General features: G+C 45.0%; 13 protein-coding genes, 4 long non-coding RNA genes and 2 pseudogenes across 29 annotated transcripts; 7 read left to right on the top strand and 12 right to left on the bottom strand.

Annotated features, from left to right (window-relative positions):
* Positions 1-4,813: 4,813 nt before the first annotated feature.
* On the bottom strand, positions 4,814-7,562 carry LOC104583136. 2 transcript variants are annotated; one of them, XR_731091.2, is made up of 6 exons: positions 7,180-7,562; positions 6,535-6,605; positions 5,710-6,123; positions 5,451-5,507; positions 5,324-5,377; positions 4,814-4,976 (listed from the first exon to the last, which is right to left on the bottom strand). It is a non-coding gene; the product is annotated as an uncharacterized LOC104583136 (long non-coding RNA). The 2 variants fall into 2 exon arrangements; XR_731092.2 differs by having other exon boundaries at positions 7,185-7,562.
* Positions 7,563-8,735: 1,173 nt separating this feature from the next.
* LOC100825266 (protein DETOXIFICATION 40) lies at positions 8,736-17,542 on the bottom strand. Of its 3 annotated transcripts, none has more exons than XM_003562301.4 (7): positions 17,052-17,542; positions 11,286-11,917; positions 11,142-11,198; positions 10,807-11,045; positions 9,646-9,764; positions 9,452-9,538; positions 8,736-9,165 (listed from the first exon to the last, which is right to left on the bottom strand). In XM_003562301.4, exons 1-7 carry the CDS (start codon positions 17,319-17,321, stop codon positions 9,085-9,087), a joined length of 1,485 nt encoding a protein of 494 aa, XP_003562349.1. In that variant the 5' UTR covers positions 17,322-17,542; the 3' UTR covers positions 8,736-9,084. The 3 variants fall into 3 exon arrangements, with proteins under 3 accessions (XP_003562349.1, XP_014752622.1, XP_010233179.1); XM_014897136.2 differs by lacking the exon at positions 17,052-17,542 and adding an exon at positions 12,259-12,654; XM_010234877.3 differs by lacking the exon at positions 17,052-17,542 and adding an exon at positions 12,089-12,231.
* A 552-nt stretch (positions 17,543-18,094) lies between these two features.
* Positions 18,095-19,743, bottom strand: LOC112270123. Of its 2 annotated transcripts, none has more exons than XR_002962469.1 (3): positions 19,549-19,743; positions 19,153-19,454; positions 18,095-18,457 (listed from the first exon to the last, which is right to left on the bottom strand). It is a non-coding gene; the product is annotated as an uncharacterized LOC112270123 (long non-coding RNA). The 2 variants fall into 2 exon arrangements; XR_002962470.1 differs by having other exon boundaries at positions 19,158-19,454.
* A 6,502-nt stretch (positions 19,744-26,245) lies between these two features.
* On the top strand, positions 26,246-30,332 carry LOC100827826 (putative disease resistance protein At3g14460). The gene has a single exon (XM_003559669.2). It carries the CDS (start codon positions 26,457-26,459, stop codon positions 30,237-30,239), a length of 3,783 nt encoding a protein of 1,260 aa, XP_003559717.1. The 5' UTR covers positions 26,246-26,456; the 3' UTR covers positions 30,240-30,332.
* Positions 30,333-31,707: 1,375 nt separating this feature from the next.
* LOC112270873 lies at positions 31,708-33,020 on the bottom strand. Of its 3 annotated transcripts, none has more exons than XM_024459353.1 (2): positions 32,741-33,020; positions 31,708-32,288 (listed from the first exon to the last, which is right to left on the bottom strand). In XM_024459353.1, the coding sequence occupies exon 2, from the start codon at positions 32,236-32,238 to the stop codon at positions 31,981-31,983; it is 258 nt and encodes an 85-aa protein (XP_024315121.1). In that variant the 5' UTR covers positions 32,239-32,288; positions 32,741-33,020; the 3' UTR covers positions 31,708-31,980. The 3 variants fall into 3 exon arrangements, with proteins under 3 accessions (XP_024315121.1, XP_024315122.1, XP_024315118.1); XM_024459354.1 differs by having other exon boundaries at positions 31,708-32,272; XM_024459350.1 differs by having other exon boundaries at positions 31,708-32,246; positions 32,741-32,994.
* A 4,674-nt stretch (positions 33,021-37,694) lies between these two features.
* LOC100827526 (RING-H2 finger protein ATL79) lies at positions 37,695-39,765 on the top strand. The gene has a single exon (XM_003559668.4). It carries the CDS (start codon positions 37,953-37,955, stop codon positions 38,499-38,501), a length of 549 nt encoding a protein of 182 aa, XP_003559716.2. The 5' UTR covers positions 37,695-37,952; the 3' UTR covers positions 38,502-39,765.
* Positions 39,766-41,450: 1,685 nt separating this feature from the next.
* On the bottom strand, positions 41,451-42,092 carry LOC104583121 (E3 ubiquitin-protein ligase SINA-like 7). The gene is made up of 2 exons (XM_010234860.3): positions 41,864-42,092; positions 41,451-41,678 (listed from the first exon to the last, which is right to left on the bottom strand). The coding sequence occupies exons 1-2, from the start codon at positions 42,005-42,007 to the stop codon at positions 41,451-41,453; spliced, it is 372 nt and encodes a 123-aa protein (XP_010233162.1). The 5' UTR covers positions 42,008-42,092.
* Positions 42,093-43,293: 1,201 nt separating this feature from the next.
* On the bottom strand, positions 43,294-46,686 carry LOC104583111. Of its 4 annotated transcripts, XR_002962062.1 has the most exons (5): positions 46,554-46,686; positions 46,360-46,472; positions 43,853-44,544; positions 43,634-43,762; positions 43,294-43,558 (listed from the first exon to the last, which is right to left on the bottom strand). It is a non-coding gene; the product is annotated as an uncharacterized LOC104583111 (long non-coding RNA). The 4 variants fall into 4 exon arrangements; XR_002962061.1 differs by having other exon boundaries at positions 43,294-43,561; positions 43,634-44,544; XR_002962060.1 differs by having other exon boundaries at positions 43,634-44,544.
* Positions 46,464-49,909, top strand: LOC100824468 (annotated as a pseudogene).
* Positions 49,910-51,463: 1,554 nt separating this feature from the next.
* Positions 51,464-57,132, top strand: LOC100823851 (probable potassium transporter 16). The gene is made up of 10 exons (XM_003562296.4): positions 51,464-51,763; positions 52,553-52,775; positions 52,886-53,137; positions 53,289-53,339; positions 53,928-54,188; positions 54,400-54,452; positions 55,037-55,157; positions 55,267-55,521; positions 55,671-56,470; positions 56,566-57,132. The coding sequence occupies exons 1-10, from the start codon at positions 51,623-51,625 to the stop codon at positions 56,818-56,820; spliced, it is 2,412 nt and encodes an 803-aa protein (XP_003562344.1). The 5' UTR covers positions 51,464-51,622; the 3' UTR covers positions 56,821-57,132.
* A 5,906-nt stretch (positions 57,133-63,038) lies between these two features.
* Positions 63,039-64,475, top strand: LOC100824158 (peroxidase 1). Its single transcript, XM_010234837.3, has 2 exons — positions 63,039-63,368; positions 63,456-64,475. Exons 1-2 carry the CDS (start codon positions 63,144-63,146, stop codon positions 64,221-64,223), a joined length of 993 nt encoding a protein of 330 aa, XP_010233139.1. The 5' UTR covers positions 63,039-63,143; the 3' UTR covers positions 64,224-64,475.
* Positions 64,476-65,229: 754 nt separating this feature from the next.
* On the top strand, positions 65,230-69,616 carry LOC104583097. Of its 3 annotated transcripts, XR_001405618.2 has the most exons (6): positions 65,231-65,587; positions 65,707-65,980; positions 66,591-66,633; positions 67,305-67,630; positions 68,794-68,895; positions 69,213-69,616. It is a non-coding gene; the product is annotated as an uncharacterized LOC104583097 (long non-coding RNA). The 3 variants fall into 3 exon arrangements; XR_001405617.2 differs by having other exon boundaries at positions 65,230-65,587; positions 65,814-65,980; positions 67,305-68,895; XR_001405616.2 differs by having other exon boundaries at positions 65,230-65,587; positions 67,305-68,895.
* An 8,263-nt stretch (positions 69,617-77,879) lies between these two features.
* LOC100823235 (probable beta-1,3-galactosyltransferase 2) lies at positions 77,880-83,653 on the bottom strand. 2 transcript variants are annotated; one of them, XM_003562294.4, is made up of 11 exons: positions 83,039-83,648; positions 80,841-80,937; positions 80,696-80,751; positions 80,403-80,596; positions 80,122-80,185; positions 79,888-79,960; positions 79,680-79,800; positions 79,508-79,595; positions 79,294-79,419; positions 79,103-79,212; positions 77,880-78,675 (listed from the first exon to the last, which is right to left on the bottom strand). In XM_003562294.4, exons 1-11 carry the CDS (start codon positions 83,176-83,178, stop codon positions 78,527-78,529), a joined length of 1,218 nt encoding a protein of 405 aa, XP_003562342.1. In that variant the 5' UTR covers positions 83,179-83,648; the 3' UTR covers positions 77,880-78,526. The 2 variants fall into 2 exon arrangements, with proteins under 2 accessions (XP_003562342.1, XP_024313577.1); XM_024457809.1 differs by having other exon boundaries at positions 79,508-79,800; positions 83,039-83,653.
* Positions 83,654-89,519: 5,866 nt separating this feature from the next.
* LOC112269766 lies at positions 89,520-92,114 on the bottom strand (annotated as a pseudogene).
* Positions 91,791-95,046, top strand: LOC100826911 (transcription factor MYB33). Its single transcript, XM_014896511.2, has 3 exons — positions 91,791-92,528; positions 92,664-93,405; positions 94,506-95,046. The coding sequence occupies exons 1-3, from the start codon at positions 92,133-92,135 to the stop codon at positions 94,745-94,747; spliced, it is 1,380 nt and encodes a 459-aa protein (XP_014751997.1). The 5' UTR covers positions 91,791-92,132; the 3' UTR covers positions 94,748-95,046.
* Positions 95,047-102,839: 7,793 nt separating this feature from the next.
* LOC100822930 (probable membrane metalloprotease ARASP2, chloroplastic) lies at positions 102,840-104,439 on the bottom strand. The gene has a single exon (XM_003562293.4). It carries the CDS (start codon positions 104,304-104,306, stop codon positions 103,050-103,052), a length of 1,257 nt encoding a protein of 418 aa, XP_003562341.1. The 5' UTR covers positions 104,307-104,439; the 3' UTR covers positions 102,840-103,049.
* Positions 104,440-104,642: 203 nt separating this feature from the next.
* Positions 104,643-107,424, bottom strand: LOC100826597 (GDSL esterase/lipase At5g55050). Its single transcript, XM_003559666.3, has 5 exons — positions 106,995-107,424; positions 105,900-106,024; positions 105,559-105,798; positions 105,193-105,442; positions 104,643-105,098 (listed from the first exon to the last, which is right to left on the bottom strand). The coding sequence occupies exons 1-5, from the start codon at positions 107,251-107,253 to the stop codon at positions 104,878-104,880; spliced, it is 1,095 nt and encodes a 364-aa protein (XP_003559714.1). The 5' UTR covers positions 107,254-107,424; the 3' UTR covers positions 104,643-104,877.
* Positions 107,425-108,944: 1,520 nt separating this feature from the next.
* On the bottom strand, positions 108,945-113,756 carry LOC100826285 (GDSL esterase/lipase At5g55050). The gene is made up of 5 exons (XM_003559665.3): positions 113,471-113,756; positions 110,193-110,326; positions 109,841-110,101; positions 109,498-109,747; positions 108,945-109,355 (listed from the first exon to the last, which is right to left on the bottom strand). Exons 1-5 carry the CDS (start codon positions 113,739-113,741, stop codon positions 109,132-109,134), a joined length of 1,140 nt encoding a protein of 379 aa, XP_003559713.1. The 5' UTR covers positions 113,742-113,756; the 3' UTR covers positions 108,945-109,131.
* Positions 113,757-115,735: 1,979 nt separating this feature from the next.
* LOC104582000 (QWRF motif-containing protein 3) lies at positions 115,736-118,040 on the bottom strand. Its single transcript, XM_010231242.2, has 6 exons — positions 117,039-118,040; positions 116,842-116,961; positions 116,598-116,714; positions 116,351-116,440; positions 116,125-116,232; positions 115,736-116,030 (listed from the first exon to the last, which is right to left on the bottom strand). The coding sequence occupies exons 1-6, from the start codon at positions 118,038-118,040 to the stop codon at positions 115,965-115,967; spliced, it is 1,503 nt and encodes a 500-aa protein (XP_010229544.1). The 3' UTR covers positions 115,736-115,964.
* Positions 118,041-120,873: the final 2,833 nt, after the last annotated feature.

Here is a 120,873-nt window from a genome sequence, read left to right as displayed (position 1 = left end):
GTGATTGAAGAAGATAAACAGAAACTCAGCTGGGCTGCGGTAGCTTCGTAGGTGGGCTGGGCTGAGCAGCATACGGGGCTGCTAGTCGAGGTGGGCTAGGCTGCTCTAAAATAACAAGGTGGGCTCACCCGCAAAAAAAAAAAAAGGTGGGCTAGGCTGTTGTTGGTAGCTTCCAATTTTTTTTTACAGGAGGCTGCTGGTAGCTGGGCTGGGCGAGGTTGCTGCTGGCAGCCGGCCAAGTTGGGCTGTGGGCTGGCTCGTGCTGCAGCTGGCGGCAGGCCGAGTGTTTTTTTTTATTTAAAATACTTTTTATTGAAGGCTCAAATCTAATAAAAAAAATGTTACTTTTTGTGGGGCGCATTTACAATTTGTAAATTTAACTCTAGGATGTGGGACCATATGTCAGGTATTATAATCTTTCAGGAAAAGAAATCAGTTACTATAAGAAAAGGATCCTCGGTTTCAGGGTGCGTTCGACTAAAAAAATCAAACTGCCGCAGCACCTTTTGTATTGGGACTGCGAAGGGATCGATCCATATCCTCTCTGGACCGATCTTTATTTCGATGGGAGGAATATATGGGGTGTAGAATGCTACCACAAGAAATTCAGATCATTTGGAGAAAGTTGAAAACGCTTTCTTCACAAAAATGACATGTCCTGCCAAGATGTTCAATGGAGTTCAACTCTGAGCATCATGTTTTGGCCAAACCGGCATGAAAAATCATCATTTTGGCCTGAAATCTAGTCCATGGGTTCCTTTTGACATGGTGAGTTGTGTCTCTGAGAATGTTCGGCTATTTCCATGTGAAAACATATTTCGCAATTTTTCGGATGGCCGTAAAGGGGTTTCCTTGTGAAGTAGCATGGCCATCCTCATCTTCTTCCACTTCATCCCAATCAGGTATATGTCTATGCGCTAAACATAGTCTGCGCCCAGCACTAATATCTTGCACATATGCTCTATAAATAAAATTGGGTGGTATAATTATCTGTTTTAGCAGCCTTTATATTCCATTATTGTTGTTCGTGCTTTGTAGTTCTAGCTTTTGTAAAGTAAAATGGGACTGAAATTTTGCTCTAGAGATGGATGCAGTGTCCTAGAACAATGCTAGCCTCTCTGTTTTGCTAGATGATTATGACGTACTGGTGTATCACGGGAGGTTGAAATACTATTCGCTATTAATATTACCTATCATGTTGTGTTTGAACTGTTCAGACTTCTACATGACCAAAGCATGAATACACCAAACCTTCTCCTTTTCTGTATATTACCATGGATTGCTTGACGATAATATGGCATGAAACATCAATCTGGAATCCTTTTTGTTGCAACAAATTCCTTGATCTTTGTCTATGTGTACATTAAAAGCTATCATTCATAGCTGCTACGCTGTGTGATCTTTTTAGCTCTTTTGATTTGCATGCTGACCATCATTTGAAACTTCTGATTTTGGTCATGTTCGGCAGGAGTACTACTGCTGCTTGCATGTTTGATGGTTGAAGATTCTGCAGTAAGAGCAGCCTGTAGGCTTGTTCCGTTGTACAGATAAACAAGTATTGTTCAGTTTGATGGTTGACCAAGTGAGTGAATGTATTAAGCCATATTCTCGTTCTGAACTGAAGAATCTCGCGATTTGGAGAGCATGGAGGGGTATTTCTACATATGACATGCATGCACATTCAGCAACTGGTGGTTCACAGGTAAGTGATGTCAAAGATATTACGTCTACTGTCGAAACAACATGACCTCGCGCCCACCGCAAAATGGACCATCTGATCAATAGTAATTCATGTTTCTACTTGTTTTTTCATAGCAATGCACAGACACTTGACTGTTTTTGTTTCAGAAAGTACTGTACAAATCAGCATATTTCTACTAGTGCTTTACTGTGATCGTTTATTACTCACTTGCTAGGATGTTACAAATCAGTATATTTCTAGTAGTGCTTTACTATGATCACCTTATGATTTTTATTAATGGTAGCCTCTTATTATTATTACCATTCCGTACCATGCATACACTTTTCTCTGAATTATACCAGCAAGAAAACTGAGGAATACTTTCATAAGAGTGAAATTTTGTTGTCTATCAAATGTTTAACTGAAACTGATTAACTACATCTTGTATAGAGAATATCTCTTTTTCGCACTGATGTCATTTATTCTGGATTAATTTTACTTTCGACTCATGGTATGTTGTGTTGATAAGTCATGAGCTCACTACAAAAGAAATAGCCCGTAGAGACTATTTTTGATTTGTAGAGACACTATAATTGTCTCTACATAACTTTAGACACACTTGGTACAATGTCACAAAACTGTCACTACGGACAATGTCGCTATGTGTGATGAGACACTAAGAAAACGTCTCTATTGTTTTAGACATTGCATAAAGACACCATACCGTCTCTACGTTCAATACGATATTTCATAAAGACATTGCATTGTCTTTATACTTTTTAGACATTTCATAGAAACACTATATTGTCTCTACATTCAACGTGACATTTTATAAAGACATTAAATTGTGTCTCTATAGTGATGTGCTAGAAAATATGCATTGAAAAAATCATGTTGAAACCAATCCTTAAACTCAAGACCTTAAGGAAAACTACACACTCAACTAACCATCTCAACCTGATACCAATTCTTGATTATACTTCTAATGAAATTATTATGAGTAGTCTGCTACATGTCTCAAACCTTCTAAGAATGTCTCTACACAACATAATATGTGTCTCAAATCGTGTCTCTAATCATACCGTAAGGTCATTTCCTCAAGTATCTCAAAACCATGCTCTACATGAGTTTTGTGACAATCTATTAAATGCCTCAAAAAATATCTCTACACCACAATGTCTCAACTAGTGTCTCTATATTTAAGACATTGTCCATAACGCCTCATAGAATGCCTCTACATGAAACTCTGTCTCAAAATTGTCTCTAGGTAGAGACAAAGAGTACATTGCCTCAATGAAAATGTCTCTACAAGACATATTTGCTGTAGAGGCTGTGGAATGTGGAAATTTATCTCTGTTCTAAGTGACGTCTGACGGAAGCTAAATAAACCTGATAAATCCTTGAAAATTGATGCTCTAGTTACCAGATAATCAAAATAACATTGGCATATACTGTTGTAATTGTGTCATTTGAATACATATCACGGCAAGGCCGCAATATTAGTGACTCTGCTTAATAATTATTTCATGTTGTATACTATCAGCTTGTACTGTCATGAAATTTATTTTAGATGTATGCCCACTTGAGCTTCTTGCTTCATAAATTTGTTATTTTACGTACGCACAACTGATGCTTCTCTAATGCGATGCTGTAGAAGGAATGTACATGCCAAGGCGCCAAAAAAAAATTCTTTGTTGCAGCGTCAGGCAGCTATCCTTGCAAGTCGTGCTGTAAAAGAGATGTTAATTTATACTCCGTCCGATCCATGATTAGTACTGTATAAGGCAATTCGAATTGTATATCTTATGATTCAGAAAATTGGCTTAGAAATGCGCATGGTCATGTTTTTTATTGTCTTTGTATTGTGTTGCATTGGTTGACCGTTTTAATATGGGATGAATTAACAGGGATATTTGTATTTTTTGAAATGTATCTAACTGGGCTTAAATTTGGCCCCAAAGAGGTCCAGCAGCTCTCACCGGGGTAAATAAATGGACTGTAAAAATAATACATGAAAAAGGCCACTAGCCTAAATAAATGGACCGCACCAAATCATATCTTGTCCGTAAAAAGGCCAAGGCCCAACTTAATTTGGATCGAAATTGAAATGAACTAAATATAAAAGGCCTAAAAACAAAAAAAAAGAAATGGTTTGAAAAATATAATAACTGGACTGTAAAAAGGCCGTGGCCCAAAAGAAGTGTTGGGCTGGGCCCATTTATATGCATGTTTGGACCGGGCTCATTTCGTATTATGACCATTTGATATCGTCACTAAGCTTGCCACTTCAGACTGCCACATCAGATCCTACGTGTCCTGGCCGGACTGATAGTGACCAAAATATTTCGTCATAAATTTATGACGATCCAATTTGGTCATAACCTTTTATGACCATTTCACCAAAAAGGTCATTAAAGATCATTAGCGACGATTGCTTTTTGACGATTAGTTTTTCGTCATAGGAACGTCATAAATTGAAAATAGAGACGATTTAGTGACGAAAATAGAGGGTCAAAAATCAGCATATTTCTTGTAGTGATAGGGATGGAGCGAAGGGGAGAGGAGGAGAAGAGAGCACGAAGCTTGTTCGCCCAGGGATCACAAAAGTGAAGTTATGTGACGGTAGGACCTCCCCTTAAAAAAGTGTGTTTCGTTTTCATATCACTGGGACTGCATTCTGCGCATCGGACAGCTCAATTCAGTATTTTAGTTTTATTTCATGTTTGCACTGCTCCTTGAATGATTGCATAGCAAAAGAAAATGGACCCGGTAACTAAGAGCATCCTCAGCAGCTTGTGTATACTAGTGGATTCCCCGCGCGTTGCTGCGGGTCATGCAGAGAAAAATAGAATCGGTAAACAAAATATCTCAATAAACATTATGTAAAATTATATTACATTTGATTCGTAATGATTTTGTAGGGATAAATAAGAGTATGAGGACTCGCAAGGATTGAAGAGAAAACATAAAAATATATTTATATTGTAATAAGTTATCTTTTGCACCAATAATTTGTTGTACGACTGCAAAAAAATATGTAGACTGAACTATTTGGCAAGGAGTACATCATGTAACTCAAAGCAAACAAAAGGATGTACATAATACGTTGCAGGTAATATTGTTGCAGCAAAATACATTCAACTTCACCACAAATCATTGAAAAGTTCGCAAACACAACGAAGTAATTATCATGACTGATGTGGGGGATGTGCATGAAGCACAGTAGGTGCGCATATCCATTCAGGAGGGCATGTGTGATCCTTATTCATCAACAGCTCTGCACATTGACTTGCATCTACACCATGAACAACCATGTTAGTATTTTAAACATAAACTTGTTCGAATATTTGAAACAGAAAGTTTATTTGGAAGTATATGATCAAATTGGCAATGTGAAAAGTATTCCAGCTCTCCCTTTTTAGTAATGTGGCAGAGAGGAGTATAGTTGCCAAAAATAAGAAGATTGCAGATGTGATGACATTTAGAGGTTTACTTGTATTTATTTATATTTGATGAAAGTGATCATCTCGTGTTGCTGAGAAGATCGGTCAAGAGGTGGGATCTTCTTGAAGACTATATGAGAAGTTAGAAACTTTTAAAATGGTACGTATTTAGTTTACTTATTGTGGAAGTAGGACATACCTTTGTTTGTGGCGCTTGTTCACATTGTCGTAATTAGCATCAGGTTTGGCATTGCTGCGGATGATATGGCAATATATATCATATGGAAAATTATGGTGCAATAGGAAACAAAATACAGATGGAATACCTTTGAATATCTTCACCATTGTTCTGCTCAAAATCAACCTGTCTTTTGGTACTTGAGCTGATATCATGCTAAAAATTAGAAACTAAAAGTACTAATTTTGGTTCGGGAAAGACTTTCAGATTGTTTGTCTTAAATTTTCTCTTGTGTAGATGGTGGTATAGTAACACTTGAACTGGAATTGCTGCATGTCCAAAATAATTTCAGTTGGAAAAGTAAGACCTTAGAACCTTGAAAGGAGAAAAAAAATTAGATGACAAACCTTTGAGATGAATTCATGTCGGTGGCAGCTTGGAGCGATAATATATCTTTGTGTTGTCCTGAAAATGCAAGTTTATTAGAAGAAATAATCAAGTGATGTGATAGTATTAGAGAAGAGTAGTGGTGTGACCCGTGGGGCTGGTAACAATGTATCGAAGTTTAGATTGTCAATTGGATAACTCTTTTTCAGCACATAATTGATAGAGATATTGAAAAATACTCCGGATTCATTCCTATGGTGAAGTACTGTTTGCCAATGGCTTTTTGCAGAGCATTTGCATGGTCTGAGGGATCTATATTCATGTTTTGAGAAGCTTCTAGAGCAGTCTGTTCAACCAAATCTTCAGCTACAAAAGTGGAAGTAATTGTCTCCATGCTTTTTGTATCATTTGTAATTATTAGAGGAAGCTTGTACCTGATTGAGTAAAATATGACAATTGTTAGTTGTGTAGAGTGATTACAAATGGAGCTATGTTGCAACAAATGCTGACGGAACTTGTAAATTAAAGAGAAGGCACTATTGGAAGAAGGGTCTAGGCTACAGAGGGAAACATAATTCTGTGTGGGTACAATAGGTGCTTAATGCCCGCAAACAAATGCAAACCACAACAATGGCAATGCAACATGTAGAGCAACTGAAAAAGGAGGCATGCTGAAGAGTAAATTAAAGAGAAGACACTATTGGAAGAAGGGTCTAGGCTACAGAGGGAAACATAATTCTGTGTGGGTACGATAGGTGCTTAATGCTGGCAAACAAATGCAAACCACAACAATGGGCAATGCAACATGTAGAACAACTGAAAAAGGAGGCATGCTGAAGAAATACCGTCAGGACTCAGAGTAGCCTTGCTGGATGGAGTCAATTATGGGATGTAGAAATCTTCTTCTCCCAAATGCCTACATGGAGGAGACGTACATAAAACACAACAAATCGTAATCTTCTTCTCTCAATATAGTATACATGCATTCGTCAAACACACAATTTGCAGCTAGAATATAGATATGGAAAAAGATATTTAAACAATCAAAATAGAAGTGGCAGTTTGAAAACTTGGTTAGGGCGAGCATACGACTCGCCACCAATCTCTCGCCACTGGTGCAGCAACAACAGTGGCGGTGGTGTTACTGGCCACTGGAGGGGTACCCAGCAATGGCTGTTGCTTGGCACCGCCACTGATATCATTTTCGTCATTAGAAAAAGAAATAGGCTATAGGTCCGGATGGGGAATCAACAAATCACAAATCGAATCCACAAACCACAAATCCATGACTAATCACAAATCGATGAATTACAAATCATGAATCTGCATACAACAAAAGGGCCTCGAACCAACGACAGCCTGACCCGATACACGGCACTCCGCCGACAGCTCCCACGACCCCGCCAGCGGCGGCGCCCTCTTCGTCTCCTCGGTGGCGGCGGCGGCCTCGCTCATCTGCTAGGGTAAGAGAGGGAGAGAGGGAGAGATACCTTACCCGGCGGAGGGGCTGGCCCGGATCCGGCGAAGGCGGGGTCGGGGAGCTTGGGCGGCGGCGGGGCTGTCATGGATCCGGCGAAGTCGGGGTCGGCGGACTCGAGATCCAGCGGTGCCCTTGCCAGGGGAGCCCGAATCCAACAGCGTCTAGCTCAGGGGAGGGAGGAGGGCAGCGGCCGGGCTCCTTCCCATCCCGTGCTCTCCTGACATGGAGGTGGCGCTGGCGGTGGTTGCCGGAGAGTGAGCCGACGGAGCTGGTCAGGTGGAGAGGCTGGAGGAGAGAAGAGGAGGCCGCCTGATTCGGTGGTAGGGAGAAGGGGAGCCGGGTGGGAAGGAGTTCGTGGTGGGGGTTCGCAAGGCAGAAAGAAAAAGGGAAGTTAGAAAGCCACCTGATCAATCCTTCTCTCAGCCCAAAGAACCACATCCAGTGAATCTGAGCCGTACAAATATTCATCGAACGTACTGAACAATTTTGATGACGTGGATAGACTGCATGTTGAGCTTGCTAAATTAACTGCACTTAATGGGCTTCAACTTTATAGAGTTTATAGATTTGCTTGTCTATATAAAAATATAGACAATGGTGTAAAAAAAGTCTCTATCAACATTTTCTAATTTTTCATCAACTTGTCTATATCTAGGTTGTGTATATTCTCTCTCCTATATTATAACAGTATCTACTAATTATCCTCCTTCCTCCCAGTCTCCCGGGAGCAGCATCAGCAACGGCCCATCCTCCATCTTCCCGTCGGCGGCGGCCCAACCTCCATCTCCCTCAAGCAGCAGCAGCAGCAGCAGTCCCTTCTTCCTCACCAGCCACGAGCAGCAGCAGCGCCCCTCCCTTTCTCCATCGGCGGCGCCCCTGCCCCTCCTCTACCCTTCCCCTCCCCCGGCAACGGCGCACCTCCGCTCCTCCATCTCGCCCGCTGCGGCACTCCCTGCCCTCCTCCATCTCCCAGGCGGAGGCGGCCCTGCCTCTCCCAACCCTCCGGCTGCGCGAATCTATAAACTCGTTGGACTCCCCCGTGGCGGCGCCCCTCACTTTCACCCATGGTGGCACCCCTCCCCTCCTCCGACGGTGGCTTGGTAGTCAAAATCTGGACGTCGTGACTTGGTAGTCCAAATCTGGACGTCGTGGAGGTGAATTTAGACATCGTCTACTTTTACACAAGCTGGTGGAGAGACTTTTTGGCCTCAAATTGTCTAAATAGCATATGTGGTCCATATGCACAAGCTGCTGAGGATGCTCTAAGTCTTCTATGGGCTGGCAGTTGAGCAATGTATGCAGAGGTACATAGCGAACAGGCAGTTCCTCCGCAAAACATCGGCCTCGATCATGCGTGTTCTTTTTTCATGAAAGACTGGAGATGGGAGCGTCTTGTTTGATCAAGACCCCACTTCCAATAGGACGGCCGAAATCAGTTTGATTGCACCTTTGCACTGCTCAGATGACCATCGATCCTGTTTTTGCCAAGATCTTTTCAGCTAAGCCGAATGCTAAATTTCCACTACAAACCTAGCTTCAAGAATATTTCACAAAAAAGAATTAACAGAACTTATCTTGATACCTTGTTAAATCAAGAATGATAGAAGCTCAGTTCTGAACTTCTGGTTCTAAATCTTCTAATCATTCATTTGCAAAATTCGCACTGTTTGAGTACACTCTTGCCCATGAACATTTTTGTTTTCACGGAAAAAAAATGCTCATCACCTGATGTTATTGATGTAAAGCAGGTCTGAAGTCTGGTAAGCACTTCATGATAGTTTATCAACTCAAGAATTTAAGAGTCAAGACACCTAAAATCGTTCCCTCCCAGTGCACCACTGCTGGAGCATCTCAATGCCAGCGCTAGTGACTCTGGATCGTTGAATTGGAAATACATGTAGATTGGTCCATTTGATTAGTTGTCGTTCCTGTCACCTGCAAGAAGGGGCTCCTTTGAACCCTCCCACTTGCTCAATCTTTTCTGTGCTTCTTCCACCTGAAGGTTATCCGAAAAGAAACAAACAGAAAAAAAATGCCATTACATATCAATCAATCTTTTTCCCTATGTCTATTCACAGTTTGACACTAATGTAAAATTTTGTTCCAAATCTTATCAGCTCACATGATTGAAGACTTGGAGTAAACAAGATATCTATTAACTACATTTATGGCAACAGCTATGGTGACAGAGAAAGGGAGCTTGAATCTTGGCTCATCAGTTAGTGAACTGCATTTTTCATAATTGCTGCCTTGGCACAAAATGGAAATGAAAAATGAAATACCTCTTTGTTCCAATCAGTTCTGATGGTGACCCATAGCAGAATCACAGTCTGCATTACCGTCCCTCCGATCATGCCACCCCAAATGCCCTGTCGAAGATATACCATTGCATAAATAAATAGATGTTAGATAACACCTGAAGAATTTTGCATGATAGAGGATATATGAACTATTTGCTGCCAATTAAATCCATCACCTTTACGCCAAGCTTGAAGACAAAACCGAGAACGAGACCAAGGGGAACACCTACGACGTAGTAACAGCCAATGTTCACATAAGCAACAAACTGTTGCCATCCACATCCAACGGCAACACCTGATATTTATATGCATGTTAGTAAAGCAGACTATCACCATATTATCACAACAGTGAACATATGCTTCTTAGAAGATGATAGACATAATTGTTTGCCCGCGGTTGGCTTCCAGTTTAGTTGGCAAAATTCGACCATAAACGACAAGGACTGTGCACCTGAATAAAGTGTAGACCTATGTCATGGGCATACATCTCTATAGGGGCACAGCCCTAGGTATCCAAATAAGGGACAATATCCCATTAGCATCTCCTAAATTAGTTAGGCACGAGATAGGAATATTGAGATATGGTTTTTTAGGAAAGTAGAGATATGGTTTGTTACGAAAGTAGAGATTAGTTTCTTGGATGTCAAGTCGAGTCTTCCCTATATAAAGGCCCCCCTATAATCGTTATGAGGCAAGTAAGAACAAACCAATCTAGTTATACCTCCTCCCTGCCCTTGAGGTGCGGCTGCCTTTCATGGCGCCGTCACGTCTCTTGGGTCCAGGGTCACCTCGTACAGGCCCTAAAGCCATTATCCTCCATGTCGTGAACTTGGTTCATGACAACCTATTACGCTACTGTTGCCCCCAGTAGTTGCTGTATATTCACAGCGTATTACATAGAGTGCATTATACTAATATGAATATGTAAAAATTGAAAGTCGTTTTCTAATATAAGTGTTTATCATTTGTCAATAGTGACTTCTTTCGATTTAAATGTAATCTTACCACTTGGTACGTCTACAGATTCAACAACTTCAATGAAAATATATATTGGGTTTAAAAGTTTTTTTTCTCGAAGCGATTGGTTTACAAGATAGAAATTACATATTTGAGAAATGAATCCTAATCATCTCCAGTGTCTAACACTCAATGAAATCATCCTAGCTGGGGAATTGGAGAGAAAACAGAAACAGGGATGGGGATACATCCTGCCCCAGCTGTTTGAAAAATAAAGTAGACATGAACACATTATAGAAACATAGTTTTGGACGTTGTACTAATGAATTACTAAAGAATGAAGATAACACATGGTCAGATGCAACTTTCTGAAATTTTACCTGTCAGAACAGGTTGAATGCCATTGAGAATGAGCGTGGTGGCAAGCAGCGGGCAGAGATCCGCCACAGCATTTGAGACTATTTCCCCCTCCGTGAACAAGTAGCTGATGTAGTTGCGAAGGCAGAGGATCGCAATTGCAAAGATTACAGAAATAATTGCACAGAGCGCGGTCACGACCCAAACTGAGAAAAATGCTGACTTCGGGTTGCCCGCACCAATCTCATTGCTCACTCTTACGCTGAAAATATTCAATAGTTAACAGTAATCAGTTATTAATCCCTTGCTAAGATGCCAGTGTTCTCAAGTCATTCAGTTTAAATCGTTGACTGCTAACCTTGCAGCGGCATTGAATCCTACTGAAATCATGAACACCCAGCCAGAAATTGTCATACTGCACTAGCCACAGAGTAAGTCAGTACCACTACCAACTATGGTTACTAGTTACAGCAGTAAGACTTAAAATACTAATGGTACTTACCATATAGAGAGAGCATCCAAGGAAAGCTCAGGGTTGGGGAGCAAGCCGGCAATGAGGACAAGGATTTGAAAATACCATGCCTCAAGGCACAGCATCACTGCAGATGCTGCTGAGAGCTTAAGGAAATCCCACAGCCCAGAGAACGCCTGCGAACTGAACCCCGTCCATGTATGCCGGCAAGTCGGGCTCATGACAATGTAAGCAAACTGCGCCGCGACGATGATCCACCAGCTCAGGCTCAGCACCAGCGAGGCACCAAGCAGCCCCAGCCCAACCTTGTAGACGACAACCCAGCTCAGCAACACGTGCAGCGCGAGCGTTGCCGTTGAAATGTAAGAGCTCGGCAGGACAATGCTCTGCGCCTGCATGAACTTCTGGATTGGGAAGTTGATAGCGTAGGCAAAGATCTGGGGTATCAGGCCATATACAAAAATCGACGCGGCACGGGCAATCTCTAGTGACTGTCCCAGGAACAGGAGGATTGGTTCAGAGAAGGCGTAGATCACCGCAAGCGGTATGCCGGTGCAGCTGAGGAGCACGGCAGAGCGTTGCAAGTAAACTCCGAGCATGTCATACTTTTGTGCGCCGTAGGCTTGTCCGCAGAGAGTCTCCACTGCACTACCCATGCCCAGCTGCAAACCCGGGATATATGTTAATGTCACGAAACCATATATTCTACTAGTTCAGAAACAAAAATTTGTATTGACAAGCACATTGAGGAAAGAAATTATAATGATTCTGGCTGCAACTATTACTCCGTATTATTTTTAAACTGAATGCAGACTAGGGTCGACATAATGTACCAATGTACCAAAGTGAGCTCCTTTGCAGTAGCCCAGAATTAATATGAACCGTCTGTTTTCTTAATCCAAAGGCTCAGATGAACTGATACTCCAAAATACTCCAACACTAGGTACAGAGTATCCATACGGTAGGACAAAAACGTAATCTAAGAAAAGCCAACGGAGCGGACTGAGAGGAGAGCGGCCTTGCAGAGGAGGGTATCGACGGCGCGGGTTGGAAGAGGATGGCCCCGCGGAGGTGGGCGCGGCGGCACACAGCGAGGAGAGCGGCGGTCCTGCGAGGAGGGCGGCAGCGGCACGCAGCGAGGAGGGCGCGGCAGCGGGGGCTGGGAGAAGCTGCACGGCGGCGACGCGCGTCGAGGAGGCGGCCGCGGCGCACGGCGAGGGCGAGGGTGGCGCGACGGCGCGCGGCGAGGGCGAGAACGGGCGCGGCCGCGGCTTGCCAGGAGGGCGGCGGCGGCCTGAAACATGGCGGACGGCGGCGCGAGCAACATCTGCTGTTGAGAAATCTAATAATCCCTCGGTTAGGCTTACGTGATATTCCATCACTTCAATATCAAGTGACGCGATATTGTCTCAATACGAATGTATATACCCAAAAATCATATATATACATGTAATATTTTTGTCACTTAATACGGGACGGAAGTAGTACAAATCACAAATATATAATTTTGAATATGAATGAAATGATATAAAAAATTTATTTCACAAAATATATATATTAAGAAACTACTTTAGTCAAAGGAAACAATATACATTTGAGGGACAGAGGGAGTATCCCGTAGAGTTAAATGGACTGCGGGTTCTAAAAGTATTGTATGGTGTCATCTAAGTTTTAATAGTATGAAAATGCGGATCTGGGTTCTAAAATTATTTTAAGTGTGTTACCGGCGGTCCTAGGTAACTATTTTGGTTTCGCTATTTCTAATGTGATCCAGAAATAACTATTTCTATAAGTAGATGCTAACATTGTTCGATCGAATCGCGAAGTGCAAGATTTACGCAAGTACTTCCTCTATTTCTAAACTCTTGTCGTTGTTTTGGTGCAAATTGAACTAAAATAACGACAAAAATTAAAAAACGGAGAGAGTTCAAAAGATAAGATGATTTTATTGGATGGTTATGGTTTCTAAGTCGAATGATAAACAGACACTTTCTATTTTATTATTTTTTCGAATATGAAAGTCTATTTTCCTAATAAGATACAAATTTATATGGAGTATTAGGTAGGTAAAATGTGCAAGAAGACTGTATTCAGTTTCGCTAATTCAGAGGTCAAATGTATACAACTTCGAGTTGAGAGACAACTTTTATACTTTGCTGCCAACTCAGATACCAAAAATATACAATAAACATCCAAGGAACAATGTAAAACTAAACAATGAAGAAGCTCCAACGAAATTTCTTTCACCTCTCAAGCTAGTTATACTCCAATGGCGGACCCAAGAACCAACGAAGGAAGGGGCTAACTTATGACATAACTAAAAAAAATCTTAGATGACAATGAAATTTGCGACACCAAAAGCATATAATCATAGGCCCGAATACATGGAAGAAATAAAAAAAATCCTCACTACTACATGGAAAGCCAGCTGTTGCTGGACCTTAAAAAAAAAGAAATCAAAAATCTAACAGCCTAGGATGCTCGACAAATTGATCGTCGCCAACAATATGCCTTGCTATATCTTAAACTTTTTACATCGACCTTGTTCTATCTATTTACAAATTTAAAAGGTGGCTAGAATTTAGATATTCCTCCGTCCAACAAAAGATGTCTTAATTTTAATTAAATTTGAATGCATCTATACACTAAGTCATGTCTAATGTACATTCAAATTTTGACAAACTTAATACATCTTTTGTTGGATGTGGAAAGTACTAGCGTTTACGGCGGCGTATTGCAAAGAGTAAACTATAAGTTTGCAATCGTATTGCCAAAAGATACGAATATCACGTATTTGGCAGCGAGGATGGTTGTTGGTAGCCTGGTAGGCTGTACCAGTATGGAAATGGACTGACCCGGACGCTGGCCTTTAATCACTCACGAAATTAAATCCGAAGAAACGCTCTGACATGTCACATGTCACATGTGTTTCTCTATGTTCAGAGTGAGAAAACTCAATATTCCTTCCGTACATATAGACTTAGCTACATTTCCGTGCCCCAAGAAATAAGGATTGGGCTACATCTCTTTTTTTGCGGGGGAGTAGGCTACATCTCTATCTCCGTCTGGACCGTCTCCATCTTAACAGTGAGTCAGTGATGCAGAACGTGGCAACTATGCGTCTAATCATCGTACCTAAAACTAATGTACTCTCTCCGATCCTAAATATCAAAATATTATATGCATTTAGACGTTTTCTAAAAATAGATACATTCATATTTGATCAAATTTGAATCAAGAATTTAGTATCAGAGGAAGTATTTTGTTTATTTTATAGATTTCATCAGAAGATGCTAGGATCATGCTGGCTGCCCAAATGGTGCGAACATTCGACAGCGTCAGGGATAACTTAGACTCTCGCGCTATGCCGGTGCGCACCAGTGCAGAGCTCACGCACGAGGTGGCGTTGGCAGCGCAGGCGCTTGACATTAGCAGCGGCGGCGCTCGTGCCTGGAAGCTGGCGGTGCTCGCGATGGGAAAAATTATGGGCGACACGGCTAGCTGGTGGCTGCCATTCATGGCTGTGGTGGCCGGTGGTGCAACGCTCGACGGCATGGCACCGTTTTCCCATAGGTTGGTCAACAAGTCCTTTGTGTGGCAGGATCAATTGGCAACTGTGTCGGCGACTTAGCAAGTCACACGCGATGAAACTCCAACCATAAAATAGAAATGATCTGAAAAAGTAAACTAATCGCAAAAACGAAAACTAGGTGCGACAACGAATCCATTTTTGCAATAAAATTTGAGATACAATACCACCGTTAATGTGACGAGAGCTTGCTTGGAGTAGGCTCAGTGAAGGCTTAGGGGCAAAGTCATGTGCTGATAACTTGTTCCGCAATATCTGCAGGCTGATCGGTCCCAGGGTTGCACACCAAAATTGTAATTGAAGGCGAGTACGAGAAAGTAAATTACACGAGGAGGTAGAAAGGAACATGAGATTTTATTAATCTTTTTCAACTCAACGCTACGTACAAAGGTATGCTTTCTCTCCTTTATATAGTCCAGTAGGTAGGTGGATAAGGATCCAATTAACGTCCACATGGGAGAAATTGTCCACGAGAGAAGGAGAGGGGCGTACGATAAACTCTTGTAAACCGAGATCGAAGGGGAGTTGGGGGCTATAGGGGCTACCGCATCGTACGCCCCCCTCCTTCTCATGGACTGTTTTCCAAAGTAAACGTTAGTTGGACCCTTATCCACCTAAGGTTATATAAAGGAGAGGAGGTATACCTTTGTACATACTGTTGAGTTGAGAAAGATTAATAAAAGTTCATGTTACTCTCTACCTTCCTATGTGATTTACTTTACTATACTATCTTCGACTACAATCTTGGTTTGCAACCCCGTGACCGACCAGCGTACAGAGGTTGCACAACACGTTATCAGCACGTGACTCTGCCCCGAACCTTCACCGAGCCTACCCCAAGCAGGCTCTCGTCACAATTGCAGAGGTATTGAATCTCAATGTTATTGCAAAAACTGCGGTCGTTGTCATTTCTAATTTCCGTTTTTGCGATTACTTATTTTTTTTTATCATCTTCTGCCCCATGGTTGGATTTTCCTCGCGGTTTGCTTGGAGACCAAATCGCCGACACAATTGCCAATCGATCCCGCCGCACAAAGGGTCTTGTTGACCAACCTATGGGGGAGACCGCACCACACGGTTGAGTGTCGCACAGCTAGCCACCGAAGCCATGAATGGCAGCGAGCCGTGCCGCCCCAATTTTTTTCCCATCTGAGCACCATCACTACTACTGCCTGCGGGCGCGAGCATCGCCAATGGCACCGTCAAGCGCATGTGCTGTCATCGCCGCCAATGAGCACGAGCTCTGCCGCCGCTGATGCCCCTATGGCGCGAGCACGGGCCGCCTCGGAGGTGCCCTGCGCCACCCCATGCACGCCGCCGCCGCTGGGCCTTGGCCTAGCAGCCCCCAGCCGCCGTCGCCACCTGGGGGAAACCCTAATTTGGTGGGGGCTCGGGTAGCCGAGCGGGGCCGCCCGATGGGACGGGCGGGCGGCTAACAGGCCGGGCGGAGCAGAAGAGAAAAATGGGCTGCCACCCGAAAAACAAGGAAACATTCTACCTCCTCAGATCACTTGTCTCAAATTTGTCCAAATATTGATGTATTTATGTTTAAAATACATATAGATGCATGGCATGTAATATTTCGACAGGTAATATGGATAGAAGTATAAATTTTATACTAAATTATCAAATGGGTGACACGTTTTACGAATAGGAGGGAATAGAGCCCAATACAAGGGGGACGAGTCCCGGAGGACGTTACCAGAAGCCGGCCCTCCACCATGCCAAAGCTATAACAGCATCCTCTTCTGTTGTCTGCTGGTCATTTTCGACCGTTGATTTAATCGTAACAAGACCACGGCCACCTGACACTTTTTGTTTTGCAGCACTAATTTTTTTTTGACGAGGACACGTGTACAAGTTGTGGGCCTCAGCCCGGGGACTACAGAACATCTAACCGTTGGAGCATCTGATCCGAACGGTCCAGGTTAGGTCCAACTGACATAACTTGGGTATGCCAGTGATCCGAGATAGGCGTTCAAAGTAGATTTCAGAAAAGAAAAGAAAAGAAAAGAAACCGCGTTTCACGTGCCGGCCCTGTCCTTGACGATTCATCCCACAAACAACAGACTAGTGGCGCATTGACAGGTTAGTTAAAACATTTTTTCGCTCTACCAACGGAGCGGCCGGAGACTATTGCGCCAAAGAAACTAAACGGGCCGGCTATGCAGTAGTTATCCGAGGGATTCGAACGAACGTATACGTACCATGAGGCCGTAGGCGAACATCTGGATGCCGGTGTTGCCGAGCGAGGCGGCGGCGAGCTCGAGGTTGCCGAGGTGGCCGGAGAAGATCTGCGTGGACATGGACATGAGGTAGTTGATCATGTACATCACCACCGCCGGCGCCACCAGCCGCGCCAGCGTCCCGAGCTCCACCCTCGTCGCCGCCCACGCGCGCTCTCCCAGGGGCAAAGAAGAGTCCGTCAGGATGCTCTCCAGCCTGCCCCCGCCGCCATCCTCCCCGCCCGGCGCCATGGATGGAGGTTACGACAGCGCAAGAGACGGAGCGCAGGCGCAGCGAAGAGGAAGAGCTCCTGATGGCTGTGTCTGTATTCTGCTGGAGTTGACTCAGAGCACAGAGGGTTGCTCCTATATACAATTGCCTCGTGCTAGATTCTGGAAGCATTGCGATGAGCAGTATGCGCCGGGTTTTTTATTCCCGTTCTGTTGTTTTCCTTCAATGCGACAGCAATGACCGGTTCATCGCCTCTAGGCTGCCAAAATTTAGCTGTTAAATTGCGTGGCCAGATATTTTTCCTTTCCAAACGAAGCGACGGCCAGATATAATTCTGAAACCTATGGCGATGGATTTCTCGTACCGACAGGGCTCCACGCCTTTCTTGTTCCCTGTCAAAAAATTGTCCATCACTTTGTATCCTACTTACATCAAACATGATGCGTCATCACTGATGTGGGGGCGTCAATGACAATAGTTTTTATCCACACCGGACATAAAGATGTCTCTGACGGGCCGCGAGATAAGTAGTGTCGACGGTGTTGATGTCCCCTCTGACGGGCTTCATGTATAACCAGTCAAGGTAGCTAGGTGCCTAGGTGCGAGACCCTCGGCTGGCACAGTATGGACTAGACATCTCCGACACGTCATTAGAAAAACGTGCCTAGAGCTACCAGATCAATGGCCTAGCAATCCGCTGCAATCCTGACTATCTGAATGTTCCTGCTAACCGAAAGGAACTAGACAATCCACCAAGTAAAGCAACCTGCTCTAGTACCTGCACCTATAGATATACTTACAATCCTTGGTATATTATTTGAGGAACATACGGTACATAAAAATGCCTACTGCAATATATTAAACAAAATAAAGTACAAGGTGGTATATGTTTACATGAAAAGAAAACAAAGCAACCATCTAAATCTATCAACCAGGTACTTAAAACGGCTATTGGTGCAACATGTCATCAAAAGGATATGGCTACACTACCTAGGTGTCATACCTAGTATAGATACAATAAGTAGTTCTAGCAATGCATTCAAATAGAACACTAATGCATAATAAAAATTTTAGGACATGGTCAAAGTGAACTTGCCTTGATCACAGTAGTTTGAGTTACACTCTTCACAACAACGCACGTCGCAATCCAAACAATCTAAACAACAAGCACATTACACAAATAAACAACCATCCAAACAAACAACAAAACATGTATACTATGATGCAATGAAAGCATGTGACATGATTATGTTTTGATTTATTTGACAAAGGAGAGTTTCTGTTTAATAATATTTCATATTAGTTCTCTGATCAAAAGTGTTTCAGCATGTAGTTAATGCAAAAGGATCAATCACAAGATTCCATTTGAGCTTAATTATATGACAAACCAACAAGCTCATTACATATTTAATTAGGCATGGCATGATTTCATTTTAAAACGTTTCACCCTCTGGTCCTACTGCACAGAGGACACATATTAGACATTTTACAAATAGGTTTCATGCAAATGTTACTTTTAAAACATTAGTTATCAACTAAATAGCATCGTTAACCATTATGTAATTTGATTCAATGTTAATTATCCAAATTTGAATTTAAACGTGTCAAAAGATTCTAAAATTCCTAGGAATTCCAGAAAGGTATGGTTTGTAATTTTTGGATTAACAGGTGAAACCGATATAAGAGTTTGAAGTTCAAGGGGCGAATCTGCAGTTACAATTTTAATTCGGCTCGGGAAATGATTTTATTAAACTTGGGCCATGTGGCACGTTTCTAATGCTGGTACCGGTTTGGTTTAGAGTTAAATGAGGGCCATTGGATTTAAAGAAGATCGGGTGGCTCATATCTAACCTTACCCCTTCGTTAAGTGATCTGATCATAGCCCTTGATGCAAAATGAACGGTCCAGATTGAACTTGCTCAGCTCCGGCGGCTAGGGTGTTTCCGGCGAGGCTTCCGACAGCGGTGGCGGCTCTGGAGGTGGCGGCTCAGTCGTTCCGGTGGTCCTCGGGCTTCGGGAAAAGGTGTATCAGGCGCAGATCGACTCGGTGAAACTCTTTGTTCCCACGGTTCTGCTCCTCGGAGACGGCGGATATGAGTTCTCGGTCCTCGGGAACACGGCGGCGGCGGCGGTTGCTTCGGGTCGTCGTCGATCTGTCCAAGGAAACGCTCCAGAGAGAAAACAATCGCGTCAAAATGTGCGTAAGGACAAGGGAAAGAATATGGGACACGGTGTGGCGACTCTTACCCGCGTACACGTCAGTGACGACCTTGGGAAGGTGGCGGCAAAATTGGGCATCCTGGTGGCGTAATGGAGCGACGGATGAGGGGGGAAAGACTGCGGAGGTTCTTGGATTTATATAGACGCGCTCGGAGAGGAGGTTGGCGTCGTGGGGAAGAAGATCAGTGGAGGCGTGCGCGGCATGGATTCGGTGTCCGCGCAGAAATTGCGTCGGCCGGTTGAAGACGAGGACTGCCCTGACAAGTGGGTCCTTACCTGTTAGTTACTGCTGGCTGGGCAGCAGGCGGAGGTAAGTTGGGCCGGCTCGGCCCAGGTTGACTGGGTCGGTCCGTTTAACCCCCTTTTGTTTTGTTTTTCATTCCTTATTTTCTACTCCCGCCGTTCCATATTAAGTTACTCAAATTTTCCCAAATATGAATGTACTTATACCCAAAAAGCGTCTAGATACATGTAATATTTCGTCACTTAATATGGGATGGACGGAGTATTTCTGTTTTTGTTTATAACTTTTGATTCAAAGCTGCAAATTAACTCAAATAAAATGCAGAAAAAAATTCAAATCATATTTTTCATATACTTTAAATTCTAGGATTGGAATTTCCTCCAGATAAAATATATAAAAATACTTTTGCTTATAAATGTCTTTAGGGCTTTATATAGCATACTGAAACAAAATAATTTCAAAACTAGTATTTAAATCTTGTTTTGTAAATTTAAATCAAATACCAATAATTATGTTTAGCATAGAAATTGCAATAAAACCCTTTTGTAGTCAAATCCCTATTGGGTTCCAAACAAAGAAAGAATGAGGGCAACTCAAAAGATCGGAGAAACTTTGTTACTAGGATTTGGGTTTTAGTTCCAGGTTTCAAATTGAGATTAAAATGCATAGGTGACATGATGCTCATGAATGCAATGCATGATGCAAAGTTTTGAAAATTTGGGATGCTACACAATGTCTTCGTTATTTGTCAATCTGACTAATCACTCCTTGTGGCAAACGAAAAGTGCACGTATGGAAAGTGGGCAGAGAAGATAAGACAAAGTTAACCAGCTGCAATCTACCTCCATATGAGAGCATGCTAGAGAAGTAGGTCAATCTCTTTTCAATCCTTGTGATCAAAGGCATATTATCATGAATCTTAGGTTTGGTGGTGCCCAAATAATTGATGTTGTATGGTTTCCTGTTTAGAGAAAAATATAAAGGTTGTGTGCCCAACACATTTTCTTGTCTTCATGTTTCCATTGTGGTTATAGAATTCTACATGCAAAATGTACCATAGCCAGATTTTGATATTTGAAGTTATTTCCTCTTTCTGCAAATATTTAAAGGACGTACCAACCTCCTTGTAAGATTGTTGTACATCGATCTCATAGTGTATTTCCACAAATATTTAAAGGATCTACCAACCTCCTTATCAGATTGTTGTACATCGATCTCGTAGTGTATTTACCTGACTTTGACCATTTATCTTGGTGTGTCTTTTTTCTCATTTAAAGAAACAAAACTATTTTCTTAGATCACATAAAAACTATTCCTGGTAACTCTCTTGAGCCATCATATGAAAATAGATAGCAAATAGAACAGTTTTGAGGGAGGATAAGTGGCGTCAACCCTGGTTAGTTTGGCGGCCCTCTGGGCACCAACATCAGTGCTCGGCGGTGCCTCACTTTGACGTCTCCACTGGCTAGAGAGGTTTCAGACATTTCTAAGCATTATCACAAGTCAAAATGTAGGAACACAATGCCGGAGAAGTTGACGGAGTAGGTATGTTCAACGTGGATTTCTTTTGTTTCCTAAACACCTATGAATTGTATGGTACAACGATTGGCTGGAGGAAGAAGCCGTCATCAAGTCGGAGGGAGAGGGCCAGAGGAACATTCTGCAGTCATGGGCACAAGCCATGGAGCGTTCTTGTACCTCCCAAACACGTTACGCCAACCATCTTCAGTGATTGGCTTGAGCAAACCTGAGACTCCTCCGATCTCCTCTAGCTGGTCGCATCGGTGCGCCACGGCCGATAAACACCAAGTGCATGATTTCTGCATTAGTCTACCTGCCCGTCAAAATCTCAGGCGTCTGATGTAAGTAGGAAATATAAGCTAAGGCATCATTACTCAGATTTTTGTTTGGGATACTGACCCCTCTTCTCTATTTTCTTTTCTATCTATTCAAAATTCTCTCGAACTCATCCCCTCTCCTTCATCTCCCTCACCGCCTCCTCTTTCCCCTTAAGGTCCCGTTCGCTTTGTCCTAGCCCGGCCAGGATCAACCGAGATTGTCTAGATTTTAGATCAAATTCCTGTTAATCCCTTTCGATCCCCACCAGGAAACACACACCCAAACGAGCCCCGAAAGGGTGGAGAGGGAGGGGGGTTTTATGATTTGGTGTCCATAGGGACTTACTTTGCTATGATCAGATGGTCATCTCCATTGTATCTTAACTATCGGTAACCTTTTATCTCTGATCCGGTGCGTTGGCTTGATGGGGGGTCATTGCTGCCATATGCAAGGTCGATGCTTCTCCGTTCGCCGGTGTTTTTTTAACAAACCATCCTTCCCTAACCCTTACTGGGAAGACTAGAACCTATGCTCTGATCTATTTTCATGAATAGATTACTGTCCCTCTTATTTGCCACCATGGTGGTGGAATGCCGAAGATGACTAAGAGTGCATGCCTTCCCGGCCAAATCCGCGGCCTCTTCGTGTGCCCCTCCTTCTCTGCTCATTCTCTTTCTCTCTATCCCTCTCTTTTTTACTGTTTCTACCACAATATCCATGATTGGAGACCGGAGTCGAATCAATTCTTTGTAGTAGAGGTCCATGTTTTTTTTAATTTCTTCTGGCATAAATCACCTTCCTTTGGTTATGTCGGCAATGGCTTAATACCTTCTTCTTATTAATCGGCATGAGGAAGTTCTTGGCTAGAGGGCAGATAATGAAGCGGTCAATTTGCATCTCAACCTCAATGCTCTGGTTTCCACACATGAAGACCGCCGCTCATCTCAAGGGTTCTTTCTCCTTCGACACATTGGCTCAATGGATGTTTTGGCGCCGGAGAAATCTTATTCTCCTCACTCCGGAGGCTTTTGGTACGAGGAGATGTCCTTGTGCATCACGTCAGCCTGAGTCTTCATCTCCAAAGCGGCGCGCTCAAGACAGCGGAGGCTACCGGCGGTGATGCCTCCAGGTGCAACAGCGTGCTCTAATTGTAGCGCTATGTGTGGCTCTACAAGTGCTCCCTCGCCCTGCATTTGTTGGGCAGCACATGTGGTTAGGGTGGATCAAAGAGTGGAGAGGGGAATATAATTTGGCTTTGAACTTTTGAAACATTTGCATGGTTTTGGATTCGATAATGATAAAACTATGAAAAATGTGTAAACCAACGACACTTATTATGGATCGGAGGGAGTAGTCTAATAACAAACTGAGAATGAGATAGCATCCAACCCTTTAAGAATTCGATCATCACTCGCGACAACATATAACATATAAGGTAATTAACGAAACCTTAGCGGACTAAACAACATTAGCTTGCACTGCACGATGGCGCATGCACGCGACCAATGGGGCAATAACCCAATCAAACGGACACAGCCTTACGGTGGTTGGCGTTCATGGCCGGCTCCACCACCTCGCTACGCGACAGCCTGCACGTTGACCCCATACACCCAAGCAGACCGCCGCCCTTCCTGGACTTGCCTGCCGCCGTCTTCCCCGCCGTGCCGTCCTCCGCGAAGCTGACACGCTTCGTACTCCCAGCCTTTGCGGTGCCCAACACCGGCGACCCGACCTGGCTGCTCGCCCCGGTCCCAGGGGAAGAAGAGCGCACGGCCGGGAACTGGTGCGCCCGGAGATGGCCATCAGAGAACACCATGCTAGCGGGCGACGCCGAGCTGTTGCTGATCGCGGTGCTGAACTCGAAGCTCGGGTCCGTATCCAACGTCGAGAACACGGGCAGTACTGGAATGATGGTCTTCGCCACAACCGGCGCGGTCTGCCGGCTGCGGCTGTAGCTGCTGCTCCCACGACGCCGTGAGGAGCCCAAGTTAGCCCTGCCGTCGATGACGTCCACGGGCGGCGCCACGAGGCCGGCGTCCACGGCCGTCATCAGCTCCAGGAGTGCCCGCGGACTGCTGCTCATGCTTGCCATATTGCAGAAACCAAAGGGCTTTACAATTTACCTATGTACTGGTTATTCCAAGCTAGCTAGTGTGTTCAGTGCGAAAGCTAACTCTTGGCCACGAATATATATATGAACATGGGTTGCACATGCCACATGGATACAAATATGTGTCAAGTATTAGCGGCAAGTATGGTGATAGAAACAAAGAGGGTTTGGTGTCCGGGCTTGGTGGATAGCGTATGTCAGGGTTTGGAACGAGCCGCGGCCAAGTTTGGATAGCAGTTGATCACGCAAGCGCTAACTACAAGCCTCCGCGTGATGTATATTATTACTGCTCTATGGCGCCGTCTTTTGTGATTTGTCGTCAGAGAAGTTGACCAAGCATTGGTGTGGCCGGCTTTTTGATACGGCGGACGTTCCAGACAGATTTCTACATGCCTGCTGCTCTCCATTTCCTCTGCACATACCAATGACTCAGTTTATCAAGTGTTACTCCTAACCCAAGCAAAGATTAGGGCCTTTCCAGTAATCTATGTTTCTATTTCTTAAGAAATGCCACATTGAGAAGAGGAGATGAAAGAGCATACATAACTAATGTGCACTTCGCGTGTGCCTCCCCATTCAAAAGAGGCGTTGGGAACATTGCGGGTATATTTGGTTCTTGCCCATCAATGTCCTGTCCATTTTTGCCAACCATTGAATAGCCAAAAATAATAAGCTAAGGATTTGTTGGCCCAAAAAGTTGGCAAGAATTGTGAATAAAGATGTGAGATGATTGACAAAATACCATTGGAAACAAAAAAATTGGCAATTAACGGGTCAAAATAGTATAGGCTACTAAATTTTTTGGCAAGACAAATTTGGGCAAGAACCAAACAAATCCACCTGTGAGCGCTAGGTGGTTCTCTATCCCGTACAATCTGGCTTACAATTTCTCAAACCAGAACCGGTGGAGCAATATATTGAAGGTTCGGACAACATGCAACACAAGCTTTTTAGTAAACTAGCTAAATGCTCATGTGTTGCTATCGATCAATGTACGGATTGCCCCAGTGTCAAGACTCGGCGTTGATAAGGGTCTTCATGTTGGCGACAACGTCGTCATTGCCCGTTGGAGCATCGGGTTTCCCTAATGGTCTTCCCACAATGGTGTTATGGGATTCTCATGCTTCGGGCACTAGTGAAATGCCACGAGGGAGGGTCAAACATACTTGCCCCAGCTTTCACAGTACCGCCTTGAACTTATCGATGGTTAATAAAAAAATTTTGAGAGATGATGGTTAAGAACTTAAATGTGCATATACGTTGCCTTATTAGAGAATGTCGTCGTACCCTCGACAAAATTGACACCGCAATGTTTTTTAAATTTGTCCGATCGCCTCGTGGATTGCGACATAGTCCTATGTCAGAAGAAGCATCGAGAGATTGTTTTTTATTTTGAGGGAAATAGTAGATTAATGATCTACTGCAAATATATTAATAAAAATGTAATATGTACAAGCTGATAGTGATGAATTATCAGGGCAGACTATCTAAAGCTAGCTATCCAGTTAGCAAGCTGGTTATATTTCTTTCTTCTTGTCCTATGAAAAACAAGATTAACCTCACCTTTGAAGATTTGTCTGCATCTATAAAGGGAAGGCATGATGTTGTTGAAAATACAGTCATTTCTCACCTTCCAGATACTCCAACACGCCAACGTACTGATTTCCATATGAAATGGGACCATAAGCTGCTGCTTCAAAGCTTGAATATTTTGATGGACATTCGGGTGTGCTGTAAACATAGGACAAATATATCTCCAAAACATGCCACTGAGAATGGGCATTGGAAGACAGGTGATCCCTGGACTCCCTCCGAACTAATCAAGTCTTTCCTGGTCTATCATATGTTAGTCGACACTTTCTTTCTTTAATCAATTTTAGCTGATTTCCTTTTTCTTCGCCAAATTCCAACTCTTCCTGTTTTTCGTTGCGAGGTCGATGTTGAGATCGCCACCGATGAGAAGACCGTAAGTTGGCAAAGGTCTGAGGATGGGTGAACAAGGAGAACGTCAGGGTGGCGGCAGAGATGGTGACGACCACAATGACAACAACGGTGAGGGATTAGATGATAATGAGTCAAGGATGCGGACTATGCCACGCGGAGGTAGCCAAACGAGAAAAGATACGGTGGTGACGGAGCAGTCGAGAGGGGTAAAAAATCAGGCAACTGAACAAGATGGGGCGCACCACCATCTTGCAACGAAGCTCACGACGTGCAACGACGACCTTGTCGCCACATGAAGACGTGCGTGCTCACGGCAATTAGAACATTCGGAGATAATGTCCAAGGAAGCTTGGACTGCATGCACCACCGCGATTTCTCCTTCTATTTTCTTTTTACACATCCTGAATTTACGTTAAATCCCACCAACGCTCCATATGCCGATGGGCTCGTTCAGTTGTACTACCACCTGTAGTTGTTTTCAATCTTTGGTTTGTTAACTATTGTTCCAACTTCCAACCTCTAAATTTTGGGATCTGGCAGACTGGCACATAGCTCGGTCACCAGCGTGCGTGCGTGCACGTCGTCCGCCGACTGGCCACAAAGTCAACGACGTGGCAACCACAACGAGGGACGAACTTCTTCTTACTTGTTCCATCGAATTAACGAGAGGCCATTTAGGAGACTCGGTTTATTCAGTTCTGCAAGAAAAGCTGGGATGTTCGTTTTCTGCAAGAGAAACATATCATTCACAACAGGCGACCATCCATCCCCACACAACCTTCCGCCAACCATTGGCCAATGGCGCCACCGCATAAGGTCGCCGCCATGACGGTGGGGTGGCCGGCCTCGGCATTTGTTGCCTCCGTGCTCGCCCGCCTTATCCGCAAGGGCCTCACGCTACTGGCTGAGCTCGACGAGGCTGCGGTCGGTCACCTGCGCCGCCTCGAGGGCCTCCTGGCGCCCGTCTGGCGTGTGCTCGACGCGGCAGACGCTGGGGCCATCGACTTCAGACAGCGTCCCGTTCAAGACCTGCTCGACGCCGCGTACTCCGCCGACGATGCCCTGGACGACCTCGAGTACGAGCTCCTCCAGCTTGACTTTGAAATGGCAAGAGGAGGCAAGCCCAGCGCAGATGCCGGAGCACCCACCTCGGTCGTCGGCGCTTCCAGGAAGCCACAGAGTCCTCTGAGGTTCTTACTATGCTTCAGCCCGCCCAGAACTGCAGTTGCTGGTGGTAGCAGCAGCGCCGCTACCTCTCATGGGAAAAGCTCAAAGAAGAAGAAGAGGAGCAGCGTCAATTTGGATGGATTAAGAGATGCTCTTGAGACGATGGCACAGGCTGCTTACAGGTGCACATCTATGTACGAGCACGTTGTGCCGAGGAAAAATTATGCCACCATTATTTCCGTAAATGCAAGGGGTGCAACTGCAACGTCGGAAGCCACACGTGATCTGTACGACGACGTCTTCGGTAGGGAGCCTGAGGTGGACCAGATCATGGAGAAGGTGACGTTCGGCGATGATCTGCATTATCGCCTTGGTGTCGGTGTCCTGCCTGTTGTCGGGGCAGAGGGGGTCGGCAAGACAGCGCTTGCGCAGCTCATCTTCCACCACGAGATGATAAAATCCGAGTTCCCCGTGCGTATGTGGGCGCACGTCTCGGGCAAGCTCCTGCCCGTCGAGCAGCTATTGGTTCAGATGATACATGCAGTTGAGGAAGATGGCCGTCAAATCGAAGACATTAGAGAGCTTCTGCTCGAGCAGTTGACTGGCAAGAGGTTTCTGCTTGTGCTTGATGATGTCACCGATGTCTCTGATATCCAGTGGAAGGATCTGATGGAGGTGCTGCAACCAGCGGCTAGGAGGAGCTTGATCCTAGTGACAACTCAATCTGAAAGTATGGCAAAAGCAATATGTACAATGCGCCCATTGATCATCAGCCATCTAGCATTCGATGACTACTGGAAGATGTTCAAGCATTTTGCATTCGGGGGTGCAGACGAGAGCGAAGATTGCACCCTGTTGGGGGATGAGTGGGACGACCTCGAACAGGAAGAGGATGAGCTGTCACCTATGGAGCAAATAGCGTACAAAATAGCCAAGAAAATGGGCTGCTTACCGTTACCAGCACGGGCAATTGGGAGATCACTTTACTTCCGGCAGGGCGAAGAGGACCACTGGAAAAATGTACTGGAGGACAATATGTGGGAGCAGCAAGAGATCGCCGAGATCCCACAGGCATTGTGGCTGAGCTACCAGCACCTCGATCCCCGCCTCAAGCAATGTTTTGCATACAGTGCAGTGTTTCCAGATAACTATGTCTTTAGAAAGGAAGAATTGGAGGAGATGTGGATAGCACACGGTCTGATATATTCTGATGACCCTGCAGCAAGATTGGAGGATGTCACCAGCAATTTCTTTGATGAACTTGTTGATCGATGCTTCTTTCAGCCTTTGGGATGTGACAAATATGTCATGCACAATATGATGCAGAAGCTATCACAAGCAGTCTCAGTGAGCCAATTTTACATGGTTACTGACAGCTCGGGAGAAGTGCCACATGAAGTTCGTCACCTGACAATCACGACTAACAACCTGTTGAAGCTGAAGTTGGATTTGGCATTGCAGCTCCCAACTTCCTCTGATAATCACTTCCTTCAGCAGGTTCGTACAATTCTATTCTGTGCAGATTTCAGCGATTCAGATGATTTCTTCGAAGTTTTAGCTGAAATTTTCTCGATTGCAAAGTGTGTGAGAGTTCTTGGGTTATCAAGCGGAAACATTACCTCTCTGCCTGCTGAGATTGGCTTTCTCCGGCGCCTTCGGTATCTCAATCTGTCCAGGAACAGGATCACTGACCTTCCAGAAACAGTGTGCCAGCTTTACCTACTGCAGGTCCTGAAAGTCAAGTGCAATTCTCCTTTTCTCCGTCCTCCCAGGGGCATTACAAATCTGATTCACCTGAGGCATTTGCATGCAAGTGAGTTGTTTCTTTCGGGCATACCTGACATACAGAATCTCAAAACTTTACAAGAATTGGAGGCATACCATGTCAGCGCTAGCACCAGTATCAATGCCTTACGACAAATGGTGCAACTCACAGGCGCACTTCGCGTTGCAAATCTCTGTCAGAGTGATGTTAGTGAGTTCAAGAAGGGTATCTTGAAGGGAATGAAGCACTTGAACAAATTACACCTTTCTTGGGATAGCTCTACTGGTGAAAGCAAAGAGATATCCATCGATGAAGAGGTACTAGAGTGCTTGCAGCCACATGAGAATATAAAGGTTCTGATAATTACGGGCTACGCAGGCATAAGATCTCCATCATGGATGCTGAATACCTCTTGTTCCGTCTTGTACGCAACATCTGTGTACTTATCAGATTGCACGAACTGGGAGAGCCTGCCTTCCTTACATGACATGCCTTGCCTTGAGGTCCTTGAGATCAGAAGGATGCATTCTCTTAACAAGGCAGGCATTGTTCCTCAACGATCAGATCAAGAATTGTTCCCAAAGCTCAAAAGGCTCGTCATTGAAGACGCCTTGCATTTCACTGGATGGACGACAGGCAACCTAACAAGAAACATGATATTTCCATGCCTCTACAAGCTGGAGATAAGGAATTGTCCCAACCTGACTACCTTTCCAGATATTCCCCTTTCACTTTCTATCATGATTATTGAGAATGTTGGTCTTGATATGTTGCCAATGATTCATGACAAGCAAACAACAGAAGAAGAATCGATCTCAACACCAGAAGAAGGTAGATGGACATCACGGCTCACCACACTACAAATACATCAGTGCCACAGATTGAGGTCCCTCGGATCCGGCCTTCTTCAGCAGAAGCACCTCCTGCGATCTCTGGAGGTTCTGTCAATTAAGAGCTGCAACAACATCATTTGTGATCTGTCTGATGGTTTCAAAGATCTCACTGCATTGAGAGAACTCTCGCTCTATGACTGCCCAAAGCTGCTCGTCGAGAAGTTTCATGCGTCATTGAGAACATTAGAGATCAGCGAGTGCTTCATTGCGCAGGGTGGATGGGTGGACGAGTACCCTTTCCTCTTCTCACTGTGGACACTAAAGATCAGCGGTTGCCCACATGTAAGCGTTGATCAGGGGAGCGAGATTGACCAATTGGATTGGTTGAGCTCCCTGTTCAATGTGTACAGCCTTCAACTGGAGAACACATTGTTTGTGAAACTGAGCATGTTCGGTAAGCTTCATTCGCTTGAGATAATGGAGATTGATGGAAGTCCCACATTCTTTGATGACTCATCAGAATTTGGGTGGCTGGAGAAGCTGCAGACTCTCAGCATTAGGAACTGCAATGAGTTGTGTGGGCTTCCAGATAATTTGTACACTCTGCCTGCACTAGAAGAGCTATGCGTAGAAAACTGTCCAAGTATTCAAACATTGCCAGCAAACGGCCTGCCCGCATCGCTGAAGAGAATCTCCATCTCTAAGTGCAGCCCATTGCTTACTCACCGTTGTCTTCATGCTGAACTTGATAGGCCAAGGATTGCAAATATTGGTGGTGTTTACATTGATAGGCAATATATTACTCCAGAAGAATAATGTGATGTTCTGTTTGCCCTGTTTCTACAGGGATTGTAAATCTGAAGTACTTCAATTATCTAAAAAAACGCATCCAGAATACTTTGTAACCTTTACTATTTGTTAGTCATTACTGTTGAATGAGAGTGACTAAACTGACACTGGTACCTACAATTCAATCTTCACAAAGCAATATGTAGTCTTTTTTACCAAAACAAATGCTCCGTATGAAGATTGATACTAACTCATATGGGAATATGGCAGTTGGCTTGCATTTCTACAGTGTCCTTTTTTTCAATGCATGGTCTGTTGAAGCTGAACATTTTTTTGTTTCAGGCAAATCTGTTGAAGCTACATTCCTTGAACACCAACACAACAAATCCAAAATATTTTCTGTTACCTAACTACTACCCCCGTTTCATAATTCTTGTCTCAAATTTGCCCAAAAGTGGATGTATCTATTCCTAAAAAACGTCTAGATACATGTAATAATTCGACAAAAATTTATGGAACGGAGGGAGTATTGTTTTAGCACCATAACATAAAAGAGCATATATCCAAGAAGAGCATCCATCGCTGTTTTACCTATTGAACACAGCAAATCCCTAGGAATTTTATACACAGAAATTGCAAACATCAGTATGTATTGAAGAGTTCGAAAATTGTAAGCCAGTATGGTTCTGAGTCCGTGATTCCGGATTAGGGATTGTAAGCGTGGCGCCTGGCTATTGTGGGCTAGAATTCGGGATCGAGTCTATTCTTGCACATTGTCGAAGCCATAGCTGCATCAGACTTGACGATAGGTTCAGAGTCTATTCTTGCACATTGTCTGATTGCTTTTTCTTTTCTTTTTACGTTTTGTCTTGGGCCGATTGTGAGCAGAGAACGGCTTGTTTCGGTAGGGGCTATATATAATGGGTTCTTGTGTTTGTGCACTGACGAAAAATTAGCTCACAGATTAGTAAATATGGTTTGGTTTTTGTAAGTTTAAAATTCATATAAAAGTGCCATATGTTGGAGGTGTGGTGCTCCACGAACGAGCAAAAATTTAAGTTCAAAATCAAATGCATTCGGAAGAAATTAAAAAATATATATACACATGAATTGCGTCAAACATTGAAGACCCACTATTCATGCAAATTTTGTTTTTCTTGCTGCTCCCAAACACAACTGAATTTGGACTTGAAATTTTACACATATATAAAAGAGCACTTCTTTAACATACATAACTTTTTTGAGAAATTTTTAAAAAAAATTCAATGTAGTTTTAATGGTTTGCACAGAGGTGGTTTTCACCAGATATTTTCCCTACTTACTGGACAGATAAATTATCGATCCTTGTTTCTCTATTCAGCTATACTATGTAGCTACACATTTTCAGAATGGTGCGCAACATTAATTTTAGAAATATGCAAATGCATTTCTACACCGACATCCAAGTCTAATTTTTTTAGCATCTCGTTATATCGTAGTGTGCCACTCAGTCGACTTGGAAATAATACTATCTTCATCGCCATACAAATAACAAATCCCAACAAAAGCAAGATGACACAAGATATCAAATCCAAACTTGTCTTCTCACTAAAGCACATAATAACTTCAACGTTCATAATGGAGAAACCTAGCAAGTTGTTGCACGCTAGAGGCACATCTCTGGCGTTAACCGGTAAAAGATCAGCAACGTTTTCCAGATAACCTTATACCTTTGCTGCTGTGACCAATACTGCTAAGATATGACTAGATGGTCATAATAATTGTGAGCTCACTTGGAAACCCTCTTTTGGTACTGTTCCTTGACCCACTTGATGCCGCTGCTAGTCCCAGACTTGACCTTCTGCGCTCCAACCAGCGAGGCCGCCTTCGCCTTGACGTAGGTCTCGGAGGCTGCAGCCTTCACATTGCCGGTGACAGTCTTCTTCTCGCCGTTCAGGTTTCCACCGCTGCCGCCGGTGTCTTTTTCGTCCCCGCCGGAGCCCCACTGCTCCGCCCAGGTCGGTGCATCATTCTTCTTGGAACCCATGGGGAAAGCTACAATTGGAACAAGAAGCGTGAACCTGATAGATTAGCTTTCTATCAGGACAGACAAGAATAGGATTCAGAACAGGGTCAAATGGATGAAGGAAACCAAATGGATTTTCGTGACAGCAGAACAGTATTATTGCCTGGGAGCAGACTGCAGTTACAGGAAGCCTTAAAAACTAGTCCCTAGTGCAATGGACCGCGTGGCACATCGTGGTTAGCAATCTCAGTCAATTGATATGATAAACAGAGTGCAATGGACTGAAACTACTGGCCTTGCCACAGTAAGTCGAAGTTCAAAAAAATCATCTTGGAGCAAACAAGATTCACCAATCTGACACTACCGTCGAGAACTTATTGGATCGATGAAGCAGTTCCTAATAACATCTGAAGTACTACCAGCCATGAAACGTTTAGCGGACAGTGGACTACTATTAACAGAACAAAAATTGAATAATTCAAGAAGGAGACAAACATTTGGTTATCTCCAGATTTGTGGATACCTGCTCCTTGTGGAGACGAACTGCTTCGTTGGTTGGACTTCTCCAACAGGAATAGGCCGGTATGGTGTAGAGCGGCTAGAGCCTTCCCTCCTGGAGTATTTCTCACCTTGCTACCTGGTTGGCTCCCTTTATATGTTCGTAGATTCGTAGAAGTTGCAAAAGGAGAAAGTCACCTTTGCTTCACGGGTTATACGTACAAAAGATACCTTTGCTTTAATTTCCTGCCATAAAGGAGAGAAACAATTCCTAGCTGTTCTTGGTATGAATAGAACAAATTCATTGGATCCTCTGAAATCATGAGCTGTCTGCCTGCGTTGCCAGTATTGCACCATTGTTACAGAGCCAACTGTCGCACTTTCAGCTGCTTCCCGGTGTAGTCAATGATTCCCCAAAATTGACCTTTTCCCCAACGGTAAAGCGAGCAACAGATGGAGTAAATCCCAACGCCAGCTGGCCACTTGAAGGAAAATTACTAGGCCTGGGTCGGTTTTTTGGGTCGGTATTTCGATATTTGATTCCTATGAAAATGAGAATTGTTTCTATTCCTGATGATGTTATAGCTGACAGAGCCCATCGGATTGGGGTGTCGCTCGGTGCTTTTGATTCTTTAATTGCGAGATCTGTTTCTTTACTCACGGACATCGAGTTAGATAGAGCGGTGACTATATTGAAAAAAGAACTTGGGTTTGTCCGATTGCGGGGATAACGGCCCTCACCATCTAGTTGTTCCTAAGTATCTAATATATGTTTGGTTCCCTCAAAAAAAAATCTAATATATCTTCGGACTCGGATGATGAGGCCGATGTCGAGGTGGATGATTGTGCGGATCATCCACCTCGACATGATTGTTGCTTCATGGAATGTTGTTACCGCCATCGACCAGTGGTGGAATAAGACCACGCCGCTTCCTTCGTGATTGGGCTAGAAATCTTAGTGGGGTCTACAAAAAAAGAAACAAGGTCGTCTCTTAAAAATTGCAGAGCGAGCAACTTGGAGAGATGCTAATGACTTCGTGTCTCAGCTACTGAGACGATACGAAGAGACCAAATGGGTGCAGCGGGTGAAAGTTAAAAATGTGCAAGAGGGTGGGAATAATATGAAGAATTTCTAAAAGATCGAGGGAGGGGGGGGGGTGATTGTGACCGGTTTAAACTTTATACAATCTACTAGCAAGACAATTAAAGGATATTCCTACACATGCTCCTCTTCCGCCGCTGCATCACGATTCGAGTCGAACGGTCAGGTCGGGTCCGTGCTTATTAGTATCTTTTTGCCGGTTGAAATTTGTTATGGAAGAATAACAAATCTCGATATTTGTGGAGCAGGTTTTGATTTTCTAAACCGAAATGATATCTTCCTGCGTGTCTATATAATGAGATGACCCTGTCCTCCGAACCACACACCATCAAAGCCATTGCGCATGCTCGCTCGCTGCCTTTGGTTACCCCATCCCTCGGCTGCGCGCACTACTCGTCGGGAGAACATGCCTTTGGAAGCCCCACTTTCGAGATCCTGTCCAGAAGACAGTCGATAAGATTTTTACAGAGTGTTCCTACACGACACCAATAGATGACAACGTCAACCCTCTGGTGGCCCCACACTCAGGCGAACGCTCCTACTCCGACGCAGATCGATTCACATGCTCGTGCCAACATCGCAGCGCGCCCACAATCCTACACTAGCAGCAGGCCGCTGGTTACATAGCAACACCACCAGCGCGTCCACATGTTTCAACAACAGGTGTTTTCCTGTTGCCAAGACGCAATCGCATTTGCCTAGAAGGTTGCCACGGAGCGAACTGAGCGTAGCTCAGGTGGTTGATTCCTTGTGGTGAAATCAGCCCACACAGGTTCAACTCTCCCACTTGACATGGGTGCTCGCATTTCCCAGGATTTATTTCAGGACCTAACTGGCGTTGTGCTCTCATTGAGAGTGACGTACCCGTCAACTACGAGGCGCCTATGATGATTTCGTCAATCTCAAGATGATGTACCGGACCAGTATCTCGAAGGTGCTCATAGTGATAGGGTGTGCGTGCGTGTGTTCTTAGAAGTGGATGTGTTGTGAGCGTGTGCGTTTGTACTCTGTTTCCTAACAACAAAGGTTGCCACGGATGGTGCTGTCACGGTCCCCTCTGTCAATCAATATGACACACTCAGCGACCCAGCAGTCTTAGTCCATGGAATCATGGTGTTGCAGCTGTGCTGCCTGATAAATCATGAATTCCAGATATCGTGTTGATCTTCTTGTGGCTAAGATTAAGATTTGATTGGAAGGTGTGAGTCTGTATAATACTCTTTCCGTTTCATATTTTTTATCGAAATATTACATGTATCAGATACATATTTGAATAGATATATTTATTTTTGACAAATTTGAGACAAAAATCATGAAACCGAGGAAGTACATGTGAGTTTGGTTTACTCCTGACTAATAAGCGGGTACTCTCCACTCAAGGCCAACACCTTTTCTCTCCTGTGCCTTTCAATTCTTTTTAAGAATTCACCTGCTGCACGTGAAAGCAGTCTAGTGTAACCAAAATTGTGGCTTCTGTTTCACCATTTATTTTTGTTGTGATCCAGCAACACTTATTAAAAAAAATGATAGTCGGGAGTCTGTAGAAAACCGAGGGATTACTAGCGTCCTTCCTCTTTTTAGTTGGTCGGAGAGAAACAGCCAGCCGAACGATAAATGAATGCTCCATTTGCGGCTGGAAACTGCATGTGTTCAGACTTCATTGGTTTGCTTCCTGATGGACACCGCAGTCCCGGACGGCCCTTGGAGCCATTCGCCGTTTCGCCCCATCACTTGAATGCACATTTCCACGTATCTCATCGTCTTGGCCACGTCCGGCTGCAGTCTGCAGAGTGCACACTGACCATCCAAATCACTTCATCCATGCTTTATCCTTTCACGCACCATCCATGCGCCCACTGGATCGCAATCAGCTGCCGCTGCATTTTTCAGTTAGTTACTCGGTATCTAGATTTAAGCGCCGTACGTGCCATCCATTTGGTTTTACCATTGTTCTGTAGTGACCGAATCATTAGACGTTTAGCATCACGATGTACGTAAATCTTGTTTTCACTGATGACAGACAGCGAAGGAAAAAAAAAAGAATTGATCGTAATTTGGATAAAAGCCCACGAAACAAATCAATGCAGTACAGTCAGGACGTCCGGTGATGCATCAAGAATGAAAATGACCCCGCACCGGATTTGGCAGCATCATATATGAGTGTTTCCATTTCATATATTTTTTTGAGAGATCTCCATTTCATATTTTCATTTCACTTATTTTGTGATTTTTATTTTCTATATTTCCAACAATAGAAATGATGAAACCTTGTGCTTAATTTCAAAACTGAAGGGGTTTAGCATAATCATGGTAAGAAGACAATTTCATTAAAAAGAAAGAAAAGAAAATTACGGTGAAAGATTGTACTTCCTCATTTTCATAAACGTTGACGTATTTGGTTTCATTAAGACAAAAAATAGATCAAGAATTACTCTATTAATATGTGTTTTTTAAGACATTATATCAATAGATTCGTATTGAAAAGTACCCGCGGATAATTATGGTTTTATCTCATCATATAAATTACAAATTAACCGTTATTATTGGTCAAAGTCTTATCTTAATGAAAAAACAAATACACCAGCCTTCGAAAAAAGGAGCGAGTATTTCGCTTCAGGTCATTCACTAATATTCGCCTTCTGTTTTAGCAATTTCATCACGAGATTAGCTTTGGTGCACCCCTTTGTAAACGTATTACAAACCTTAAAGAAAAAAACAACTATATTAGTACAAAAGGGCAAAACCATACTCAATTATCTTCGTCGGAGATCTGGAATCTAGGCACCTTCTTCTGTACCTATGTTTGTTTTAAATACTAAGGCAAAGATTTAATAAGTTAAGTGTATAATTTGTAATATAGATATGTATCTTTGAGTAAATCAACATTCTGTTGTATCCTCTCTTGCCGTGGATGTGGATGATTTATCCACCGCTAGACCGCCACCTGCCGTTGTTCTCCGAGTCCAAGACGGAGGGACTGTTGGTCACAGTGACACTTTGGTAGTCTGTTGGTCTCTACGGCTTCGCTTATTCGGCCGTGGCGATGTCTGTTTGTCACATGAATCAAAGTTACCTCTCTGTCGACGCATGTGTGCACGACTGTTTTGAAAGTGCTGACATGGTTTTCATGTAGTTGTTGCAAGGTTGTGTGGGAGTGATATGATAACGATGACACTGCAAGCAATCTGGATGAAAGTTCTTATTTGGACATGTTTGTTACCGGGTTTTCTGCTCACTGCCAGCATTTCTGTTTAATTAATAGACTGAGGTAACCTGTCTTTCGGTAAAGAAAATCTGCAAATCTGTTGTAAGGGGCCGGGTCTATTGAAGCAAAGCTCATCGTCAAATGGAAAACAACTTGATATATATCCATTTCTTACACAAAAATTTCAGCCTATATTAAAGATCATCTTATAGCGAAGGTGCGATGTTGGGCTCGAAAAAGTAGTAGGTCCCAACAGCTTTCATTCTTGTCATGAATTTAAAGAGGTCCCCTCAGAGAGATAATTGGTGTTGGGCAGCTTTACCCATTTGGATCGATCGGTTTTGCCTTTATTTCAGTCGGCCGGTAGCTTGTAGCCCATGGCACAGAGAAGGTTATTTGATAGATGCACCGTTGCGTTGCGCCAAATACCTTGCACCGTTCCGTCTTAATTCAGAAGACAACGACACTACAACATCTACGTTAGTCTGCGTATATTAGAAATTCACAGGTGCTAGTAACGTGCTATACTTTCTTATGTTTACCTGAAAAGATAATTTCCTGGAAAAGGAATACAGAAAATGATCGATTCTGCTGCAGATGAGTCCTGAAACAGTGACCACTGAACTTGGTCCCAGTACACAGTTTCGAGTACAAGACAAGAAGATGAAGTTAGCTAGTGACGCTGGGATGCAAACACTCCTCGTGCTACGCTACATCACCCTCCAAATCCAACGACTCCACTTGCTGTGTCCTGTCCTGCACCGCAACCTGGTGAAATCAGCAAGCTAAGCCGTCGATATAAAGCAAAGCACCGTATCAGTTAGCGCACCAAAACCTTTAGCTTCAACCTCACTTCACCGAGGCACTGCGGTCTCACCAACAGAGCTAGCCAAGGGAGGAATTGAGAAAGCGAGCTGAAGGAGGTAGGCCATGGCGGCGGCGGCGGCGGCGGCAACGCACGAACCGGAGCAGCAGCAGCATGGGCATCGCAACGGCACGGCCACGACGCCGGCGTCGACCATCGCGAGCAACAGGTGGGGGCCCTACTCCGGCGCGGGCGACTTCGCGAGCAACATGGCCGTCATCCTGGCCGCGCTGCTCGCCGCGCTGGCGCTCGCCCTGGCGCTTCACGCCGCCGCGAGGTACCTGCTCCGCCGCTGCCGCCCCCGCCCTGTAGAGGACCCGGAGAAGCAGAGTCCTCCCGCGGCCGCCGAGGCCCCGGCGCCCCTCGTGTACTCGGCGGCGGGGACCAAGCTGGTGGGCGCCGCGGCGGCGGAGTGCGCGATATGCCTGGGAGAGTTCGTGGACGGGGACGCCGTGCGCGTCATGCCGGCGTGCGGGCACGGGTTCCACGCGCGCTGCATCGAGCGCTGGCTCGCTGGCGGCCGGCGCTCGTCCTGCCCGACGTGCCGCGCGCCGGCGGCTTCGACGCTGCTGCAGCCGCGAGGCGCCGACGCCGGGGAGACCGTGCCGTCTTGATGATGGCAAAGTTATGTGCAGATCGTTGTCTTGGCAATAGTCCTGTTCTTCTGTGTTCTTCTCTTTCTACTCTCAGTTCTTTCTTCTTCCTGCTTTATAACTAATGTGTAAATATTTATCGACTTTGGATCTGAATATTCAGCTGGGTGGACGGTTTCATGTCTGATGTTCTTGCTGACAATGTTTGATGAACTGAAATTATTCGGAGGTACGTGGTTCGATGATTCTGTGTTATCAGATTCTTTTTGTAGCAAGTCCTTCCGAAAGAAAGAAAAAATTGTAGCAAGTAGCACTTACTTTTTGGATCCGGCTATATCACCGGATTTAGTAGACAGATCAGATCCATTGGATAAGTATTTGCACTCATTTCACTTTTCTTTTTTCATCGTTTGTTTGCTTCAAATCTTAAAACACAAACATATCAAATTCAATAAAATCGTAATCTTTTTCAACTATTGGAGGAGGATCGGCTGCCCTTCGTGGCGGGACGCTTTCGTGTCCGATAATTGCCACTCTTTGTGGCTCCCATGAGAACTTATTTATTTTTTTTGAAAAAAGGGTTTTCCCCAGCTTCCTTAACAAAGCCATATATAGGGTTACGGTGTTCAGCACTTAGAAGCTGTTTTTTTTCTGTACTTGCAGTCTTAGTTTTTTTTAAGGTGTTAAGTCAATAGTCATGTATATTTAAAAATGCACGTTTGGGTCCAAAAACTATGTTTATTGGTACATCACATGTCACGAGTTTGTGTGGGCGTGTCTGACCTGTTGACGCCGCGTTTTGACCCATCTCGCGTCGACTTGGGCCCACATGATGGCAAACCAGATGAAACCTAATCTTGTCTCTCTTCTTTCCATTTCTTGGTCCCCACCGAGGCGGCGCACGACGCGGGTGACTCTGCGGAGATTGTTGGACAGCGAACGCCTGCTACCCACTACTGGATGAGGGGTTGCTCATGGCGTCGCCGCCAATGTCAGCTTCCTTACCATCATCATTGTCGAGGTCTCGCCGCCGTTCAAGGGTGAGAAGGGAGAGGAGAGCAAAGGAGGAGGTGCAGACAAAGAGAGTGAGCAGGAGGGGGAGAAGGTTTAAAAAAACATAGCACGTGCATTTTCAAAAATATAGGACTAACTTGACACCTTTAAAAAAATGAGGACCGCATGTGCATTCTACTCTTTCTATTTACTTAGGTGTAAGATCCAAACTCTAGTAATATTGTCATAATAATTGACAGAATTTAAATTACAAGTGGTTGTTGTTCATGAATTGAATTTCTCTCTATGAGATTTTCAAACATGTATCCATGTTGATATGTTTGACAAAAATAATTACTCGTTACGTACCTTGTTTTCTACGATGGTCCTTTCTTATTACTCATAAATATTATGCCTAAGTCATGACAACTAAATGACACGACACAAACTAAAACAACAAATGACAAAAACGGAAGACAAGACATGACTCAGGCACGATGCAAGACACGGTAAATATTCTAAGAGTTATTCCTGCAAATTGTTACAAATGAACAAATGATTTCTAAGATATATTCCCTACTAAAATTGCATACATATATGTATTCACCAAAAATTATAAAAGACTACAAAATAAAGTGCAGGTCATGTTTAGAATCTTATTTTCTTTCATACGACATGCAAAATCTTCTGTTTCGCATGAAGTTAATTCTCAGAAGATGTGCTTGGTGCTGAGACACTTTCGGTCTTTGTATCTTGACAAAACAAGGAACGAGAAGCATCTTCTCGACAAGGGTAAGCGGACCACAGCTCCTGTTTCTCGATCTGTATTTTGCCTCAAAGTCCTTTGATTTTGAAGATCACGACTTCACAACATTACAATCGAGATGTCTATATTATGTTCATATTATTATCGAGAGGCTCAATAAAATAAAAACTAGGCCCGCCGGGGGAATGACCTTCCCCAGGATATATGTTGAAGAAGAAGACCTTCTCACACAAGTCTAGAAAATCCCCAAAACTCATGCCCCACAAATACACAGCGGCACCGCGGCGTCACATGTGCCCCACCCATACACAGCGGCATCACGTGAGATCAAGATGGGCTTAGACCTGTGCTTTGGTATGGGACGAGGGGATTTTTTTACCCTCCAGCCTAAAATTCGCTCCTGGGGGGAGTCGAACCCAGAACCAAAGGGGTGCTACTAGAACCCCTGGCCATTACGCCAGAAGCCCGTCGCACTAAAAGAAAATTTCAATTCAAATTCCTAAACCATTTCAATTTCTACGTCCACTATATCATGTTAATTTACACTCAACCTTTCCTTCTCGACTAAAGAGACGGGCACGGCAGCTATCATGATCTAGTAAGTGCACATTTTTGGCTAGACGGGGCATTCCTGTTACTGCAGGCTGTTCTAGTCTGGTACTCATGTAGACTCTCAGAGTCTACACAAAATTGCTGCAGGGTGGTTTAAGGTCAGCTGACTTAGATAAACATATACTCCATACAGTATCATTAACCCAGCATTTTCCAGTTAAATCAGGAACAGCTACACATACTGGGGAAGGAGTTCGACCACTAAAACATAACAGAAGTAACTACGATTACTGAAACATGGTACCAGAAAGTCTGAGACCATAAATACTTTCGATAAATCTGCCAAAGCCACTAAAGCATATCCTGCAACCAAAATGGCGAAAGAAACCTAACAACATGTCCACAAACCATCAGCGCCGATAAAGAATTTCGATAAATCTGGCAGCCAAGGGCGTCCGAATCCATCATCAGAATCAGGATTAAGATTCCGTCAGGCAGCTAAGGACCGTTCATCATGAGAACTATCATCGCGGCTCGTGACCCATGAACTCAGTCCTTTTGAGTAATGATATTCAGTTGGGTTGTAGACGGACACTAACGTTGGGTGGTGAAATGGTCCAGAAGAGCCATCGTTGGCCCAGCCAAGCCGCAGCCAGACTCTAGGCAGAAGCATGGGGTATTGGACATGCCTTCTCATGTTCTTCTTTATGGTAGTAGATGACCTTCACGGCGCATCCATACTTAGCATTGGAGCGAGGAACCGTGGCTGACTGAACGACATGTTCCATCCCAAAGCGGCGTTCTAAGGAAGTTTTGATACAGCATGAGGGGCACTTCTTGTCCAGTTGCTTGCCACGGAAAGAGCATATGAAATGCCCCACAGAGCCCTGTAAAGTAGATAGAACTAATAAAAATAGAGAAATGCTACACAGCAAGAGGATAGTTAGTACTAAACACTATGTCCAATGATAGATTCATCAAGGCTTTTCTTGTATCTTGACTTTCGTCAGAAATGAGATAAAAGCTTGAGTTGAAAGACAAGTCGATATGTACATACACATAGTGCACTTACCTGAAATATTGGATGTTCGAGGGGATTAAAGCAGATGGAGCAATCAAGGGTCTCCATCCCCATGGTGACATTAAGCCTCTTGGTGCTGTGCTCTTCTTCTTGCTGAGATTCAACTCTTCTCTTGCTGGAGTAACTACTATCCATCACCAACAAACCTCAAAAGGTACCAGTACTAAAAACGCAACCGAGATCCGAATCTATTTATCAATCAACACAACCTCAATGCCCAAATCTCCTGTTCCACAAGATATACTGATAAAAGTCATAGAACTGAAAGTTACACTGGCATGTTAGGCATGACTTAGAAAGGCATTTTGGGTAAAATTAGCAACGGAAATTCAACAATATACAAGCGCAAACATTTACAGACACACCAATTAACCGAGAGGTTTATTACTGTGGTTTCACATCTTTCAGTTTTCTAGTTCTGAACTTCTGGCAATAAAATAATGTTTGAGCTGTCTAGAGAAGGATGAGTACTTGATGAGCGTGGAAGGCGCCACTTCAATGGCTGGAGCGTGATCCGGTCTCTAACCTTCATCAGCAGCCGGCGCACGTTCGCGCCCTACGGGGAGGAGGGGATTGAGTTCGACCTCCCTACGGCCAGCGGCGGCAAGATCATCGGGTTTCATGGCCGCTCTGGTGGGCTCATCGACGCTATCAACACTTATGTCAAGACTTGCTGACTGTTAACATCTTCTGACATGGAAGGTTTGGGAGTCAGGATGTTATATGCAGCTAGTTGCTGCTTCTGAATGAACTATGTTATGTATTAATGCGTTTGTTTTGCTGGGATGCTTGGAACCTGGTGGTGGTTTTCTGGCATGGATATAAGGATATTGTAGTGAGCACATGTGGACTCTGTTTTGCTAATGTTAAAACTTCCAGTTCCCGAACGAACAAAGGCACTAATAGACTTGAAGATAAGAGACATATGTTAAGCATCCTTTGCTGCCGGAGCAGGTGTGAATTTGCTTTTCATCCTGTCAGGATGCATGGCAACACCAAAACACGACCGATAATAGAGAGATGTTATAACCTCTTGAAGACAGAGCGAGACATCAGTCAAAGAAGAACACGTTGACCATGCACATGGACCCAGCAGATATATATCACCAAAGCAATCAGCTATGGACCATGTGCAGAACCGGCCACGATATGGTGGCAAAATTATATGTTCATTTTTGTAAACCGACTTAATTATATTTTGTAATAATTCAAGTATTTCAAAAATATATGTTAATTTCTTTTCTTTTCAAAAGAACTGGTTCCTGTACAATTGCAACTTTAGCTATTACGTTTTTACTTTATGTACTATTCCCTCATTTTCAGATTACGAAGCATATCTAACAAATTGCAATTACCAAGAAGTACCTAGTTGAGTGATATGCCAAGTATCTAATATATACTAAAAGCAATACAAGGGGTATTGAGGAAAGTCTCCACGTGGATTCACATCACACCCAATTATTCTAGCCGTTGAATTTGAAATCTAACAATCAAGATTTAATGAGTGAGATATATTTGATCTGGTAGCAATAAGACATCAAAGTGGATTAATGCCCACGGAGACCCAATATGTTATTATGATTAATGGTAATTAAGTCAATATGTGTTTTTATTGGGCCAAACATAACATGCTCTCTTAGGCAGCAACTACAGTAGCCATCATGAATCGCCGTCCCTCTAGGTGCTCTGCTGAGAACATTGCAAATTGATTAGCCACAAATTCAAGCTGCAAATTGATTTGAGGAAGTACTACTGTCTTACCGTCTGTGCCATCTTTTGAAGTTGTCCGAGCAATGAAAGCAGAGTATGGAAGTGCTCGGACATACTGCTGTATTGGATTGTGTAGTATGTCCTGCACCAGCTTCTGTACCTATTTTTGATCTTCTCGTTCTGAAATATATCAAGCAGATGCCTCCAGTACTCCGTTATTCTCCTACAAATATTTGTATATGCGTCTGAACAGGAAAGTATTCGGAGCACCTTGACAACATCATACTGATTGTAATATCTTGTGTATGACTCTGCATCCTAGATGCTCCAAGTCTGCATTATTTGACAGTTACAATTGGACAAAATTTACAACCGTAGTTCCAGGACAGGTAAGAGAGAAAACAACTAGAGGTATTTATGGGTAGCATCCCATCTACAGTTGAACACTGCAAAATGAGCACAGGGATGAGAACAGAAAGGACATATGGTATCAAAGGACTTGTGCAACATAAATGTGGTTAAGTCACCAGTGTTATATGACTATTCCCTTGTTAATACAACATCCAACTTTCTAGTTTGTACTGCTGGCATGTTTATCATTTTATCAAGCAATGAAGGTACGTTGTGGAGTTCAAAATGAATCGTAAGTATTTGTCAATAGTGGGCTGGAGATGTAGACTGAATCACAAGGTAATGTAGCACAAACTTACACCAGCAAATAGTTACAGGATCCTAGGAAGAGACCCACAGATATCGATGCCAAACATCTGAACTCCTCTTGCCCCACGATCTATTCTTGAAGAGGTTACTCCAAGTTTGTTGACCACACATTCTGGACAGAACCAAAGTACCTGGGGTAGGAATGCTTTGTTGAGATCTTGAATGTTATGCCCATGGCTGCCATTGCAGCATACCAAGGTCCCATCCATTCCACATATTTGGCAATCTTCACTGTTGCCGTCCTGCGAAGCATTTGGTAAATCAGTTTCTGGCTTTGATACATTTGGAGCAGTTTCTGAGCTCTGTAAACCTTCAACCTTATTTAACACAGAAGCCTTTCAGGCTCTAGTTGGGACTGCTCTTGACCCAGCCTCAGATAAAATTCTAGAGTCTGTATCATATTCTATGTCCTCATTGTAGCCTTCCCAAGCCTCCAGTTCAGCTTTGAGTTCTTCTGATTCAGCGGCATGACCACAAAGTATTTGGAGGAGCCTAAGCTTAATTGTATGGCTAGGAAGGTTCTACGAAAACTCTTGGCCCCTAGACTCTTCATGCAACCCATTATATAGAGGTACTCCAGTAAGAAAGTTGGCCAAGTCAATGCATCTAGCAATGCCCAATCTAGCACACCCCCCAAATCACTTCTTCAGTGTGACAGCATATGCAGCGGTGGTCAGCATTTTTTTGATTTGCTTGTTTCTGAAGATAATGCAGGGAGAAGGGTGATCCTAATTAACTATGTTGTGCAACTGAACAAGTGCAACACCATTTTACCTTTCTGAAGAGGGTCTCTAATTAACCATGTTACATCGATACTGGTAATTCATTAATGAAGCAAGATTTTCCATGCCATTACATTGTTTTTCTTAAGAAAAATAGTAGCAAACTGAGGTAAATGCATTGTGAATATATATACCTAAGTGGCTCAGGTTCATCCGCCCCGTTGTCAGCATTGCTATATGTAATTAACCAGGAGGGCAAACAAGATAAAAAAAATTCAGGCTCATGCATGAATTCAACAGTTTCCAGAAGCAAGTATTTGTAACAAAGTGTTACTCAAGTAACCGTCACACAGTTTATATAATTTTCCATACAACTACCAAATATAAGACACTAAACACAAGTGAAAACAAGCAATTCCCTGAATGATGCTCTCTAAGCATTAACTAAGGATCGTGATAACTATTAGTTTGTGTGATGCTAGGCATTCTTGTAATAGTGTGCTACTCCCTCCCATGCATGCTAGTGTTTGAGTACCTGAAACCCAAATAAATCCAACAAGAAAACAAGTGTGAGTAAACTACTCAGCCAAGTACCTTATGGAGGTGAAATGATAACAAATAATGAACTAATAGCAAAACTGAATTAAAACCGAAATCTGCTATGTGTTGTGCCGTCTGAATTTTATGGTTTCCAGAATAGACACATCCCCGGATTAGACACTTCCAGTGTCCATCCCTCACCGGACTAGACATATTTGACAAAGGTTCAGTTTGCCTCCAGCGTAACATACGGTACTCTCTAAATTAAACCTATGCTAGTACAAGCTGCAATATCCTAGCCCATGCTCTGTTAGACTAATCACAAAGATCACAGCAATAATATTTAAATTGTCTCTTATCTGTCACTACCAGAAAGTTGCAATCTCCTGAACAAGTCGACCAACCAATTAGAGTTAGAAAATAACATAGCTGTCTACTTCCGGAGTCCTAGTAATCGAAGCAGCGAACCAAACATAGCTGTCTACTTCCCGAGTCCTAGCACACGCATCATTTTTTTTTTTTGAGGACACCTCAAAGGGGCAGGGAGCTCCTGCATTGCATTACAGAAGAAATAGAGTCGCCCGGTTAATTAGGAAAAACCGGGCGAAAACCCGAGCACACGCATCATCAAATTCTACAAAGAACGATCTAGTAATTAGCTCAGATCTAACCTACTGGACACGGCTGTTGCATCCAATCCAATTGGAACAGCTAGCAGATCGCTGCCTAACCCAACTCAAAAATAAATGAGCCTGAACCCAACACAAGTTATAGGTGCAGGCATCGAATACAAACCTGACCGCAATGAACAGCCTTTGTTCTCAACGAAGCTACGGATAGCACTCTCTAGATCGCTGGTTCTGTCAGCTACCTGTTTCCTCTCCTCTGATGAATCCTGAATCCGCACCCTGCACAAAGAAATTCCATATCCGTGAAGATCGAAATCCAAAACTCAGTAATTATAATCGACTTGAACTCAATTCGCCCACCTCTTGAGCCAACCACCAAGTGCTCTCCCTCCCCTTCCGCACGCTTGCCTGACGCTCCCACGGCGTCCGCCGCCAAATCAGGCGCCCGGTGACAACCCAGGAAACCAACCCGAAACGGCCCAGTATGCGCACTGTTATCCAAAAAAGCAACGCTGCCCCCACCGCCACATACCAAAACACTGCCATCGAACGATCGGAGATCATAAAATCTGCGTCCGGTCTCTTCTGCTCTTCTCCCAAATCGCACGACCATGTTTATGTTGCCGCACGGGAATTCTTGAGGCTGCGCCCGCCAACCATCTTTTATCCCGGCATGCCTCGCGGAACCAGTGGAGCGGTTGTTTGAGGTCTACCGTGCCATTAGCAGATCTGAGCTCAAGCATATTCTGGTCCCCCTCGAGCTCGGGCAGGAGTACGAGTTCAGGAGGGATCTCAAGGTCCGGGCTTTCAAGACATACCACGTCATACCGAGCCAGGTGAGCTCAGTTTTTGGGTTATAAGCATGCAATGTTTTGATGGAACGATCGAGGAAATCATCTCATGTATTCTATGCAGGGTTATGTGATATACACGATGAATCAGAAGCTGAAGCAGGAGTTCATTGGCCTCCCTGGGACTGAGATCAAGCGGCTCAAGTTATCAGGCGTGGAGGTCTGTGCGTCTTGGTGATCGTGGAGTTCGAATTAAAGCACAATCTAGTAGCATGTTGATTTGGCATGGGCTTAATTATATGCCCCCTGATCATTCACCAATTTGTAATTTGCAGATCACAAATACAGTGTCCACCCCTGAGATTGCTTTCACTGGTGATACAACATCAGAATTTCATTCTTGATCCGAATAATTCAGATGTGTTGGAGCAAAAATTCTTGTTGTGGAGGTAATTTGTTATCACTTGTTACTTTGCAGCTATTTTCTTAGTTTGCACTGTAGCATGCGACCAATTATTACAGCATTAACAGCAAGTAGAAACTGTACTTAGGGCATGTACAACCGTTTAGACAATTGTTGTCTGCAAACACATGCCATGTCACAGTAAAACAAACAACTTGTACTGTCGTACAATGGTCTATCTTTTAGTTTTTCTGTAAATTTGATGAATGTATCCATAAATCATGCGGATCAAGCATGAATTTGATTTTTATATTACATTTTGTGCTTGTTTAACAGAAAGCCTATAACATACACATCACAATATTCCCAAGTGCCAATTAAAGTAATTACCCTAAATGTTTTATATGCCCTTCGAAACATGTAAGATTTCCACTGCTAAATGTTTTATTTTCTGTACTTGTTCTCCTTTATGATTTTTACAGTGAAATGTGCACTATGAATTTCAGAGTACTTTTCTAGATAACTCCATTTCAGTTGAGCATGCAAGAGAATATGGGCACACACACTTATTTGAGGTATTTTATTTACCAATTATTTGAGATATTTCAAACTTGTTTATTGAAATTCGCAAATGTCGAATACTTTGTTGGCAACACAGGTGGCAAGCCAGTCTGAGAAGCTTGGAAATAAAGCTATTGTACTCATGCATTTTTCTCCTCGTTATACTTCAGAGGTGGGCTGATATTCTAACCATTGTTTCGGTTCCATCTGTTTAAATGCTATGGTCAGCTTCATTTCTTTATTATTTCCATTTTGACTACTTCTATTTGCCTATTATATCATAATTTCATTCATATTTAACATACTTTGTTTCTAGCGAAACATCTCTTGGTGTGGTGGTGGAGTTGTTGGTGTACGACTCCACTTAACAAGGTTCAGATCCTGGTGCATACAATTATGTTGCAGGGTTTTTCTTACGGTTTTCCCATGGAAGAAAAGATACTTTGTTTCCACACGGCTATCCATGTTTTTGTTCTAATCAGTGCCACCTACAAGTTTTTGTTCTAACCAGTGGGACGAGGGCAGATATGGGCCTAGAGCCACTAGGGCCATGGCTGTAGGCGTGGCCCAAATCTCCCAAGTACCCCCATTGAAATTTTGACCCACAACGAAATGGCCCTAGTGGCCTAGATAGATATTTCAGTTCTCCCAGCCCACGAGCCCAGGAAACATGTACCCGCACTCCTGCAGCCACCTGCGCCTCCATCGAGTCCCCGTCGCCTTTCGTCGTCTCGGCCTCTCTTCCTGATCTGTAGTTCTCGCGAAGAATAACCTAGTTGTGCCTGATGGGCTGCCAGCGGCCAAATCGACTAGGGGCACAGTTGAATCATCGGTGGAGATGCAAATTGACCGGCAGCCGTATTAATCGGTTGGCGCGGGCAGGCCACACAAGGCAAAATCAAGTAGGAAAGGTGAGAAGGAGGCGATGCGGCGCCGGCAGCCGCTCCATCGTGGCATCGTCGCTGTGTAGCCCGGGCATGCGCGCCAGCCACCGGGATAGCGGCCAACTGCCACAGGTACATGAAGCAGACAAGCACAGATACATGAGGTTGTTTAACATTTCTAATACACTGCCACACAGCACTATGGATTCATCATTTCATACTCGACTGGTCGTGGGTACAAAAGCATAAAAGAATAGAGGAATTGCATGAGGTACATATCACTTTTCTGTTGATCCAATGTATGTAGTACATGTAGATACAGAGATTTGTGAAACTAACCATCCACACTTGTTCTGTTACCATGTGCTACAATTATGTTCGAAGTGCAGAGGCCCTGAAGAGCAATTAGCAGCAATGATGATTATATTGTAGTAGCATGTTTTAGCCTAATTTTCTAGACTTCGACATTTAAGAGGAGCAATGAAATATCTACTAAATTATGCATTTATCCTTCGCTTTCATTAATTATCGCTATGTGAGCCAGGTTTAAGTTCTTTTCACGCTTAACAGTGGCACTCGGAGTTGAAATTTACCAGCTCCGGCACTAAGTGGGACCAACATGAACGTCCCTTTTCCACATGAAAATTAGTACCTATGTTGATGAAATATATGGTAATTGGAAATTGGCATATTTATTTTGCCCTTCTATGAGGACTTTGGGAGAACAAAATCTCATGCGGACTGATTTTTCTGTAGGAAATTGATGCAGCAATAAACACATTGTCACCGGCGCTCCGAAGCAGAGTTTATGCGTTGAAGGAAGGTTTCTAGAGAAAAATGAACTGGAAAAATAAAGAATGTAATACTTTGGATCAGATGAGCAAGGAAAATTTCCAAATTGGATTGCATAGGTGTTTTCACTACACTACCCAATGCAACGCTCTGATGATCAGACAATTTGTGAGGAATCTTTTGTTTTAATTAGTCAATGCTTCCTTTACCCACATGATATTGGAATGATGGAATAGTGAAATGTGAAACAACCCATATTGTTGCAACACTTCAATTTTTTTTTCAGAATCTCTCCTCTTATTTTTTGGATTTAGAGGAGTGGGCTGGGTGAGTTTTTCAGCGCCGGCGCCCTCATTTGACGTTTGGGGGGTTGGCTGGAGATGTTCTAACTAGTCATGTCAAGACACTGTGAATGCCCATGCCTGCTTCTATCTTAGTTGTGCTGTCACACTCGAGTTCCCATCTAATTCGGCATGACTAACACTCTTACAAAGCTCCACAACTACACGTGGTGAGATATCCAATTCACACGTAGTCGTCCTAAGTTCTTTGTTACAAAGGTTCTTTTTTGACAGTTCTATGTTAAGTTTAGTTAAGTTTTCAAGCTTTATATAAAGTATGTGTCCAGAACAACTCAATCTCAGGCATGAACAAGTAAACGTTAAGAAAGTTCTGCAGGTCCATACTATTCTGAGGTTTATATTCAAGTCGAGTGCCGTTGTTTACTTGCCCTTTTTTCTTTTGTTTAGGTCTGCTCTGCAGGAAGCTAGAAGAACTCTTCTCTGTTCTCACATGAAACTTTGAAATTTTTGCAGCATGTCATTTTCAGCCTAGTTATGGCTCTGTGTCAGCCCTTGGTTTCCTTTTTCTTTTTTTAGGGTTTCTTTTTTTGAAAAAGGGAAGACCTCGACCTCTTTCTTTTTCTGTCTTAGCTACTAAGTTTTTTTTTTTTTGTAAACTCTTAGCTAGAACTTGAACTCACGTCTCATGTAACTAGAGCTTGATGGAGTACACACAGTATAAGATGCCAAGTTTTGTTTTTTCTGCTCTGCTTCAAAATAAAAATAAAATGCCAAGTTTTGACGGAACAATGTTTGGGGCATTGACATATCTTCCATCTCGGCTCATTGCATAAACGATCGCTTAACCAAAGCCACACGCCTAAAACGATATTAAGTTGGGCATTTGGAATTGTATACAATCAATCAAAACTACACATATTTTCTAGTCTAACAGACTCTGAGTCTGAGGCAGTGCTGGTTTAATTTTCAATCCAGCAATATGTGCAGTGCAGATATAAGGACCCGTGCACGTACAGGCCACGAGTACTCCGCGGCGGCATAGACCAACTCCGGTTATCCAATCCCTACAAGGCCAAAGATACAGTTAGTATGTTGAACCTGACAACATACTGAAAAAGATTGATACTAGTACCCCCAATATTTAATGGGCCAGATGACAAAGAGGAAACGAGGGGTAAACAAGTGGGAGCACGATTCAAACGATGGAGCGCCACATGGACTAACGCTGAAGTCGGAAAATACACAGCGTTGGCGACTTTCAAGTCGCAATTAAAGAGTCGTGGAGTAAGTCAAGATTGACGATCGACGTGTGACTAGTAAACCGTTGCAGCAAGCAAGTAACCAGAAGCAGCCAGCGAGAAAAAAAAAGTTTGATTTTGGGTGCCTTTCGACATCGAATTACTCAATAAAAAAAGAGAGATACGTCTGAACTTTCCTGGCTGCTGGCTGATGCTGAAATGTTTGAGAAAAGAGAAGTCAGTGAACACAGAAGCTCTTGGTTGCCCGCTTTGCTTATAAAAGGCAGTATAAGCAGCTCAAGGCGGCATGAGCTTTGCAGGGACGTAAGCCACCCACACACAAGGCTGCTTATAAATGGCAGACTAAGGTGGCGTGAGCGTTTATATTTAGGTTGTAAAAGCTACAACGCTAGCTGAAGAGAGCAAGAAGTAAATTCAGCACACGGCTGCAGAGAGAGATGGCGCTGGCTAGCGCAAGAAGTAGCCTGGAGATCGTGCCCTACAGCGGCGATCTTGAGGAGCCGCCGGTGGACGTCAAGCGGCAGGACTCTCTCTTCCGTGACGCCACCAGACCTGCCCACGCCGGCCACCATGGACAGGTATCCATATCTCTACCTTCTCCTCTTGCCTCTTGCATACATTCTACATATTCAAGGCCTCTTAATCCTGCTCAATGTTTCCAAGATCATTTCTGAAACAACACTGTATATATCTTTTCTTAAAAAAAAGGCACCATATATTTGCTACCGCTTCAGTGGCCGAGATCAACGTGTCATACTGGATCTTTGTCGTCCGCGGCTTCCACCTCCCGCAGTTCATGAATTTGGTTATATTCTTACACATTCCAAGTGAATTTGGTCATATTCTTACACATCCGCACACTCAAATTTTTTTGCCGGGTCCGCATCGCCGTTTCTGGTGTTCCAAGTTCCGAGTCGGCACTTTTGGACCATAGCGCGGTGCTCTAATTAAACCCACGTACGGCCCGATCGATGGAGATGCCTGGATCGAGCTGTGGGTTGGAGAAGCAAGGAGCGTGGCTTAGCTGTGTGTGGACTACTGTGGAGTCGTACGTAGACTAAGCCGTGTGTGGCCGAGCAACAACGGTACTACACGAACAAGCAAGTCGCACGTTCCGATTTCCGTACGTGTTCGACGTTGACGAGCATTTGCTGCTACTTGCCGTACGTTGCTCGCCACGACTCGGGCAACCCGGACAAGTTGTTCTTCTTCCTTACTCCGTAGTACTACTACGCACACAAGTTTCTAGACAGGATTAATTATAGTAAACTGATCGACTTGTAAAAACGATCGTACGTAGGCAGAATTTGAAACGGAATGCACTGTGGCTAAGTCTTTTTGTGTACATACGTACATACATACTACAGGATAGCTGGTTGAGGACGCTGCGGCTGGGGTTCCAGTGCGTGGGGATCCTGTACGCCGACCTGGGCACGTCTCCGCTCTACGTCTACTCCAACACCTTCAAGTACGGCATCCGCCACGAGGACGACGTCCTGGGCGTCCTCTCCCTCATCATCTACAGCTTCCTGCTCTTCGCCATGGTCAAGATCGTCTTCATCGCCCTGCACGCCAACGACGACGGCGACGGTGCCTACATCCATCGATCCTTCAAATTTGAACTAAAACCACGACGAGAATTATGGGACGGAGGGAGTACGTAGTTGATATACTTCTGATGTTGAAAATTAATGTCTCAGGTGGAACGTTCGCTCTGTACTCGTTGATCTCGCGCTATGCCAAGGTGGCCCTGATACCGAATCAGCAGGCGGAGGATGAGCTTGTGTCAAGGTACAACAACTATGGGAAGCCGTCGGCGACGCTGAGGAGAGCGCAATGGATGAAGAACCTGCTGGAGGCGAGCAAACCAGCAAAGCTTTTGCTCTTCTTCCTCACCATCTTTGCCACGGCGCTCGCCATCAGCGACTGCATGCTAACCCCTCCCATCTCCGGTACTACTGATCTTCTATATAATATACCTGATCATATACGGAGTATAGTTTTTACGCAATGCATGTTGCTTACGAACTAACAGTCAAACTTAAGTTGTTTTGGCCGGCTCGATGATCTTAATTGTTTTTCCTGCTTGTTAAATCTTTTCAGTGCTTTCGGCGGTGAACGGCCTGAGGCTGAGAGCACCTCATCTCACAACAGGTACAAAACAAAATCACTGTGCTCCCGGGACCAGCATATAACAGTACTAATAAAGTTGTTGAGATCTTAGTCCACTTATGTAGTCAATCAAACCTGGGAAGTCATTAGGGAAATGTGTCAGCAGTGAGAGAAGTAACATGGCCACCGGCAATATACTAATTAATAAACGATGTGCATGCACATGTCTAAAATGCTACTGTGTATTAGCCTTCTCTGTTTTTCATAATTATATATACATGTCACCTATCACAGAGATCGCGTTTAACTTGTGGAAAATTTAAAATTATGACAGTTAAGTCTAAACTACTTAGCTGCAAATGTTGACTATCTCAATTAATTGCCATAAACTTCTCTTTGAAGTTTCTATTATGAGCTCTAGTCTGAGATACGGATATGGGGACCAGCCTATTGTTGACCCTGAGTAAGCTATACTAAAAATAACAGTCAAAGTCTGAAGAAATCAGGGAAAGATCGAAATGAGTTTGACCAAGTTTAAAGTACATTTATGAATTATTTTTTAAAATTTCTCAGAATCGATAATTCAGTATGCAGTAAATTATCTGAAACGATTTGGTTACTTGTGAACAGACCAAATAGTATGGATCACAGTGGCAATTCTGGTTGCGTTCTTCGCGGTGCAGCACCTCGGGACCGACAAGATTGGGTACACATTCGCTCCGGTTGTTGTCGTGTGGCTCCTCCTCATCAGCGGCATTGGGATCTATAACCTGATCAAGTACGATATCGGCACCCTTAGAGCATTCAACCCGAAGTACATCATCGATTATTTCCGAAGGAACAAGAAAAAAGGATGGGTCTCACTTGGTGAAATTCTTCTTTGCTTTACAGGTACACCACCAAATCAGCATTTCTTGATGATAGTATATGTGATACTGCATTCACAGTATTTCCATTATTAAAGTTCTTATGATACCCATGGCTATGAAAAAACTATTCCTTGTGTAATAATTTGCACATACAAGAAGAAGACATTAAACAAACTATGTATAGTTGTAGACAGCATTTGCTGAACTGGAAAGTGTTGTTCTGTTTTTTGCAGGCACAGAAGCCCTCTATGCAGATTTAGGATACTTCAGCATAAAGTCAATTCAGGTAAAGCATGAAGATCAGTTATAATATTAAAAACATTATATTTTCCCCTGTATTCTACTTTATCATTTTAATTACTTATATACTATTTCTAAGATACTCCAAAACAACATGAAAAAACTACAAGTTACATAGTTTAGTATATTCTAGAAATACCTTAATATCTGTACATATAGTGTATAATATTTTAAAAACTGTGCATAGTACCTAGCTACAAAAATAGTATATAAATATTACTGCAAACTATATGCTCTATGATATAACACCATGCAAGATATATACTACGTACTCCCAATTATGCTAAGAGGCCTCTTATGATAAATACATACTTACCTAAATTTTATGAACCTTGACTGCCTCATTTCTGATGTCCTTCTCTTGAGTGTTGAGTCTTGACTTGGTATGAAGGAGAAGAAAGAAGATAGATCTGTATTCGACTATGACTTGGTATACCATATAAAGTCTTGTGTACATCTTGATCTTATAACTATCAACGTATCAATACGAGTTGAGTTTGTGAAGCCAGCACATGCTGATGTGTCCTTCTCTTGAAGGAGGAGTTGAATAACTTCTATTTCATGTTTCAGCTGAGCTTTAGCTTTGGCTTGCTCCCATCGGTGTTGCTCACTTATATTGGGCAAGCAGCTTACCTGAGGAAACACATGGATATGCAATACATACCCAACGCTTTCTTCAATTCCATTCCAAGTATGTAATTAATCCAGGAAATATCTCAGTAATTTATATTATAAGTTAATTATTCATCAAGATTCAAGACTAAGATGGTGGCCCTCTCGACCCTCCTCTGTATTTTCAGGCCCTTTGTTCTGGCCAACGTTCGTCCTTGGGCTTACTACTTCAGTCATCGGAAGCCAAGCCATGGTGTCGTGCGCCTTTGCAACCATGTCACATCTACAGACACTAAGCTGTTTCCCAAGGGTGAAGATACTGCACACATCAAGGCGTTATTCAGGCCAACTGTACATCCCCGAAGTCAACTTCTTCCTTTGCCTAGCTTCTTGTATCGTGACCATAAGCTTCAGGACAACTGGTTTCATCGCCAAAGCACATGGTAAAAAATGAATCCAAAGTCCAAACACATGGAACCCCCAGTTTTTCTTACATGTTTTCTATGTTCTTGATCTCTCTGCATATATTATCACCAATTAAGGAGATACACACTATATTGTCCCTAGCTAAACGACATGTACTTTTGTGCAGAAATATGTGTGGCCCTTGTGATGGTGATCACAACACTCCTGATGACAATTGTAATGCTGCTAGTATGGAAGGTAAACATATGGTGGATCGTGGTCTTCTTCGCCGTATTCTTCTCCACGGAGAGCATCTACCTGTCGGCGGTGCTCTACCAGTTCACCAAGGGGCCCTACTTCCCCTTGGCCATGTCTGCCGTTCTCATGGTGATCATGATCGTGTGGCACTACGTGCACGTGAAGAGGTACAAGTACGAGCTCCAGCACACGGTGTCGCCCAGCGAGGTGAAGCAGCTCCTGGAGCGGCACGACCTCAAGAAGGTCCCGGGGCTGGGCCTCTTCTACACGGAGCTGGTGCAAGGCATCCCGCCCATATTCCCTCACCTCATCGACAAGATCCCCACCGTGCACTCCGTCATCGTCTTCATATCCGTGAAGCACCTGCCGGTGCCCCACGTCGATGTCTCGGAGAGGTTCCTCTTCCGGCAGGTGGAGCCCAAGGAGAGCATGGTGTTCCGGTGTGTGGCTCGTTACGGGTACCGGGACACCCTCGAGATGGCCAACGAGTTTGTTGCCACGCTTGTCGAGTACCTCCAATACTATGTCCGGGACCTCAGCCTCTACTGCACAGCCGAGCCACTCAAGACGAGCTACCCTAGCATTCGGATGGACAGCTTCCGTTGGGAGAAAAAGCCATCAGGGCATGGCCATGGCATTCATGCGGAGGAGATGCTTACACCGATCCAATCCTTTTCTGAGCTCACAATGCATCAAGTTGGTATGAGTAGCCGACTGGCACAATTCCAGGTGATAAATTTACATCAGTTGCAAATCATTATGCTGCAATATATATGTTGCTAGATTCTAATATACGTGTCTCTGTTTTCACATAATTAAACTAGACGGCCAAGATGAATCTAGAGGAGATGTTGAAGATTGAGGAGGATCAAAAGGTGATCCAAAGGGAGGTGGATAATGGTGTGGTTTACATACTCGGGGAAACTGAAGTGGTTGCCAAGCCTCATTCCAACCTCCTTAAGAAGATTGCTGTAAACTACATCTTCAACTTCCTGAGGAAAAACTCGAGGAAAGGAGAGAAGATGTTGTCCATCCCACGTGGGCAACTGCTCAAAGTTGGCATCACATATGAGATCTAAATTCATTCAGAAACAGGATTGTCAGATTGATTATGTGCACAAAGTTGTAGAACTCTGTAACATGCATGCCAAGTATTGCGAAGAGACTCTGCCTCTGTTGGTTGGTGCCTTGGTGGGATTGCTGATGGGCCTGCGGGCATGCCTACATATCAATATGTGGGTAGATATAGATCGTCCTCTAGCTAGAAATTAGGGTCTAGCGGATGCCACCGTGATATACATATGATATGTTGTATCTTGTATGCAAATATACTCCTTCAGTCGTGCTCTGGTACACTCTTTCAATAAGTTTTAAAAGGGTATTCCAGTCCATCAGTGGTAATCTACATTAAAAGATTTTTTTTTCCTAAAAGAGTGAGCGTCCCAGCATCTGCACGACCGATTTACACAGCCATAGATCAGAATGGTCCAATGCTAAATAAAGGAATATTCCATCGAGATGGTAGGATATCCTCTTTTAAAAGTACCTTAGTCCCATCTACTATAGTTTGAAGTAGTCCTAGGGGGGCGGCATATGCAGGACCAATGTGTTGTTGGATTGAAGCGGATATTTCTCTTTCTCCCTCTTTTCTATTGAATCGGTCATAACCACTACCTACATGGCTACATGCCACAAAATAGTACACCACAAGTACGAGCTAATGAATAAGCCCGTGATTCCGCCCTTTCTCGTGTAAAAGCGACCATCATTCGAACACGCTGCGTTTTACTGGGAAGGATCGAACCATGGGAATGAATGAACAGGGCTATCAATTTCTTTGGCCGGATCTTCCAATCTTTTTAGAAAAACCAGTTCACTGTGCGCTCCAAACACAATATCTTGAGTACCTATGATGGTGACTACATCTGCTGGCATGTGATGTAATCGAGTTGTGAATGAGCAAAGCCAGGTGCTCAAAAAAGAGTACCCGCCGGAGTGTTTAAATTCATAATAAAACAATTTGAAATATTAAAGTAAATGGTATATATTTTACCCTGAAACGGCTATCTTTGTATCTTTTTTTAAAAAAATTAATCATATTTATGAGATAATAAAATATGTCAGAAGTTGTACCAAAAATATGTTACTTTAGCTTTATTCATGTCAGCGGCATATTTTTATGCGGGTCTTAGCAGAAAAGGATTGAGTTATTTCGATAAATATATTAAACCAACCCCAATACTTTTACCAATCAACATCGGGAAAGGCATAGAACATTTTTAACCATCGGTCATTCCTAGTAGAAATTATGTGTAGGAGGACGAAGACAGACGTGTGGCCATGCTCCAAGTCTCATCCCGCCCACCTCCTACATGGATCATCCTAGGCTTCGGATTAGCATTTCCAAAAGGCCCATGCAAGGCCCACAATTAATTATCTTTCTCTTTTCTTTTCTTCCTCTCTTGTAAGTCCTTTCATATCTTTGACCATGACTAGGAGGCTTGAACCCTTTGACTTCTTTTGACTGGTCCCTTGTAGGCCTGAGCGTGTATGTAGGCACGTTGATCAGAATTTAATTTAGTTCACTTGGTTGTTGCCACATAAAATTTAAGAGATGCCTTGGGGTCAAATACAGATAAATATCTATGGCTTCTGTCTCATTTTTGGGTCTTTATGATTCCTTGAATTGTCCTGGTTCCGAAGCTTTCACAATCTTGTTAGAATTTCTCAGGGATTCTTGGAGCTCAGCCTGGTATTTCTGTTTTTTTTTAACATTCGGAGATTTCATTTGATTTTTTTTTTGGAATTTCTCAATGGCACTTGCAGATGTCAGTTGCTACTTACCTGGAGCATTATGACCCACAACCTTGTCTACTCCTCGATTTTGCTCTGCTTCTTTAATGTTTCCTTTATTGGAAGACTCCTCAAGCTCATTGTGGCCACGAAAAGTCAATCCGTACTTACCTCGTTAACACTTAGCAAAATCAATTGAGGCATTTAGTCGAGAACAAGAAGCATTCTTGGCAGCATTACTTTGGTTATTCAAAGCAACATAAATGTGTTGGTCTTGTCTCAATAAAGCATCACAATCTATTTTTTCTTGGTTGTCGACACTATCAGCATCTTGCACCGTCTTACCGAGAATTAGCAAAACCAGTTCTCCCCTTCTCCTTGCCCCCGGGCCGCTCGCTAGGGAGACGGTAACCCTAGCGCTGCCAGCAACGATCCTCCCCTCCCCTCCCTGGCCTCCTTCCCTTACTGCCGTTGCAGGATGCCTGCGGGCGAAGCCCCCAGGGCTGGATGGCGGCGGCGAGGCTTCTCCTTACAAGCGGCTCGGAAGGCGAGGGTGGGAGCTCTGCCTCCATCGACGGTTGTGGGTGGCTCTTCTGCTGGGTGCTGGTTGAGGCCGGGGCGGCTTGCCTTGTGTCATGGCGGTGCAATGTGGTGGTTGGCTACCTTGGTCGGAGAGGAGGATGGTTTGAACACTACATCACTTGAAGAAACCAAATTGCTCCTCTTTAGGCAATTAGATAGATTGCGGTTTCTACCACATTCTCTGATTCTGTATTGTTTTTGTCACCTCAGGCTTTAGCTCAAGTATCAACATCTCTGTCCTTGACTTGCAAACAAGGTTCAGATCTTCTTAATATTTGCATCTTTCTAGATAACCAATTCATATAAGAACCAGTTTTTTTTGTTTAAATTTGTTTAATATGGATAACCATTAATTAGCGCATCTAAAAATAAATAATAATAAACCACTTATTTAGAAAGAAATAAGATTCGAAAGAAATGTTTTATATTAATTACAAATAAGCAATCTCAGTTTTCTTGTTGCGCTATTGCTTATTAGGTTGAGTTGTACTTTCTCTGATCATAAATTCTTGACTGAAATTTGTCCAAATATGGATGTATCTATTTTTAAAAAGCGTATAGATACATGTAATATTTCGACTACAATTTAGGATAGGAGGGAGTAACTTATTAGCATCAGATACCAGAATGTCGTGATAACTCCTGAATGAGGTATGGTATTTTGAAAAAGGAAATCGAGAGAATTCATCTCTACAATTCGCATGCATGGTACTCTCTTTGACTTTTATTTTTTGCATTGCCTATGTGCTGGAGGTGGAAAATAATCAATCATGTAAGTAGTATAGCTGTATATACCCAATAAACATGCATATCTTCAGCTGAATTCTTTTCGCCCATGGGAAAAAAACCTGGTTGGCGCAAGACCTTGGTACTTTTCTCCTCGAAACCAAAATAACCCATGAGAAAAATACGAACATCATGTGTGTCGAAGGAGTTCTATGGACGAAAAGAAAGCAAAGCAGAATAGCCTAGATAAGTTTTAGTTAAAACAAGAAACATGCGCACGGGAATCAAAACATAATTTCAGAAAATATCTCCTAAAACCACCTACATAACCACAAACCAATCATAATCCCACGAACCACTTGGCCGCATCAAAAGCTAACATAATCTTTGATTCAACTCCTCAAATTAGGAAATTAGATACGTACCTCATCTGTTCAACCCGGGTTAGGTCAACAGAGGATGGGTGTGTGACAGGAGCACGCCAGCATCATAGAGGACGAGTCTTCAAGGCGAGCAGCCGCAGCAAATTTTGGGGATGAAAACCGATGGTTGTGCTGCGAAAATAAAAGGGAAGGAAAAAACGGGATGGGCTGGAGCAGTTATCGGGAAGCAGTGACCCCCTAGGTAACGCCGGTGTTGCGCCAGGGCCTGCTAGTCGCACGTACTGGAGAGATCGTGGGAGGATCGAGAATTCGAGATCATCGATCAGATCTCACGCCTGACCGATCGACTGTCTCCGCGTGGGCTGCCTCACCAATGGGCCGTTCGGCACGGAAGCTGGTTTTGGGTGGGTTATTTGATAGCCATCTAAAATATTTGGGTTGTCCATCTATAAATGGGCTCTATAAATTTTTTTTGTAAACGAAAATTTTCCCTCACAAAAAAAAAGGCAAACCAAATTTGATCTTGTGTCATGTGCACCATGCTGGACCAACGTGGGCCTGTCCATGTCGCTTCTTCCTTTGTTCGACATATCATCAATCCCCACTTCTATAAACTCTTCAAAATGGATGACAAATGCCTTCTTTGCCCTATCTCCATAGTCCAACGCGGCCGATAGTCGTATCCCTATAGAAAAAAACACGATAAAAATTTACATTGTAATTAATTCCCCATCCATACGAACAAACAAATTATAATGCTACAAATTCGGTGAATGATCAGAGCGGTAAGTCGTTCATATCACTTGCGTCTAAATATTGATTATGGGCTTATTTTTTTTAATTCTTGGTCATTTCTAGATATTTGCTGGACCGGTTCTACAACCTAGGTAGCACCAGGCCCAGCTCCACCCCTGTGCACCGCATGTTGCTGCGCAAACATGTTAGAAGAAATTTATAAACAAATCTTCGAATTAGCTGGGAAAAGATGTAAAAGTGTTCTTATTTGGCCTTTTGAAACAATAAAATCTAAGAAGTATGTAAAAAAATGATGTATAAAAAAGAGAGAAACTTTTTCCATAAAAAACATGATTGACTTAATGAGGTGACATTGTTTTAACTGATAGAATAATGTAAAATGTAAATGAAACATGCACGGCTTCAAAAAAATATATACATGCATGACTTGATGAGGTGGCATGCATGATTTGTATGTGGTGGGTCTCATCAGGTGGCAAGCTTGTATGTTGATAGAAATCATATAGTAGTGATCTCGTATTTAGATATAGATTTGCTATATCTAAGTTGCATAATTTTTAGTTAGAAATAAGTTGATTTCTAGCCGTTGGATATTATTTGTGCTTTAAGATTCGAAACACGTGATGAAAAAGAGTATAGATACTAATCCAACAATTCGGATTCGTCAATTTAGATTTCATCTACTTAAAAATCAAGCAACTTAGATATAGCCACCCTCTAGAAAGTTAGCCTACCTAAGCGGATGTTAAAGGGGTGCACAGGGATGGTTTTTCACAAGCTCCGCCTCTGTTAACCTTGGTGCCTCGCCCCTCACACACTACGTCACGCATGAGATTCAAAGGCACTGTAGGGAACTCCCTTACATTTTTCGTTAAAAAAAATATTAGTATAAGAACAAATTTCACAAAACCAGACATTTTGGGGCAGTCTTCTCACACAGTCATCACTTTTGCTAATTTGCCCGGAAAATCACACATTTTCAGTCACATTAATCAAATCGAGGAAGTACGGTGTACTAGTATTCCATGGAATTCCCTAAGATAGAGGACAAGCGGGGTATTCGTTCGCTCGTGAGTGTCACCACGTCACTCGACGGGACTTAATTTGGTGCACACATTTTACCATTTTGCCGTTAATAGTAGGTTTAGCCGGCATTATACTAAGAGTAAATTTCATGCCTGCGTGTGAGAAGACTGTCCCAACATACATGACGTGGTGACACTCACGAGCGAAAGAATACCCCACTTGTCCTCTATCTTAGGAAATTTCACGGAATACTAGTACACCGTGCGACCTCGATTCGATTAATCTGTTTCCTCCAAACTTGGGAATTCTTGGTCCTCCTTGGGTTGCACAAGCACGACCTCGATTAACCTCCCTCCCACAAACGCCACTCATCTTGACGCCGCCGCGATTTTTGGAGGATAAGGCATAATTGGTGTGCACTGTGCAGCCGCGCAGCCCATGTGGGCACTGTAATGTATGCATATCCATTTCTAATCCCAGCATTGAACTAGCTAGACCATGTTCCAGCTATAGGTTAACATTCCTTTCAAATTGATCGAGCCAAAGTCGACACCGCAGAAAGGCCAATGTCAACGTTCAATCAGGCCGCTGGTGCTGCGGAGGACATGCATGCCTCGGTCACTGCCACCACCATGCATACACATACACCCAAATCATTCACGATGCACATGGGATGCGTTTCCGTCGTTGCCTTGTGTTACAACCCAAAGCGGGTCTGTGCACACGGTGTTTGAAATAACTTGCGTACGTCGGTCGGTGCCGTCTCGCGCGTATATATGTTGCTTGTATTGACTTTATTCATTTGTGGCCGCGCGTCAATATGCGTGTATGTTCCGTTAGTTTAGGGAGGCGATTATATATGTGCGTAGTCGTACTGAGCTGGCTGGAAGAAGTTAGCACATGGCTGACAGCCCTCATTCCTGAATGCACACGACAACCTAGTATACGTAACTGCAATCAATACACGTATTCAATTCAGTATAGGGTACGCACCTCTATAAATACTGGTAACCGCAAAGGACTTCTCCATCCATCCATCTTGCTCTCACTTACCACGCCTGGTATATACAGCCACCACACATCATCAAGCTACGTACTCAAAGTACGTACCTTTGATTGCAATTGAGTTGAGATCGATGACGAGAGATAGGTCTTCTGTAGTCACAATGCTGCTAGTTCCTCTGGGCATCATGCTGGCCCTCTCGTGCTCAGCATTCGCTCAGCTGGAGACTGGGTTTTACAGCGCGACATGCCCCAAAGTGGAGGAGATCGTCCGCGAGGAGACGGTGAAGATCATCTCCGCCGCGCCCAGCCTCGCCGGCCCGCTCCTCAGGCTTCACTTCCACGACTGCTTCGTCAGGGTAAGCCGTACACGTAACCCGATCGATTGCAAAGTTGCAATGAATTGATCCCATTGATCAACGCTTGCATTGCAACATTTTTTGCAGGGCTGTGACGCCTCCGTCCTCCTGGACTCAACGCCGGGGCACCTGGCAGAGCGGGACGCGAAGCCCAACAAGAGCCTGCGAGGCTTCGGCTCCGTGGAGCGCGTCAAGGCCAAGCTGGAGGCCGCGTGCCCCGGCGTCGTCTCGTGCGCCGACGTCCTGGCGCTCATGGCCCGCGAGGCCGTCGTGCTGGCAAAGGGGCCCACCTGGACGGTCCCGCTGGGGAGGAGAGACGGCGTGGCGTCCAGCGCCGCGGAGGCAAGCAAAGAGCTGCCCCCGTCCTTCGGCGACGTCCCACTCCTCGCCAAGATCTTCGCCTCCAAGGGGCTCGGCGTCAAGGACCTCGCCGTGCTCTCCGGCGCGCACACGCTCGGCACGGCGCACTGCCCGTCCTACGCCGACCGGCTCTACGGCCGCGTCGTCGACGCGTCGCTGGACAGCGAGTACGCCGAGAAGCTCAAGTCCAGGTGCAAGAGCGTCAACGACACGGCCACGCTGTCGGAGATGGATCCCGGCAGCTACAAGACCTTCGACACGAGCTATTACCGCCACGTCGCCAAGCGGAGGGGCCTCTTCCGGTCCGACGCCGCGCTCCTCGACGACGACACGACAAAGGGTTACGTCCAGCGCGTCGCTGCCGCCGGCAACTTTGATGGCACGTTCTTTAGGGATTTCGGCGAGTCCATGGTCAAGATGGGGAACGTCGGGGTGCTCACCGGGGTTCAGGGAGAGATCAGGAGAAAGTGTTACGTTATCAACAAGACGCACTAGCTAAGCAATACCGTGGAGAAGATAGGTGCATCAACGCTTGCGTTTCTTCCTGTTTATCTGTATGCCTGCCTCGTCCGGTACATTACTAGCTAGAATTCCGTGTTTGTTTAGAACGGAAGTAATTAAGTCCGCAATGTGATTATTATTTGTAACTAGCATGGTGTGGGAAACATCTTTAAGATTTTGATTCACAGATATATGTGTGTCGATGTATTATTTTAAAAGTACTAAATTAATGATAGATGTGTGTCACACGTATGTGTCATTAGACCAGTGTAAAAAAAAAATTGGGCCACACGAAATCATGAGGATGATTGGTTGTTAGAAACACAGAACAAATAAACCTCATTACAAATATACACTCAAATAAAGTTCGGAGATTGGTCGCTATGAAGGAAGATCAGCTTAAAAAATGTACATCTAGAAAAGTAAAATGAACTAATCAGATTAAGTATGAAATATATCATGTTTTGGATTCACACAACTTTTTTTATGTGGTTTTAGAGGTTGGTCAAAGAATGTTTGCATCAAACTAATTGATTGTTTGTGGTCATGCGAGATGATGGTTCCTACGTAAGACCCAAAAAAATGTTTGCAAGGTGATTTGCTCGATCACTTGTTTGTCTTGATAGATCATGTGTAGCTAGTAAGTACTCCCATCCGATACATTTTGGATCGGAAGGAGTACTATATGTACAAATTTAATGAATAAGAAAATAATAAATCAAATACACCCCTGATGCACTGATTTGTGGGACGCCGGAGACTGCCGGAGAACTTGCATGCAAAGATTGCACGCTGTTAATTCATTGTTTGAGTTTGTTGTTATTCAATCTGGTGTTGTCAAGAATATGAATATATATATATATATATATATAAACTATTCTGCACCCTGGTCAGTCTTACGAGCCGGACTCCACCCGATCGAACCCGTCCCGTTGTAATTCACCTGAACCACGACGTAACTCTTGTTTTTTTTACAACGACGGTTTTCCCCTGACTGAGCCCACCTTTCCCTCGAAAAAAAAGCCCAAAATCGTGCCTGTGGTTCGGTTGGAATCGGGGTGGCGTTCCGGCAGCGACTGGCGAGCGGCTGCAGCTGGAATTGCGGCGAGCCTAGGCGGCGGCCGCGGTTGGGGAACGCGGCTGAGAGGGGCGGCGCGCGAGAGCAGACGCTCGCCGCCGCCGCCGCCGCCGCTTGGGGAAGACGCAGTCGGCGGCGGCTACCACCACCCCAAGGTCCACCGCTGACGGAAACCAGCGTCCTATCGACGATGTCTTCCCAGAACTGCAGCGACGACATGGAGCTTAGAAGAGCTAGATTAGGGAGGGGTTGTCATGGCTAGCTGCGGCTCTTGTTGGAGGTACCGTTCTCTTCCCCTTTGTGCTCTAAATCACCTCATCTTCCTCTTCTCCACTCCGTCTTCTTGCTCTGTGTTTCTGTAAATTTTCTTCTCAACTCCTTCTTGCTGCCGACGCCTAGGGTTTCTCGCGCCGTCGCTGCTTGCTGCTACAGCTGCCGGCGCCGCTGGTTGCTGCTAGGTGCCGCTGCCGGCTGCCGCCGTACTCTAATCTTGCCTCCCGTCGCAGCCACCAGAACCTGTGTGTCCTCGTTGCTCGTCCACCAAGGAGGGGAAAAAGGAGATGGCAGGGAGATAGCCAGCACCCCTGTTGCAGGTTTGCTCTGTCCGCACAAGCAGGAGCCTGGGAAGAGGGATAGAAAGACAGAATTAAAGAACAGGATTTTGGAAACCCAGGTTCACCATGCTCATCTCATCTCTAAATGAAGTTTCTCACAGCAAAGTAGTCCTTAATTAGTCCCTAGATTGGTGTTCGTCCCTTGTTGTCTGGTGTTTACATATTGAAAACTGATTTGAGAAACTAATTCGAAAGCTGCTGTTAATTGGTTAGTCATATGAGGGTGGTCACAAAAGGAGAATTGAGCTACTCATAACCATCTTTCTAGCGGATCTGACATTGCATAATTATTTCCGTATTCCTTGAAGAAAATCAAGTTAAATGGAAGTGCTTCCCCGTAGGAAACAGCCAAGTTGGAATATATGTTAAATAATTAGCTTATTCTTGGCTAATGACAGTATGCAGTGCTCTACCAGCTTAGCCTAGATTTTTTTTTTCTTGTAGGCTTGTAGCTCTAGATTAGAATAATGTCAGTTAGGCACCTTTACAGGAGGGTTCATCTCATATATACATATTGTTGGTGTAAAGAATTATAGTTGTAAAGAAATTTTCCAAACCAGCAGGTCACCGCCTTGCTGTGCCGTTTGTTTTATCTTACCGGCATTCACATTGCTGATTAAAGAAATCCTTATGCTATACTATTCCTCACGATTCCTTAACTCTTCTCAGGCAGAATCACCTTCACCTTCTCGGCTTAGTCAACCAATTGCAGGTAAACAACATTTTTGGTGCTTTCTGTTTATTCCAGTATGAACTGCTGCCTATCTCATTTTTTCTTTCTATCGCTGTTGAAGGGAATAATAGTCAGGGAATTTGCCTAACCGTACGGCTTTTCCTACATTCCAGTGGTGTGCTATCCTCTATATTTTTGGAGTCTTTTTTAACCTAGAGAAAATCCTACTTGGTTCAAAACTGAGTTTCAGATTGCACACTACTTGGTTCTTTTGTCTGACAAATAGTTCAGCAGAAGAACTATCTAAAACACCATACTGAGCTTGCAAGCAAAATAAAGAAGTCTAGGTGTGTTTATCCTTAATTTCCTTAATACTTATAGTTTCACTCTGATGGCTTTAAATTCTCCTTATTCAAGTAATTCTCGGTGTATATCAAAGCATAATCAGGTGAGGTGTGTGCAAGGAGAAAAAGAAAAATCAGAATTGACTTCTGTGCTGAAAGAGTATATATGTATGGTTGCATGCTTTAATTGGAATAGAGAGATGTTGATTCTAGCTAATGCTTGCTTCATTTGTTATGTACCAGGCATATGACTTGATTCGTATTATAATATATAGTCAGACTTCATGTAAATTGTCAACTGATCTAAAATAGAAGTGCGAAATCTACAATTTTGAAAGATAATATATGCACTTCTTTTCTCTTCAGGATTCGGTTTCAGCGGGAGCAGGGCGCACTGGAGTTTCTTTTGATGTCGTTATGAAATCAGGAGGCTGGGGTGATATTACCAAGGTGGAAATGGATCCATTGTTGTTGCCGCTGCTACTGGAAAAAAAGATCTTGCTGTTGATGCCTTGCAGACTGAAGCTATCGCAGCTGAACTTGTTATCTATTTGGCAAATGATCTTGCTGTCTCTCAAAAAAAGTTGGCAAATGAGCTTGGTTTTTACACGCCTATGAGATTTTCTCTTGCTTTAGCTTGTCGGCAACCCATTCATCCATCAGAAGTTCCTTGTGCTCTGCTGTGACTTGAGGTATCGTCTTCCTTCCCTGGTGATACTCTCTTCTCGATCCCCTTGTGCCTAATTGCTCAGATGGAAATGCTCCAGGTTGTGATTCAATCAATGAAGAAAGAAAATGTATGCCATGAAAAGATAAAGGCTTGTTATATGGCTTACTTCCTATATTTGTTGATCTGATAATTGCCCAAGAGGATCTAGATTATATCTTGCTGTATCCAGATGAAGTGTTGGATTACTATACAATTTCAAATACCATGTCATAAAAATAAGTGAACTGACAATAGTGCATTTGGAGTAAAATTCACTAATAACCATCTAAAGAAGGCTCCACTGCACCAATTCAATTGAACTAGAGTAAGAAGCATAATTTTTAAGTACGTTCAGGACTATACATCCTCTGGAAGAGAAAGTAAACAGGGAGAGAAAACAGTGCACATCCTCTTTTCTTATTTGTATTCGTCCTACTTTTCTTTAGCCGAGGCTGAAAGTAAGCATCTTGTGGTCATGTATTAATGTTCTAATTCTCCCACTTTCCTCTCAGCTTTTTCCTTCAATCTTATGATAGCTTTTCACCTAAAAGTCACAGTATTCCTCTATTATTTACACACAAACCAGTTAATCAAAAGCTGAAATGATGTGAGTTAATTAGGTAAATAGCTGAACTGATGTGAGTTCGTTAGGTTTTCCTGTTACTTGGCTTGCCCAATGGATATTAGTTGGCTTGCTCAACAGAAACAGAATTGTGATAATTTGGGATTGGGGAAGGGGGACATATTTTAAGATTATAATATTTGTCTCAGCACAAATATAAGCAACAAGCTCTTATCTCTTCCACTATTTCATTCCTATAGAATGTTTGTTTTCATAAACTTTTATAACTTACAAGTAGTGTTTAGCTGGCACAATATAAAAATGTTAATAGTACATACACAAGATTGCTTCTCTCTTGCAATGTAGCCCTTCATATTATGACTCTGCATTCCAGGAAGTCTATGTGCTCAAAGAATAACCCTCCGTCATATTAGAACCCATGTTTAAATGGTCAATTCTTGTTCCAAACAAATTATGGATCTATCCAAACTAATTATGGATCTAGATGAGGAGAGATTGCAAAACCAGACATATTGTTTTATGATTCATGGTTCTCACAATTTTGTTTCCGGTTTTCTTCAAAGTAATATTTTGCAGGTTGTTGCCTCTTGAAATGAGCAAATTGACCTGGGCACTTCTCATGACTCAGCTTTCAGGCAAATCATTTTCTATGACTGCCAGTGTAGGTCGGTTAGCTTTTTAACGCCTCTGTACCATGTTTTATTCTGAAAATGTTGTTTGCATCTGAGGAAAATATGTTCATCTGTTTATCTGTCTCTCATGCTTGCACAAAAACTATGTTATAAGTTTGGTATAAATTAGATCACCAATGATATCATCACCGTGCCATTTTGCTGTTCAGGGTAACATATTAGCAGGCAGTAGCTAGCAACCTTACACTCCTTTTTTGGTTAAGATATACTCCTTTTTTTTGCATGCTAAGCAAAAGGTATATAAATGTTTTGTCCGGAAATTAATATAAGCTTTCTATGGTCATCTGCAGATCATGCCATGATTAACGTGGCTTTTTCTTGAGAATATTACCACTCCTTCACTTAGGCATCAGCAGAGAATGTTGAAAATGGAGTATAAACACTGCAATCTCATCAAAAAAGACCTCTCGGAAGATCATTTGCCGAACAAATTGTTCTATATGCAAAGAAATTTCAACATCTATATGAAGTTCAGGAGACGGATCCTAGATAACTCTTGCAATTTGTCACGGCTCTCTTTTTTTTGAGGGAAAATTTGTCACGGCTCTTTTTTTTTGGGAAAATTTGTCACGGCTCTCTCAGTGTAGTTAGCATTGGAAAGTGAAGTGATCACATTACCTGTTCCTGAAATTAGTTAACTGTGCTGAGTTACTTCTCAGCTCTCGCCCAAAGGAAAAAGTATACTTTGTGTCCATTTACTTTCACTTAAGTAGAACTTAGGCATCACATACAGAAGCAAGAGCAACACAAGAAATATACTCCATACAAAATCCCAATATACAGAATCTCAACATAAGAAGGTGCATGTAACATAAACTTACGCAGCATGCAAACGTAAGTTCACAAGCTCCCAGCAAGTCGATCGTCGTATGCAGCTGCATGCAACGTAAACTTACGTCCCATGCAAACGTAAAAGAAGAAATCCCAACATCTTTCAGTTTTGTGCGCGTGTATGAAACTGCATGTAACGTAAGTTTACGACTCATGCAAACTACTACTACTGGTAGTTAGCGCCTGAGTCTAACGCGGCTGGGTCAGGCGGGGATGCGGCACGGCTGGGTCTGGCGATATATATATGACTCGGTTTCTTTTTTGGACCCAACGTCGTGTGTTTTCTTTACCAAAAGCTAACAGCTAACATGTTTGTTTGGACTGGGATTATGTTCCCTTTTAGCAGCCACAACGTCACCTCTTTTTATTTGCCAATGTACCACGTAACATGTTTGGAATGTACTAAGATGGCCTAACATAAGTAACGTTCTTTAGGACTCTTAGATCTCAGATCCAACGGCTGGAATAATTTGGATGATGTGGATCGACATGGAGCCTCCCATCAGAACCCCTTATATATATTGCTTTAGTATATATAGGCTTTATGTTTCCACATGCAAATAAGTTTTGCTCTGAATCTCATATTCAAGAATCATTGCAATTAGAGCATAGAAATATAAACATCCGTTACAAACGTGGGAATACGATGCAATATTATAGCCTCTAGGGTATATTCCGTTCAAGGCGTTATCGAGGTACTTCCTCACCACCCTCGCTCTAGGTTCCCTGAAAACCCAAAGTCCTCGGACTGGCGACGACGGCGCCTATTGCGTCGCTCTCTCCCTTGGGGGCGCCGTTCGGGGATCGCTAGAGCAAGTGTGGGGGCCTTGGTCAGTTGTCAGCCTCTGGGTGCGCTGGTCGTTGTCTTTGACTTGCTTCGTCGATCCCAAGGCTGGCATGTTTGATGCTTCGATCTTTGTCCTGAAGATGTGTTGGTGAAAGACGGTGGCTGCTTATTCTGGAGCGTGCGCATACGGCACATGCTAAGAATTTGTTGACCGGTTGTGTTATCGGTGGCCTCCGGGTTTGGATGTTGGGCGATGGTGTGTGGTCAGTGCATTCGGTCCCGATATTGGTCAACCCCTTCATCATCGTAGGTTTTGTAGGCTTAGTTTGATGTTTTTAATTTTGATCGATGTATTAATCATCTTGTCAGTCTTACTAAATAATCAATAAAATGTGGTTGTGTGCATCATTTTGATGCAGAGGCCAGGGACTACGACTCCTTTTTCGAAAAAAAACATTTTGTGCTTTTATTATATATATACTACCTCCATCTGGGTTTATAAGGCATGTGCGTGTTCCTAGGTGACCAATTTGGAGTAACAAAATACAAGTTATATGACAAAAGGAAATCATAAATTAAATTTATTTTGATTAATGTATAATATTTGTGTAATTTAATACATATTTAGTTACTTAGAGTTATAGCCACGTACGTCAAATTTTTTTAACGTAACATGTACCGTGACGTGCCAATCAACGTGTCTGATGATCCTCTTTAAAAAACGTGTCTCATAATAGAACGTTAAACGCTTTCTACACCTTTCTACGACTCTTAGATCTTAGATCCAACGGTCATAATAATTGGGATGATGTGGATCAAAGTGGAGCCTCCCCTCGGTACCCCTCATATTGCTTTTAGTACACGCGTTCCTTGTATGCTCAGTATGCGTAGAACGTAAAGATTCAGAGTAAATTTCATATTTTACCCCACATGTAAAAAATTTATGACACCTTTTGCAACCACTTGAGCAAAAATTCCCATATAGGATCTCTTTTACCGTATTTGAGGATTTGCCCATGAGGTGGGGGTCCCACTTGTCAGGTTGACGTGGCCCGTAACTCCATTGCCAGGTCAGGCCGCATTTAGCACGACTCCAATGCAGCAACCCATTTCGTCCGGACGCGTTCGTTTGTGTCCGCGCGCACAAAACGCACACCCCTAACGCGGCGACCCGTTTTGGCAGTTGTCCACTTTTCTGTCCGGCTCGTCCCATTCCTGACCCAAATTTGGACATGTTTGCGCCTAGGCGGACATCGGCGTTTGTCCTTTCTTGGCCCGCCTGCATGTGACCAAAACTAAATAATAAAAAAGACTAAATGGGTGACCGCATTGAGGACACCAGCAACGAACACAGGCCAGACAAAACCCTCTGGGGTGTCCGGGTTGCCACCATCCGATTTGGTTGGCAGCGTTGAGTCGCCCTTAGGCACTCTCTGCTCTCATCACGCTGGAAGATTGTTTTTTCTAGGATGCAAACGGTCGATCCCCGTGATTCGATTAGAAGAAAGAATTGGCCCCATTTATGAGGAAAACCGGGCCAGAAAACTGATACAATGCCCGGCTTATATTGGGAAAGCCGTGCGAAAAACCCTAACAAGGAGCAAACGCAGAACGAAACCGAAAAAACAAGCTGCTACAACGAAGACAAGCCCCTTCCACTCCAACGACGCCGAACAGGAAGCCGCTCCTTGTGCCAGAGACGGTAGGCAGAACTGGGCTTCTTCGACGACCGCAGCCAGAAGAGGTTGCGCCGATAGTAACAGTTTGCGCATCGGCAAGCCTACGTCGCACGAAGCCGCCCTCCCTAGCCAGGCCCCCCGCCGCCAAACGAGGGCTCCAGAGGCAACGGCTCCAAGGAGGGCACCACAACCGTTGTTTTACACCGTCACTAGGAAGCTCAACATGGAGGAGTTCTTCCAAGAGTGCCAAGCAACCCCGACAATGATGCCGGTGCGTCATGCATGAAGAAACCATGGTTCGGAAAGTTCTAGTTTTTGAGGTGGGTGAACCTCGGTCCCAACTGAAGGTTTCCAAAGATGTTTGCCCACGAAGAAGTGAAAATACTAGATTTAATGTAGGACTCGCATATAGCGCAACGCCGCGCCATAGCTCCACGGCGCGACATTCTGATGCGGATGCTGCATGCGAGGAAGCGGCGGGAGCTTGCATGTGCATCCGAGATGGCTATGCGAGCAGTAAGGCAGCAGCAGGTCCGATGGACTCCGTGAGCATTAACCTGTGTCACATTTAATTTCTCCATGTGAGTCCAAAGATTTTTGTATGAATTCCAAAGAAAACAGCAGAATGTTTGAACACAGATCACAAGACTTCAAGGGTTCAAAAAAATTATCTTAAAGTTTCGAATAGTTTCTCACCCCTAATTCGGCTGGACTAGAGCAGTCGCGTGCTTGAGAGCGGGCACGGTGGCCCGTGCGGGGTGCGGTGGAGGCTACGGCGCGACGGCGGTAGGCAACGATAAAAGAAAATAGGAAAACTCTAAAAAAAAATTTAGAGTTTTTCTCTGCTAGTTGATCTCAAACAAACTCATACTTATTACATGTAAAACTATAAATTTTGGCCAAAAACTATCTCCACGAATTGCAACCCGCTATTGAATTCAAACGTCGCTTTTAATAAACACAAAATAACCGTGTTAATCCATTTTGAGTCAAAACCTACCACCTACTGAGCTACCATCTCAATTTAGAATGACCCCACCCCGCCCCCTACACACACCTTATCTCTTTGTCGCCTCTGATATACATAGTTGCCACCCTTAACTGGCACAAATTGCCACCCTTCCACGTAATACAAATTGACATCATTAATTAACACAAACTGCCATCTCTGCTTAATACAAATTATCACACTTAATGAACAAAGTTGACATCCTTCCGCTAAATACAAATTGCCATCCTTACTTAACACAAATTTCCACCCCTGTTTAATACAAATTGTCACACTTAATGAACAAAAATTTCCACCCTCGATAAAAAAATAAATAGAAATACAAATCAGACCTTGTAATAAACACAAATTGCCATCTCCCAGTGAACACAAATTACCATCCGTAATGAACACAATTAACCACCCCACTCCCATAGTAAATACAAATTTCGTATTTGTATTGCCACCCGGAATGAACAAAAATAACCATGTTCATCCATTTCTATAAAAAAAAATCTATCTCTCACCACCGCATCCCACATCTCGTCCACTCCGAATTGAAATGTCACCTCCATTCAAAACGACCGCACACACAGCCTAAGGAACACAAAATTGCCATCCCCTAAGTTCACAAATTGTCATCCCCAGTGAACACAAATTGCCATGTCTATCCAATTCAGTCAAAATTTCCCACACATCACCGCATCCCGCATTTTCTCCACTCCAATCTAGCTACCACCTCTCCACCTACATTCAAAACGACCAACACCAATCTTATTTTCATGCCACACCTACAAGACACAAATTGCCAACCTTACTGAACACAAATAGCCACTCATAACAAACAAAAATAACTATATTCATCCATTTCTATCAAATTGCCACTTGTAATGAACCGAATTTGCCACCCCTGAGGCACATGAGTTGGCAGTATCTTGTTGCAGTCCGGACGCAACACCCACAGGCAGGCTGCCACCCCCGCGAACGCGAACCCATGGCCATCTCGGCCACGTTCTCCGCCGACATCACCACCAAGCTGCCCCCGCGAGGCATACACAACAGAATGCGGCGGGCATGCTTCAAGCAAACCCACTAGTCCTCCGCTGCCCTGATCATGTCGACGCAGCGTCCTCCTCCTCGAGCTCGACAAGACAACCTACAGGGATGAGTGGCGGCGGCGGCGCAGGGATCACATCTGGGAGCGCATCCACTGTGGCCCGCTCCAGCTCAGTAAAGGAGTTGATTGCGACGAGGACCGCGGGGGGCTGCACGCGGCGCTCGGTGGCGAGGGGGGGGGGGCAGCCCTCGGTGTGGTGCGCACAGCGGGGGCTGGCCCGGCGGGCGGCGGCAGCGGTGGGTTCCAGCGCACAACAGCGGCTGGGACAGCACGGGGTGTGCGGCGGCGGCATCGCCCGAGGGTAGGTGCGGGGGCAGCGCTCGGCGCGCGCGGCGGCTGCTGGGCCGGGGCAACGCGAGGCGGCCATGAGGGCAGCCGACAGCACGCCAGGAGAACAGCTTCGTGGAGGAGAAGAATGGCGTCGCGTGAGGAGACCGTGGAACGAACGTTCGTTTGTTATTATTTCCATTTAATGTATACAAACGAAACAGTGGGGTGGGTTAATGGGGCCAGTCCAGGAGGCTATGGGCGTCGAGTGGCCCCACTAAATGTGATTATTATTTGTAACTACACGACACGACGCATGCACGCGTTTCTTGTATGCTCAGTATGTGTAGAATGTATAGATTCAGAGTAAATTTCATATTTTACCCCACATGTAAAAACTTTATGACACCTTTTGTACCCACTTTAGCAAAAAATCCCCATGTAGGTATCTCTTTTACCGTATTTGAGGATTTGCCCATGGGGTGAGGGTCCCGCTTGTCAGGTCGACATGGCCCATGACTCCATTGCGCATTCTGACATGGGCCGCATTGAGCATTCTGTCCTTTCAGCGCGCTGGATGATTGTGCTACACCGTCAGTCCGTCACCAGAAAGCTCAACATGAACATGGAGTTCTTCCAAGAGTACCAAGCAACCCCGATGATGATGCCAGTGTGTTAGGCAAGAGGAAAACGTGGTCGGAGAAATTCTGGTTCTTGAGGTGGGTCGATCTCAGTCCCCACGGCAAAGACAATTTGTGCCACGAAGAAGTAAAAATATTACTCACTCTATCCCGAAATAAGTGACTTGAATTTGTATAGACGGAGGGAGTAGATTTTACATGTGAACTTATGCCACTACTTTAATATTTTTAGGATTTTCTATCAAAGATATGCATTTTTATAATTTTGAAATAATTTTAGGTCCTATTAGTTCAGATCTATGGGTCTCTGACACAAGTACCCATTGTTAGTGTGAAATAAATCTCTATTTCTGCTTGCTTATAAAGGCACGAACTTTATCTTTTCTAAAACTACCCAGAAAACGTACACAACTCATTCGCACCTCACCACGGGCCCACTAAACAACATCTAACAACTAATAACAACCTACTAATTTTTTTTCAATTGTGTGTGTTTAGCAATTAATTACTTCCTCCGTTTCATAATTCTTGTATCAAATTTGTCCAAATATGAATATATCTATTTTTTAAAAACGTTTAGATACATGTAATATTTCGACGAGAATTATGGACGAGGGATAGAACTGAAGAATTTCCTGCCTCCGCTCTGCCTCACGCGTGGACGGACTTCCGATTTTTTTACTGCCCGTGCTCGATCAATCTCTACTACGGACTAATTTAAGTCCTTAACCCTAGCCCTCCCGGCGCCACCCTCCATGGCCACCGCCTCCCCGTATTACAAGCGCCGTTGCGGGAAAGCCGCCAAGATGGGATTCGCCTACGCCACTGTCGTTGGGAAGAAATTGACCGAGGGAGAATGAGGTGTCCGTGGGACAAAAGCAAGACGCGAAGACAAAGCTGCTTCATCATCACGATCATGTACGTCGCTGCAATTCTCCAAATCAGTGTTTACAATATTGATCTTCCGGTAGTTCTCTGCATGCTACAAAATTCAAGCATTGTGGATCTATGGCAGATGGTTTCAGAAATATATTCCACCGCAGTTATTTGCAGGTACACTAGCGGAAGCTCTCTCAACATGCGTACTATGATATTCCAGGCAATGCTCAAAATAAAAAAAATTAACGGTAAATCTTCTTCACGGACGTCAGATTTTCTTGACCTCTGGTTCCCTCAAAATGCGTACTATGATATTCCAGGCAATGGTCATTTTTTATGCGCAAGTTATTTGGTGTTGTAACCGAACGTTTTGGTTAGTCTGGTACTTGCAAATATATGTGTTTTTGCATGACAGCTTAATCATTCCATTGTAATTTCATAGACATGAATTCATCATGGGAAAATAATGATCAATGGTTACAAATGATTAGGTTTTCTCTCTCTTATACCGTAAAGATTGTAAGCTTATTTACCTTCAGGTATAAATTGTAAAATGAAATGGTTTAATTGTTTGATTTTTATTTGTGCAAATTCCATTTGTCGTGTCCGAAATTAAGGGCACCGTACAGAGCTGACAAAAAACCAAAGTCATGCTTGGTTGGGACAAAAGGGTTTCGATGTATTAAGATAATATAATTTATTTGTTTGGACAATAGTGACATTTATCTGTTGCAGTGTGCCCAGATCGCATGTTATACGTGCACGTTTGCATCGCTAGACCATGATACCTATAGAAATGGCTCAACATGAAAGCGAAAACGATAATAAAAATCAATTTACTAAAAGAAAAATGAGATTATATTGAGGATGTGCAGTCACGTGCCCACTTACTAGTGCATTCAAACGGTAACAGTGGGGTGGCTTAATGGGCCCGTCCAGGAGGTTATGGGCCTCGAGTGGCGCATGGCTTGTTGGCCTTTCCTTATTTTTTTTTCCTTAGTAGCCTAGATGTGATTTTGGGGCCAGGTGCTTGGGCCAGGCCGCGAGGATATTTCGGCCAACTGAAATGAATCTGGATCAGAGACGCGGGGAAAAGCAGCACTCACCACAGGTCTTCCAATCTGGGAGGCATTGGTCGGGGAGGACGCGTGAGGCCGCGCGGCCGGAGTTACACGATGCAAGCATGTACTCCGTCCGTTTCTAAATATTTGTCGCTGTTTTAGTGCAAACTTGAACTAAAAGAACGACAAATATTTATGAACGGAGCACGGAGTAACAATCATCATCCATGTCGTTCTTGCTCTGATGTCGCCCGTACGTCGCTATATATCGGCGGCCCAATCTCCATGCAGCCTCCCGCACTGCCGGCTCGGCGTCCTCTCCCTCCTTCCTACAGCAGTGGGCAAGGCTGCCGGCCGCTACACGCGAATCCCCCCGCTCGTCGGTGTGTCACCTTCCTGCCTTCCATCAATTGCTCAGAGGAGGCGAGGCGTGCGGTTGGTCGTCACGGACAAGGGGTGGCCGGCCGGCCGGAGCTCTGGGCGAGCGTGCTTGTAGCAGAGGCCTTGGTCGTACAAGTCACGTACGTGGCTAAAATCCCTGATGCGATGGTCGACACTGCACCGTGCCATGATCCGCGCCTCAGCAACCAGTCCGTTTGGACGCAGAGGCATGGATGGGCAGGCGGCAATTGGTGGAAAATCAGGAAGATAAAGTGACACCACGTAAAATACGTCGCCAGCGCCAAAATTAGGACATCATTAGGATGTTGCGATCTTTAGAAGAGTACAGTATTATTGATTGACTGTTCGCCAAAGAAAAACAAGCTAAGCAGAGAGAAAAACATTTACTTCACATTGCTTGATAGTAGCAACCAGTACTAGCGATGATGAGCATTTCCAGGAATGGTGGGGGGAGAGCCCTCTCAATCTCCCTCTCCTTCCAATCTCTCTTCCTCATCAACCCTCTTCACTGCCTTGTCATCTTTAAAGGTTATTTCAGGGACAGAAAATTAATACTCCCTCCTTTCAACAAAAGATGTCTCAACTTTGACTAAATTTGAATTCATCTATACACTAAGTCATGTCTAGATACATTCAAATTTTGACAAATTTAAAACATCCTTTGTTGGACAGAGGTAGTACTACTATTGCTAACCCAACGCACCAAAGAAAAACAAACAAAAAGGCTCCTCCTGTCGGTCATCCTTGTACACTTGAGTGTACAATCATCTCATGATCTTGATATGCCCTCTGAATCGGCCACCAACGAATTGTTTTCTCTCCACTATATCTTGAGATATTCCAATGCTTGGAATGGATGCCCACCCTCTGTTAAAGCATGTGTTGTATATGGACCTTGTGTGCCTTCCTTCTATCAGGATCAGGATTGCAAAAGGTATGGAGATTGGTCAGTTTAGAAGGTTGCATTCCAGATAGCGTTCGCACTCTCCCCGCAGCGCTGATGGACCTCCTTGATCCGATCCGCCGATTTGCAGATCCCACTGCAGCTCCAGTCGAACGAGGCAGCGCACACATTGCCCGCCTGCGTCTTCCATTCACAATCTGCACGATTGTGTCAGCCAAAATTAGCTCAAATGTATCCAAATCTTGACTGAAATGGTTTTAACTCCACGACCGATACTTGTACAGGGAAGGGAGTTAATGATGTCAAGCCAAAACGGTTGTAGTTAATGATGTCAGTTGGCAGTTTGTTTGCAAAGAAGAAGGAAAGATCAGATGTCTAATACGGAGTATATATCTCAGACAACGTTGACAGCCACATGCTTCTGACAGCTGATACCTCACCTACTTACTGAAGTTGACGGACAACCGCTCGAAACTAGGCATTAAGAAAACAACTGCATTCCGAAATAATTGCATACAGGTCAAGTATGCTGTATTGAAAACTACCAACTAGTCGTACGAAAGATGATGCAAATATTTTCAACGGAGACTAGTTGTTCAACGGAGGAGAGTGATCCAAGTGTACCTGGCGGTGTGCCGCAGCACAGCCGACGTTCATCGATGTGCTCGGCATCTACTCCAATGAACCAGGCTCCCAATGATACATCCTCGTTAGCGTATTTGTGAAGAACATGCCTGAAATGTCGCCATCCAATGGATCATGGTCAACGATTGGGTAGCTTGAAAAGGGAACCAATGAATTTACAAATAGCTTACTTGTTGATTGAGATGTAAGAGGCAAGATCCTTGGAGATGGCATACAGTTGACCGGTCGCATGGCGGAAGTACTTGTTTCCCCATTCGCCGAATTTCCAGTACTCAGGCTCATGGTATCTTACACCCCTGCAGCAAATACTTTGGCGTTTCAGCAGCTGTTCCAACTTCAAGAAAGAGCTCTCAAGAAGAGCGTGATGGCACCAAGCAAACTTACTTCTGAGCAAGGACCGGACCGGATTTCATGCACCCGATGTAAACTCGAGGCTTCGAACGATGCCGAGCCAATATGCCTCCAAGAGTTGCTGCAATATTCATGAATCTCTGTATTTCATTACAAGTGAGATTAAAAATTGTATGATGAAGTTGTCGGCAATTGTTAAACGCACCTATATTGACGTGTACGTCGTCATCCACCTTAACGTAGTAGTCTGCATCCCACGTTGACACTGCTGTGGAGAAGTATGATTTGGTCTTTGCGGCAAGTTCAAGGTACCCTTCTACATGGTCCTGCATGAGTGACCCCAAAATATTTCAGTTCTAATCATACAGATAAACATATTATCAAAACTGTACTGTGCTTACAAAGGAAATTACCAGCCTCAAGAAGTCACCATGTTTTCTATCCTCTGCGTCAATTGCTCTATCAAGTATGCCACCAGATGTTGCACTGTGGAATATGCCAAATTACAAGTTTTAGATTTCAGCAATCTGAAGTTATAGAAGTATTGATGGCTAAACCACAAAATGGTAAATTGGCAACTCTAATATTATATTGTCCTTAAATTATATTACAAGGTAATTAATAATACACATGTTTGATGAAGTAACCTATGCCCGATGATGAAACGAATGATAATGCCCTTCTCTTCCTCCATCTTCCTTCTTTTCTCGCCTATAGAAAACAACATAAAAAAGGTCAGAGAACAAAGTTTATTCTGAGGCCTTCGTAAAAATTATATATATATATAAAATGTCGGACTGAAATCATGCCGTTTTGATAGTTTAATTTTTTTTTTTAAGTTTATACCGAGGCCGGGAAGCACTGGAATTTTTGTCGCGAAACAAAGGAAATAATAATTGGAATCTGAAGGAACAAGAAATTGCAAAACCTTGAGGCATCCATGTCGCACGAACTGAGTCTCGTCGTTTCCGACTGCTGAATGCAGTGTTGATGCCAATGACCATAAAATACTTCCTTTTCCCTGTTGATTCCGACAGTGGTGCGCCGTTGAGCATGGAATCCTGTGTCGCCTTCGCCGAGGCTAACTCCATTTCTAAGTTTGATATTGTTTTATCCAATGTCCTGATAACAAACAGTGTATTGTAAGGCTATGCACAGTGTGAAGTAAATCCCCAACAACACTTGTTTGGTTGCTACTGATGGAACACTTTGTCTACTTACTGTATAGCATCCTGAGTTTTTGGGACCTCTCCCACAACATTTATTCGCTCGACAATCTGTAGTATATTCAGAAATATTTGAGGAATTTATTGTCAGAACAAGAAAACGAAAATCGGTAATCTGAGACGAGCAGAGGGCTTCTTACACTTTTTTGAGCACAATCACCAGAGACGAGATTCATTTTGTCCACTTGTAGCGCTGACCTCCTAATGATTTCCTTGGGTTCTGGCAAGGTCCACATCCTGCATCAATGGGAAAGCTTTTTCGTTACGCATTTGGGTACTCAAGGGCTCAAGTCGGCAATGCAAAACTACAGCACGGGTTTACAAGTGTCATAGGAGCTATTTTCAACTCGCTCTCACGGCTTCAGCTGGAAATCCGGGATTTTGGAGCCATTAACCAGGCCCTCGTCTCTCTCCTCCCCAGGAAGGCTGATGCAATTGATGTGCCTGATATAAGGCTCATTAGCCTAATTCACAGCGTGCCGAAACTCATGGCAATTGCACGATGCTCAAACATTACGATGACATTTGACACGGTGGATTCAGCTTTCCTATCTGGGTCTGAAATCCTATAACTCATTTTAGATTTCAAAAAACAACAACATTTTTGGTTGCCACGGGAGTGGACGGAGGAATTCCATCGAATGGTTACCATGCCAAAATCCAATCCTGCTACTCAGCCATATGGCAGCCAAACATGGCTTTTGAATTTGGATTTCAAATTCAACCAATTGAAATCATGTCAAAAGTTTGATTTCATATTATTTCTACCAAATGAATGAGGTGTGACAAATGAGCTCATAGAGTTCCTCTGTGGACTTGGCTTTTCGTGAGCATTGGAGGGCGTGGATTCATAGCCTAGTACAGAACGTGATCTACAACAGAAGGGGTTGCGACCCCTCTCGCTGATTCTTTTGTCCTTGCAATGGACAACCTCAACTTTATTCCGGATCGGGCAATCAACGTACCCACCTAGCTCGTTTTGTCCTTACGATGAACTCATCTATGATGTCGCTAAGACTTTGTGGTGTGGCTAGGGAAAGCAATGAGGAAAGACATGGCTTGTGGCCGACTGGCGTGGGATGGGGCTTTGATCGTCGAAAAGCCTCAGAGGGTAGAGGGTTGAACTACAGTGTCTTATTGGTTTCGGATTGACACCAACGACTTCGGTTCAAACTCTGGATTGGCACCAACGACTTCGGTTCAAACTCTTGTACGTACATCCCAAATTTGAAATCGACATCATCCAAACCAGCTACAAAGTAAGGCGACTAAGTTATTCCAATGATTATTTATCCCAGGGGCGAACTGGGGGTGGGGTGCTCGTTCTAAAACCTGCAGTGGCTGAACTGTTTAAACTATATCCATCGCAGATGCAGATGTCAGGATAACCTTTCATATTTAAAAAAAAAACTATAATCAAAACTGTCAAGTGCATAAACTTCAGTGTGCTTGCCTCTGGTAACGAGACTCCTCCCGTTGCCCGGGGTTCCTGTTTTTTTTTTATACGGTCAAACTACCGAAAAAAAATCATTTTTACATTTATGAATCGAGGCTCGTGGTGTGGGGCCGGGAAAACTGAAGCGCGAGTTTAAAGAAACAGGGTCACACTCTGTTGTCGGCGACGGGTGGGACGTTCTTCTATCAGATGGCTGGACGGGTAGTTCACGTTTAATGGCCCTCTGTTACCTGCCTGCGATGCAAGATCATCCGAGCATCCACATCCACATCCACCAGTAAAGTACACCCACGGTACAGGCGCCCAGAATTCCACAATCAGCACACGAGCAAACCTCGGGACTTCAATTCACGAGACTTCCATTTCCCCTCTCTATCTATCTACCTCTCGAGTAGTACGCTACAGCAACAGTCATGGCGCACAGAGAGAAGTACGCCAGCTATGGGAGGCTGGTACTCCATTGACTAAAAAGGAGTGTGAGCAGAAGAATGCAAGAAGCCTACAGGATTCAGAGGTTTGGCTAGAATGGGAAGGAGAAGAAGCTCTGAATCGTGTTAGATCAGAGAAAGGGAGATTGGTCGTCGGCAGTTTCCAAGGTCCAAGAGACAGTCTGAATAGGCCGGAGCTGCGTAGTACCAGAGGCAAATCGTATACATGAACAACTGGAGCTTAAGAACTTAACAAGGCAACTAGACAAAACAAAGAATATGCATGTCCAACAAGAAAGAATTGAACGACCGACGCAGAAAAGTCAGACGATCAAGCTGAACGAACCATCGAAATGAATAAACAACAAACTAGGATTGCCTCAAGGGAAAAAAAAACAGTAGAAGCAACGACAGCACGAAGAAGAAGAAGAAGTAGCAGCAGGACGACGTGCACCTGTTGGTGAAGATGAGGCCTATGCAGAAGCTGCCGATGCAGAGGATGAAGGTCCATTTCCTGGAGATGGTGCCCCTGAACAGCAGCTCATCCCCTCCGACGCCCAGCCCCGCTGCTCCCCTGCTCTTGTTAAAGCTCATCTTCTCTCCCTCTCCCTCTCCTCCTCCGGGACACAATTAGCCAGGCTCAGCTTACCCGAGGCTCAGGGGCCCTATGGCTTTGCTCCCGGAAACCTCATGATCAACTCCAAACCCGGCATCAAGAAATTAATGGTCCCTGCCTCCTCCTGCTCTCACTTTTGTGAAGCGTAAGTCTCTAGTACCTTGCTTCTCGCTCTAGATTCCTCGGTTCCTTGATTCCCCTCCCCACTCTGGTTGGTTGGTGCCTTTGAAGTGACGGGGAAGAACCGATCGAAGGAGGAGGAGAAAAGACGCACCAACTGCGCGCGTGCTGTAGCTTGTGATGCGTGTGGGTGAGCCAGAGAGCAGCAGAGCAGAGCAGAGTGGAGTCCGGAGGAGGGAAAGGGATCTCGGTTCTGGGTGGTGGTGCCTCCCGTCGAAACTTATATTTCGCTGCAGTGTTTGCTTTGGGGCACTTGTGCTGGTTTCGGCCTAATTTGGTGCTTCTGTTGGTTTAAACTGTGTTCCTGTAGGGAGTTTATTGTACTACTACTGTCACTGGCATGACATCACTAATGGGGTGCAGTTGTGGTAAAGGGATTTGAACTGGTGGGCAGGAATGGCGAGTTTGCCCCTCTTTGGTCAAGTCAACGCCCGATCTTGATGTTAATTTCGCCTGCATTTTATACGTCTGGGTGCTATCTTCAAGGAGAACTCTCTAATTAGGACGTGTAGACCTGTGATCAGTTGTTAGAATTGTAATTAGGATTTGTGGACCTGGAGTAGATTTTTTACTTCATGTGAGACATTATCTGTAACCCGGTTATCATATTGGGACGCATCGTGCCATATACTTATGTTAGCAAGCACAGTATTATTGCTAGTGCGGGTACAGCCAGTCACTATGAACAGCTATGTTTTTCACGTGGAATGTTGGGTAGTTCCAAAAGTAGCGATACCGTTGTCTATCCCCTGACTTTTCTTTCCATCGGAGCAAGGGATCTGGAGTACCTTCTTCACCACCCCTCAAAAAATTATAATTCTTTTTTGGCGGATAAAAAAAATTCGCCACAAAGCAAAAAAAGAAAAAACAGTTAGCTAGAGCTAATGTTGAATCCCAACGTTCAGTTTTTTTATTCCCTCGGTACTACTAGTTTATTTCCCCTGTTCTTCAGCAATTTATCAGGAATAATATACTGCTGCAACAAATAATAGACTAGATTTCTGTAAATAATTATGGATGATCAAATGCGAGAAATAAATAAAACCCCAAATTTTACAAGACAGCGGGGTGGAACATGGAACATTGGAATTAATGTATTGGGCAATAAGTTGCTTGCGCATGGTCATGTGGGCAAAAGAGCGAATCCAGGTTGGGCTGAGCCCAAAGTCCTCGGCACACCTCATGCCAGTCATGTGCGCTAGGGGCCAATCATTTGGTGGATCATTGTCTAGCCATTCTTGGTTTCTAGATCCAATGTCTACATTTTATTCTTCAACTTGCGCTTCTAAACATGTATTCTAGTATTAACTTTGACAAAAATAGCCGTGCATATCCGCATAAAATGCTCTATGGACAAGAAGAATAAGAAGAGCTAGACGTAGGACTGAGAGATAGGAGGAGGGGAGAGGGGCCAGCCGGTGGCGGGGGCACAAAATGTTTGGTACTTGGACAGATCACTGAAGAAGAAGAAATATTATGTCAAAAAATCCTTCAATGTTTGGAGCCCGGCCGATTGATTCTAACTATAGGGCTCATCTGTGTATCTGTCAGGCAGATATATTGTTGTTATCACAGGTTGCATCTTCCATGTCGGTCGATTAAAATAGGGATTCGACAGGCTTAAAGTTAACTTTTGTGAGGAAGATCCACTATAAAGAGTATACATAGGCGCATAGTCAGTCGGTCAATTTTACTGAGCACAGGACTTGTTTAAATTTTGTGGAACCCAGACTAAAAAGAATGCTTAGAGAGAAATAAAGAAAACGTTCCCATGTCGCAACCACGTGCATGAAACACAACTCAGTCACATGTAGCGAGGCGATCGCTAGTGCTCTGGCCCCGAAGTGTGCGCTTAATCGCAAGATACAAAACAGTTGGTGTCGTTTCTGTACCATGCCGACATGAGCTACCTACTGGGCTCAAGGATACGTCATTGGATCTCGTACTTTTCCCTTGGGAAACTGGAGAACGGATAACAATAGTTATAGTGGTGCATCTGCCATATGCTGTATAGGACATGCTGACATGCATACAGAGATTAAATCACATCCTTTTTATTTGTCCCCCCCTCAGTTATCCTCTTTTTCCTCAGTTAGCTCTTGGCAATTAGTAGTAATGACGAGCTAAGATTTATTTTGTTCGAAAAAAGGATGTTCTCCTCTCCGGTCTCGCACACAGCCAAATGACGAGTTAAGATACGAGAGAATTCTGCGGTTGTCCAGACCGTGGTGGACTGTGAACAACGGATTGGCTAAGGACGCGACTCGGTGTTATGGATGTGGTGCGACGTTTTGATCGGCCGGAATTCCCCAGTGGCTGGAGAAGCAGGCGGCGGCTGCGCGTGCAAGACAACCAGAGTTACAGCAACGAAGCAGGGAGGGGATCGAGATAGCAAAGAAGGGAAGTGGGCTAGGGAGGGGATGGGCCAGACATGCTAGGGTGAGTTGGGCTTCGGAAGTGGTGAGAAGATAGGACCACAGGAGGAGATGGGCCAAAGCAGGATATCAGCCCAAATCTGTTAAGGAGAAACAAAAGATAAGGGCCACTTACATAGGCATGAGGTACAAGAAGAAGAAGAGAGGTGCGAATGAAGATGGGCCGGTGGGATTTGGCCCAAGCAGCTCAGAAGACCATATCTGTAGTTGGTAATCTTGTCCATCAGGAGCATAGGATTTATGCAACAGTTAGTGTATTACCAGACCAGTTGTTAGTTTTGTTAAGTTAGTTTCTCAAAATTGTTAGGACTAATTAACCTTGCTCTTTGACCCATGAATTGGCTCGACCAAGCAACTTGCAAGGTCGTGACTAATTAACCTTGCTCTATGACCCATGAATTTTTGAATCATTTATCTCACTTCCTGCAACGAGCAGGGACTTTGCCTCCTCGACCATGCTAGAGTACCTCGTGATATCTCCACGAGTAGCTGAAATCATTCTCACCCCCATGGTTGGAGTAGTTTACAAGATCACTAGCATCACAGCCCACTAAAGACCGAGGCGATGCCCTCCATGCAGGTTGATAACTTTGCCTCTGGAGTTAGTTCTACTTTTACAGGATCCATTATCATATTCATACATCTGTATAAACAAATACGCAGGCATGCGGTTTTCCATGATTTAATTTCGCCAATGTTTTCTTTAGGGAAAGCCATCATGGCGAGTAAACTTAGACTGGGGTGGTCTAATTTTCGCCAATGGTTAGTCTAACCACTAAAACTATATGATCTTTTTCAAGGCCCGTTTGATTCTGAGGGATCGAGGGCAAAGTTCATACTATCTCCAAAGAAGGTCGAAGTATTTTACTCGCATGATCAATAAAAGGGTGACTAGCATCACTTCGCAAGGTCATGGTTATTGAATTGATACACGGTCTTAGGCTGTAGATATTGGATGATCAAGCCTGCAACCATTTTAATTAATAGTACCTTGGTCGAGTGTCAAACTTGGCACCTCCTGGTTCCATACCATATTACATTGATGCACCAAACCAATCCACTCAATACTAAAATGTTACGGAGTGATGCTCCGAATTTAATATAGACCGTTTATTTCTCTTAATCCAATGGTCAGTATAATATGGTACTCCAATGTTAATCTGACGGAGTACTAAGTCAAGAAGCAACGGAGTACCTTGAATCGCAGGGTAAAATCGTAATAATCGAGGATAGTTTGGTGCTTAGTGCTCATAAACAAAACCGGATCTTAGTTTGCAATTAAAAAAGAAGACAAATTAAAAGATTCGTGCTCGTTTCTTTGATCCACCACAACCGGCGCTGGACGAAGCTGCCGGCGTGCCACGCCGGCGGAGCTGACTATCCCGGTAGCGCCACGTAATCAGTCTTCCATCGCCGTCTCAATGCCTGTCCGCCGCCTCCGCGACACCGGTGACACACAGTTCAGGATCATTCCCACGCGGACGGCGGACCGCCACCATTGGAGCACCCTCCTGCGCCGCGGCCACCAACTGCAGGCTACCTTTGCTGATGCCTGATGCCCAACCAGCACAGCCACAACGAAACAGAAGAAAGAGACGAAGAGAGAAGAAGACTGCCAGATGCCTCGCCAATTCTCCATGATCATCACTACGTGCGTGCGTGTATCACTGCTGGTCTGCTGCAGTGGTCCGGTACTCCGGTCAGAGCCCGGCTGATCCAAACTCGCTTTGGAAGGTGCGATCGTGCGTGATTGGACCCCCGCGCCGTCCGCCGCCGGAGCAGACGAAGAGACGGAGGAGCGACCGGAGCGGCACCTCCGGAAGAGAAATGGTCGCCGCCGCTGCTCGACGCGTCCGCGCCGGCCGTGCGGACGAAGATGAAGAGGCAGCCGGCTTTCGAGCAGCAGCAGCAGCACCAGCAAGTGCTCGAGGCGGTTGACGAGAAGATAAAGGGAGGGGCGCCGGAGCAGCTACAGAGACCCGGCCAGAAGCAGACAGATAGAGATCAAGCGGAGGAGAAATCGATCGGAATTTTTTCCCTAGCTTCTTTTACGGCAGTAACCAATGAATCCGGGCATACTTCCTTTCTGGGATAACAGTACCTTTAATAAATGTCTAATTCAGATTTGTTTGGTACTCCATTCTTTGATTTTGGAGTACTAGGTTACAGTAAAAATATATATTCAACAATGGTAGCGTCATCGATTTGAATGTGGCCCAATAATGTAATAATGATGTTATTTTACTTCTGAATTCTATTGGAGCACCTCCTGGATAATCTGAATCGATTTGTGCATGCATTCACATGGAATACACCTTCACTTAGTACTCCGAAGGTTACCTTCAGTCGTAGACTGTTGGATCCAACCAACTCTCTTCCCCCCGCTCCCCCCGGGCGGTAGGGCCACCTTTAACCTCCACTCTGCTAAAAATGGAAAGAGAGAATGCAACATAACTTTAGAAAACATAATTGATTTGTTTATTTCAAATAACATGTGACAATTTAATCAAAATAAAGATAGGACATACTTGTGATGTAACCGTCCAATATGTGGAAGAACTTAATTAGTTAGTATTTTTTTAATGGTCTATGTGCAGTGTGTCTTGATTGGCAATGGGCTCGTCATGAGACTTTATGGTCACTGACAGGTGGGGCCGGGTCCACATGTCAATGACTGTAAAGTCACCGACTTTAAGTCAGGGGATCTCTCTCCTGTCATCCGCACCTGCTAACCATCTCGCTCTCCTCCGAAAACTCTATTTTACCGGGCCCGGATCTACCGGAGTCAAATCGCCCGTTGGTTTGCTCGTCCGAGATTCGTGCATCTGTTTTCAGGTTCCGTGGATTTTGTTGTGCATATCCAGAAGTGGGTCCGGCGGCAGCGTGCGGCAGGCAGGCAGGCAGGGTCACAGGGAGCACGCACGTTGGGGAAGGCAATGATACACTAACACATTTTAAATTTTGTACAAATTTTTTGAGGCTCCAAACGAACTCAAAATTTGGTTAAATTTTGAGAATTTGTCTAAGATGGTGTTTTCCACCTACAAAAAAAAATTCAAAAAGTTTTGAGAAAGTTCAAAATCTCGTCCGATCTCCACCGATACTAGTACTGCGCTGACATGTTTTGATAGTTGTACAAATTTTTTGGTTGTCCAAATGGACTCAGAATTTGATGAAAATTTGATGGTTGGTTTAAGATGGTGTTTCCGACCTACAGAAAAAGTTTCAAAAAATTTGGAGCAAATTCAAAATGAAAATTTCGTTGAAACAGTAGTGTTGCAAGGATTGCCGATAGAAACATTGGTGTCTCAACGAAACTTACCAATACAATTTCAATCAGATAAGAATGCCGATAGAAATGGGGTATCAATGAAACTTTCTTATAAATTCCAATCACATAAGAATGTCGTTTGGAACATTAGTGTTTCGAGGAAAGCTTTAGAAAATTAGAGCTAGTTCGAAATGAAACTTTCATTGAAACATTAGTGTCGCAAGGATTGCCGATTGAAACCTCGGTGTCTCAATGAAATTTTCTTACACAATTTCAATCACATAAGAATAATTGAAACATTAGTGTTTTAATGGAAGTTTAAAAAACTTGGAGCAAGTTCGCAATGAAACTTTCATTAAAACATTAGTGTCGCAAGGATTGCGGATTGAAACATTGGTATACTAACTACGTTCCTAGATGTACTTGTTGTTGCTCATCGTTTGAGTTTTGTCATGGCGGCGGCAGCCTGGAGACGGACAACTGGCTCCACGTGTGTATCACCAAAGCCGACCATCGGCGATGGGAGGTCCCCAGGGATATCATCCCGCGTCCGTCGCCCAAGGAAGTGTTGCTCGACTCGCCGGGCAACAAGGCCGCCTTGCCGAGCAAGAGCAGCCTGGTCCTCTCCAAAGCGTCGTCGGATCTCATCTTCACCGTTCATCCTAGCCCGTTCTGCTTCACCGTCTCCCGCCGCTCCACGGGCGACGTCGTCCTCGTCTTCAAGGACCGGTATGCAGCACATAGATCGAGTGTTTGCAATGTCCAGCCGATCCAGCCAAGTGATGATGGGCATATGCAATATGACCGATGCAGGTACTTGGAGGTGACGTCGGCGCTGCCAGGGAGCCGGGCATCCCTGTACTATACGGGCTGGGCGAGCAGACGAAGCAGACGTTTCGGCTCAGGCACAACGACACGTTCACGCTCTGGAACGAGGACTTGGGGAGGTCGGACCAACTGGACCTCAACCTCTAAGGCTCGCACCCGTTCTGCATGGGCGTGCGCTCTGCGTCCCCCCATGGCCATGACGGAGCCGGCGCCGCGCACGGCGTGCTCCTCCTGAACAGCAACTGGATGGACATACTGTACGGCGGCTCCCAGATCACTTACAAGGTGGCGTCCTCGACTTCTACTTCTTCGCCGGCCCCTCAACACTCAGCAGTCGTTGACCGGTATAAAGTTAGTCATCGCTACTATTTCGTGTAATCGCGTGTGTCGGTTAGACCATCTGCTTTACCGTTTTCGGAACCCCAACTTATCGTCTCGTTGAGACATTGGTTTGATACAGTATACTCGTAATTTCAGATTGCATCTGCTATTTATCTTATTCTTGCATGTTTTTCAATTGCTCACAGGAACAGAGACCTTTGTGGTCAGGTCGATCGTACCCCCGCGTGATCAATAACCCTTTGGAGTTGGTGTATCGATTGCTAAGGCGCAGACTTCTAGGCCGTAGTCGGATCATCAACGTCACCTCCTATCCAAACCGAAGAGTTATCAATGTAATCGAAAGATCGGACCACCCGACCCACGTCAGGATTGGTCTAAACGTTTGGTTTTTGGCACAGGAGTTCAGTCCTCGGTTAATATGCCCACCCGGAGGCCGGAGTGCTCAAGTAGCTAGAGGGCATGCGGAAGGTTTATGATGGTATATACAAATAGTATACTTTTCAAGACGAGGTGCGCTGCCATTTTTCAGATGTAGGATAACAAGCCACGAGATGGGCCGTGCTTTTCTTTCTCGACTAAGATGGCCGCGGTCACCGGTTTTCCTGTTGCCACCCAAGAAAAGTAGCCTACAAAAAAAAGTAGAGCAATTGGAAGGCCCAACAAAGAAAAGCAAGCCCATGTGTCATTGACCTGTTTGGGCCGGAAACACATAGGGATACAGAAGACATCTCCCTCCCACGAGGCCACGGCCTCTCGCGGTCTCACTCCATGAGAACGAAAAGGCTACTGGTAGTAACGTTCTGGTTCGCTCAAAAAAAAAGTAGTAACGTTCTGAAAAAAGAAGCAGCTACGAGTAGTAACATTCCCTAAAAGCAAAGAAGCTAGTACGGTAACACATTACAGTCTTAACGCAAAACGGAAAGGTTTGCAAGGTGACCACCCTCTAAGATATTTCGGACAACTGAGATCGAGCAAAACTAACTTTATTTATTTCTAAGTGCTAATTTTGAATGGTGGCACTAGTACCATGCAGTAGCTCGTGAGGAATTGCATTACGTGCCGTGCTGGCGTCCCAAAAGTTCCATTTTCCTCTTTTTCTCTCGGAGCTCATAAAACCGTGTAGCACTGCATTACTTCATGAGTTATGGTCTTATGCGGCGGTGTCTGTCCCCACAATTTCCACTCCAGTTTTCTCTTACAGCACATAGGATGCATCGAAGCGGCCAAATGACACGCGGGTTGTTCTCCACTTGGTGGGGTCCGAAAAGCTCAGATGATTTCCGCACGTTTTCGATCGGTTACAAGGATTGCAGAGCGCATGAAAATTTATTTCTTACCCGAGATTGTTTCCCCCAATCACTGACCACGCCCTTTCTTTCTGCCATCCCTGCTCGTGCGGCACATCATGTAAACTATTCTCTCCCGATCATTCCCCCGAAGCTCTCTAGCTAGCGCCCCACGCAGTAGCTAGCTAGTACTACACTATACATCCCTCTCGTTGGCTCTTGTCTATCATCTCCCAGTTCCTCCCACATACACCAAACGCGAGCATATATAGCACCAAAACTTCAAGCATCAGATGCTTCAGTCTGTCTAGTCCATAAATAGCCCTTTTAGAGAAGAGAACCAAACAAAAAGGGAGCACCAACCCAAACGGAAAAGAGACAGCCAAATACCCCCTGTCCTCGATCCTCACTCACTCACCTGCAAAAACCACTTCCAGGCCACAGGAACCAGAAAACCCCCGTTTCCCCCCTCCAGTTTTAGCAACCTTGGGTTCTCTTATATCTCCCCTAGCTTGCACCGTTTCCTTCACCTCCAGTCCCTGCCACCTCCCCCAAACTAGCCTACTCTCCATCCTTCTCTGCCGCCGCCCATGCCTATGGATCAAGGTAAGTCGTCCGACATGGTCGCGGCGCCGGCATCGCCGGAGGAGGAGAACGCGGCGGCAACTGGGGACAGCAGCGATGAAGAGGCGCCGCAGAATCAGATGGACAACGAGCAGGCCCCGGCGGCAGCGCTGAAGAAAGGGCCGTGGACGGCGGCGGAGGACACCATGCTGATGAACCACGTGCTGCAGCACGGCGAGGGCAACTGGAACGCCGTGCAGCGCATGAGCGGGCTGCTGCGCTGCGGCAAGAGCTGCCGCCTGCGCTGGACGAACCACCTCCGCCCCAACCTCAAGAAGGGCTCCTTCTCTCCCCAGGAGGAGCTCCTCATCGCCCAGCTCCACGCCCAGCTCGGCAACAAGTGGGCGCGCATGGCCTCCCATGTAAGTAACTTCATCGAAATTCTCCTCCTATTTCCCCTATTACATCCAAGCTGTTCTTTTAAATCTCGATTTATGTATGGCAATTTGGTGGTTCTTGATGTCGACGTTCCTTGTTAATTAATTTTATCTGCATAGCTGCCGGGAAGGACCGACAACGAGATCAAGAACTACTGGAACACCAGGTGCAAGCGGAGGCAGCGTGCCGGGCTGCCGGTGTACCCTCCGGAGGTGCAGCTCCAGCTTGCCACCGCCGCCAAGCGCTGCCGCTACGACGACTTCTCCGGCCCGCTGTCGTCGTCGTCCCCACAGGAATCGGGCAGCAGCGGCAATGTCCTGTCCCTGGGTCTGGGCGCCCCCGATGCAGCAGCAGGGTCGTACACCAGCGCTCGCCCGGCGGCGCTCGACCTGGCCATGGGGACCAGGCCCGTGCAGTTCCTTAATGCCCCGACGATGCCGTTCTCGGCGCCGTCCACCCCATGGTCTACAACGCCGCCGTTCCAGCGGAACGCACGCTACCTCAAGCTGTCGTCGGCGCCCGTCTCGCCGACCGGGGCGCCGCCGGTGCACCCGGTCACCCCGGAGCTGTCGTTGGGCGGCTTGCCCGGCACCGCTCGATTCCCTCCTCTCTCGCCGGTCCCGGGCGCGGCGAGAGTGGAGCTCCCTTCAAGCCAATTGCGCCCAGCGATGCAGCAGCCGACCCCTGCCCCAGGCGGCCAACAAGCTGCCAGTGCCACCGCTGGGGTTCCGCAGTATCAGCAGAACGGGACGAGCTACGAGGAGATACTGCAGGGGCTGAATGACGCCATCAAGCCGCCGGAGAATGGAAGCTCCGTCGACGCCAACGGCCAGCAGCAGGAGGAGGCCGACGGTGTCAGTGGTGAGTAGTGCATGCCGTGCGTGAAGCATTTTCCTCACATTTTCTTTTTCAATTAATTCCGTGGATGCATCCCAACTTTAAAGTTGTTTCTTTGTTGTAGAAGAGAACAAAATGGCCACCAGCAACTCATGATTATGATGTGAACCGATAGATTAGTACATGAACCTTTTTGCTCGTGCTTCCAAAATCTCCAATTGTTTTTATCTGGCTAGCTAAATTTCTGCCTTCTTCTTGAAAAGCAAAACAAGATTAGCTAGTTTCGTACACGAGAGTTTATTCTATAGCTTTTGTCAACTTGCTGTGTACAGTACGTCCTAATTAATTAGTGTGTGTGTGGGGTGTGTGGGGGGGGGGGGGGGGGTGTTCCAGTAAAAAAAGAAAAAATGAATTTCTACTGTATATATGTATGAGCAGCAGTGAGGCAAAATCTGAAGGATTGTCAGTAGTGTTTGGAATCTTCTATCGTTCTCCTTTTCATAGTTTTAAGGTTGGTACGCTCGTACTGCAGTCTGTCAGGTACGTACAAGCTACAGAGGCAGGATCTCTGATGTCCTTGCAAGACAGTGACTGCTTTCGATCTTGCTCCATGATTACTTTTCCTTATCTTGCCAAGTACTTTAAAATGCCTTTGTTTCCCTTTCCTCTTTTTCTCTCCCCCTCACTCCCTCCCTATGCACCGCTTTCCTATACACATACCTAATCTATTCTGCTGCCAATTCATGTTTCCGTTTTGCTCTTTCATGATTGCTCGTTACCTCCCGTAGCAACACGTCATGTTCCTTTCATTGCAATTCCGAAATTAAACATAGCCAATACATGTAAACGTGATCATATCTAGCACTACTTTTAGGAGATTTACTAGCCACGCTCATGATCTTGCTAGCCTGCTAGTGTGGAACCGAATCAAATGGGAAATAATTTTAAATACCCCCCATCTTCCAATTCCAACAAGAACGGAATAATTTATGAAAGTCCATGGAAACATCAACACAAATGTTTGTTTACAGAATTTTATTTGAACATTTTTTCTTCCGAATTGATGGCATTATGTTAGCTAGAAATGTTGGATCATGACTTGCTGTTCTAATCTTCAATTGCAGGCGGCAACAATGGATCGGTGGACGCGCTGAAACATGACTTGGACACACTGTTCGGCTTCGCCGTGATGACACCGGCGACGCCGTTCCCCACGGCGGAGCCAGACGCGCTGGACGTCGTTGCAGCTAACAACTCCGGCTGGATCTCGCAGCACAGCAGTGACGAGCAGGACAACTCCATCATCGACCAGGACTGGGGCCTCGACGGCACTTTCCAGTGGAACAGCATGTCCCGCATCTGCTGATTAGAGCCGTGCGAGGATCGAATCGATGCAGCAGCAGCTAGCCACCTCTGTCAGATCAGAATCAGGACTCAAGGCGTTTTTCCATGATTCTGAAAAAGCAGCAGTTAAGAGTTAAGACCAGTGTTTTGTCCACCTTTCGTAATGTCTTTGAAAGTACTTACCTTCTGTTCAGGCACATCGATCAAATTTCGATGTTCCTTCCCCCTGGCTTCCGTCTGGTGATGATGACTCTATCTGAGCCGTACAGTCGAATTGAAATTTGCAAACCATCTAGTACCTTTGCCTGTCTTGTTGATCAATTTCCTGGCCGTGATCGTTGACTGCGGTCTTCTTTCAAGTTTCGCAGTGACCTGTTCAGAAATAGGAACTGGATATATGTGTCCCGAAATAGGACTACGGTCCTCTTTCAACTTTGCTAGCTCGAGCTCCGTACAATGTCATACCACCGTACCAAAAAAACACATATGCGTGCGGATCTCAGAACATTTCCTATCCAGTATAAAAGTTTGAAGGCTGCACGTCCCAGTTAATACGGCCGAAATCAGTGTTCTAATTATTATGCAATAGATATGTGGAGTCGGAAAAATATGTCCCCAGTTGCTGGTAGAAGAGATAGAATCGGGCAACTGGTAATATCTAATAGGCCAGTATGCCCTCAGCAACCGCTAACCCTCAAACTCTTCTATAAATAGCAACACGATACATAATTATCATCGCGTCCGTATTAGTGCAGTTTATGTGTAATTGTGCATGCCAACGATGATTTCACGGTGCACAATATATGTTTAGTGGAAACATAGTACTCCCTCCGATTCAAAAAAAATGTGTCTTAGTTTTGAAATAAGCCCAGTTCAAAATCGCGACACTTATTTTGGATCGGAGGTAGTACTATTTTTTGCGAGTAAATATCACATGACTACTAGCTAGTTTTAGGCATTTGTTATCAGAAAACCACGACTTCTGAAATGTTATCATCTAATCACAACTATTCTCGTAATTTGTTTCAAGAAACCATACATAATATGGCAATCAAACATGATAACCGTTGTTCTAATAGGTGAGACCCACACGTCAGCCTTTACAGCTATAGAGGCTGATGTGTGGGCTCCATCAGTCAGAACGGCGCTTAGCATGCTTGATTCATTAATTGTGGGTTTCTCAAAACAGATTATCAGAATAGTTGTGTCAAGTGATAAAAAAATCTAAAAGTTGTGGTTTTCTGATACCAAATATCCAAAAGTAAGAGTTCTGTGATATTTACCAGAAAAAATTAAAAACTCGCTTGAATTTCGTTTTGAGTAAATATCTAGATTTTGATGATGCTAGTCCTTATTCTCCTTTTTTTTAGGTGTGGCTCTTATTTCTACGTGCGCGAGATTCAAGCAGGGGTTTGGTACTCACAACTCTGTCGTGCAATCAGCACATACCATGCGTGGTGGCTTGCTGCCTCCGGTCTCCCATGATGCAGCGTTGATCGAAGAACAAGGAGCAGTTGGATTGCATGAGCGAGTACCTCTCCATGCTAAATACGTGTTGTCCATTCTTTGCTGCTTGCTTCCTGCCATAAGTTCCTCCCATTCGGAGGTTCCTCTTGTTGTGACTCCTTACTCCTCTCTTCCGGACAGATTTTTTTTGTTTCCTTTTCAAATGCTATTTGTAATAGAAGCTTCTAATGGCTATCCGAGGCTTGTAGCCTGCCAGACAAAAAACCAGGATACTCAACTGGGATCTTGGAATGAATAGGTAGGTGATGCATCAAGTATGGAGGTCGCAAATGATTTAGCAAATGCAATTAAAACATAAGTACTCATCCATGTTCGATTCAGAATAGAAATGTCAAACTATCGACAAATAAATCTGAATAATATGTATAGCACATGGCAATGGCTGAAAATGCATTGATGGATTCTGCCGATGTGCATCCAGTAACCTTAACAAACAACTCTTAACACAATTGATGTCTTTTAGCGTCTAACTGAATAAAATTTGTGCCAATCCAGGAAGTTTGCCTAATTTAGACGATTCTCAGTTCCCTAGTGTAGCCCTGCCAAAGGAAAAATTGCCGTCGATTCTAACAACGGAAGAGGTCTTTTTTGCATCCTACTCAATCTCTAAACTTTTGCTTTTATTAAATTTTAGTTTCCAACTTTTCATTTTACCAACTTTTGTCGACCTTCAATTATTTTTTCCTTTTAAACTTTGCTATAATATATCAACCGTTTATTTCATTAGCCTTTAAATTTTGTTTTAAAGAATATATATATAAAAAACAACAGAGAGGAGAATCACCTCTCGGCCCGGTGACAAGCAAAGGCAGCCTCCCGACGGCACATCGGCCCACAGCGCCCTCTTGGGCGCCGGTGAAGAAGCATGGTTGGTGGGGGATCGGAGGGGCCGCTGTGGTCTGGAACCGTCGGATCTTGCGGCGATTGGCTTGGATCCACCCGATCTCGTGGCGATTGGCTTGGATCCACCGGATCTCGTGGAACGGGCTGGGATCCGCCGGTTCTCGTGGCACTGGCTTCGATCTGTCGGATCTGTGGGCACCAGGCTTGGATCCGCCGGATCTCATGGGCCCGATCTCATGGCGGGAGGCTTGGATCCGCCGGATCTCATGGCGCCAGGCTTGGATCCGCCGGTTCTCGTGGCACGGGCTTCGATCCGTCGGATCTGTGGGCACCAGGCTTGGATACGCCAGATCTCATGGGGGTGAGGTTTGGATCCGCCGGATCTCATGGGCGCGAGGCTTGGATCCGCCGGATCTCATGGGCCCGAGGCTTGGATCCGCCGGATCTCATGGGGCCATGCTTGGATCAGCCGGATCTCATGGCGCGAGGCTTGGATCCGCCGGATCCCATGGCGCCACGCTTGGATCATCCAGATCTCTGGGCACCGGACGTGGACCCGTTGGAGCTCCGGTTGCTTGGCATGGATATGCCGGATCTTGGCGTGGTGAGCTTGGATGCTCATGTTTTTGTTGGCAGCGGCGGATCACAGTGGCAAAGCGCAAGGAGAGGGGGCCGCGGCGACGCGAGGGGAGGCATGCGCAAGGCGGCGCAAGGAGAGGGGGCCGCAGGCTGTGCGAGGGGAGGCGGGCGCAAGACGGCATGAGGAGAAGGGGCCATAGGTGACGGGAGGGGAGGCGGGGGCGCAAGGCCTAGAGGGAGGGGGGGGAGTGTGTGTGTGTGAGAGAGAGAGAGAGGGGGTGTGAAGTGAGAGATAATGGAGGGGGTGGGAGTAGGTTGCGTGTGGGTTAGTCCACATAAAAGAGGCCGGGAAGTCTAGAACTAGAATGTAATTTTATTAATTTTTTAATCTCTACAAATCATGGTTCCTATCACCCACTAAAATATGTTTAGGCATCTATAGATCAACCCGTTATTTGGTGGGCAACCTATCATGTGAAAAACCCCAGCTCACATTGCAAACTGCGCAAACTTCATCAAAAAAGTTCAAACAGTTCTAAAAAAATACATATGTTAGAGAAGTGATGTTTTACATATGTGTGAAATTTCAGATCCAAACTCAATTTCGTTTAGATAGCAGCTAATTTTTTTAAACATGAATAGTGGTCTGATTTTCATCTTGATTTTGCACACATGCATGTAGAGCATCACACCTTAAACATATGATACTTTTGTAGGAGTATTTTGAAACTTTATACATTGTTTTTATAGAGTTTGTACAGTTTGCAATTGCACCGAAGAGGAACTTTCACGGATGCGCTGCCTATTCGGTGTTACAAATGCATAACATGTTGCCTTTGCGATGGCAGACGGCTAACCGTAAGTGAACCTTTCAAGGGTAGTATGGCTGCACGCAGCACACACTCCACTACCAGCCATACTCGTAGCTGCATGGTCTGGCTATGCAATCAACTTAAAACTAACGAGAGACCAAAAGGTAAAAAGACCCCAGCATTTTTTCCTCGAATGAAAAATGAAGAATAGAACATGATAGTCTACAGATGGAAAGCTTACACTGCATGCATCATGTCCAATTGTTGAAGGTTGGTAGGAAAGCCTCTCTAAACATGGGACGGAGAGAGTATTCACCAATGTTTCTTCGTTCACACACTCCAACAAACAAGATCTTCCAAAAAAAAAGATAAATACGAGTATGAACATAATTTTAATTGGCTCAACTAATCATAAGAAAATTATAATACACAATACTGAATACTCAGTTTTCGAAAATACTAGACGTACGATCGACACTTCAAGTTACGATTCCTGTGGGATGCTAATCCTGTGGACTGCAACGAGATAGATACAACGAAAGGGTGACGTGTACATAAAGCTTACAAGGGACTGCACTGAGACTGAGGACGTGTTAGAGCGACGATGCACCAGCTCCCGTCCGATCCGTTTAGGAAGGAGATACACGCGCGCCTAACGGAAAGGCACCATATATAAATGCAAATGCTTTACGTCAAGTTCCAACGATTTTCACCTAGACGGACCCCGCTAGCTGCCACCTTCGCTCGTGCGTAGCGTGCATACGTAATCGATTACCGATAAGCTTTGTGGCGCTGCTGCTGTGCTCATGGATCGGTTCAGATGTGCGGGCTGCCGACACGGTGACATTAGATGCATGGCTTTCCGCGTTGCAGCGCTGAGGATATACCGCAGGCCGGCGGCACGGGCCTTTCCGCGTTCCGACTTCCGACCCGGCCGGCCATTGTGTTTCGTCCAATGGCTACGAGCTCGATCGTCGCGGCAATTATCATAGGCAGCAGCTATTGCAGCGAAAGTTAGTGCTGGAATTAAATGGCCTGAGGAGGAGGCCAAATTGGATTCACCCGAATGGGCAGATTCTTTGAAGAGAAATGCACTTTTTTCGTCTCTCAACTCGTCGGAAAATTCAGTTTTCGTCTCTCAAAAAAAATTCGTATTTTTTTCGTCCCTCAATTTTCAAAACCGGACACTTTTGGTCCATCGTTCCATCCATAGTGGTTTTCCTAACCACGTGTCTGGTTTTCACAGTCTTTTCACTTCTTTTTTTCCAATCAAGATATAAATGATGCAGATGGAGGAGAAGTATAATCAGTGCCTGGACGAGATCCAGAGCACGACGACGGCCAATTTCAACAGCCTCGGCGGTCACAAGATTAAGTGCAAACCGGACACGTGGCTAGACAAACCGTTTCGGATAGCCTTAAGGACTAAAAGTGTCCGGTTTTGAAAGTTGAGAGATGAAAAAATACGAATTGTTTTTGAAGAACGAGAAATGAAATTTCCGACAAGTTGAGGGACAAAAAAGTACTTTTCTCGATTCTTGAAACTTCTTTGTTGCCATCGAGGGGCCGTACTTAACTGAAGACTAATATTTCGTTAGTCACATTAGTGATTTAGGAATATGCATGCCGGTTAGGGTGTGCATTTGGTTATACGGTTTCAATTAATACGATTTGTATACTCTGGTTTATACAGTTTCATATAAATCGGTTATAACTGATCAATTTTGATTCGGTTTCAGTAATAACCAAATTAATCGATCTTGACACGATTTTTTGATCATATACTTCAATTTTCAATGTATAATGTGAAACATCAATTAGCCCAGGCCTTGGCTGTGCACTTGCCAAATGGTAGTATGAGATGTTCACTTGCAAATGGAAATGGCAGCCTACTTGCATATTTTTATTTAGGAATAGACTACTTACAAATTGCGTGCATGTTCTCTGGAGGATCAATCAAATACTCCATGCTCCGTAATAACCAAGCGTTTAATTCCTCGCACCAAAAAATACCAAGCGTTTGATTCCTTGCCTGCTATAAGAGCCGAGCTGGGCCATTCAGCCAAGGTATGGCCCATTGGGCCTCAAAGAGTTTTGGGCAGGTTTACATCGCTGCTTCGGCCGTCAGTTCGGCACAGTCGAGGTAACTCTTTCTGTCTCATATTTAGCCATTTGAAGTGAATTACGATAATTTCCAACCGACTTATGGGTATTATTCCGTTTGGCTAATCAATTTTTTTCTTTTGTGTACGTATTTTTTCATAACAAATTATAAAATAAGTTCAGCACAAGACAAACTAAGCCTAAGTGTCACAACTTTATGTAGATACGCATGACCTACACCATAAATGTGTTTAGATAAATCTTATTTCGAAAGGGAAGGAGTAGTATTTAGATGGACATTACACTACACTTACCAAATCAAACGTTCAACGTGTAGAGAACCGAGCTTGGCTCAGGTGGCTTGCTCGCTCTGCCGTCGTGCAGGCAGCCCGTCTAGGATCGATCCCTGGTTGGGCGATTCCTGCACGTCTCACCGGGAATTTATTCCCTTGTGTTCCTGGTGTCTCTCTCGCGCTTACTGGTTTAATGGGGTAGAGAAAAAACTTAAAACTCATATGCGGATGGGAATTTCGGCTTTCTGTTGGGTTATCTGGAATTGCAGAAATGATGTGGTTTTTAATCGATCTAAAGTTTACAACTTTTTGCAGGTTATCTTCAAAGCTACGCACTGGATCCGTCTTTGAGGTTTCCTGCTTCCTGTGCATCTGCGGTACCAGCTGTAAACAGTATCTCGGGATATCTTTAACCGGGTTGGCTAGCGGTGTACTAGACGCTTTCAATTATAGATTCGTCATGATGAATGTTTTTAGCTTGCTTATTTTTGTATCACGATCGTTTGTCGGTGACTTGTAACACCTACTCTCTATAACTTTGCAATAAAAATGATCGTGTGCATCAATTGATGCAGTGGCCGAGTTTCCACCCCTTTTAGAAAAAAAAGTAGGTAGTAAATCTGTATTGCGCACTAGGAATAGAGTGTGTGAGCGTGAATGAGTTCAGATACTACGTGTACAAGAGAGACCTTAAAAAAGAACCGTTCAACGTGTAAAAGAGACTACTTCCATTTATAGATAGGTCCTACTCCAACATCTCTGTCATGGACAGGACCTGCCGAATGGAGAAAAGAGAGTTACTGTATGTTTCAGACCAAAGGATAAAATCATTGACGTAACCAAAACGGTGACATCAAATCGAGCACGTAGACATGCGTCTTGTACTCCAGGAAAATGCAATTTGCTCGACAGAAATAATGCTCCTTTTAGTCCGTATTAACCTAGAATATATCTTATCAAGTTTCTTTTTGTTTCATTTTCTGTGCCCTTCACTGAAAAGTGTTCGTCTTTCAGACTTTGAATCCTGGTAGCCGGGCACCAGGGAATAGGGCATCTCCGAGGACGGCCTCTATTTTCTCGCTATTTGTCCATTTAAGTGGGACATGGACAAATAATGGAACAGAGTGCTCAAGGTAGTGATACAAAATTAAACCGGTTTATTCTCAAACTCCAGTGCTTATTTCTATACTAGAGGTGACTAATTAAATACCTGTCCTATAGAACACAAAAGCCAGTTTATTTTGTGCAAGCACCTTCCTAAAAACACCTTGCATTGAAGATGCTCTTAGGACCTCCAAAAATCTATTCGTTCAAAACTGTCAACCGTCCCGTTCATTTCCTAGATATGATGGTGAAATAAGGGCGTGCGCTGCCCGTCTCCTTGGAAAAAATAAAAAGGGTACAGATGCCTTACAATACTAAAATGACATATGGAATATGTATAATAGGACTAGAAAGTCATTTCACTCATGAGAGAGTCAACTTCAGATGCGTTTCTCATTCTCTCTTGATAGAAAGCATTCCACAGTACCTCCTTGTACTCTCATTACAAATTTCTCTAGCCATTGTTAGAAAAACGCTATGTTGTCTTCTACACACACACACCGGCCCAATACCGTTGCCACGAACTAAAAAGTGATCGCAGATCAGTAATTCATACCAGCTTATGCTATCAAGGGAATGGTTTGAAGCTATTCTATATGGAGTGCATAACCAAACTTCAATATAATAACCAAGTGCATAAAATTTGAACCATATGATGTCTTATGTATATATTATTTCCAACAGAAATGGTGTATAGCCAAACTGAAATTCTAGTAACAAGGCCTGTAGGCTTAAATGTCGGTAGAACCGTTCAGGACCATCATCACTATAAGGTACTGTCAATATATCTACAGTGTTCGCATAAGAACTTTAATCTGATCTGTGTACCAACAGAATAACTTCCCCTTTTGCCAAAAAAAAAACACAGTCAAGTGTAACTTCGTAAGCTTACCTTGATATACAACAACAATACAAGGACCTATGAATCAGTATAACAAGCTAAGATTGCAAGAGCGAACCCATCAAAGGGCAGAAGGAATCAGAACTACAAACCTTTCCAAGAAATCCAATGCATGGTGCTGGCCATTTCACTATATCCGTGATCTAGTTTACACCTTAAGAATCACAAATTCTCCTTGATGAAGTCGAGATTGAGTGTATCGCGAACAATAAGGAAAATGCCAACCATGAGTACCAACAATATCCCCGATGACATGATTCTCTGCTCAATTTCACGGGGTATCTTCTGCCCACCACGGGCCGCCTCCAGAAGGATCAACGCCAATGTCCCGCCATCTAAAGCTGGCAACGGCAACAAGTTTATTGCTGCAAGGTTGAGGTTAATTACCGCCGCGAACTGAAACAAGCCGTCCGCACTTGATCTGGCCACCTCCGCCCCGACAGCGATTATGGCAACAGGACCTGAGACCTTCTCCGCCGTCTGCGAGAAGTTGAGAAACGTCTGCTTGAGCCCTTCGAGGACCGTCCCGCCCAACGCCGTGTACTCGCGCACGGCGAGGACAGTGGCCTCGGACAGGTTCCTCGGGTGGACGCGCGTGACCCGGAAGTTTGGGGAGAGCTGCACGCCAATGCGTCCAGTCCCATCGGCGCTCGTGTCCGGCACGATGGTGAGGTCAAGCGACTGCCTGTCTGATGCCCCAGGCCCGGTTCTTGAGACGGTAACGAGGACCTTCTTATTTGGACTGGCTTTGATGAGGTCGACGAGGGCGGGCACGGACGGGTCTGGCGCGGCGCCGGGGACCGCGAGGATGACATCCCCGGGGAGCAGGCCTGCGCGGGCGGCCGCGGAGCCGGAAATTACATCGGGGACGAGGACGCCGGTGAGCAGCGCCTGGACAGGGACGCCGACGGTGAGAGCCTGGGTGTAGACGATGAGGAAGGCGAAGATGAGGTTGGCGATGACGCCGGCGGAGACGACGAGGAGGCGGTCGGGGACGGGGCGGTTCCGGAGGAGGTCGGGGTCGTCGGGCGCGAAGCCGGAGTCCGGGTCGTCGTCGGGGAAGCCGACGTAGCCCCCGAGCGGGATGGCCCGGAGCGCGTACTCGACGGGGCCAAGGCGGAAGCGGGCGAGGGCCGGGCCGAAGCCGACGGAGAACTGCGAGACGTGGATCCCGCGGGAGGTGGCGGCGACGAAGTGGCCGGATTCGTGGACCAGCACGATGGAAGCAAGGACGGAGGCAGCGGACGCGACGGACTCTACGCTCGCGAGGAGGTCCGACGGGGAAGCGGCGGCGGTGGAGAAGGGCTTGGAGTGGCGGTGGCGGCGGATGAGTGGGAGTGGTGCGGCGGATGAGGGGGAGTGGGAGTGGAAGGGGCGGCACGGGGACGGGGGATTGGAGATGTGGGCGGTGGTAATCATGGTGGGAGGGGAGGAAGGGGGAGGAGGAGGAGTGGATAATCTGGCATTCTCGGGAGTTTGAGTTGAGCGGTGTTGGCCGGTTTGTTGGGCCTCTGGCCTCTGCTGCCAGCGACGCGGGTGTACATGTGGTGTGGATGATAAGCGGGTGACGGACCACGGAGACGGACGCACCAAAACACGGTGGTGCTCTCTTTACCGTCAGGACTCGGGAGCGTTCATGCTTTTGCCGGTTCCAGAGCGAGGATTTCCACTTTCACAGAGTCTATTCAACAACCGAAAAAAGAGATAATTGCACAGAACATTCAATTACCTTTTCTGGATGTACACATTATACCCAACTTGCAAGTACCGCGGTTCCAAAACTTGTTAAACACGCAGCAAAATGCTGTGGAGGCGAGATGTGCCTTCATTATCCAAGCCATTACGAGACAAAGACGACGTCCACAGACATGTTGCAACTGACCTTCCTCAAGCAAGATATCTATTACTGTATTGAATTTCTTCCACACATATATACGTCGTGAGAACACACTGCATCTGTTTACACGCAGAATCAGTATCTCTGCCTAGCCTATATCTCGCTGAGCTGTTTTATGTTGATAGGGAAGATGAATGGAGCGGATCCGTCGAACGCCGTGCTGGTGAGCTTCTGCGCGGTGGCCTCCGTCGGGTGGTAGAAGTCCCAGAAGACGTGGTCTGACCGGTTGGCACAGTAGTTGCTGAGCGGGGTGCAGGCGATCTTTGCGTTCATGTCTCCCAAACCACAGCACGCCGCTTTCGCCTCAGCAAAACCTGGATCATCACGAGCTAGCTAGAGTCAAGAAGGCTGTCCGATGGAGTATACATCCCCTTATATATTACCGGTAGGTTCCTATGTGTATTTTACCGTATGCGGCAGGTTGGTTGATGTATCGGAGCAGCGCGGCGGTGGAGTCGAAGAGCGCGTAATGCAGGTCCGGGTGCCGCGTGCTCATGCCACTCAGCACGGCCTCAGCCCCCTTGTTGTACTGCACCGACATGGTGTTCGCCAGGGCGCTGCAGTCCTTGCTGGAGCTCAGTTCCCGCAGAGACGGGCAGCACCCCACCGGCCCAGTCCCAAGAAACAGAACCTTGCGAGCCCCAAGATTGTACAGACTCTGCATATTCATCCATCCAAAGATTTGTCAGGACTCACTGACTCAGTGCCACAATATATCTCGGACTCCAACAGATGGAGCCCAACAAGTCTTTGGAGGGAACATATATATGTTACCTGCAGTTGGCCCGTGAGGGACCGGATGAGCGTGTCCACGAACTGCTGAGAGGGGTTCTGGGCCCTGGCGGTAGCGGTGTTGGCCTTGGCGTAGTGGATGATGTCGTTGCTGCCGATGGTGATGGCGAAGATGGACTTAGCCAGGTGGCTCATGGCCTGGTCCTGGCCCAGGCTCCGTGCTAGCGACGCGTACACGCCGGAGTAGTACTCGATCTGCTTGTCGAACGTGATGCACTGATCCTGTACGTGCAAGATTCCATTCATTTCACACGTCAGTTCCTGAGATCTGCTAACTGGAATATGACCATTCGCACGGCATCAGATAAACTAGCTAGCTATACCTTGTTTGTGGAGTTGGAGACTCCCGACCCACCGGAAGCGAAGTTGACGCCGTTCGCGTAGTTGGCGTTGCTGCTTGAGGATATGGCGAGGTACGGTGGGGACGTCGCCAGTCCGAGGTTCTCGGCTGCATGCATACATATCAAGATGTAATCAAGATTTTGGACTGTTGACTCATGTAGAAATTTAACGGACCCCAGGTTCAATTACATGCATGTTAGTTCTGGAAGTCTTTGATTGTGTGCAAAGCAACTTCCGAGTTCAATTAATAAATTTTGCAGATTTTTCGTATGTGGTACTCCAGCCTAGCGATACCTAAAGTTACAGAAACTCTATCTGAAAGAGGAAATTTTGGCAGTCGACATAAAACTTGGAGAAGACCTGTACGCGTCGTCCCTATTATAGCCCTCTACTTTTTTTTTGCGAAATATATTATAACCCTCTATTATAATTGCAAGAACGTACACCATACGTGCCAATCTGATCCCTCCGAAGGAAAAATGTAGGATGGATCCAAATTTGTGTTCACTGGCCCGAAATTACCAATTGGGAGTACTGGAAAGCTATGTTTCTGTTTCTTTGGACGAAAGACATTACCAGACGAAAACAATGATATAGAAGAATCTTTCCTTATGGCTGTCAAATCTGTACGTATGCAGTGAATTTGCCTATCAATCTACGTTGTCTCCAGCTAGCAAAAGCTAGTAGCTCCAAACTGGCAACGTGATATTGTTTTTCTCAAAATTAAATGGTATGTAAACATTCCACGACATAATGAGCAGGACAAATTGGATGATGCTTTATCCATGACAAATTAAGCGTGTGCTCACTTACTAAGATCTGTTTAACAGACGTAGCTTATGCTGTTCCCACGGTGCCATGCATACAAACAAGGAAGTTCTCTCTCCATTCGTGAATTGGCAATGCCTTATGCATTGGCATGGTCTTTATGATACACATGGCATGGTCTTTATGATAGACATCTGATTGAGTCTTGTATTAGAGTATGTTCAAAATGGCCGCGCGCGCGATAGTACTAACAGAAGGTTAATTAATTAAGTATGCACCGAGGCAGAATGATTGACGAAAATACGCACCGAGGAAGTCTGCGGAGTTCTTGCCATTGCTGAAGCGGCCGGTGGCCTTGCCCCCTGGGTAGTCCATGCCGTTGTGGGAGAAGTCCGCCTTGAGCAGCGTCAGCAGGTGGTTGTTGTTCCCGACGTCGGCGAGCGAGTCACCGAACACGTACAACGCCGGCACGGACGCCGAGGCCGCCGCCGTTGCCAAGAGGAACAAAGCAGCCATGAAGGCCACCATAGGCACGGAGCGACAAGGTACTACACCATTGCCACCCATTGCTCAAATTATCAAGTGTTATATGGACTGATCGTGCTGATCTTCTTACTCCAATCTGTAAGGCGGTACACAATGAATTCAACCGGTTTGTTGGGCGGCGATTTATAGGCCGTGCCTGCGGGGTGAAGCGTGCTACTGCTGCTGTGTGATACAAAATATTAAGCTAGGTGTGTACCGAGAAGAGCGCCGGAGAGAGGAGCTAGTGGCGTACGTTGTTGTGTATGGCAGCTTGCGTGGGTTGTGCGGTGTGGAGAATACGGCATGTCAATGGCATAGCGACCGAGTCGACCATCGAGCGTATAGCATGGGACGAGTCTCCCTGCGGTCCTCTTCGATGATTTGGCGTACGCGCGCCTCTCTCTTGATCTCGATCGGGTAAGTGTTCATATGTATGATGTAGGCCTGGCGCGACGGCGGCCAAATGCGTTCTGGCTCGCCATTTTTTGTCTATTTTATATTTTGACTTACACTTTAACTTAATATTTTTAAATCCATCTATTTCGATTATTAATTTATTTGGCAACTGGTTTAATGGGTTAGATAAAAAAAATAAGGCTCATATTCGAATGGGAGTTTCGGCCTTCTGTTGGGCTATCTGTAACTGCAGAAATGATATTGTTTTTAATAGAACCAGAGTTCCACATTTTTGGCAGGTCGTTTTCAGGGCTACCATTGGATCCGACTTTGGGCTTTCCTGATTCCTACGGATCTGCGGGAGCCTTTGGTTACTCAATGCAACCGACTAGAGATGATCGCTCTGGATATCTTCAACCAGGCTGGCTGGTGGTGTACTAGACGCCTATATGCATAATTTCGTCTTGTTTGAGCTATTTTGTTGACTTGACTTTGACTTTGTATCGACTATCGTCTATCACTGATCAGTGAATTGTATGACTTTTGATCACTTTGCAATAAAAATGGCCGTGTGCATCAATTGATGCGGAGGCCGGGGATCGTTTCCCTATTCGAAAAAAAATATTAGATTAAATCTTAATAATTTAATATTAAATTGAGTTGTTACAAGAGTTTGTGTTTTGAAAGTTATTTTCAAAACAATTGTGAATAGTTTCAAATTTTAAAAATTTAGAAAACTAAAAGTTCAGGAAAATTGCGAAAACTACAAGTTAAGAGAAGTCTTGAAAAGTAACCAAAAGTCAGAAAAACTGAGAGTAGCAAAAATAAGGTGCATGTAGGGAGCTTAGCTTGCGGTGCTTCGTCAACTAGTTAACCCCTAATTTACATCAGAAGTCATACTTATTATTTTAGAGCTAAATACTAATATTATAAGATGCATATTTGTGTCTAAAATAAACTTCTGGTTTTCACAATAAGTCCCTGGAGGCCCAAAGGCCCCATACTGCACCATGCCATCTCTGACATGCACACATGGTAGGTTGATCATTGCCACATAGGCAATATTTTACGAAACATTACCTAAAAGCCCCTTCGCTAATTCGTACGGGGCGTGGCGGCTAGTATTATTCCTCACGGATCGCCCCTCCCGAAGCACAGCATGGCACTATTTGGTGCTCGAAGGATATTGTCTCAATAAATTACGATATCGCAACGCTATATATTTTTATAATTGAATAGTCCAATAACTAATTCAATGTATTGTATTTTTGTGCCTGCGAAAACTACACCCTGCATGCGTCCGGTTATATAAAAGTTTGTCTAAATTACCCAAGATGTGGTAAAGAAAGGTCTAGCAGATGCTGGCACATGCACATTTGATTGCCGTCCTACTAGTTTACAAATGACTGTCCAATCAATAGTTATTCCCCCGAAACAAAAAAATAATAATAACAATCAATAGAAATCCTATTGATAAGAGTACAAATCATTTTCCATGGATTCATGAATATCGGCAATGCACTCCTAAGTGGCACTTATCAGCTGCCGAACATTCATCGGCGTAGCCAATGGTGCTGGCCCGTCGAAGGCAAGTGCCATCAGCTTCTGCGCAGTAATCTCCGTGGGATGTACGAAGTCCCAGAATATGTGGTTGGTGCGGTTCTCGCACAGGCTGCTTACGGGAGTGCAGCTAAACATGGCGTTCTTCTTTCCTAGCCCGCAGCACGCCCTATCGACCACAGCATAACCTATCACGGAAAGAGACAAGCCCAGATTCAATTCGTTAGATGTCTATATGATTAGCAGTGCTGTATAAAATTACAAGGAAGTAAATCTTGCCAAGAAAAAGAGGAGAATTAATATTGATGGCTCCAGTATGTTGATATGTACCGTTTGCTTTTGGTTCCTTGATGTAGTCGAGCAAGGCAGTGGATCCGTCGAAAAAGGAGTAGCGCATGTCCGGGTGCCGCGCCCTCATATCACGGAGGCGGGCGGCCACCTCGACGTTGTACTGAGCTGACAATTCGTTTGCTTCGGCGTGGCATTCCTTCCTGGGGGTCCCCTTCCGCAGCACCGGACAGCACCCAAGCGGCGCCGCTCCAACAACGAACAGCTTGCGCATCCCAAGGGCGTACATCCTCTGAGAAACTCAACACGAATTCGTGTCGTGTTAATCCCAGCACAGGCAAAAATATGTTGAAAAATGCAACACTGAACCAAGAAGTTTCCATACCTCCAGTTGGCCTTCCAGGGACTGAGCCAACGAGGCGATGAACTGCTCAGGAGACGGACGATACCTGAAAAACCTTAGGAAACGCACCAGGCGGCTTGCTCCACGGACGTAGTTAAGTATGTCGTTGCCACCGATGGCAACGGTGAAAATCGATTTGGCCAAACGGGCCAAAGTCATATTTTGACCGAGCTGATTGACCAATGCTTTATACACCCCAGAGTAGTGTTGATCAATTTGCTGATCGAAGCTAATGCACTGGCCCTGTAGATGGATGCAAATAACATTTATGGAAGAAGTTAGTCGACCTGAATGGGTCATTGAGTAGTTTGGCGCCTCCGAATCCCCGTTTTACCTTGTTCGTTTCACTTGATACCCCTGCACCTCCTGAAGCAAAGTTGACACCGCTCGGATATATGAACCTGTTGCTTGGGTTGTTGCGGATGGACATATACGGAGGGGGAGTGCTGGCCAGGTTGAGATGTTCGGCTGCAATTTTGAACGAGCCATAATTATGTTGTTTTTTAGAAAACAAAAATCGTGCATACTGCCTATTACTGCAAACAATCGGCCGACTAATTTTTTTTGGAAAAATAGGGGGTAGCAATAGAATAATCATGTACTGCAAAGAATCGATCCACCCATTCAAATGTGAACTTAAATTTCGTGTAAGATAGAGACCATCGGCTAGGAAATGATCTGAAATTTAATTCCTGATACAAGCTAAGCTAATATAACCTACACTTGACCGACATGTCCGATGTAAACGTTGATTAACCACCCGACTCACAACATAAACTTGATTTGAATGGTTCTCTCACGCTCAAAACATGACTTGACTCTGTATACTTATGTACTTCTAGATGCAGTAAGACTGGTTCAAAAAATTCTACTGCATGATTATTGGGTAGATTAATCATGTCTTTCTACCAATGATGCTCATGGTCCAAACTTTATCATTTGAGTGTATAATTTTTATCATGTATAAACATAACATGTCAACCCTTACAATGCAATTTTTTTACGGAACCTCGTCAAGAGGGCAGGGTGCTCTTGCATTTCATTAAGAAAAATATAATGGTTCCATTTATAAGAGAAACCGAGCCGAAAACCGAATAATGCACAGCTTATTCAAATAAAAGCCGCCAAACAAGTGACAACTGTAAAAGCGAACTGCCGCGCATTCCAACGACATTGGACAGGGAACGACTACTTACGCCAGAAGATGGTAGGCAGAGCCGGGTTTCTCCGACGACCGGAGCGAAGAAGAGGTCACCCCGACAAGCAGCGGCGGAGCCAGGAACTAACTTAGACCAGGGCTATCATAGTGCATGTGGTTAAGCAATAGTAATTAAGGAGGACAAGCCCCATGCCAAACATCAATTATCACAATTTTCCAAAGGAAAAAAACCCAAGCCCCAGGCCTTGGCCCACCTTGCCTGGGGCTTGTCTCCGCCTATGCCGACAAGTACACTCGCGTATCCACGAGCCGGCGCTAATCGAAGCTGCACTCTCTGGCCAAGCCCCATCCAGAGTCACCGCATCACATCCACCCCCGTCACACGAGAGATCCAAAGTTCAAAAAACCGGATCTGAGCTTTCGCCTGAAGACACCTCAAATGCCAAGGATACAGTAGGTTGGAATAGAGATGCACCGCGACGACTTCAACAAGGAATAACGACGTTCGGAAATGTCGTCGTCCCCGTAGGCCTAACCAGAACCCCCTCCACCACCGCTGCATGGCGCCGCCGACGCCTCAGAGCCCGACGCCCCCCGGCTGGAACGCCCCAAAAGTAGCAACGAACCTGATGCCCGCATGACGCGCCTAGCAAATTCGTCGCCCCATCCACCTCGCCGGCCCACTCTCGCTACGTGATCCCGCACCCCACCTGCCCTCGCCATGGCTGTCCGCGCTTGCCGGACGCGCGACACCAGCAGGCCCCAGCCCGCCCCAGCAGATCGGGATACAGACCCAGATCCGCGCGCGCGGAGCAAGCGCCGCCCCAAAGAAGGGGCCACCGGAAGGGGATCCTGCCGCTCCGCCACCTTGCTGGCCTCGCGAGCCACGCCTCCAACCACCACCATCACGCAACGCTCCGTCCACCTTGCCAACTCCCTCCGGCCAACTCCAGGTCGTGCCGCCGGCCGCGCGCCTCCATGGATCTGAGCGCGCCCGTGCCCTCCAAGGCGCATGGGAGGGGAATGCCCCGCCGCCGCCGTCGTTGCAGGCTCCACCTCGTTGTTCCACACACCCAAAGAAGTAATTCGACAACGCTCTAAGAATAAAACAGTACGTTGTTGATTATGGTGAATACGTGACTCAAGCCAACTTCGTGGTTGTTACTTTCTTATTTTGAGAAGGATTATAGGTTCATTATACTCCCTCCAGCTCACCTTATGTGACTCAAATTTATCTAAATATGGGTGTATTTATATACTAAAATACGTTTAGATACATGTAATATTTCGACACTTGGTATGGGACGGAGGGGGCATAAGATGCAACGAGATGTCATTCATGTGCAACACGATATGTACAATATTTTGACACTGTTGTACGTATACAAGGGTGTACAAAGCCTTTTTCCTTTGGAAAATCCCAAGTCAGGTATCACAAAAATATATATTGAAGAATATATTGTCCACTCAATTACCTAAGTCAAGGTAACACCATAATTCATATTGAAGAATTTAATTGTGCACTTAATTATGGAAAATGAGACGACAACTAGATACAAAAGCCACTAAGCCTCCACCACTCGCAATAGCGACTGAAACCACCGATAATCCCACTATCGAACATCTTGCTCCAAATCTGGCACACTGTAACACTCCAGATCAAATTTTTGCTCAATGCCAACGCAGCAGCAGGGCAGACTCACATGTCATAGCACCTCTCTTCCACTTCCATCCTCGTTTCGTGTGGAAGGGTCTGTAATTTAGCAATGTGAGACTAATCCTAATAGAAACTACACATCTTTTTTTTTTTGGCCGAAACTGAAATGGATAGAGTATTACACACATGCCGTAGCATGTCAAAGGCCAACGAACCAGTCATGCAAATCTGACGAGGTTACGGAGAAGTAGATGGTGGCGATCTATGGGATGATCAGGTTGATGGGATTAGAAAAAATTGGAGTAAAGTTTGCTGAAAGATTTGTGCGTACGAGGTGAGGTGAGGTGGAAAAATCATAGGAGTCTCAGGTGGCCAAGGATGTGCACAGCACGACTTTGTTGTGCAGGAAGTTTCTTCATAACTACTTGGTCAACGCTACTTCATTGATCAAAATAATTCAAGCTATAATTAGATTTAGTCAGAGATGGCACGCATGTTACAAAATGAGCAGCACATGCCGTCATGGACGCTCAGACATCCTCGCTAATATTTCTGCACTCTGACTGCGCGCGATAAATCTAAATACCTAAACATTGCATAATGCAGAAATGTAAATTCCCCTTCAAATAATGCCGAGATATATGCAGAACTAGATTCAAATATAAAGCGTCTCCCTTATTAAGAACGGGTTTGCTATTAAAAAAGAGCAAGATTATTCAAATGTACTACGCGCACTCAAGTTAAAACTGAACGAATGAGGCAACGCATAACCCATGAGCATATATATATAACGCACCGAGGAAGTCGACGAAGTTCTTGCCGTTGCTGAACCTGCCGGTGGCCTTGTTCCCACGGCCGTAATCGACGCCGTTGTGCGGGAAGTCTGCCCTGAGCAGCGTCACCAGGTGGTTGTTGTTCCCGTTGTCCGCCTGGGAATCGCCGAGCACGTACAGCGCCGGAACCAAGCCCTCGGCCGCCGCCTCGTGCACGCACAGCCAACAACAAGCCAGGAAGAGAATGCAGCTAGACAGGGCACGGCAGATGGCCATCCCATTGGAAGAAACCATCTTGCCGTGCGTCAAGAGACAGTACGCAGCTCTCGACAATGCCTCTGTTCTCGTTTATATAGAGAGATTGTGAGAACACACTCGCGTCCTCGTTGGCAGTTAACGTAAGCTAGCCACGTACGTACATGTGCCTAAACCATGGCATTCATTCATGGCCTCCAACTATGGATTAGATTCTTTACGCGAGTAGCATTTTCAATTGGCGCGCAACTCTGTACCTCGGAAGTTCTCTCCAGCGTGTTCACGTTGCGGCATCTGCATGTCAACGCTCGAAACGTATTTCTCGCAGAAAAGAAGGAAGTTGCACATCATGAGGTCGTTGATGGAGGTTAAAGAAAGTTTATGTTTGAGTATACTAATGCTGCGTTAATGCACTGCATATGGTAAATTAGAAAAAGAATAAACTACATTCGAGGTGCTAATTCGTTTTTAAATGTGCCAAGTTAGTTACTGATCCAAAATTCTTGAATCAAATTTGTCAAAATATGATGTATCTATTCTTAAAAAACGTCTAGATACATGTAATATTTTGACAAAAATTTAGGATCGGAGGGAGTACTAAATTTTGAAAATGCATTTGTGGGTCCTGATTATTTTTAAGTTGTTAACCACAGGTCCTAAGTGTACTTCTCCTCGTCTGACCATGTACAAGGCAGCACAAGAAGAGAAGGTTGTCAATGGTTGCGCATACGACAGGAGAACATCACAGAAGAAAGTTCACAAGATCTAAAAAGTGAGTACACACATCGCAGTCACCGAAATCGCTAGGCAAATTTTTTTTCGCAATGTAGCACCAAACAAGGGGCCATGCCATCACTAGCACTGAGCCCTCGAGTACTCAACATCAGAAGCACGATAGAATTCTACAGGAATTGGGGAGAGTACACAAGGACAAGATAAGACTTCAGCTCCTCGATCACACACAGAAAGATTACACACATTGTGCCGCTGATGAACTTATCTCCACCCAAAGGGTGGTTATGTGCCTTGAGGGGAGTGTAAAAGAAGGGCGCGCACTAAACAACAAGATGATAATAGAGGCAACCGAGTAGCGGTAAGGTAGAAACTTTGGAGGAGCTAACTAGGAGTGAAGAAGAGAGTTGGAATGCAACCTCGACTACAAATCACGAACAATTAAAGAAGCACCTTCAAGTAGGTAATAGCACAGGAGCACCACTGCCGTCAATCTGGCAAGCTAGATAAAGGGTTTCCCTTGAACTCATTGATGCGTGCGAGCAATAATCCAAAGGCAATGCTCCCTGAGGAGGTGGGCGGCGCCCTCAAACAGTCAGACATCGTCACATTATTGGCACATAGACCTTACATTTCTCCGGGAATTTTGAAAGACGAGGACCTACTCTAGCATATCGGAAGCGAGAAGATAGCCGAACCATATCAGGATGTTCGTGAATCGTGCGACACACATCATGCAATAGAAGAGGACACAACTCCGTAGCAGTGCAGAACGAACGGATCCGGGTACCCTAGCAGGGAAAGGAGCTCCATGGACTCCTGCACCCTCACACCGATGGAGATAGGTGACGGGGGTAGAGGGGAGGTTGGTGGAGCCCCGACTAACAACGGAGGTCACCACACGAAGAGGGACACGTGAGTGGCATGAGAGTCGGGTGCTAAAGGACCGCGTCGAGAGAGGTTGTCAGAGGTGAACTCTGGATCTGAGGAAGGGCTCAAAATGGTTGGTATCATATATACAATCTATCCCCACTAAGTACTTTCCCGGCCCATGCACCTTGTTTGATCTGTGGACGAGCTCTCTACCGCCCCTCTCATCGGCAGCCTCTCGTGACTTAGCCTGGTGGTGATCTAGGGCACCAGTATGGTATCTCCCCCAAGCCTCCCGGAGGGGACGATGTGAGGGCCATTCCTCTACAATGTTGCACGTGAATCAGAAGGCGTGCTTCTCGGAAAAAAAAAGAATCGGAAGGCGTGTAATAAGTCAGCGGGGAGGCAATATTTTAGACTACTTTCTCTCCCTATATTTTTCATATTTGAATACAGTCTTGTTTAGCATTTTAAACGGCTACAAAAACCATCACAATTCCAGCTCTGCACTAGCTTGTAAGAGAGAGCACGGCAGGCAGCATGTACTGTTGTCTTCTTTCTAGAGGCACCATTACTCCGATTATTATCTGATTTTGGAACCCAGGCCTATGGAACATTTCCCAGTTCGTTATGAACATTTTCGTCTGTGACCGTACACGACTATACTGTCATGAGATTCAGCGACGACGACTGCACCTTATGGCAGAGCAAGCTCTGTTCTTCAATCTGCACCACAATTTGTTATAAACAAATTCAAGAAGTTATTGATTAAGAAGCAGTGCATACGTACAATTCCACGTAAATGATAAATCAAACCTACCTGAAGTGCAGAGACCCGGCCGAGCAGCTCAAGGCACTCCTGTAACAGAGCTCGCTCTTCACTCGCCACACGCACCAGCTGCGACATTAGCACTGCTGTATCTTGAGCCTGAAGTATAATGTATCATGGAGAGATTTCCGTGAAGGGATTAGTTCAGTAAAAATACAGAGATGATACTCCTTTGATTCCTTTGGAAAACAATAATTCTTTCTCTAGTTTTATTTACCACGGGGTTAAATGAGCGAACTGATATCCTTGCCGTCATTGCGAGCTCGAACATTTGCTCGAGTATGGATGCCATTGCCGGCAGGGATACCTGTACATGGATTCAGTTAGCTGATGTTACATGTATGCGGCAAGTAGATGCGCGCCATATGTACCTTAATTTGGTGCCCATCTGAACGTAACAGTACTGGCTAAATAGTTATCTGACAGAAACCAGAAACTTTCAGCCCAAGTCCAAACATGCATACCTTTGCACCATTGGTAAGAGGAAGCCTGCAAACGGCTGCCTTAGCGGAATCCACCGTGGAGTCCAAAGCAAAGGCATGCTTCTTCTCAAGCTGCCCCCAGCTCTCCAAATCCCTCACCTGTAGGATTGTCCATTAATTCAATGATTGGTGCACCATGTAACAAAACTTTGAACATTTCGACAGCAAATTTATTAGATCGAGAACAGACGGACATCGAATCAGGGGAAATTAGAGTATACAATACCTGAGAAGAAAGTATGGCGTTCAGCTTAATCTTTAGCTTCTCCTTCTCGATCTGCACTCGCTTCCTTGCAACCTTTCCTCTTAGCTCTGACACGCTGGCCCATGTACCCATCAACTGAACCTACGATAAAGTAAAAAACAAATACGTGTTTAGGGGATTATCATTTGCATTTCACGATCAAATCGACGTATATATACCTCGGCGTTGGCCAGCTTGTTCTTGCACGCGGTGTCTGCCTTGGCATTCACCAAGCGCCAGCGCAAAACCTGACAATGCATCATCCTCATCTGATGTCCTGCCTCGCCTACTCCGCCGCTCCGTGGCACCGGCGAGGACGACGACACGGTGGCCGCAGTCGTGGGAACGTAAGCGTCGGAGTCCGTGCCCGTCTTCCTCCGGTTGAAGAGATGGCCCCAACCCATGCTTAGCAAGCTCTTCTTGCTCTTGGGCTCCGGCACCGTGGCCAGCGTCTTCAAGGGCGAGCTGCTCCGCCGGCCCGGCGAGAGCGCCCACTGCGTGTTGCTGGACCCGAGCAGACGGACCGAGCTCGTGCGCCCGATCATCGGCGAGCTCGGTTTGGGGATCGCCGACCTCGTGGTCGTGGTGATCGATCCCCTGGAGGCCTCGCTGCACTCGGACCCGGAGCTGGCGGCGTCGGCGCGGGCGTCCAGCGCGGCCCCGTTGAGCCTGCGGAGGTCGGACGGCGCGACGCGGCCTGGCGTGAGCGTGACCCCGGCCGGTTTCGTGGACGGGAGGAAGCGCATGGAGCGCCCGAACGCGTGGGACTTGCCGGACGACCTGCCGATCTTCCTTTCGTCGGCGTCGGCATCCGCGGCATCGGCGTCGGCGAAGCGCCGGAGCTCGGTGCAGCTGCGCTGGCGGGAGAGCGACTGGAGCGACTCGTCCATGGTCGCGTCGTTGGTGAGGTGGTCGGCAAGTGTGGCTACGGCTGCCGCGGGCGAGGGCGACGGAGCAGGAGAAGCAGCCTTCTTCTTGGAATTGCTGGAGGAGGAAGGCCATAGGGAGCGGCCGACGCCGGTGCCTGTGGCCTGTTCTTCGAGTTCGGAGCGGGAAGAAACGGATCGTCGGGAGCTGTGGCGCGCGGGCGAGAGCGCCGCGGTGGGGAGTAGTGCCGACGACCGGGATGGCAGCAGGTCCGTGCTGCCGGGGGAGGAGGCCCACCGTCTCGACGACGACATGGCCGCGCGCGCCGGCCTCAGTGTGCCAAGATAATGACGTTCGCCACGTACGTGCTGGCCGGTGCCGGTGAAGTGGTAGCCCCCGGTAAGTGATGGATACATGGGTTATGTACGCATGGATGCGCACAAGATTAGAGTAGCGACGGCCGGCCGGCAGGCACGTAGCGATCTGAACAGAGCGATGCCGGCCGCCCGACGCTGCGCGCGACCCGTGCGAACGAGTCCGCGAGCTAGGTTTGCCGCCGTGCAGGACAGAGTCGGATGCGTGAGAGACAAATGGAAAAGTCTGCACAAAATTAATCTATGCTTACTACTCATCCTGGATAATATTGTGGTTTTAACAACGGGTCGGCAATTTTAATGTAGAAAATTCGGTTTCTACTCTCGACAGACCGATAAGACCGATGAATGAGTAGGTTGTTTTGGAAGGGCTAGTGATCGGGCAATCGATCCGGCCCTAGCCTCCTATCGGACTCCTCCATTACTGTTGGATCAGTTTGTTCAAATTTTGATGAATTATATTAGTAGAAACTTTCGAGACTAAAATCTAACTGATCTTTACTGACGTCTGTTTCCATTAAACTGCCGGATTTACTGCATGCACGGATTACTCTCCTGGTTTGTTCATCCTCGACGCAAGGGCTGATTTTGGTTTCCAAATTAAAGAAAACTTGTTTCCAATCCTGATGATTTTTTGCTTCCTGTACTGTTAAACATTGTGGTTCGGCCGGCTAGAGAAATTGTTTCCACGTCAATACGAGGTTGTTTTGCGAAATCCCTCTCTAGCGCCCGTCGGCGCTTTTTCTTTTTTTCTTTTCTTTCCGTGCCGTTTCTTTTTCTCCCGTTTCCGATAGCCAAAATATCTCCCCCAATTATGTTATCTCCAACAAAGGGCACTAAGTAGGAACTTATATTCTCTTTCCTACATTTTGGGGTCAGGTGGAACCAAAAGTTAAAAAGATGGTTTTTTCTGCGAGATTAGAAAAGATGATGACAGTAGGCCTGCTCGGAAAGAAAAAACGAGAGATGAGATTAGGATGGAGAGAAAAGTGATGACATGAACATATGTATCCATGCCCTATTGAAGATGCCCTTAGGTGAGTCCCATTGCGGTCTCTTCCCTTTCCCCTTCCTTTCAAGTTTTTTGTATCGTCCTTGTGCTTTTTCGTCCCCTCGCCTCCTCGACTCCACTGCTCTCTTCCATCTGCGTTTCTCTCCGGTGCTGGTCCAAATCCTCGGAGTTGTGGATGGAAGCTGCCTTCCTCCATTCCACGAGAGTTCTCGGCGGCACGGGTGGGGATGTGGTTGGGGATTTTTTTCAGCTCATGGTGCTCACCCCATCCAGTCGACTCGGCATCGTTGGGTGGTGGTCGCCCCATTTAGGCGATTCCCTAGCGCGGGTGGCTGTTGACTATGTGTGATTCCAAGAGCGCCGCAAATCCTAGTCGTCGCCGTGTTGGGGCTTCTAGGCTGTTGAATTCGCAGAGCTTCTCCTCGCCGGATTTTCTCAGGCACGGCCATGCCACAGTACGGGGTAACACACTGGGAACCCTCCCTTTTCATACAGTTGCTGCGTTGTTGGTGTTTTACACGACGACGTTGTTTCTATACGCGTAGGACGCGAGATTGAGCGGAGATTGAGTTGGCTGCGTGGAGGGAGACCCAGGTGTCTCAGGCGACCACACGGGGGGCGTGGAGAGAATATCCAGTGCTCCCAGGCCATACGGTGCTACCGGGGTGCACCCGATTAGTTTATCAATGGATACATGGTATATGAATGATCTTTTTCATTTGGTATATAGTATACGAGTGGTACATGTCATTTACATATGGTATATGAATGTTACATGTCATTTGCTATATGATATATGTCATTGGTATATCGATAAAATTATTAAGTCATATTTTGGGCTGTGCGTGGATTTGAAAAGAAGCCGAGTGTTTTTATGAAAAATTCCTATAGAGGAGTGGAGTGCGCGTTGATTCGTAACAAACTTAATGGTCTAAATGGAAAACGATGAATGGTTATCTTTGATCTAATCTTATCCCTTGGTTGTCCATCCAACGGGCCACAAGCATCAGGACTGCACTTTTTGGGAGCACCGTATGGGTCGGGAGCACTAGATATTCTCTCGGGGAACATGCAATTACAATTATTTTGCGGTTGAAGCATTAGCAGATGACCACTCCTTTTCCATCCCTGTGTTTACTTGTGATATGATTAACCTCTGATAAATCCGGCTATGTATTTTCACTACTGTTGCAAATTCTTTTGGTGGTTAGTGTACAGAGATGGTTCCCCATGTTTTTCTTCCCATTATGCTGCATTTTTTCATTGTTATTGAAATAATTATGATACTGAAATTTTAGCGAGATGTTAACTATATGGAAATGAAATGATGTTGTGTTACGTAAAAATCTAATTAATAATGCCAATGAAGTTGCATTGGCGTTGGAATTTGGGGGCCAAAATCCACTTCGAAGTATTTTTATTGGCTCTAGTAGCTATAGAGCCGATCCACCCTACATGTAGTGCAATTTTCTTTCAAGGGTCTGATGTAGCCATTGTTATTAAGCTCCTTAAAAAAATTAGGACATTAGGCAATGTTCAATCCTTCCCAATGCTCATTTCATGGTTTGCAGCAACCACCACCTGAATAACCGATAGATAGGTTCTTTGGTGCTTCGGTTAAAATGTTAAATTACTTGGACAAAAGAGAAAGAGAATGGTGACATGATTTTGGGTGATGATTGTTGTATATTTTTTACAATAGGATGTACCACTGCTTTCTTTGTTAACAATAGCTACAAGGACAAGATGAAACAAATTTAC

The sequence above is a fragment of the Brachypodium distachyon genome, chromosome 1 (assembly GCF_000005505.3).
Source record: "Brachypodium distachyon strain Bd21 chromosome 1, Brachypodium_distachyon_v3.0, whole genome shotgun sequence".
In the NCBI taxonomy this organism is placed as follows: Eukaryota; Viridiplantae; Streptophyta; class Magnoliopsida; order Poales; family Poaceae; genus Brachypodium; species Brachypodium distachyon.
This window is presented reverse-complemented; position numbering and strand designations above follow the sequence as displayed.

Coding starts and splice junctions, on each gene's coding strand:
- LOC100823235 (XM_024457809.1), bottom strand. CDS start 83,178: ATGAGCTTTAACAAGAGCAGGGGAGCAGCGGGGCTGGGCGTCGGAGGG. Junction 80,186..80,402: donor TGCGACATGGATGCCTCAAG/GTTTTGCAATTT, acceptor TGTTTTCTATAG/GCGAGAAAAGAAGGAAGATG. Junction 79,961..80,121: donor CGTTTCATCATCGGGCATAG/GTTACTTCATCA, acceptor CATATTCCACAG/TGCAACATCTGGTGGCATAC.
- LOC100826285 (XM_003559665.3), bottom strand. CDS start 113,741: ATGGTTTCTTCCAATGGGATGGCCATCTGCCGTGCCCTGTCTAGCTGC. Junction 110,327..113,470: donor GAACTTCGTCGACTTCCTCG/GTGCGTTATATA, acceptor TCAAAATTGCAG/CCGAACATCTCAACCTGGCC. Junction 109,748..109,840: donor CCCTGGAAGGCCAACTGGAG/GTATGGAAACTT, acceptor TGAGTTTCTCAG/AGGATGTACGCCCTTGGGAT.
- LOC100827526 (XM_003559668.4), top strand. CDS start 37,953: ATGGCGGCGGCGGCGGCGGCGGCAACGCACGAACCGGAGCAGCAGCAG.
- LOC100825266 (XM_014897136.2), bottom strand. CDS start 12,582: ATGTTGCTCGCGCCGCCGTCCGCCATGTTTCAGGCCGCCGCCGCCCTC. Junction 11,199..11,285: donor TTGGATGCTCTCTCTATATG/GTAAGTACCATT, acceptor TGGCTAGTGCAG/TATGACAATTTCTGGCTGGG. Junction 11,046..11,141: donor GGATTCAATGCCGCTGCAAG/GTTAGCAGTCAA, acceptor GAATATTTTCAG/CGTAAGAGTGAGCAATGAGA.
- LOC100822930 (XM_003562293.4), bottom strand. CDS start 104,306: ATGATTACCACCGCCCACATCTCCAATCCCCCGTCCCCGTGCCGCCCC.
- LOC112270873 (XM_024459353.1), bottom strand. CDS start 32,238: ATGGGTTCCAAGAAGAATGATGCACCGACCTGGGCGGAGCAGTGGGGC.
- LOC104583121 (XM_010234860.3), bottom strand. CDS start 42,007: ATGGATAGTAGTTACTCCAGCAAGAGAAGAGTTGAATCTCAGCAAGAA. Junction 41,679..41,863: donor TCGAACATCCAATATTTCAG/GTAAGTGCACTA, acceptor TCTACTTTACAG/GGCTCTGTGGGGCATTTCAT.
- LOC104582000 (XM_010231242.2), bottom strand. CDS start 118,040: ATGTCGTCGTCGAGACGGTGGGCCTCCTCCCCCGGCAGCACGGACCTG. Junction 116,962..117,038: donor ACAAGCTGGCCAACGCCGAG/GTATATATACGT, acceptor ACTTTATCGTAG/GTTCAGTTGATGGGTACATG. Junction 116,233..116,350: donor TTCGCTCATTTAACCCCGTG/GTAAATAAAACT, acceptor ATTATACTTCAG/GCTCAAGATACAGCAGTGCT.
- LOC100823851 (XM_003562296.4), top strand. CDS start 51,623: ATGGCGCTGGCTAGCGCAAGAAGTAGCCTGGAGATCGTGCCCTACAGC. Junction 53,138..53,288: donor GCTAACCCCTCCCATCTCCG/GTACTACTGATC, acceptor AAATCTTTTCAG/TGCTTTCGGCGGTGAACGGC. Junction 54,189..54,399: donor AATTCTTCTTTGCTTTACAG/GTACACCACCAA, acceptor TGTTTTTTGCAG/GCACAGAAGCCCTCTATGCA.
- LOC100824158 (XM_010234837.3), top strand. CDS start 63,144: ATGACGAGAGATAGGTCTTCTGTAGTCACAATGCTGCTAGTTCCTCTG. Junction 63,369..63,455: donor TCCACGACTGCTTCGTCAGG/GTAAGCCGTACA, acceptor CATTTTTTGCAG/GGCTGTGACGCCTCCGTCCT.
- LOC100826597 (XM_003559666.3), bottom strand. CDS start 107,253: ATGGGTGGCAATGGTGTAGTACCTTGTCGCTCCGTGCCTATGGTGGCC. Junction 105,443..105,558: donor CCCTCACGGGCCAACTGCAG/GTAACATATATA, acceptor ATGAATATGCAG/AGTCTGTACAATCTTGGGGC. Junction 105,099..105,192: donor CAACCAACCTGCCGCATACG/GTAAAATACACA, acceptor GTGATGATCCAG/GTTTTGCTGAGGCGAAAGCG.
- LOC100826911 (XM_014896511.2), top strand. CDS start 92,133: ATGCCTATGGATCAAGGTAAGTCGTCCGACATGGTCGCGGCGCCGGCA. Junction 92,529..92,663: donor GGGCGCGCATGGCCTCCCAT/GTAAGTAACTTC, acceptor TTATCTGCATAG/CTGCCGGGAAGGACCGACAA. Junction 93,406..94,505: donor GGAGGCCGACGGTGTCAGTG/GTGAGTAGTGCA, acceptor CTTCAATTGCAG/GCGGCAACAATGGATCGGTG.
- LOC100827826 (XM_003559669.2), top strand. CDS start 26,457: ATGGCGCCACCGCATAAGGTCGCCGCCATGACGGTGGGGTGGCCGGCC.